The sequence below is a fragment of the Antedon mediterranea genome, chromosome 1 (assembly GCF_964355755.1).
Source record: "Antedon mediterranea chromosome 1, ecAntMedi1.1, whole genome shotgun sequence".
NCBI classification, from domain to species: domain Eukaryota; kingdom Metazoa; phylum Echinodermata; class Crinoidea; order Comatulida; family Antedonidae; genus Antedon; species Antedon mediterranea.
Window position 1 is genome coordinate 28825003 of NC_092670.1, and position 119125 is coordinate 28944127.

At 33.8% G+C, this 119125-nt stretch overlaps 5 protein-coding genes across 6 annotated transcripts; 2 read left to right on the forward strand and 3 right to left on the reverse strand.

Annotated features, from left to right (window-relative positions):
- The first annotated feature begins 7209 nt into the window (after nucleotides 1-7209).
- On the forward strand, nucleotides 7210-25416 carry LOC140063618 (MOB-like protein phocein). Its single transcript, XM_072110038.1, has 8 exons — nucleotides 7210-7346; nucleotides 19166-19228; nucleotides 19557-19657; nucleotides 21022-21064; nucleotides 21387-21473; nucleotides 21730-21809; nucleotides 22952-23063; nucleotides 23504-25416. The coding sequence occupies exons 1-8, from the start codon at nucleotides 7287-7289 to the stop codon at nucleotides 23660-23662; spliced, it is 705 nt and encodes a 234-aa protein (XP_071966139.1). The 5' UTR covers nucleotides 7210-7286; the 3' UTR covers nucleotides 23663-25416.
- A 2464-nt stretch (nucleotides 25417-27880) lies between these two features.
- LOC140063617 (uncharacterized) lies at nucleotides 27881-42764 on the reverse strand. Its single transcript, XM_072110037.1, has 10 exons — nucleotides 42418-42764; nucleotides 40483-40779; nucleotides 39815-39945; nucleotides 37043-37168; nucleotides 36569-36854; nucleotides 33473-34045; nucleotides 32376-32554; nucleotides 32027-32237; nucleotides 31178-31267; nucleotides 27881-30439 (listed from the first exon to the last, which is right to left on the reverse strand). The coding sequence occupies exons 2-10, from the start codon at nucleotides 40748-40750 to the stop codon at nucleotides 30234-30236; spliced, it is 2070 nt and encodes a 689-aa protein (XP_071966138.1). The 5' UTR covers nucleotides 40751-40779; nucleotides 42418-42764; the 3' UTR covers nucleotides 27881-30233.
- Nucleotides 42765-52099: 9335 nt separating this feature from the next.
- LOC140063619 (uncharacterized) lies at nucleotides 52100-84077 on the reverse strand. 2 transcript variants are annotated; one of them, XM_072110039.1, is made up of 10 exons: nucleotides 83965-84077; nucleotides 77810-78119; nucleotides 76325-76614; nucleotides 75570-75716; nucleotides 74614-74902; nucleotides 73875-74297; nucleotides 73199-73389; nucleotides 70244-70451; nucleotides 54672-54761; nucleotides 52100-52511 (listed from the first exon to the last, which is right to left on the reverse strand). In XM_072110039.1, the coding sequence occupies exons 2-10, from the start codon at nucleotides 78081-78083 to the stop codon at nucleotides 52315-52317; spliced, it is 2109 nt and encodes a 702-aa protein (XP_071966140.1). In that variant the 5' UTR covers nucleotides 78084-78119; nucleotides 83965-84077; the 3' UTR covers nucleotides 52100-52314. The 2 variants fall into 2 exon arrangements, with proteins under 2 accessions (XP_071966140.1, XP_071966141.1); XM_072110040.1 differs by lacking the exon at nucleotides 52100-52511 and adding an exon at nucleotides 52636-52827.
- An 11900-nt stretch (nucleotides 84078-95977) lies between these two features.
- Nucleotides 95978-97510, reverse strand: LOC140043783 (uncharacterized). The gene has a single exon (XM_072088262.1). It carries the CDS (start codon nucleotides 97508-97510, stop codon nucleotides 95978-95980), a length of 1533 nt encoding a protein of 510 aa, XP_071944363.1.
- A 17311-nt stretch (nucleotides 97511-114821) lies between these two features.
- Nucleotides 114822-116939, forward strand: LOC140043803 (uncharacterized). The gene is made up of 2 exons (XM_072088277.1): nucleotides 114822-116525; nucleotides 116613-116939. Exons 1-2 carry the CDS (start codon nucleotides 114822-114824, stop codon nucleotides 116937-116939), a joined length of 2031 nt encoding a protein of 676 aa, XP_071944378.1.
- Nucleotides 116940-119125: the final 2186 nt, after the last annotated feature.

Here is a 119125-nt window from a genome sequence, read left to right on the forward strand (position 1 = left end):
AGTGAGTAATGCTTGTAACAGGCTGTACGCTGTCATTAGTCATTGTGTTACGGAGAATCGAAATAGACTCACTTAATTTTAACAGAATGTTACTAGACCAATGATTTTAAAATTATAGGCTGAGATTTGTTCTCTATTGTTTGTATGTGTGTTTAAACACCTACCCTCTTAAATACGAGTAATACAAACACTGACATATTGTACATTAGTTTGGTGTAAGCCTATCTCGAGTGTAAACAAAGGCGTTTAGGGGAGTGTCAATACGTCATGAGTGACGTAGCCCTATACTGTGTATATATAAAATATAAATACCTTCTAGTAAGAACAGGTGGCGAACGGTTAAGGCGACTTTCTGTGGAAGAGAATGTAGGCCTATTGCCTTGAAAATTGCTTAATACTATTCAACTAATATACAAAAAAAGTGATTTTAAATGATATACCCTTTGTTCGTTAATATTGAATATAGCGGCAGATGTGGGTGTAGGTGAAGATAATTGAAACTTCAAACTATAAGCAACCCATAATTATCTTGTTGAAAGAGAAACCATTCCAAATGTTGTATTGAGATATATACGGTAAGCCATGATAACAGTTAACAATAGACAGAAAGAATGTATGGGAAAAATCGTAATAAGCGCATAATAAACGGAGGTTTATCATAAGGTAAAATAATGGATTATTTTAATGTCGTTGGAACATTACAAAACGATTTGGACTGTATGTCTCTGTGGTGTGGCACTCATGATTTGTATTGCTCTTCGGTGATTATGCATTAAAGTGATATGATAAGCTCATTATCTAGATGACGTATAATAATCAATTTTCTGCCTGCTCATATAATGTATGTAGCACGTTGAATACGAATATTTTTATAGGCCTTATAATAGATAATTTACAGCAGTATAACTAGATGCTACATTTACAAAGCGGAAAATGTATTAAAAATTGTTGAAATATTATAATTATTATTTAAGAACAGTTAAATATTTTATATTAAATATTGGCCAAAGGTTTTTTAAAAAATGCTTTATTCTTATTAAACAAGTTTGAAAAGATGCTAATTTGTATAGTTTGTTTAATTTGTATATAGTATTACACGCATTCATTTGTATAGTATTGCACGCATTCATTTGTATAGTATTGCACGCATTCATTTGTATAGTATTGCACGCATTCATTTGTATAAGTATTGCACGCATTCATTGTATAGTATTGCAGGCATTCATTTGTATAGTATTGAACGCATTCATTTGAATTGTATAGTATTGCACGCATTCATTTGTATAGTATTGCACGCAGTCATTTGTATAGTATTGCATGCATTCATTTGTATAGTATTGCACGCATTCGTTTGTATAGTATTGCACGCATTCATTTGTATAAGTATTGCACGCATTCATTGTATAGTATTGCACGCATTCATTTGTATAGTATTGCACGCATTCATTTGTATAAGTATTGCATGCATTCATTGTATATTAGTTAAGGTCCTATGTAAAGCACCTAGAGGGGTCAGTGATCCATTAGGCGCTATATAAATACTGTTTATTATTATTATTATAGTATTGCAGGCATTCATTAATTGTATAGTATTGAACGCATTCATTTGAATTGTATAGTATTGCACGCATTCATTGTATAGTATTGCACGCATTCATTTGTATAGTATTGCACGCATTCATTTAAATTGTATAGTATTGCACGCATTTATTTGTATAGTATTGCACGCATTCATTGTATAGTATTGCACGCATTCATTTGTATAGTATTGCACGCATTCATTGTATAGTATTGCACGCATTCATTTGAATTGTATAGTATTGCACGCATTCATTTGAATTGTATAGTATTGCACGCATTCATTTGTATAGTATTGCACGCATTCATTTGAATTGTATAGTATTGCACGCATTCATTTGTATAGTATTGAACGCATTCATTTGAATTGTATAGTATTGCACGCATTCATTGTATAGTATTGCACGCATTCATTTGTATAGTATTGCACGCATTCATTTGAATTGTATAGTATTGCACGCATTCATTTGTATAGTATTGCACGCATTCATTTGAATTGTATAGTATTGCACGCATTCATTTGTATAGTATTGCACGCATTCATTTGAATTGTTGTATAGTATTGCACGGATTCATTTGTATAGTATTGCACGCATTCATTTGAATTGTATAGTATTGCACGCATTCATTTGAATTGTATAGTATTGCACGCATTCATTTGTATAGTATTGCACGCATTCATTTGTTTAGTATTGCACGCATTCATGTGCACTTGATTTGAATTACTTTCATTTCAACCCGCCGACCTTCCTCGATTAGGCCTTGTCAATAGAGCTATTACAGAACTTGTAATTCAATGACTTAGAATAAATTTAGATATTGCTTAAAAGAAAAATTTCCTTAGGTTTTCTTAATAGTACGCATTTGTAAGAACGGAAAATAGGCCTAGGCTATAGGAAAACGTTATGAATTTATAAACGTTTTGAATTTAGGTAAAATTTTAATGATTTGATATCTCATTTTGTCACAGTTTTTTTCTTTTTTATTGCAACCATTTTTTACAATGTGACAAAATATTTCTCTGCAAACTTTGGTTATATCTAAAGCTAACCTATTTAAATTGTAGGCCTACTTACTAACCCTAGGCCTACATAATTTGCAATCAATAACATAAATGGAACTTATCAGTTTCATTTAATCCTTATGTTATACAATATATCTGATTAAAATATTTATTTATCGATTGTCGATGTCCATATTTGATGTGATTAGTATAATAGTAACACATTGCAAAATCTCTTACATCGTTGTTTCATAAAATATAGTGAGAATAATTACTTCTCTTCAAGGCATTTGAACAATATCAAGCAGTACAGAGTGGTGCAGCGGAAGCGTGCTGCTGGGCCCATAACCCAGAGGTCCGAGTATTGAAACCTCGATCTGCTAAGATTTTTTTTTAAATAGAAATTTAAACATATTTCGCCATAACGTTGAAAATAAATTCTGACTTTTGGCCTTTTAGTGAAGCATATAATAGTGGCTCAGCGACAGCGTAAGAGTCAATCCAGCTGAAATATCGCGTTGATGGTCTTTTACTTTTTCTAATAGTCACTGGGATGAGGGGGGACTGTTGAACCCACAAATGTGAAAACGCCCACAAATGTGAAAACAACCACAAATGTGAAAACGCATCACCCACAAATGTGAAAACAACCACAAATGTGAAAACGCATCACCCACAAATGTGAAAACAACCACAAATGTGAAAACGCATCAACCACAAATGTGAAAACAGCGCCCACAAATGTGAAAACGATCATCGCCCACAAATGTGATAACGCCCACAAATGTAAAAACAAGAGAGACTTTTTCGCCCACAAATGTAAAAAAATCAGATCAAATTTAATGCTAGATTCAGACAAACATTATATCATGATTGTATTGAGTTGTTTGTTCACGATACGTCTGTTAGGGTCGTCGTTAACACGTTGGATTATTATCATTTGCTGCTCGTGCGCGCGATATTTGCACGTTAACTCGTTTGTTTAATGAACGTAATAGTTCAAGACAATATTTGTTATTTGCTGCGCGCGTGCACGATACTTCAAGGTCAAGGCCATGTTATATCATTGTTGGTTATTAACTCGTTGGCTTACTGTTATGTACGTATAGTTCCAAGTCGATGCTCGATTCGATGTTTTTGGGCGCGTACACGATACTACAAGGTCATATATCATTGCTGCTTGAAGTGCAGTTGGGCTTACTATATTAGTATTATGTACGTATTATAGCTCCAAGTCGATGCTCGGTGTACACGATACTACAAGATCAATGCTATACTCGTCGTTCAGTTGTTGCAGTAGTTCCTAATGTTCAATTTTTTTACAAAACTATAACCACAAGATAATAATACAAGAGCTAGAGCAAGAACAACTAATAAAAGAATATTTCTTTATTTTAGAGCGATAAACAAATTGTAACATAGAATAATACCGTAACACCAATATCCAACCAAACATAATACACGATACGATAGTATCAAACTTGTCACGAACATGTATTCTATAAAACATACTATGAAATCTATAACAATTATACTAATGGACAAAACTTCCTACTATAGGCCTACTACTATTTACATTCGTGGTTTAATCTGATGCTTATTGTTTAATTTGTATATCTATTTTTAGAGGATAATTATAAAGATATACGGAGAATAATATTACCTATTGAATGCATTACAATTTAACTGATTTACTATCAAACGTATATTCGACAATTTTTATGTATAATATAATTATAAGTAAATAAGTCAACGTACAAGGTATAACGGTATTGTTAATGAGGAACAAACTGGCTTCATGAATTACCTAACAAAATATTTGAGTTGCAATGCGATTAAATAATGTTATCTACTAATAGTAGGCTTACACTTGATTGGAGATGCCTATAACACTGTATGAGCATTAGAAGTCATAACAGTAAGCCAACGAGTTAATAACCACACACTACATACAAGTAGCAATTTAACCTTGACCTTGTTGTATCGTGTGCGTGCAAAAAAAAAAATATCGAACATCGACTTATAACTATACGTACATAATAGTAAGCCAACAACCACACAGTAGAAGCAACAATGATATAACATGGCCTTGACCTTGAAGTATAGTGCACGCGCGCAGCAAATAACAAATATCGTCTTGAACTATTACGTTCATTAAACAAACGAGTTTACGTGCAAATATCGCGTGCATGAGCAGCAAATTATAATAATCCAACGCGTTAACCACGACCCTAACAGACGTATCGTGAACAAACAATTATTGAAACAACTCAATACAATCATGATATAATGTAGTACCTCGATCAAAATTGTTTGAGTCTAGAATTAAATTTCATCTGATTTTTTTTTTTTACATTTGTGGCCGAAAAATTCTCTTTTTTTTTTACATTTGTGGGCGTTATCACATTTGTGGGCGATGATCGTTTTCACATTTGTGGGCGCTGTTTATTACATTTGTGGTTGATGCGTTTTCACATTTGTGGTTGTTTTCACATTTGTGGGTGATGCGTTTTCACATTTGTGGTTGTTTTCACATTTGTGGGTGATGCGTTTTCACATTTGTGGTTGTTTTCACATTTGTGGGCGTTTTTACATTTGTGGGTTCAACAGGGACATTGATTACTCTTCAACGCCTTTCTCCAGCAGAAGTCCGTGAAATTCACTGGTTCTAACGAGTATTTATTTTTCACCTTAACAAAATTAATGTATGCGTTTTCGCAACCAGGTGATTCCTTTTAACGACTTAAACACAGTGGCACAGTTGAGCTTCAAGTGGGATACCCGGGTCCGAAGATCGAACTTTCTATTTTTGTATATTTCAGGTTTTTAAGCTAATTCTCAGAACTAAAACAACGGAACCGAGTCAAAGAAATGTTGGATGTTTGGTAGTCATTGCAGAAAATACTATACTGCTGAGTATAGGCCTACTTGTTATTCATTAGAATAGATTTCTTATTGCACTTTGATATTTAAACATTGTTTAATTTAATAATAGTCTTCATTGAATTCAATATTACCAGTGCATTTTTCGATCGTTGCGGCATTATGCGTTAAAACCTAATCATTATTATTTTATTATTCGCAAACTTATAAAATAATAAATGTGCAATGGAACAAATATTTTCATTCGATGCATTCGCCTCGTGAACATTTCATCTTTCACCTCATGAACATATTTGTACCATTGGCATCATGTGACATTCTATAAATTTATACACAGTACGGTACCGTATATTTATACAAATTATTTAATTTCGCTTTTTAATTTGTTAATTATTAATTAATAATTTTTTAAAGGTAATTGGAGAAGGCAGGCACTAAAATAACCGAAAATTATCAATTTAATAAATTCAATCTAAAAATGTTTGTACTATCTCTTAAATGGATTATTTTAATACTTATTCGATATTATAATAGGCCTGATTGTGTCTTTGTGAGTAAATTGGAAATATAATAATGTTGAAATACATAATTTAATAATAAATTATTAAATATAGGCCTAGCCTATTTATAAATAATTGAATAATGATTGAAATAATGAAATAAGGTAACTCCAAACAGACGTTTTATTACGGTTTAATCTGAAATTATGAGTGGATTTAATGTTTCAGTTCAGCAAAAATTTTGTCTCATTATTATGATAATAAGTCAATACTTGCATTATGGCGTGATTGGGTACAGTAGGCTTGTATGTACATGTTCGTCGTATTTTATAATATTGTATATTTTATAAACAAATTGTCGTATAATTTGTAATAAGCTGTCGTATTGCTGTAAAGAACTTGTATTTTGTAATAACTTGAGTTGAGCGAGCAGCAGCAGCAGCTGTCAAATTGTGTGACCCTCGTATTTTGTACGGTAATATATCGAGCTGTCATATTCTGTATATTGTCGTTTGTAATAACGCTAGGCCTAATTGTCGTTCGTAATAACGTTAGGGGGGGGGGGGGGCCTCTATAATTACGGTACAGTTACACTTGAATGTTATTATCTGATGTTTGGTTTATTATGCATATGAGGTCACATGTTGGTAACAACTTATTTAACTGATATTATTGTTATCTTCCAACAACTTTACTTAGTATCTCATATATCTTCGTTTTGTCGGTCAGTCGGTCAAAGTGGGTCAGTCTCCGGTCATCACATCCCATTAGGCCTCAGTCTGTTACGGGTATGCCAAAAAATGAACATTAATCAAATCAGACTTTGAATAGGTTATTTTGTAGTTTTTAATATTTAATCACTTTTCGTTAAAAAAATATGTTTTCACTTATAAAATGACAAAATAAATGGTTAAATTTAACCAAAAACCCATTGGCTGGCAGCCAATTTGACTATTTTTTGCTTTAGGCCTAAATTAGTTTTTTCAGGTAAATAATTGTTTATTGTTTAATATCATAATTCTAGCAAAAGAAGAATAGGATCGATCCGAAGAATAAAACGAAATATAATTTCTATATTATTCAATAGGTCTGCCTACAGTTACGTAGGCCTACTAATTTTGTTGGATTCACAAGGTCGCAAAACTTAAAAGTTCACGCAAACAATTAATTAGTTAGCGCCCTCTGCTGGTGAAACTCAAAATAAACACAATTATCAAAGATTTTATTATTCTTTGGTTTTTATCTAGGCCTAGGCCTCCTATATAGCGCCGCGCCGCGCGATCTCTATGCTATAATTGCAATTAATAATCATCAAATCAAACATGGCAGCGACTACGGAAACAGTAATTTTGAGACGGAATCGTCCAGGAACAAAAGTAGAGGTTTGTAAACATGTTGCTTTGACAATAATTGAGCTAAATTGATTAATAATATAAGGGATCAATCCAATATTGGCTAATACTATAGGCTAGTGATCCTGCAAATTCACGGCCCCTCCCTCTCATCAATCATTTAAATTCTAGCTAGGCCTAGCTAGCAGTAGAGCCTAGCTAGCCCTAGCCTACTACGGGGAACAGACGATCGGGACCACGGACGATCGGGCCCAAGATGATCGGGCCCACTTTTTGCGGTCCCGATCGTCTTATGTGTTGGGCCGAGTTGACCTGCACCTCTGGCCCCTAAACCGTCTCGGCCAAAGTCAAGTCGGCCCCAAGTCAACTCGCTTGGCCTCACGTCAACAACTCGGCCTCAAGTCAACAACTCGGCCTCAAGTCAACTCGGCCAAAAACTCTACCGTCAATTCGGCCTCTAAAAAGTATGGAACGCAAAAAGTGCTAATATAGTAGTTCATTTATTACAATGGCAGGATATAGTACGGTTAGGCAATAATAGACGAAATAAAACGGAAATTTCAATGTAAATTATAACACAGTGGGCCTGAATCCTGATCGTTTTTCGTTAGGTAGTATTTATGGAGTATGGTCGAAGCGGCCGCCAGTTTAATATTGTCATTTGTATGGAACACCATGTGCGCTTTAATCTTTGATTGTCGTTGTCAACGCCATGGCCTATGGCGAGTTGAGTTACAGCTAAATAAATATAAGCCAACTCATGTACTATCAAATCTTTATATTTCTATAATAATTAAGTTTGCCTGCCGATAAATCAATGTATATTTTATTTGTATTTACTATTAACTAATACATATATCGAAATATATTTTGCCGAACCTTTATATCTCGTTTACATACTATTAAATCCTTATACAGTATTGCAATTAATAATTTACGTATACGGTATTGCCGAATCTTTATATCTCGTTTATATACTATTGAATCCTTATACAGTATTGCAATAATAATAATTTACGTACGGTATTGCCGAATCTTTATATCTCATTTACATACTATCGAATTTTATACAGTATTGCAATAATAATTTACGTACGGTATTGCCGAATATTTATATCTCATTTACATTTAACTATCGAATTTTATACAGTATTGCAATAATAATTTACGTACGGTATTGCCGAATATTTATATCTCATTTACATTTAACTATCGAATTTTATACAGTATTGCAATAATAATTTACGTACGGTATTGCCGAATATTTATATCTCATTTACATACTATCGAATTTTATACAGTATAGCATTAATAATTTACGTACGGTATTGCCGAATCTTTATATCTCGTTTACATACTATCGAATCTTTATACAGTATTGCATTAATAATTTACGTACGGTATTGCCGAATCTTTATATCTCATTTACATACTATTGAATCTTTATACAGTATTGCAATAATAATTTATGTACGGTATTGCCGAATATTTATATCTCGTTTATTTACTATCGAATCTTTATACAGTATTTCATTAATAATTTACATATACGGTATTGCCAAATCTTTATATCTCGTTTACATACTATTGAATCTTTATACAGTATTGCAATAATAATTTACGTACGGTATTGCCGAATCTTTATATCTCATTTTTACATACTATCGAATCTTTATACAGTATTGCATTAATAATTTACGTACGGTATTGCCGAATCTTGATATCTCATTTGACATACAGTATGTACTATTGAATCTTTATACAGTATTGCATTAATAATTTACGTACGGTATTGCCGAATCTTGATATCTCATTTGACATACTATCGAATCTTTATACAGTATTGCATTAATAATTTACGTACGGTATTGCCGAATCTTTATATCTCGTTTACATTACATACTATTGAATCTTTATACAGTATTGCATTAATAATTTACGTACGGTATTGCCGAATCTTTATATCTCATTTTTACATACTATCGAATCTTTATACAGTAATTGCATTAATAATTTACGTACGGCATTGCCGAATCTTGATATCTCATTTACAGACTTAATCGAATCTTTATACAGTATTGCATTAAATAATAATTTACGTACGGTATTGCCGAATATTTATATCTTGTTTACATACTATCGAATCTTTATACAGTATTGCATTAATAATTTACGTACGGTATTGCCGAATATTTATATCTTGTTTACATACTATCGAATCTTTATACAGTATTGCAATAATAATTTATGTACGGTATTGCCGAATATTTATATCTCATTTACATGCTGTACTATCGAATCTTGGTTTTTATTATTAGTAATAGGGTGTGTTATACATTTAAGTGTTATTCCATTGTAATACATTGTTTGTGTTTTCAATAAAGCAACATGGGACGCGCACCTAATGTGCAGCAGCACTATTGCTGGCCGTCAGTCGAGTTATTAGCAGAAATTCGCGTAATTAATTACCGTATCAAACACTTTCATCTTATTTTACTTTTTACAGGTAGTATTTAAAACTCATTTTCAATTGATCAATATTTAAATATCTGAAGTAATAAAATAGTGTAGGATATTATTATTAAATAAATTGCTGTCATCATGTTATTGTAATTAAATTATGATTGCGAACACTACTAATGTAGTTACTTTACTAATTAATTAATATACAATAACAAATATTTTTAATTATTAATATATTTTGATATACTTTATTGATTGGTTTATTTATATATAATTCTTAATAATTGGCTTATTATTATATTATATTAATATACAATATAAACACCACAATGTATTTTATAGACTTTATTAAACATGTATATCATTTAGAACAGTTAAAATAAGTAATCATCGATTCGCCATTTCGTTTAAAAAAACGTACGCGTATCACATTCAATCTGTAAAAAAAAGAGAATAAATTACATAATAATGAAACAATGACAATCAAAGATTACAAAACAACGACAATCAAAGGGCACACGGCATTCCATACAGATTACCGTTAATGAACTAGCGGCCACTTTAGTTGGCGGCCGCTTCGACCGTAATCCGTATTTATTTATATTTTTGGTCGGTTAGTCTCAATAAGGGCCCAGCAGTAAGAACCCTCAGTAATGTGTTTGTTAGATCTATTTTTTGATACAAGGATGTTCCCAGAAAGAATCGAAATATTCTTAGAAGGCCTATAGATTAATACAGTAAAATAAAAATGTTTTTTGTTGTTGTGTATATATATATATATATACTCTCTCAAATTATTAGTAATATGTTACGGTCAAAGTGAATAACTATATGTGACATTAAAATGGTATAAATTACAGTAACAAGATCTTTCACACATTTATTTTTTCGGGGGTACAATGTCAATCAAACTACACCGAAGAGATTATGGAAACAAATTCGAAATGTTCTGTCATGTTAAAGTTCTATTGCAATTGTGCGCTATTCAAATTGTTTTTATTACTTATTGTGATTTGATAATGGAGAATCCAATGAATACATTTTATGTATGGGAAATTAATATAAAACACACTGAAGAAATCATCATGAATAAATGGTGTATTTTTATTTTGTCAAGCATAAAAACTAATCTAAAACACACTGAAGAAATCATCATGAAAAAATGGCGTATTTTTATTTGTCAAGCAAAAACTAAAACATATTATATTGTTTGAGTCCTAAACAACGGAATTCCTAATCAACATAATATTACCTTAGCATTCTCATCTGTTTTTTAACACCCACCGCGCCCTGTATTGTTCAATAAAATTGATAACCTAAAGGGGCATTCCCACCGTCCGTACCTGTTCCGTTTCGTAGCGGAAGACGGCGCCGTTTTTTTCAACGTGACGCGCGCCCGTTCACCGTTCCGTTTTAAACATTCACACCTGTTCCGTGCAAATGTTAAAATGGCAGCCGTTTCTGGATGGTCATCGGATGATAGTGAGGAAGAAATTATTCTTTTTAGAATGACGCTTCACCAATACGGTCATCTTGTCAGTTTAGTTAAAGATGAAATAATATAAAACAGGACACAAGATTCCCGATGATAGTAACAACAACACCATATGACAAATTCCATGAATCTATAATTTAATACAATAAAATCACAATCACATCCCCATGGACTGTTATGGAAGCAAATTTCTTTCTTCCCATGTAGACCGGGCGCCCGGAAGATTTATTCATGTGAAAAGATACAAAAGGTTTGATGATGTAGTTAGGTGCGTATTAGGGCGAGATGCAATATTCGACATTGCTGCCGGGTCACAGCCTGTACACAGGGTCTGTGGGGATCATAACATAGAGGGGTAAAAATGCATTTATTTATGTGAAGCGATACAAGGATAAACTTTTTTGGATATCATTCGCAGTGGGCTACTAATGATTACATCACCAATGACAGCAACTTTATCCTGTACGGGGCGCCAAACAGCAACATTTTAGGGCCACGCCCAAATGGGCTTATTCATGTGAAGTGATACAAGGTTGAATCTTTTTTTAATGGCAGCAGTATATATTGGGGATGACAAAAACACCAATGACAGCAACTTTATCCTGTACATAAGCTCAGACAGCAGCCCTAAAGGTCCGCAGTTTCCCCCTATTCGGCTATATACTCGGCGCGTATGTCGTCTAATGGCGTTCAGCTGAGTTAGAAATACGTGATACGGACTCGGACTGACAATAAATACACAGTAGAATGCTAAAACAATAAATAAAGAGAGCAGTTGTTTCCTGTACCAAATCATCAAACATCAAACTCTTAGGAACTGGCCCAAAATGGGTTTATCCATGAAGTGTGTAATCATTTTTGAAAAAATGTTTTTTTTTTTTCACTTTTTCCGGTACACAGCAGCTCAAATACCCGAGGCTCCATTCGTGATCAACAATGTTGATAATACAAACACATTCACGATAACGAGTGACTTTTATTTTATAATTGAAATATATCTTTATTTTGGGAATAATAAATAACACCTACAAAAACACTTAAAATAACCAACAGCAGATTTGTATTTTAGGGTATCATTTTGAACAATCAATATTATATCAAAATCATTATTTCACAACACAAAATAATATAATTTAAGAATATTTTTCAGATAAACTAATTAATAATTACACTCATAATGATCGACACCGGTACCGATTATTGTGCATTATTATTACTAGATGGTACGCTCGCGTACCATAGGTCGTGCCCACAGATGGTCCGGTTCTCGAATACATAATGATTTCAGCGTTAAAAAACTGGCGACTTCAAATGTACAATAATGCAGGACAATAATACATGTCGTTTACAGGAACGATTAAATAGACACTGTGATTTATGTACTCAACTAAAATTAGCACCCTGGGAATTACTTCCGAAAGAGAAACTTGTTACAAAATGAGACCAATTGTTTTAAAAGTCAGATTTAAACTAACTTATTTTGTGTTTTGTATGTAACATTATGGTTGAGGGATGGGGAAGAGGATGGGTGCAAAGAGGAAGAATTTTTAAATATATTCTTTATTTTGTAACGAAATATTAATTGTTTTCATGTTTTACAAATAATATACCACTAAACACAGTAAAACATTGCGATGTAATACTTTGATGAAACTATCACCGTCGTAGTCGATTGAAATAGTACAGTACATGTAACGATACACTACGACGTATGTTTATATATAATGTTAAACAATTTGTGAAAACCACCTCTATTCGGGGAAAATCATAAATTCGATTTAATCGTCAATAAATATTAAATTATCTAACTCAACTTAATTAGTAGGCCTAATGGTTTTCAATTGTTTCTTAGAGCCAATTCATAATTAAGTTGGTTCCTACCCTACCCACCAAAGTTGTTCTGCGTTTAGGGCATGTGATGCACCGTATAGGCTTATCCTCTACTGGCTTTACAACGCTACCAGTGAGGGAAGGGTGATGATGTGGGTGGTTTAAATGCAATAATAAAGATTTGTACATAATATACGGCGACTGAAAACGCTAGCTCATTATCCGTTTAAAAAAAATTATATCCAACCTCTGCAGTACAGATTGGAAAAAAAATGGATCGAATTTCTGTTATGAGTATACAGTACTTGCCTTTACGACGCCTGAGGGAATAGACACTTGTGTAACAGAGATTGGAATGTTCCATTCATCGCAAATCAATACATTTATATAAACGTATATTAAATCTATCAAAATAGTATTTTTTAAAGAAAATCGGCCTGTCTTCAACATTATGATGCTGTACTCGAGCTGTTCAACCGGTTTTCAGCCATTAAAAACAATTATCGTAGGAGGAGATAGGAAAATGCGAAGCATCCTCGTATTATTGTCTTCGGGTATTTTTCAAGACGGACATCCATTATGATTAGACAGTGTATACCACGATCGAAAAAACAACCCTATTTGGGGCAAATCGTTGAACCTAAATTCGTTTTAATTGTCAATAACTAATTATCTATAACTAATTATCTAACTCAATTTAATTAGTAAACAGGGTTACATCAGGTGGTTAAAATCAGTACCGAGATTCTAACCAACTTTATATACCATCGAGTAAACATTCTAGAAATAACGCGCGATTTACCGATTTTTGCCCTTACGTAAATTTATATATAGATAACTCGATTTAAATATTGAATTACACGCTAGACACTAGTGATATGTCTATATGAAAAAAGGCAACGAAATCTAAATTTGCAACATTTTTTACATTTACATAACATTAATAGTAAAGTAAATAATAGTTCGAATTCAACATAATCACTTAGAGAATTGGTAAGGTATAGATTAGACTATCGATTGCACACTATTACTAAAAAAAAGTAACCGTTTTTATGTGAATTAGACTGATAAAAACCAACAAAAAACTTAATCTGCCAACATTTTAAACGTCGTTACTTGTCCATAATGGATCGACTACTGTATCGATTACTGCACATTGTTTTACTTTAACTGAACCAAAGTCAAACTTTTAATTGTTACTGTACTAACATTAGACAGTGATATCTGATAAAAGGCAACATTAATTAATATTAATAATACTGAACCAAATTAAATATCGTTACTTATCCACAATGGATCGACTACTGTATTGATTATTGCACATTATTTTACTAACTAACATAAGAAAGTGATATCTGATAAAACGCTACAATCTGAATCGAATTAAATATCGTTACTTATCCATAATGGATCGACTACTGTATTGATTACTGCACATTATTTTACTATAACTGCCCAAGTCAAATTTAAAATTGTTACTGTACTAACATTAGACAGTGATATCTGATAAAATGCAACATACTCAGGACCAAATTAAATATCGTTACTTATCCATAATGGATTGACTACTGTATCGATTATTGCACATTATTTTACTATAACTGCCGAAGTCAAATTTAAAATTGTTACTGTACTAACATTATACCCCTGATTATACAGTGATATCTGATAAAAGGCAACATTAATAATACTGGACAAAATTAAATATCATTACTTATCCACAATGGATCGACTACTGTATTGATTATTGCACATTATTTTTCTCTAACTGAACCCAGGTCGAATATTTTACATGCAGTGTAACTATACCGACACACTGTAAAAGCACAATTGAGCAAAGACATCGAGGTTACTGGCTGTATGCATTAATTAACTGAATATTGTACATTCATCATATTCCATTGTTACTAGCTAAAAAGAATACACGATATAATAAACCAATAGGGGCTATTGTATTTCTTTTTACATGATTTGTGACAGCGTCAATATATAAATTTGATTATATCACACTGTAATGATACTGGATTCTGCTTGCCAACTATATCTATGGATCAAATAGTTCAGTATTTACATTTGATATATTATACAACATTTACTTCAAAACTGTCAAATGTTTTATGTAAACGATTAAAAACTATTAAATCAGCCGTAATGCATAATCTTTTTAGTTTATCTATTCGTCATCATCACAATCACTTTCACTGTCATCACTCCACCAAGGTTGGTCATCATCGATTTCAGCTTCAAAATCTATTATTTCAAGTTCTTCATCATCAGTTTGTTCCAATATTCCTGCATCAGTATCGTGAAGAACTTTGTTCCGAGTGTGGATCACTAGTCAACGGATCTGGTAGAGCATTTCCATCAAACCATTTCGGTACATACCTTCCATCACCATTATCAACCAATCCATAGTTTAATGGGCGTAGGTTTTCTGTTGGCTGAGGAGTATGAGCGTGTCTCCACATAATAGATACATAATTTGCCCTCAACAGATGCTGAGTGATTGTGATTTCACATGGTGGCAATAACGAACAGTTGATCTTCTTGACTTTCTTCTTTCCAGTTTTCATTTTGCGAAACGATTGGTACCTGGCCTCATTAATACTGTTCATGCTTTTAAACCCATTTATCTTGCATACATAGGCAGTGACTGCGGGTTTGTCCATCCTGTCACCACAAAGCGATCGCAATGACTTGCCTTTGCGGTAAAATCCAGTATCATTATAGTGTGATTATACTGTAATCAAATTTATAAATGACGCTGTCACAAATCATGTAAAAAGAAATCCAATAGCCCCTATTGGTTTTATTATATCGTGTATTCTGTTCAGCTACAGTAGTAATGGAATATGAGGAATGTACAATATTTAGTTATTTAATGCATACAGCCAGTAAACTCGATGTCTTTGCTCATTGTGCTTTTACAGTGTGTGTCGGTATGCAAAATATTCGACCTGGGTTCAGTTGGAGATAAATAACGATATTTAATTTGGTCCAGTGTTATTAATGTAACAATTTTAAATTTGACTTGGGCAGTTGGGCATTAAAATAATGTGCAATAATCGATACAGTAGTCGATCCATTATGGATAAGTAACGATATTTAATTTGGTACTGAGTATGTTGCAGATACCACTGTCTAATGTTAGTACAGTAACAATTTTAAATTTGACTTGGGCAGTTATAGTAAAATAATGTGCAGTAATCAATACAGTAGTCGATCCATTATGGATAAATAACGATATTTAATTCGATTCAGTTTGTTGCGTTTTATCAGATATTACTTTCTAATGTTAGTTAGTAAATAATGTGCAATAATCAATACAGTAGTCGATCCATTGTGGATAAGTAACGATATTTAATTTGGTTCAGTATTATTAATATTAATTAATGTTGCCTTTTATCAGATATCACTGTCTAATGTTAGTACAGTAACAATTAAAAGTTTGACTTTGGTTCAGTTAAAGTAAAACAATGTGCAGTAATCGATACAGTAGTCGATCCATTATGGACAAGTAACGACGTTTAAAATGTTGGCAGATTAAGTTTTTTGTTGGTTTTTATCATTCTAATTCACATAAAAACAGTTACTTTTTTTTAGTAATAGTGTGCAATCGATAGTCTAATCTATACCTTACCAATTCTTTAAGTGATTATGTTGAATTCGAACTATTATTTACTTTACTATTATGTTATGTTATGTTAAAAAATGTTGCAAATTTAGATTTCGTTGCCCTTTTTTCATAGACATATCACTAGTGTCTAGCGTGTAATTAAAACAATATTTAAATCGAGTTATAATAATAATGCACAATAATCGGTACCGGTGTCGATCATTATGAGTGTAATTATTTAGTTTATCTGAAAAATATTCTTAAATTATATTATTTTGATCGAAATAATGATTTTGATATAATATTGATTGTTCAAAATGTTACCCTAAAATACAAATCTGCTGTTGGTTATTTGTGTTTTTTTAAAGTGTTTTTGTTGGTGTTATTTATTATTCCAAAATAAAGATATATTTCAATTATAAAATAAAAGTCACTCGTTATCGTAAATGTGTTTGTATCGACATTGTTGATCACGAATGGAGCAAAAAAGAGAGAAAGAGAGAAAAAATGATTCATACTTCATGGATAAACTTTTGGGCGAGTTCCTAAGAGTTTGATGTTTGATGATTTGGTACAGCAAACAACTGCTCTCTTTATTTATTGTTTTATCATTCTGCTGTGTATTTATTGTCACTCCGAGTCCGTATCACGTATTTCTAACTCAGCTGAACGCCATAAGACGACATACGCGCCGGGTATATAGCCGAATAGGGGGAATCTGCGGACCTTTAGGACTGCTGTCTGAGCTTATGTACAGGATAAAGTTGCTGTCATTGGTGTTTTTGTCATCCCCAATATGTACTGCTACCATTAAAAAAAGATTCAACCTTGTATCGCTTCACATGAATAAACCTATTTGGGCGTGGCCCTAAAATGTTGCTGTTTGGCGCCCCGTACAGGATAAAGTTGCTGTCATTGGTGATGTAATCATTAGTAGCCCACTGCGAATGATATCCAATAAAGTTTATCCTTGTATCGCTTCACATGAATAAATGTATTTTTACCCCCCTATGTTATGATCCCCACAGGCCCCATGTACAGGCTGTGACCCGGCAGCAATATTGAATATTGCATCTCGCCCTAATACGCACCTAACTACATCATCAAACCTTTTGTATCTTTTCACATGAATAAATCTTCCGGGCGCCCGGTCTAATGGTGTACTGTATTAATTATGAATAATTATGAAGTAGAAACGAAATGAAAATAAAAATGTCATACAAAAAAAACCGTAAGGCCTATTTGAAAATAATGCACATTCGTGTCTGGGTGTGTACGGTGCATGTAACCTATTACAAATTGGATAAGCATTATGGGTATAATACCCATAATGCTTATCCAATTTGTATTCTTGCCTTTTGATTTGTTATGATTTTAATGTTATTTTATTCTTTTTATATTGATGTATATACAGTTGTAGACCAAAGTATATTGTTTAAATATTATTCATTAAAATGTCTTCTTCGACAGTTATTCCTGTATACAAAATGTGAAGAAATATTTATTTATTTCAAACAATATAAATAAATACTACCTATCAATTAAACGAAAAACGATCAGGCCCAGTGTGTTATAATTTATATTAAATTTTACGTTTTATTTTGTCTATTATGTAGGCCCTTGTCCAACCGTACTCTGTGATGTTTTTCCTGCAATTATAATATTAACTACTATATTAGCACTTTTTGCGTTCCATAGTTTTTAGAGACCGAGTTGACGGATTAGTTTTTGGTTGACTTGAGGCCGAGTTGACTTGAGGCCGAGTTGACATGGGGCCGAGTTGACTTTGGGCCGACTTGACGTGGGGCCGACTTGACTTTGGCCAAGATGGTTTAGGGCCGAGTTGGATCAAATTCGTTGGGCCTGATCGTCTTACCAGTTGGTCCCGATCGTCTTAGCGTTTTGTGTTATCAAATAATTGCCACATTTCAATTTCATTCCTAGTAGTGCTTAGTGTCAACGCATGTGCTTTTCTTGCGTAAATTACGATTTTAATTAAAATAAAAAGGTTAATTAGATTTTTCTGATTTTATCATAATTTTCCCCTAATTAACACTACTGTACTGGTTTTAAGAATTTCTACCAAATACTCTCGGTTTATGAATAAGTGTGATTGATTTTGATGTTATTATTGTGTTATATGTATTCTCGTATTTAATTTTTGCTCTATATAATACAGTGTGATATAACTTGACTTCTCTCTCGCGGCAAAATTAATAGCACATGCGTGAAACCTGATTCGGTAATACATATTTTTATGTTTTTCGGACTTTAAATCGAATAGTTTTTTTTTTAAATGGGCCGAAACATCCCACTTTGTGGGCCGAAACATTCTCACTTTAGACCAAATTCATATTCATTTTTTTTTTGTATTCATCAAGTTTTTAAAGCTGTTTAACAATCCGTATTTTATTGATAACATACAGTCATACTGATTTTTTCAAGGAGTTTTATGGCTGGGTTGACCAATCGTTTGAAGAGATGGACAGTACTTTAGCTGTACAGCAGGTATTATTTTCTTCCAGTAGTTTTAAAAATAAAGTACACACAGTATTCCTCAATCGACTAATATCCCTGTACCCCCAGTGTTGCTCTTTCGATACTGAAATATAATTTATTGGGATAAAAATTGTGGAGGCACTTGAGAAATGTTTTCAGAGTTGAGACTTAAAAATTATAATATTAGTATTACCATAACCTAACCCTTAACCTAACTCTACATGATACAGTCACCACTGACTGTAGTACATAAAAATGAGGCAAATATTGTAGTATTTTGGAAATGCACCACTGAGAATCTTTATAATAATTTATAATTGCCTTCTATATTTAATAGTATATACAGCAGAATATAAGAAGTGACATTGGAAACATAGATAAGATTTTAGAAGCTCCTGATGGCCAAGATGAAGGTGTTTGGAAGTATGAACATTTACGGTAAGAATAAATCCAAAAAGAAATTTAAAACGTTGACTGTAAAAGTATACTCGTCCAGTATGCTAATCCAGAGACAATCATAGTTTGTTATACTACATAGCCTATGTAAGTACGTGAACATGATTGGTTGAAACTGCATCACATGACTACCGCTCCGAGGATCGTAAATCGTATATCCTCGAGTACATGTAAATGATATTGACTGAGTAATTTTCGTGTAATTATCATGTCTCTGTCAATAACTAAAATCCAGCAAATTCTCGAGTACAATGATTTTCGTGTAGCAACACTCGCATTTGGCGATAAATAAACAAAAGTCATCTACTGGCACACCATTACAAGACAATGTTTCATTTGTTGCGCCACGCAACTTGCTTGAAGAAATTAATCAACTAAACTATTTAAAATACTGTATGCATACATAGCATACATGTTATTAGTCCTCCTTAGATGTGATGAAAGACCATTTGTGATTGGTTAATACACGCGGTAGTAACCTGTTACGCACGGCGCGCTGAACATCTTGTGATTTGGCTCCTCGAAGAAGACGAATTATTCGGCCTACCTGATAATAATATTATTATTGTTAATGTAGGTTTATTGATGGAAATTCTTCTGTTAATTTAAATGACCCAGGCAAAGTGAATATTTTATTGCCAAGGAATCATTAATTAGTAATTATCTATAGTATTCTTCGGAAGGTAAGGTGAATGCAATGCCTAACTAGACAGGCTTATATTACAAAGGAGGCCTAGCTATGCCCAGCAGTAGATATTCAACGTGTTGTTGGCATGTAATATAAAAGAGATATCGCCTTTTATATCGGTAAAATATAAGATTTGACATCCACTCAGAGATTGATATTATGTTCTCGAGAAATATATTTCCCTCAGCTAGTGCTTAGGGAAATATATTTCTCGAGAACATAATATCATACCCTCGGGGATGTCAAATCTTATATTTAACCACTAAGCAATCAATATCTGTATAATCACATGCTGTGTCTGCTTCAAGAAAACTTTCAACCATGTCAACTCAGTACAATGTCCTCTATTTTCACACAAGACAAAATCAGGACAATCATTTTTACCAACCAAAAAAGTTAATAATAAATAATTTAGTTTATCTTTTCCGTATCTTCATTAAAAGCATACACATAAATTGTTAGCAAATCTGACATAGAATATTTAAGAAGTAAGCCTATTTGCTAAATTAGTCTTGGATATCTCAGTCACTAACAAGATCATGTATACAGGTATCGATTGTGTTACTTTGACAGATAAAAATAGTAATATATCTCTGCAAACTTTATATAACAATCATTATCTATGCAACCTTAACAGTAATTTTGTGTTTTTTTTTAGACAATTCTGTCTGGAATTGAATGGTTTAGCTGTTAAATTGCAAGTAAGTTTATGATTTAGTCAATTGCATAAACCTGATACAGTTTATTTAATGATTCTGTATTCTTACAGAATGTAACCCATATGTAACATGTAACAAACTATGTACATTCACAGGGTGGTAGCCATTGTTCAAGCGTGTCTGTCTGTATCTGTTTTTTATAGCATACACTGTAACTGTTACTGTATTCCAATACCATTATTAAAGTCTTGTAATAAGACTTTTATATGATTGTTATTGGTGAGTTAATTTGTTGCTAAAATAATCATTTTTAAAATTAAATGGCTTGTACTGTATAGGCATTAATGTTTACATATTTTGTCAGGTTGAGTGCAATCCAGAAACATGCACACAGATGACAGCAACTGAGCAATGGATATTCCTGTGTGCAGCTCACAAAACACCAAAAGAGGTAAAGGGCTTTTATTATTATCAGCTTCAGTTTATTTTCCATATTAAGATAAATAATAACAAACTACATAATATGAAAGGATGACTAAAAAAGAGCAAAGCTCGTACATGGTTTGGCCACCTTATTAATTAGCATCTATCAAGTACCCTTGAGCCTATGACTTTTGAAACATGAAGGCTGATAGTATTTCTAATTGATTAGTATGTTTCGTCAACAGTACATTTCAATATTATTAAACATTGGTGTTTTTTTCCAGTGCCCAGCAATAGATTATACTAGACATACCCTGGATGGTGCAGCATGTCTCTTGAATAGTAACAAATATTTCCCTAGCCGGTAAAGTATTCTGATGTTATTTTCCTTCTTAAATATCCCTAATTATTACACAGCTTAAATGCCAAGACATGATTTGCACACAAATTTAGCCAAAAGAATGGAATTTATAGGTTCCAGGTATCTTTCTTTGTTTAAAATGTCATTAAATCAGACTTTATAACTATCTGAGTAGATTCTTTTTATTTGATTGAAGGATTGTGAGTCACATGATATTAATAAATGTTCTATTGCACTTATAATGACTTCATCGATAGTGCAATGCGCGTCAGTAATACAATTTTGTTTTGCATGTTCATTTTTGTTGCACAGTGAGAAATCACACGCTCGACACAGTGCTAGGCTGTTGTTAAATGATCATGTTCGACCAGCCTCTCATTAAAAGTAATGTGTGTTATAAAACAAGTAATGAATGTTTTATATTTGTGAAATGGAGCAGATTTATTTATTTAAAAATGTATTTAGACAGGATAAAAACATATCAGGTATAGATAATTACATATGGTCCTGTTTTTTTTAGCAATAGATTAAAAACATTCATAAAAGACATCAACAAATACTTACAATAAAACTTTAAATTCACAATACAAAGACAGACAATATTGAAGAGAAATATAGAATAAATTGTTCAGAACAAATATAGTAATAAAATACAAGTGTAAAAAGAGAAAATTCCTAAATACAATACAATAAAGCAGGATTCAAGCAAAATGATAAAATAGTGAGGATCTACCTTGGAAAGACAATTTTGTTATAATTTGATTTGAAATTAAAATAATTTGAAGATTATTTAATTTCTTGCAGTTCCATACATGAGCACCAGCGAATTTATTTATTTTTTATTTTATTTTATTCAATCGAAACCAACAGCTCCTCATTATTTTTACATTTGTCTTTAATAGGGAGACCCATATTCAGATTGCCTAATGTTATAACCATGTCAAATACCATTTCTGTTTCATAGTCTTAGAGGTGCAGTGCCATTTTTAAAATGAGCACCCTGGGAATTAGGCCTACTTCTGAAAGAGAAACTTGTCATAAAATGAGTCCAAATAACAATATAAAAATATAACTTTTCATCTTTCACTTCATGAAATTATTTGTATACTATATTACGCACTGATTTAAATATTCTTTATTTACAGTGTTAGTATCAAAGAGTCATCAGTTGCAAAGCTTGGATCTGTATGTCGGAGAGTGTACAGGATATTCTCACATGCATATTTTCATCATAGGACATTGTTTGATGAATATGAGGTAAAGTAACTTTTAATAATGTTAAACACACCATTTGATTGGGTGTCTAGAAAACTCAGATATGATTGGTTGATTACATACCACATGGTAAAATACAAAAAAAGAAAGATTTACATTATTTGACAAGATGTGATTAAAATAAAAATAAATACGTTTATTAAATACTATAAAATATACAGAATGACAATTTTTGTGAATGCTGTGAATTCGAGACTGCATGGTGATTGTTGCACATACCAAAATTCAACCTGTAGTGGGCGGTTAAACGACATCCCAGCATTCAATTGATTGGTTGTTTGAGAAAGTTTGGGTTATTTGAAATTTGGTTTGTTTCTGTTACTGCAATGACAGATGGCATTAATCTGTAGGTCCTAGGTCGTTTGTCATCACAAATCAATATTTCTTTAATAACTAATTAAGCATATACTTCCTTTCACCAGAATGAAACTCACCTGTGCAAGCGGTTTACAACATTTGTGATAAAATACAATTTAATGTCAAAAGATAATCTCATCGTTCCCATCCTTGAAGAGCAGCAGTCTACATTAACTACTCCACAAAACACTACAGTCACTGGAGATGCAAGCCCTGATAGTTAAAAATAGCTTAAGTTTTAGGATTCATTTGGGGAAAAAATTGTGTTAGCTTTTTACTCATTGTAATTTTTGTCATTTGTAAATACTGTAACACGATTAATATTATTGTAGTATTATTTAAAGTCAAAGTAGTCGCATACAGCATCTTTCATAGCAGGTGTATTATTTATATATAGGAATGATACTGCCGAACAAAACAAGCGCATTAACAGGATTTTGTTAAACAGTATTTGTACTTAGATGAATGAACTGTATTCATCATTTTATAACATGCTTATATTACTGTTTACAAACTTTACATCCTGTTTGTAAGGACATGTGGAGCAGTTGGTTGTGATATCGTGGGTTTGATTCAAATATTGTCGCTTGTTGCTTGTATCCTTGGGCAAGAAACTTTACTTATGTCTGCCTCTCTCTATCCAGGTGTAGAAATAGGTACCAGGTAAGGTCAAGACACAACTTTGCACTGATTACTAGCTGCATTATGGAAGCATGTTTCAGAACATTAGCCACTTTATAAATCCAGGATATTATTATTTACAGTACTTGATAAATGAAAAAACAGAGAGGAGATATGATTTTCTCCAATAATTCATAAAACCAGTTCTTTTAATCACGTTTGTAGAATTGGTCTCTCGATCGTTAGGCCTACTATATTCACAGGATATCCATATAATGTTTTATTTTGTGCAAGGTCTTTAATAAGCATGCTACTGTAGGCTAATACTTGCAACATTATAACGAAAAGCTTACATAGTGCAACGCTTCTGTTATTGAACCAGGGAAGAGTGAAATTGTAATTGAAATGTTAATTGTAAAACATGTGTTGTTTGATTCTGTGTTCCAATATAATTAATTTACAGTCTTGCCAGAAATCCCATTTCAGTTACTTTTTTTCTTTTAGTATCCCCATTTTCCACTTTCTCTGGAAAAAAATTAGAAACAATTGTTTCTCAACTGATTTGTATCCACCAAAAAAAAGTTCCAGCTCATATGGCATAAAATGCAGGGTTTTGCTCATATCTCCTCTTTTACATGTATGGACATGATTTTGGTGGCAAAGTATATGTTTTGAGGGTCAAGGAATCAAAATACAGCATTTTTCAAAATGGCCACCTTAAAATACAGATTTGTGCTCATATCTCAGCTAGTAGAGACATGATTTTGGTGGTAAATGGTCAAGGAATCCAAATACAGCACTAATTTAAAGTTCATCCAATGGCCGCCATTTTGAAAATCAGAATGGCTGCCATAAAATTCCTAATATCTCAGCTTCTACATCAGATGACTTTTGTGGAAACGTATATGTTTTGAAGGTCAAGGAATCCAAATACAGCATTTTTTATTTTACGTGTGTGTACACATTATAGTACAGTCACATATGTAAGAAAAACTAGCTCCAGCTCGATATTTGTGCCAAAATAGATTTTATTGGCTAACTTTGTTATTCTTGAGTTGCTGAATTCAAAAAAGTTAGGTGCCATTTTTTTTCGACCACTCCTTCAGCCGCCATTTTGTATTTCAAAATGGCCGACATTCTACACTGAACTTTGTCATCCATGGTATCATCGGAAAGGGAATGTAATACTGATCATTTTATCCCATTACATCCATAAAAAAATACATAGTTACATAGTTATTTAACAATAAAACAAGTCACGTGACCAAAAAGGTCAAAAGGTCAACATTTTAATTTTCTCAAATACTTTACTGTTTGGTATCGTAGGATAGCTTTTTTTATTCTGAATACAGTTTTACTAATATCTATTAGATTTTCCTTTGTTTATTTTCATAATTTTCCAATTATTAAATTGTTTTTAAATGTACAATAAAAAAGGTCTCCTTCGTATTAAGATAAATACGGTTTTTCTTATTGGTTAAATTACCGTAATTCATTCAAATGTTGGTAACATTTATCTGGTTATAATAACAATTTCAGTGTGAAAATACTTTAGTAGGCCTATAAGTTAAGTTTAACTATCAAGATCCTCGATATGCCCGGTTTTCGCATTGCAAGTACAGTAAACAAGGCCAACAGCCATTAGTCGCGTGCTAAAACGCATAGGGATACCGGACCGACAGACAGATCGACCGACCGACCGACATAGTGAACTATAGAGTCGCGTCCACGCGACTAAAAACAAGATCAAACAACCATTGCTTTGCCGGTTGCGACGCAAACATAATCTTGGAGGTAAAGTAATTGATTTTGGTACCTTTTATTTGAACAACTACTACAGCAGAAACGTAACTTTGAAAAGGAATTTAGATTTGTCTTAATTCTGCTAGTTATTAAATGCAGTTTTATTTATAACTATATCCAGTGCAGTGGCGTCTATGTTGTTTTTTTCAAACATGGTTTTCTGCCAATAGCATGGTTGCATGTTGTATAATAATAATAATAATAATTCAAAACGCACCGATGACTGAAAAGCCGATTCCATCCCCTACCGGTGTGTGGTCGCACTCTTTAAAAAAAAACCACTGCATTTTTGATAAATATAACTGAGAAATGCAGTAAAAGTAACAAAATTAAAATACAAATTTATAAAAGGGAATTCAATAACTGAAATCGTTACATACGGTACATATTTATAAAGTGTCTCTGTAGTTAAAAGATTTCGTTTTTCTCAAACTAATTTGAATATTATTGCTGGAAAGCGGATTTTGTTTCCCTTCTTTCTGATAAGTTCTTAAAGTTAAGTTACCACAAACAAGTATAGTTTGATTAATTATTCTATGTAACTTTTAATAACAACGTATAGTTAGGATTTATATTGCGATAATCACAAACCATACGTAAAAATCAAAGGGATCTTTTAGACGTTAAAAACACCGTAATTCGTTTCTTTACAATATCGATTGGTATTTTGTAAAGGCAGCAGTAGGACACTGAATTTTCTTTATTTCGTGTAAACTTTATTTAAGGAAAACTAATTGATCTTGTTTTTTTTTTCTTAATTCTTAAGATTTTTTCACTGTATAATAATATCAAATGCAAACATTCTGTTTGCTGCACTTATCTGACGTTCAAAGAGAAAGAGAAAGGCATGCCAATTAACATTGGGATTGTGCACAGATGGCTTTAAATTGTTTGGTACCCGCTTTGACAAAAATACAAATGATTTTGAACGCTACGCAAATGATACCATTCCCCGTAGCATTTTTTTCTTTTTACGAAAAATAGAAATGTAAACTACTAAAAATAAAATAGATTCAGAATTTAAAAAGCTATCCAACGAAACAAAACAAAGATGTGATTTGACAACAGTTTATTTCACCTTTGTTCACGGACTATAGTTATTTTGATTTTAAATTAAATAACTCGGAAACTTGACATTGAAGTTAAGTGTAATCCTGTACCGTACGGTACTTATTCAGTATTAAGATAATATATAATATAATATAAATGGACAATGACAAAGTAGAAAGAAAAATCAAACAAACATATTTTGAATGAATTGTAAAACCAATAAGAAAAACCGTATTTATCTTAATACGGAGACTATTTTTTCATTGTTAAAATGAGTATAGCAAGGCATTTAATGAATAGGCAAACTGCCAATTAAAATGTGACATGTTTCGAGCAACTATTCTCATCATCAGAAGAACAGAAAACAACGCCTAAAGTATACTTATATTCCAATAGTACAGGTTGTATGTAAATAAGAAAGTAATTAGCATGATAAAACAACAAGGAACATTTAAAAACAATTTATATACATAATTGGAACATTATGACAATAAACAAAGTAAATTAGAATAGATATTAGTAAAACTGTATTCAGAATAAAAAAATCTATCCAACGCTACCAAAAAGTACAGTATTTTGGTAAAATTGCATTTTGACCTTTTGACATTTATTGGTCACGTGATTTGTTTTATTTCGCAATTACTATGTAACTATGCGTTTATTGATATGGGTGTAATGGAATAAAATAATCAGTATTAAATTCCCTTTCCAATGATACCATGGATGACCAACTTTAGTGTGGAAAGTCGGCCATTTTGAAATACAAAATGGCGGCTGAAGGAGTGGTCGAAAAAAATGGCACCTAACTTTTTTGGATTCAGCATCTCAAGAATAACAAAGTTAGCTAAAAAAAATCAATTTTGGCACAAATATCGAGCTGGAAGACATAATAACCCGTACTATTATCCAGTATCAACAAAACCAAACAAAAAAAGAACAGTAAATAAATAATAAAATAATAAATAAAATTAGTTTCTTTCAATTTATTGCATGATGAAAAGTTATACATGAAACAAAACATAAACATTAATTATAGACTGGTAGTAGTTAATATTGCCATGAAAAAAGAATCGTGGTCCGATCTTAATATCCAAGCAGTCTACAGAAGACTCTCATGGCTAAAAAAGGTATATATATGTCAACAACAGTAATGACAGTATAAATATAAAATATTTTTAAAAATTAATTCAGTTTAACTGTCCATAAAATTAAATGATAAAAGGTCCAATAAGTTGGTTTTTTACAGAGTTAATGGATATTTAGATTTTCTCATCCTAACTATTTGAAAAATATCAGTACTGTAGTTGTGAAACTACGCTCATTACTTTTCTTACTCTAATATTCAGAGGCGTTACCTCTTTTTTAAGTAACTCTTTAATTAAAGTACTTATTACTATGTTATAAAAAATACCTTTTTCCTAAAATCCATTACATTTTTTGTATTATATTGTTTAGTGGTTTACAGTATATGTACATCATCAATCATTTGAATAAATCCTATAAAAAGTACAAGTTTAATTATCTAAGATAGGAGCATGTTTTAAGAACAGAATTAGAATTACATTATTTGATTATAAAAATTAAACTATTAGCTCTATTATTAAACGTGAACTTGGAAAGAATACCAGTTATACAGGGTGCTTGTGATGTTTAACTTCAAAGAAGAAGTTGTTTAGAATCCTAGAAGATTTATACAAATATTATTATTATTATTGAACACACTTAAAATTGTATTTAAACAGACACTTTCTAAAATGAAGTAATCGATTGAACATTCTGACACACTTTAAAGGGAAATGATTGACATATATTAATTTAAATGAGACTGTTCTATAATAAATCATTTTATGATCAGATAGTAGAATGAAATGACAGCACTATAAAATACTTTACATGAAAACAAAAAGACAAATTTCCCAGTACAATTCTAGTTATTTTGATACTCCATGTGTATGGAAGAATATATATTAAATTTGTTGATTTCAATGATATATTCTTTGATGGAAACAGGAGTTGTTATTCTAATTAACAACTCCCTGACGGAAGCATGCTATAGCCACAATTGTGTGTAATGAACAATCATTTAAACTTTCTCAAAGATCTAGGAGTGGAGCTGTAGCTTGGTGGTTTAAATGCTCTACTAGGGAACAACAAGAAAATGGCTTTATAGTATAGATACTAGCGATTATAACTTGTTCATGTCAGATGATAATCAGTGATAATTCACACAATTTCAATAATAATCATTATACTTTATTGATTCATTAAATTTCAAATTCAAATAACATAAATGTTTATATGATGAAACAAACTAACGCCCGTATTCTTAAACTGGACTTTAGTCGTAGTTCGAAGTTCGACTTGAAAAAGTCGTAGTTCGAGCTATTACTTCAAATTCGATTCAAAAACGAAGTAGTCGAAGTTTGCAGTTCGACTTAATGAAGTCGAGCTTTTAGTCGAGTTGCACACGTCTGGGTAACAAAGGCTATACATTGGCCAATGACAAGAGAGTATTTGAGGAGCAGACGAAATTTTGCGCATTGATATCACTTTCCATTTCTTACAACACTTTTTACGCATCAGGACTATATACATGAAAAATAATTTTAATCGTTAATTATTAGAACAATATCAGTATTAATTTAACAGTGAAGTATATTTGATTAACAACAAATAAAATCTTCAACATATATTTAGGAACCATGGCGGTACGGTAACTTTTATATTTTCTAGGCCCCCAACAAAGTATGATCGCGACGAACCACGCACTTCATAGCGTGACAAGAAAGCGCTAGGCCCCCTAAACATTCCATCGCGTGGTGAATTGCCGCATCTCCCATTGTCGCTATGGCGTGACGTAGCTCAAGTCGGACTTGCGCGAAGAAAATAATATAATTTGTATACAGTTGTAAATAAAGTTGATTTTCATTATTATAACTTATACCAATGTATATTTAATTAAGCTAATATGAATATAGATATTTCATTCTTCAATATCTGGCCAATATAACAACTCAATGACTGTTACATTTTTTATAAACATCGTTTAAAAACCATTTAGTCGACCATTTAGCCTGCCCCCTCCAGGACTAAAAAAATCGATCAAAATCCGTCTCGATTTAGTCGAGGTTGGCCTGATTTAGTCGGTGATTTAGTTGAAGTTCGGTTTATGAATTAAAATGACGTCATTTTTTTAGTTTTAGCTCGAACTACGACTAAAGTCCGGTTTAAGAATACGGGCGATAGAGTATGGTGCTAGTAAGTGAATGCACATCTCAATACAGTAGATCTGATCGATTGATTCCTATCACAGCATTCACACTATTCCTCCAGAAACTGTGCAGCAACATTTCCTCCGCATTTCAACAAAACTTTGTATAACTTATCAACTGTGGCATTTGCTTGCGTTTGCCATGAATCAAGGATTGCTTTACCTGGCTCAGAACGGGATACTAAGTATTCAGCCAATCTTTTATCAAGTCCAAGTCCAATGGCTATCCAAGTTAATCCGCTTCCTGGTGTGGTGCCTGTTAGATCAAAATAAAATAAAAATATGATACAAGAATAATATGATATACTCAATTTGAAGTTTGCGTCATAATAGTGCATTTTCAGGTATAAGAGATCAAATAATGTTAGATGTACAGAACAGCTCAAGGTATTAAAAACGTTTTATACAATACCATAATCGTAACTACATTTTTCTAATTATTAGATTTAACTTGGGAATTAGTTGAAATCTACGGACAAAATTAATGATAATTGTCACAAATAGTTAAGCAAGCATAGGTTGCAAGCGTTCTGTCCGTTCCATTTTACTACATAACATTTTACATCAACTCGGCATTTTAAATAAGCCCAAAATCCTGGATCGTTTACAGGTTCGAAGTACGAAAATGGAATTTCAATTTATTTTTATATTGCGAATATGTATGTTGTATCATGGTTGTATCAGCATTTAAAAATAAATAAACCTATATAACAGCAATTTCGGGTAAAAGATCAGTAAACGATTAGTACAGTGCGCATACTGTAGCATGTAATATTTAGACTCGCAGCATCATATTTGCTTATCTTAAAGGTGCATGATTATAGTTATACCCTTCCATAAAAGTATAAAAAAAAGTTAGTAAGACATAACAATTTAATTCCTTGCAATTTACTTAAATATAACCTTTCATCATCATCCTCATAGCATTATTAGTACCATTTTCACTTCATTATTTGTATATTAGTGAATATGATTAGAAAAAACATGCACTTACTATCTTTAAGCATGTTAAGTTCCATGCGTATATTTGAATGAACACCATAGGGCAAATCTGCAAAGTTTTTATGTGGAGGTGCCTGAGTACCTGTGACAAAGATATATGGTACTGGTATTAAATGCAACATTTAAGGAATACTGTAATTTAACAAATTGTCTATGTTCAGCTAAAACTTCTTTCTGACTTCATAATAATATAACTAGGATTACAAATACGGTACTAGCGATTGTCTCATAGAAATATACCTGCCTTTGTATGCAGAACATACACAGAAAATAGGTAGGAATTTTTATATGTTGTTCATTTGATCGTGAACATTTAAAAATTTATATTCAACATGCTAGTAATGAATGATTTTTTTTTCATGAAAATCAAAGATTGTCCAAAATTTGTTGTTGAATATGCTATTTTAATGTCACCTAATAGTTATCCACTTTGACCATCGAAAAAAAATGAATTTACCTAACAAAAACTGTAATTTAAAACAAAAAAATAGTCAAATTGGCCAATGGGTTTTTTTCTACGAAAGTGATTAACGTTATTAAAATTACAAAATAATCTATTAAAATTCTGATTCTATTTATCATTTTCATGTTTTGGGGGGATAATAAAACTTTAAGTAAGTGTTATCTGTTCAATGTGGATAACAAAAATGTATTATATTGTTTGTTTGATGAGATATTTACAAACATGATTTTATTAAATCATGCGTAAATTGCTGAAGATTTAAAATTGATCTCAAAATAATTGACGAACGAAAACAATATTAAAAACACTATTGTACTATCCCTTTCAAATGAATTTCAATTTTTCTGGCATTAAATTGTCTAAGAAAGCAACATTTACCAACAATTCCAATCTTAACATGTTCACGTATTTTTGAAATTACATCTTCTCTTCCCTTATATTTGCCCTTCACTTGACGTAGACTGCGCACAAAATCTTGAAATGTCTGTAGCTTTTTCGGTTCATCACTTAATAAGTCGGGATTTTCGTGAACAAGTATTTCTACCCACTTATCAAGAACATTTGAGACTTTTAAATTTGAATTCAATTTCTGAAAAAAAAACTTTATTTTGTAATATACAGTATACAACCAAGATGAAATGAACCCAAGATCAAATGAACCCAAGATCAAATGTCAAACAATTGCAGCTGCAAATTTCACAACAATAATAATGCCAAAACAACTTACTGATTCAAATTGTTCATTCAGTTCATCACTCCACTCCATTTCAGCGATTATGTTTTCAACTTCATCTTTTTCAAATTGCGCGGACATATCTAATTCTTTTTTAAAGTCCTTAAATGTTCTGCTTGACTGTGTTTTCATAAATTTCATGAAGAATAACTCAAAATTGGACAGTTTTCTTCCTGTTCAAACAATCAAATGAACAATAAATTGGAAATCAGAATTTAATGCGATAATTATATAGATAGATGGATAAAAAATATATTTCAGACAAAAAGATCAAATTAAATGAATATTTTTTAATTGCATAGTACAAATATAATCATTAAAACAAAAGTAAAAGATATAATTACAAAATTCCTTCAATGGACTTTATTGTATATATTCTTATTCTTGAAAAAACGAAAATGCTAAACGATTATCTTTCATATGTTTGAGCAATTTGATTTAAAAAATGAATTACAAGTACAAATAAGTAGAGTAAGGACAAGTATCAAAACCAATGTAAAGCAAAGGCAGATAGTTCTGGCTACAATTAACTACTCTGTGCGATGAGCTCCTTTTAAGTGCACCCAAATCAAGCCAAGTGTACACTGGTCTTCTAGTCCATATCCAAGAAGACTTGTTTCATCACCAGAACTATGAACAAGGAGTGCCTTGAACCTGTGAGGTCAGGGGTACTACAGTACTTCATTCGCAATATGCAATGAATTTTTAAGTAGTAGAGCTGTAGCTTGGTGGTTCATGCTTGCCTTCCAATCCCAAGGAACAGGGTTCAATCCTGACCTAGTGCAGGGTTCAATCCTGACCTAGTGCAGGGTTGTAACTCAGGGATGTAACTCACGACTCTTTCAATTCCACTCTTTAATGAGACTTTAAAATAGTTTATTCATCCTGTAATTGGTGAGTTACTCACTGTTTTATGCATATAAAATTTAAAAAAACAAAAACATTTTGGACAAACAGAAGGCCACAATTGTCTTTTGTCATTCTTTTTATTTGTAGATTCTTTGTTAATGGGTATCATTGATTCACATTTTCATGGGGATCCTATAGAATTTCTTAGTTTTGAGTCACAAGTAAAATAAAAAATATCTTACCTGGACATTGAGTTTGAGTAGAAAGCTTGGAATTATGATCATGTCCATCGACACCCTCAAGACTAGGCTCTGCCTGAATGGGAAGATGTTGCTGATTTGAGGCCTGTTTCTGGAAACTAGCCTCTGCTTGTATAGGTAGACTAAGTATTTTACCTTGGTTGACGTGATGAGGTAAATAGGCTGGCTCACCATTAGGTTGTACTGTTCTGAGATATTGAGGTTGGTTGACAACACCACCTTGCTGATGGTGAGGCTGATTGACAACTCCACCTTGCTGATGGTGAGGTTGATTGACAACTCCACCTTGCTGATGGTGAGGCTGATTAACAGCTCCACCTTGCTGATGGTGAGGTTGATTAACAGTTCCACCTTGTTGATGGTGAGGCTGATTGAAAGCTCCACCTTGCTGATGGTAAAGCTGATTAACAGCTCCACCTTGTTGATGGTGAGGCTGCTTGAAAGATCCACGTTGCTGATATTGCTGTTGTTGATTTTGATAAACAACTCCTCCCTGGTGATGTAGTTGATGGTGAGGTTGATTAACTGCTTCTGTATTCTGATCATTTCCAGTAACTTTATCAGGTGTAAAGACAACTTGTTTTTTAATTATTTAATGTTAGGGACAGAACTAGTTTTAACTAGATTTGAACTCGTCACTATGGATGAAATTTGGATACGTAGAATATGGATGCGCGCTCTTTTAAATGTCATGAACTATGACGCAAAATATGAAAATACGACTTTTATAATTCAACTGGCCATATGATGACATCACAACATCCGATGCGCAAAATTTGTACATGAATTCGTATCTACAATTCAACAGCTTCCAGAAAACGTTTTAATCATGAGTATCACTTTTATTCTAAGGACTTCTAACATATTGGAATTTACTGTAATGATGAAAAAAAGTGATCATGCATTAATATGGCTAACCAGACATTGTGACATCATTGTATGGCCACCCGAATATAAAATATATAATTTTTGTATCTTTCGTCATAGCGCATCACATTTAATAGAGTGCATCTCCACTTATCTGTTTTCCATTTTCACCCTGATTTTGATATTTTCTAGGTCAATTAACTATATTTCGCATGAGTTAAAAATATTTTAATTTTTATGACGTCGTCTAAAAATGAAAATAACGTGGGTCACTTATTTTCATCTTTACAGTAAATTTCAATCTGTTATAGCTCGTCAGAATAAAACGTGATAATCATGATTAAAACGTTTTCTGGAAGCTATTGGATTGTAGATACGAATTCATGTAAACATTTTGCCAATCGGAAGTTGTGATGTCATCATATGGCCAGTTGAATAAAAAAAGTTGTATTTTCATATTTTGTGTAATAGTTCATCACATTTAAAGGGGCGCGCATCTATATTTTACGTATTCAAATGTCTTCTACACGTTATTATGTGGTTGCTGAGATAATGTCCTTCCGAAATTGCTATCTTAGTGTTTCATTTTGATACCGTCGCCATGTTAAAAATAAGAATAAACGGGGGGTCCCGTAATTTCAACTATTCTACACTGTATGTAACATGTATACAGATTATACCGTTTGCACTGTATATACTATATGACACAAAATTGACAGAATTCAGCACTAACAGCATATGATATTCTTCAGTTCAGGTCATAATGCCATAATCTTTTTCCGTGTGCAAAATTACAACGTATGACGTGCGCATGGCGTTTGTTGTGCGGATAACTAACTCGTCAAAGTGACGAGTTCAAATCTAGTTATAATAGCACTAAGACAAAATTTGTTCCTTATATCTCCTAAACCGCAAATCCGATACTACCGCCGTTTGATTAGTTCCATTAGTCTATATTAAAACGGTAAATTTGTATGAAAAATGTGTTTATTAGACCAATTTCTTTGCAAATGTTCGCCAATCCTCGGCCGTTTCCCTGCCAGCAAAACCAATCAAGCATGCAATATTCAATAGCAATTAAAGAGCGCCACAGGCAGCAGATTATCGTTGTTGGAGTATGCAATTGGTGACCAAATAAATCCCGAACTGGATGGACGGTATAGTTCTCAGCTCATGAACCCATTATTTATTAAACAATACAAAATATAATACTGTACAACAATCAAAAGAACAATATTTATAAGTGTGAACAGGGAAACAAACTTTCTTTCTTAAGAATACAGTAAACCTATTTCAGTTTCTTTACTATAGGGTAGAAGGCGCTCGAGTCCGGGATGACAGAGCACAACTGGTGCTCACCAGGGTTCAATTTAGACCAATCCTGGTTACCGACAAGGTTTGCGTTTAGTTTTTCCCTCAGTTTTACTATATGAACAGCACTAGAGAGGTTTCACAACATAAAATAAACACAATATTATATGCGTATTTGTTAGAAATGCCACATACACAAATCCATTTCTAGAACATGTGTATGCACATAATTTACCTCTGCCAAGGAGGTGGTATATGTAATCGGTAGCGTGTGTTTGTTTATTAGCAGGGATTACTCAAAAAGTAATTACAAGATCTTTACCAAAATGAATATACAGATAGATATGTGGTCAAGGACCATTCCATTAAATTTTGGGACCATGGTCCCAATTCTGGACCACTTTTTAGTATACTTTTCAGACCTGCTAGTGTTAAAAGATAGGACAGAATTTTTCAAAAGCCGGCGAGCAGTCTTAAAGTAACAAGTAAACTGAAATTGCATTTTCTCAAGAACTACTTGTCCAAAAAAACTTAATTTTCATACAACAGGCAAGAGTTATAATTTGTGATTTGTAATTTTGAAACATAATTTGATTTAATGTGCACGTTTTTTTATGCGAGCCGAGTAGTTTTGTTTGATTTTCGCGATGCAGTTCTATTGTTGGTCAACTGAAGCTACACATGCTTGTAGTGAAATTAGCCTAAATCACAAACAGCATTAAGACACACACAAATATATATATTTTTTTTTTACCGGAGAAATCTTATGTAGGAGACTTTTACAGTAGGCAGAGGTATGCACTCTCGGAGTGGCTTTCAAGTTTATCATGGTACCCGTCCATTGGTTGGGTACCTGCTAGTGATAATAATTTATACAAAAAATGTACAAATGATTCTTACCATATTTAGGGTATGGTATCCTGAATTTGTCACAAAATTCAATGATGACATCATTACGATCGCTTTTGTGCAAAGCTTCCATCAAAACTTGTGGTGTTGCATTTAATCCTACTTTCCCACGCCATTTTTCCATTATAGCATATGCCACCTCAGCAACATCATTTTCTTTCCTCTCCACTATGTGAATTTCATCATTATTCAATCCAAGACTTCTAGCAAAATCCTTTATTTCTCGTACCACACGTTTTTTTAAAAAGTTAATCATGTCATTAGTGACCAAGTTTGCCTAAAAAAGTTTTTGGAAATGTGTTTTTTGAAATCTAGATTCAAAACATGCCAGGTTATATTCAAATAAAAACAAACAAATAATGTACTTTTATATTATTTTGGGTTAGTAAACGTCATCAAAAGTTCTCAAATATACACTAGTACTATTCATTGCAAAAAAACTATTTTTTTCATCTTGTTACTTACTTTCGATACTGGTTGATCTTCTTTTGGGTAATTGGTTGGCTGACCTGATGCCTTAGTGATACTAGCACTGATCAACTTACTGCATGGTGCTGAAGTCTCCTTTGGCTCCACTGACATCAAAGGCCTCTTTAACAAATATCAACATATATTTCACTTCTTTTAAAATTCAAAATATTATATACAGTATTATTAATATAAGAGCATTCAGGGATTTTATACCTTTACCAAGGGCTGCAAACATTTTATTTGACAGCTCAAAATATGCTTCCCATGATGCCCAGCCATGGCAGTGACCAACATAGTGAAGCATATAAGAGAGTCCACCAACTCAGCCCCACCACAAAATTGCACTTTTCTTTTTTTTAGAGCGTAAAATGCTAACAAAATCTAAACAGACAAAGGTTTCTCATTCATGATAACACACACAACATCCTGCCATTAGTAGGATTTTATAATACATCGTCTAACAGACAAACACACATACACATATCACAGACAAAATAATAACCTCCTTTGTAGAGGCAATAAACTAAGATTAACTGGTTTAGACACTAAGAATAATGTTTTTTTATATTTTATTCGGCAATCAGGGTCATATTAGTTTGGAAGATATTTCAGTACGGTAAGCAGGTGTTGGTTCTGAAATGTGTTACAAACCAAACAATGTTTCACAACATCCAACTAGAGATCAACAAAGTGTAATCGGAATTTAGCCTTTTTATAAACATTCACAAAATTGAAAATTTTAGAATTGATTCTTATTTTTATAAATATTTCTTTGTGTGGATAACTATACAGAATATGAAGAGGTGGACCAAGGATTTTTATATAGAATGGACCGATATTGAGGACAAAGTTGTCTAGGAGGGTTTGGTGGCATGTTCTCCGGGAAAATATTTTTCTAGACGACTGGAGATACTGTAGCATCTGAGGCGTTTTGGCCGGTTGATAATTATCCGAGTATATAGTGTCTTATGTTTAAAACTGTAAGAGTCTTTAACACCAGGCCTGCTCCGCCTGTTCGACTCAAGTTCAAGTTCAGATCACATTGCAAGTACAGTATTAGCGACTTTTCGTTTCGACGCTACGAACATATATCATCTAAGCCCCTTTTTAACAGAGCTGTGTGCCAGGAATATTGCGGGAATATACCATTACCATGCCGGAATGGTTTTCTGTGAGAACATCACACATCGACATGACCTGCTTTAGACCTACAGTAGTAATATTCTAGGGATATTCCCCGCAATGCCAGAGGGGCATTCTGTGAGAACGTAACGCCGTTATAATTCCTCGTCGAGGCTTTGACACTTTGCGCGGTCAAGTGTATCACTTTGGCGCCGATTCAATTAAATTAACAATAATAATGTCGAACTGGAGGGATAATGAGATAAGAGAGCTGCTTAAAATAAGGGGACAAGAAGAAATTTGTAGCATAATCTATAGGCCTAGGGCCTAGGCCATAGCTCTTTGTTGGTGCCTGACCCTTCGTCGCCGCCTTGTAACTTGTACAGCCTTCTAAGGTGTTTTACAGATTGCCGATGACGGCTAATTAATTGCTGTACCTGTATAATATGTGCACAATATACTGTACATAGCATGTATTGCATAAATATGCTATAAAGGAAGATAATAATTTGTAACTTAAAATTCGTTGCCATATATCGCTAGACAAAAATAATAACAATAAAGGACGCCCTCAATAATTATTTTGTCAGAGACTTTTTATTGGCCGAATATGCCCGACTCCTTTCCCACAGAAAGCCGGTATATACCGGTTATATTTCCGGCACGATAGTCCGATGAGAATGGGTATATGCCGGTAACGATACCGGCACGACGGCAGCATAATACTGGTATATTGCAGGCACATCTGTGTGAATGGGGCTCTATTGGTGCATAGCCGGCCATGCGGAGCGTCGTAAAAGCAGAACACAAGCCTTTTGATGTAACGTTACGGTGTTGAGTTTTCAAATCGTTAAAGATGAAAACTGCTAATATTTACACATTTTTAATGGTTTCATGGTTCTTTCGCGCATTGTTGGAACATGCAGACGTGAAGTATTGTGAAACCATGGCCGGTCACATGCAGACGGTACCGCATGAAAATTGAAAAAGTTACAGGGTTTGATGCTCAGCCTAGGACATGTTTTCGCTGATATTTTAATCTAGGCTTACACTAAAGACAAACATTAAATAAAATTGTTTTTATATTATAATTTAGTTTTTTTAAACTTGTTTGTTTGTTTTAAAATATCAAACTTTCAATGTGTACAAAAAAGGAGAAAAAAATTGTTGTGTTTTAAAATTCAAGAATTATCAACGTGTACGTATTTTGTCACAAACTATAAATACGTAATTTGTGAACCATTTGATTTGAATTCGGGTTAAACATCAACAATTAGAGATTTTAACGATTTTTAATGTTGAACTTAATTACTCCCTTTTCCTGTAAAATTGTTGATAAAATCGTATGTAATGTAAATGGGTGATGCATCAATACCATACAGTATACATGTGTATCATCACAACCCATGGTTTGGGCTACAAGGTTTGCAATGATAAACCTTTAAACTACTTACAAACAATCAATAATTTAAAATAAGTACTGAAAGAAAAAATCCTGAATCCTTCAACAAAATGAAGTGCTACAAATAGGGAGTTGAAATTGGGGTAATTACACCCCTGGCATATCTCAGAAAGGACCCCGGATAACCATAAACACCATCTCTTTTTTAATCCTGTAACTGAAATTGTTTATACCGTAGTTACCGTTTCATCAGGTAGATCTCTTACTAAAGCCATCTCTGCTGATGCTGCAGCTCCACCATCCTCTGGTTGTTGACCAACTAGAGTATCTTCTGGGAAGGATTGTGGTTGTGTTGCTGAATCTGGAGAAAAATCTGGAGGAAGAAGATATGACATGCTGGGTGTAAATATTATGTAACTATAACTTATTGAAGAAATGTTTTTATATCAGCACTTAAAATACACACATTATTGCCAAAATAACAATTTAGAATAAGATATCAAATAGTAATGAATGTTCAAAATGGTACAAATATATCATGCGGCGAATAAAAGGAAAAGTTGTATTTAAATAACAAATTTTCATCTTTCACCATATGAAATTATTTCTACCATTTCACAAATATAAAACAAATTACACATAAAAGTTAAAGTACAAGAGGCCAATAGTTAAACTATTCAAAGAGGCAGTTCAATTATAGATGGTGCACACATAATATGATTATTAAAAAACCTAGTGTGTTTGTTAATTTATGCACAATCATCTCCTACAATCTTCTCTCCTTTTTCATCATCTGTACATCAAGCAAACATAGTATAGCAAGATGTATTTAATTTTTAACTGACTGATTGAAGAAAGGTATTGTAAATTAATCTTGTATTATCTCTTTAAACAGAAAAACATTACATACGTTTCTTTTCATAGATGTTGATTTTCGGACTATCTGCATCTATGTTCAGATTCTCAAACGATTTCAAAACATCTTCATAACATTTAGTGTCTTCATACTTTTGAAGTCTTTTTATTGTGGTCTGCATAGTGTGGTATAATTCATCGTAATTGGATTGCAACTGTTTTAAACTGCACTTTAAATGCTTGTTTTCTTCTTGTAGTTGCATCACATAATCATGTATTCTTTCTTTGCCTGACATAGTCATGCATGTTCTCAAATCAGACATATTTTTTTTCTTATTTTGAAGAGTTGAGACTATAGTAAAAACAAATATTAATAAAAAAAATTAAGTTTTCTAACTAGGAGTCTGTACAAATACCTAGGGCTTATCAAGTTGAAGGAAATGTGTATTTGAAGGTAATGTAGTTTATACTGTACTTAGTAGGGACGTACAGGTATTTGTGTCCATCACATGCTTCAATTGTCTCAGCAGAATAAAAAAAAAGCAACTAGGCTCAGGCCTTTTGAAGCTCTAGTCTATTAAGTTGACGGACGGCGGATGGACGGACACTCAGACAGACAAAAAAATGAGATGAGGCACGAAAAACTAGTTGTAGATTTTGTAGGAACAAATTTAAAAGACAAGTGTAAAGCTCAGCTTCAGCGTTTGTGCACAAATTTGCACATTTTTAATTTTAAAAATACAATCGAATAACGCTGAAGTCTAACTAGCCTAAATGCCCTATATACATTAGACGGCTCTACTGCAGTTTCGCACCACACTGTTAAATCTTCGATTTCTCGCTTAATATTTTTCTCACACCCACATCATACAATTTTGGGCCATTATGTAACATGTTTCCATGATTTAGCCACCGTTATATTACCTTTATCACAATAAAAAATGCCTTTCAAAACAGCTCCATTTCCGCGAATACCTCGATCGAACTGTGGCCATTTTAGAATCAGAAAATTGCCAGAAATGAATGTATGTTTTAAGAGTAAGTAAGAGTGGTTTTTATAAAGAACCAGCTAGCTCACTGTACATATTAAAACGGCGACGATATGAGTCTGTATATAAAACATTGATAGGACCTATTAATATGAATAATAATACTAATATTATTAATAATGAAATGTTAATTAAACCTCTATTTCGCCACCTGAAAATATTTCTTGCCTTTCAAAACTAAATAGGCCTATATTATTATGTGTAATCGGATTTTATAACACTGGCCTCTATAGTTTCTACATTTTTGGGGGAAAATGAAGCATACATTCTGGCAATTAAGTGATAAATATAAGATGGCGAACATTTCGCAGTGTGTTGACATCGAGTTCAGTATTGTTTAAAATGTTTTGAAAAGTATTGTTATTTTTAAAAAAATACTTCGTAAGTGGTCGAATCGTATACACATGTTACATAATATTATGTTGTGAGTGTGAAAAAGAAAAATTTAGGTGAGAAATCGAAGATATAACAGTGTGGTGCGAAACTGCAGTAGCGCCCATTAGACATAGGCGCGCCTAGGCCTAGTTAGTAGGCGTTGTTGTAGGCCTCTACTAGCCTAGCTAGATAGAGGCTAGTATATGGGCCATCCATGGCCTAGCCTAGGCTAGCTAGGGCCGCCCACCTAATAAACCACTAGCCTAACTAGCCTAGACTAGGCCTAATCCATTGAATTCCACGTCATGTTACTTCTGTTAAGTGTTAGTAGGTCTAGCCTAACTACTAACTAGGCCCCTAACTAGTAGTAGTAGTAGTAGGCTACGCCTACTAGCCTATATAGCCGCGTCCCGCGCCTAACTACTACTGGTACTACTAAGCCTAGCTAGCCTAGATCTAGGCCTAGCCTAGCTAGTAGTAGAGAGGCTAGGACTAGGTAGGCCCTAGGCCTAGGCCTAGGTCCTACATTTTTCATAGAACACAAAAAAACAAGAAACTTTACTTGCCCAAAAACAGAAAGGAGATTGTACATAGGGCCTATGTTATTTGTAATGGATCAATCTGGTTTAAAAAAAAAGTGTTTATAATAAGTTAATAAGACTAGGCTAGCCTAGGCTAAGCCTAGAGTTTGTCTTTACAGTATCACCTCACCAAGGAAGAGACTACCCCGTGCCCGTGTTCGATTTCGTATGCTTGCCTAGCTCAGTTTTTAAGCCGCCCTCTACGTTCCATTCAATCTCTGGAAATTCCCAGAGTGTCAAAAACAGAGACATGACGTCGTTTTAGGGAAATCCCCTAATAACAAATAATAGAACGGGATAAATAGATGAAAACTGAACATTTGTAAAATTATATTCAGCCATAAAATGTTATCAGTAATTATCACTGTACTTATACCAGGCCTGCCCTAGGCTACATTTTCTTCTGTCTCTCCTGGCTTTATCTATATATAAATTTACGTAAGGGCAAAATTCGGTAAATCGCGCCTTACTTCTAGAATTTTCACTCGATGGTATGTAAAGTTGGTTCGTACTTTCGGTACTGATTTTAACCGCCTGATGTAACCCTGTTTACTAATTAAATTGAGTTAGATAATTAGTTATTGACGATTAAAACGAATTTAGGTTCAACGATTTGCCCCAAATAGGGGTGTTTTCCGATCGTGGTATACACTGTCTAATGGATGTCCATCTTGAAAAATACCCGCCAAAAAAATGCGAGGAGGCTTCGCATTTTTCTATCTCCTCCTACGATAATTGTTTTTAATAGCTGAAAACCGGTTGAACAGCTAGAGTACACCATCATAATGTTGAAGACAGGCCGATTTTCTTTAAAAAATACTATTTTGATAGATTTAATATACGATTATACAAATGTATTGATTTGCGATGAATGGAACATCCCAATCTCTCAGTCTGCCAGAGTTTGGTTTAACACAAGTACTGTAGGTAAATTTATGAGCCCTTGGTTTAACACATACGGTAGGTAAATATATGGGCCCTTTGAGAATAAACTTGCAATAGGTTCGGAAAATGTTAAAAACCAATTTATATTATTTGAATCGGTAAACAGTTTCCATTTATTATACATTGATAATGAAACATGAAATATTCCTATTTATGTCCCTCGAGGTTCATTACAATTTATATTTAGTAGTCCCACGGACTTCATCTTAGCCACTCCCCCGAGTGCTAAGGCCAAATTTATGATACCCTACTTTCTATGTAAGTTTAGTTACAGTTAGTTCTTGACGATAATACAACGAATTTAGGTTACACCCTTCGGCCGCGAAAACGTTTCTGTACAAATATGATACCGATTGGCTTTATTTCATTCAACAGCGACCATAATCTCGCCAATTACAGGATAGATAAACTATTTTATTATTGATGTGCTTATAAATTAAGACTCATGTAAACAGCTTGATTACATCATTTTACAGACAAACGAAACTTTTTTAAACCTACTGTTTCAATAACTGAGTATAATACTGTATACGTTTTCATAAGTAAGTGCATATACATTTTCGTGTTTTCATTGACGAGATTGTAATAGTAACTTCAGTAACTATTACAGTACTTATTTATTATACGACACAAGACAATTGTATCTGACAGGTACGTACATTATTCTAAAAAATAAGTCTAGATAGATCCCTTAGGCGTCATAAATCACAGGCCAACAAATCAGTACTCATGACAGAAATTCGACCCAGTTTGGTTCACACAAATGTTTACAGGAATTTCAACCACCACAACCGATGATTTGCCCTAAATATTTAGGTAGACTACAGTTTAATTTTTCACTGAATAGGAGCTTGAATTTCCGATTTCCATTTCGCAGAATGTCTAGGTCTATTTATTTAGTTTGGTTCTTATAATATATAAATACAATCAACTTTATTACTGCGGTTCCATCACCACCACGTGCCGCCCAATTCCCCGGTACATACATTTCCATTTCTCCCTAATTTCTTTAGTCCACATAAATTAATTGTCCTTTATGGAATCCAGTATTGGTTTTGTTGTCTCTATTCTATTCTACTGTATTCGAGAACCATCTGTGAGCACCCCTAGATGGTACGCGAGCGAAGCGAGCGTGCCATCTAGTTATTATAAGTACTGTACTGTATGTTGTTCATAATCAAAGATTAGTAGTCCATAGTAAGGGGATGGGATGAGTTTTTTTAGGTCCAAACCTCTTTAAAGGTACAGATACAAATAGTTATTATTACAATATCTATTTATTTAAACAATCATGTAACAGAAAAATACAATTGTTTAAAAAGGCTTCTGAAAGTATGATTTTTAGCAGATTTCGATTTTGTATTTTTGTGGACTATCAGGGGAGGATTTAGATGGGGGGTGGGGCGGCAAAGCCGGCGCGCACAACAAATCTGCAACAAAATGTTATCGTCACGTGTGTTTATTGGAGGGAAAAAGTATGATCGTTTTGCTCATTGGTAGCATGCTACATGAGAGTTCTTTTTCCTGAAAATTAGAGGTGCCATTTATCATGAATTTTATGTGCGAGAGTACCATTTCCGACCGGCGTCATTTAACAAAGTTCGCTTTGCCACAGGTCACGTCGACGGCCCTGAACAAGCACTTTTTTTCAGCTGTGCAAAGCGCCCTGTTAATGTTGTGACGCTTTTACTCAAAATAGGCCTATGGGGAAAAATGTCACCTTTTAATAGACTATAGTACCTCAGTTGTTATATTTAAAACATCAATTTTTATACATTTATAATAACGTGAGAGTGCTATTTCCGACCATCTAGAGGTGTTATATTTTCAAAATCGTCTCAACTCAGCCACAACCATGGTGGGGCTGAGTTAGTGTGGACTCTCTACAGTTGCGTTCTCCAGTTTACTTGTCAGTTTAGACTGCGCAGTGCGCCGGCAAACAAACAGACAAACACACACGTGATCGACTACATATAAGATAGATAGATAAAAAACAAAATGAAAAAAATACTATGTGTAATTTTGTAAGGAATTTAATAATCTATAGTAAATATTTCATGATTGTTGTGAGTTTCCAATGTTTGAATAGTGCTCCTAGAAGGATCGAGTTAATTGAGAAGATTACAAAATTGACAGTTTATACGGCTTAATATATATTAAATTATTATTATTTTAAAATAAATGGCGACATCTTTATTTCTCTATGTACAAGACTAGTTAAGATCTGTTTTTGCCCTTATTAACACCTAATGATGTGGTGTCCACCAGATTAGAAATCTGGACAATTTAAAAAGTGAAGTACTAGGGTAACAGACAAGATACAACTCATTCAAATGCAAGTGAAATACTATATATTATTCCATTCAGTTGACAAAATCTAGCCTCTAAATTTTAAATAATAGTTTTAGACCATTTATATTCCATTTATAGGAGCCAATTTATTGCTATACCAGTACATCAGTTTTTTAATTCAATTTCATTACAGTATTATTTAATATATACTGTATGTATATAGACTAAATATTTACAATTTTTCAAATGTACACAAAAACATAATATAACACATTTTGTTATACTTTATTATTACAACATACTGATCATGTACTTAATATTTCTCTTTCACAATGAATAATCTGAGTATAATAATAATATATGGTAAATTATCAAATAATGGGAAAATAGAATTACACTAGACAGAGTCCAATATGTTTAAAATTAATAACATTTGTTAGTAAAATATGAAATATTTCAAAAGTGTAACATAATTTAACAGAAGCTATGTTCACTTTCCCTCACCATAAATTATACATTCTGCCTGGAACATGTTGTCAATACCAATACTTATTTTCTTCACTATTCTATTTAGTGTTCAAAATGTAATAAAACAGCAGCTATACATATTACAATAATTATAAAAAATCATAACTACAGTACTATATATCAAATTTAAAACATGTTGTAAGACTGACAGTTTAGGTTTGTTCAGATAACAGAATATTATATTAAACAATGGTACATATTGTAACAAACAAATTTATTTAATATGTTGAGTTTTAATAATTATTTCTTAATAGATAACTCTTGATCTATCACAAAATACCACTATCTAGTTGGTGCTGTACACACAACATGCTAACAAATCTCGGGTTTCTTTTAAACAATACATTGTTATAGAGTGTCCTCTAATTCTTCTCACAAGATAAAAAACAATGAACAACAAAACTTTATATACATCTTGACACTCCTGAAGAGAAACAATGAACTGATATTACATGAATTTGAATAATTTACTGAAAATGCAGTGTTTAATAATTCATGAATATTGATATTTATCATACAGTTTTTTCTAACCCTAACCCATCCAGATAGTGTTAATGGCCAAACAGTTAATACCTACTGTACTACTGTACAGTAGGTATGGTTACCATTATATAGTTAAAGAAGTGCTTAAATGAAAAAACTAAGGCTTTATTTATCAAAGTAGACATTTAAGTTTTTTTTTTTAAGGGAAATAGACCGGGCGCCCAGAAGATTTATTCATGTGAAAAGCCACAAAAGGTCTGATGGTCTGATTATGTATATATATGGCCAAAATTCAATAATCAATGCTGCCGGGTTCTATCCTGTAAATTTACCCTGGGGACACCAAATAAGAGGGGTAAAAAATGGATTTATTCATGTGAAAATCCACACGGATAAAAGTTGTTAGACATTGTTCCCATATGTGTATACAATGTTAAAACAGCAATGACAGCAACTTTATCCTGTAAGTTGCCCGAGACAGTAGCCCCAAGTGACCACTAAAAAATGGTGTTATTCATGTCAAGAGCCACACGGCTAATTTCTTTTGCATTGTAACTGTTACACATTGGGGTGCACAAAAATATCATTGACAGCAACTTTATCCTGTAATTTGCCCCAAACAGTAGCCCCATGCAGACAGTAGCCCAGAAATGCCCGTTGAGCCATACAAAAATTAATCACACGAAGAGCCACACGGCCATTTCCTATTTTATTGGAACTGTTACGTCTTGGGATAGACGAAAATACTCATGACAGCAACTTTATCCTGTAAGTTTCCCCCAGACAGTAGCCACAGACAGTAGCCCAGAAATGCCCGTTGGATCCGGGCCTACAAGATTTAATCACACGAAGGGCCACACGGCCAATTCCTTTTTTATCGGAACTGTTACGTTTTTGGGATTGACGAAAATACTCATGACAGCAACTTTATCCTGTAGGTTGCATGCCCCAGACAGTAGCCCAGAAATGCCCGGACGGCACAAATGCGCTTAATCAAATTGCAGACAGTGACGAATTCTTAATACTTCTTAATGAATATGAAGAATTTTTACATCGTACTATAAAGGGTGAATTTGGCAACACTGCCGCATATTGGGCTATTTACGTGTACCTTATCAACCGCTTGTATCGTCAATTCCCGCGTGCAGTAATAACGAATGATGTGATTCTGTACATTAATGTACTGCCCTTTTTGGTTGAAACATTCTTTGCTCTGAACCGGGCAAATTATGCTCGTTGGGGTCAATTTTATTGAAAAAATGAAGAATTTGGACTTCGCAGCATTAGATGTTTTTAAAGCCGGTGCCTTTTCAACAAGACGAACGAAGAAAACGTACTCTAGAAGTTCAATAGATCTTACATTCGAGCAAACTGTTAACAGAGATGCTGCGTCATCGGCAACTGGAATTACAGCTTTTGCGAACTCAGAGAGTGCATTTTGTCGTTGGTGAGTAAGTCTCACTCAACGGAGAATTGAAGTCCATGAGTGGAATTCAACCCGGTGCAACACCAGCTAACCAGTTACGTCGACGGAGGATTGAGAGAGATAATAATGATGTAGACAAGTTTCTCATTAAGCTAAATAGTACATGCAATCCATTCGCCACTGATTCACCAGGTAAAGCTGCAAATGACATAACAAGTACATATTTGCTGGGAACACTACAGAAAGGAGTCTTATCACGGCAGCTATTTCACAAAGAATGTGTTTCAGACGAAACAAGATTATTATAGACGGTCAAGCGTATAAAGGTGCGCAATTTTGCTGCTTCAAACATGAAGAAGAAATCATTAAATGCAACAAAAGCTCTTGTTGCAGCTGAAGGTGTTCGTGATGCTTTTGGATACTTGTTATCAAAGACGACTACAGATTTGCATTATGTACTAAGTTTTCCGATCATTGAAATACCACTAGCTATTGCACATTCCGATGGTACTCCAACAAAACAGAGAAGGCAATTCTTGCGAAGATTTTAGGAACAAGACAATCTGGTTTACATAAGGAAGACACTCCCGTGACCGACACAACTCTCTTTGATGGCGGACTTGTTCTGCATGAAGTTTTACCTCGTCATAATGTGTCTACATATGGGAAAATCGTTGCAGATATCATGATTAAGGTATGTTCAGCAAGTGGAAATTCTGTTCACCTGTTGCTGGTCATATATATAGAACCATCAATCAAAGATGTCGAAATATTAAAGAGAGGTGCAGAGCAGAACGCCAAGAACACATTCATTATAACAGGACCGGATCAACAACAGCAAAAGAAAGGTATAGATCTATTAAAGAATAGAGAATTTAAGGAAGCTCTAGCACAGTTTCTTATAAACGATGTCCAGAATGATCACTATGGTCCAATAATAGGTGACAAAAATTGTTCGGTCATCTGACATAGACGTATTTCACGACAACTTGAAAAGAAACAACGTGGTTTAAGCGAAGCACTCGTTGGTTTCCACGCCCTTACCGGATGTGATTTTAACTCGGCTTTCTACCGAAAGGGAAAGTTAATGCCATTTACTCATTTAGAGAAAAATTCAAAACATATTGCTGCGTTAATATTACTCGGTAGTGATGAAGGTATTGATAAATCGGCGATCACTACATACATATGTCAGATTTACGGTTTCAAGTCGTTAAATGACATAAATGAGGCAAGGTATCAGTCATTTATTAAGATGACATAGGGTAGGAAGGGTGTTCAGGTGAAGAAAATAAACTGTTCTTCGTTACCGCCATGCAGCAAAACACTTCATCAACATATTTTACGGGCAACTATATATCTATGGTATGGAGGGGAGCAACACCCCAGAACCAACAAAACATCTGCATCCGCTGAATTTTAGATGGCTTTTGACGATGAAGATGGTCATTATGTGCCTCGTTGGTTTGAAGGAACATCTCTGCCAGAAAAGTTGAAAGAAGCAGAATGCGAATCCAGAAACGTAATGAGTGATGAAGCAAAGGATGCAGTCGTGTATGATTCCGATACAGATATTTCTAAAGATAGTGAAATAGAAGACATTGACTATGATAGCCAACCATGGAGTGGTGACAGTGAGAGTGAATATGAGGATGATGATGATGATCAGTGATAATTAAGACATACAGTGTTTTCGCTTAATCGGAATTATTTACACTGTAGCTTATGTTATTATTTTACCTTTTAATAATTAAGTAATACAATCACATGGAAACTTATAAATATAACAGGAAGATTTCACATCTATGTAAAATGAACATCAATATGTTTTTTAGTGAATAAGGAGAATTAATCAATTCAATAGAGTACGCTACTGATACTGACGACACTACCGACACACTTGTTTTATAAGGAATCAATGTTAGAATTAATTTGTTAGTTAATACTTTTAGTATCATAGTTTTATATTTTTCAGTTGATATTACTACATTTAAAACTTACTGTCTGTTTTACACATATAGTGCATAAATAGTAGATTGTGAAACCAAAGTTTACTATGGATATGATGCAAACATTAACTGGTTAAAGAAACACATTATTTTTATATGATTTGAATGTATAAATTTCAAATGAACACTTTAACAACATATTTATAGTCATACCTTGTAACGGAGTTGTTGGTAGAAATAATTTAACATGTGTTACGCACCAACGACGAAATGCACTCTCTGAGTTCGCAAAAGCTGTAATTCCAGTTGTCGATGACGCAGCATCTCTGTTAACAGTTTGCTCGAATGTAAGATCTATTGAACTTCTAGAGTACGTTTTCTTCGTTCGTCTTGTTGAAAAGGCACCGGCTTTAAAAACATCTAATGCTGCGAAGTCCAAATTCTTAATTTTTTCAATAAAATTTACCCCAACGAGCCTAATTTGCCCGGTTCAGAGCAAAGAATGATTCAACCAAATACGGTAGTACATTAATGTACAGAATCACATCATTCGTTATTAATGCACGCTGGAATTGACGATACAAGCGGTTGATAAGGTACACGTAAATAGCCCAATATGCGGCAGTGTTGCCAAATTCACCCTTTATAGTACGATGTAAAAATTCTTCATATTCATTAAGAAGTATTAAGAATTCGTCACTGTCTGCAATTTGATTAAGCACATTTGTGTCGTCCGGGCATTTCTGGGCTACTGTCTGGGCCTACTGTCTGGGGCATGCAACCTACAGGATAAAGTTGCTGTCATGAGTATTTTCGTCTATCCCAAGATGTAACAGTTCAAATAAAATAGGAATTGGCCGTGTGGCTCTTCGTGTGATTAAATTTTGTATGGCTCAATGGGCATTTCTGGGCTACTGTCTGGGGCTACTGTTTGGGGCAACTTACAGGATAAAGTTGCTGTCAATGATATTTTTGTGCACCCCAATGTGTAACAGTTACAATGCAAAAGGAATTAGCCATGTGGCTCTTGACATGAATAACACCATTTTTTAGTGGTCACTTGGGGCTACTGTCTCGGGCAACTTACAGGATAAAGTTGCTGTCATTGCTGTTTTAACATTGTATACACATATGGGAACAATGTCTAACAACTTTTATCCGTGTGGATTTTCACATGAATAAATCCATTTTTTACCCCTCTTATTTGGTGTCCCCAGGGTAAATTTACAGGATAGGACCCGGCAGCAATATTGATTATTGAATCTTGGCCATATATCTACATAATCAGACCATCAGACCTTTTGTGGCTTTTCACATGAATAAATCTTCTGGGCGCCCGGCCTAAAAATATTTGCTTTGGTTATTTTGAAAAATCAGTGAATATAAAAAATTGTTTTTGCTAATCTAGTTTGATAAATCTGGGCCTTGCATGCACAGAGTTTGGCATCAGCTTGGACAATATCAGGCCACAGTTTACAACAACAACATTGACATAAAATGTAGAATATATACAAATAATAAATGTTTATGAGTGAATGGTACAAATAATGGCATGAGGTGAATGATGAAAAGTTATATTTCAACAAGGCGCGAGCCAAGTTGAAATATAACCTTTTATCATTCACCAAATGCCATTATTTGTACCATTACACGAATATAAAACATTCATTATTTGTTTTTATAACATCTAAATAGATTCCTATCATTTGAATCAAATAAAAGGTAGGCCTAGCCAAGGCCTACATTTTATTAAATATTATTATTTATATGGATTTCAATAACACACCTACTCTAGTGTTAATTATGTCAACGAACGACCAAACAATCCTAGGCCTAGCCTAATACTAACAGGTCTAGGCCCACTAGGCCCAGCTAGGCTACAGCAATACAAAACTTCGACAGGCAACTGGAACTCATATATAGCCTAATCATGTTTTTCCACGATTCCATGTCTTGTAGGGCTGTCCCCATTAATTAATTTAAATCCTAAAAACGATCTAAAGCTAATTTATATGCCTTTTTGAATTATAGTCAACTGGTGGCGCTGTTGTATTTCACAGTAATTTGTACACAAAAATGTTTAAAAAGTACTATTAAACGATCGTTTAATAGTGTGTACTATTGCACGCTATGTGACCCACAATCCTCCAATCAAATTACAGGAATTTATTTAGTATGTGTTATATAATATTATATAATATCTATTTTGGCCACAGTTCAAAAATTGTTGTTTAATTAGGAAATTGATACACAATTGACTTATTCCAAAGATTCCACAGCAATACGTATATCACATGTCAATAAAACATCATACAGCTTTTCAACTGTAGCTCCTGATTGCGTTTCCCATGAACGGAGCACTTGATGACCTGGCTCAGGTCGAGACGCCAGGTACCGAACCAGATTGGGTTCAATTTCAAGTAAAGTAGCTATTCTGCTACATCCATTTCCTGTGCCTATAAAAGAAAATGAGCAGCATGACATTCAAGGAGCAGATCCAGGTTTCACAATCAATTTATGTATAATATAATAACACTACTATTAGCATAATAATATACTAGCAGTAACCCGTGATCCGCACAGCCTTTTTCTACCTTAATATGTGGCTATACTAATTTGCATGGGATGAGTAAGTATAATAAAAACGCACTCTTCCCTGATAAAAGTACTCCGACAAAAAAAACCAAGTTGTCAAGAATAAAATTCGGAACTGTTTATGGCCATTGATGTTGTTATACACAAAGTATTCCTTCACTTTGAAATATCTGTAAGCTAAAAAATGAAAGCAATACTGGATATAGGGCTTTACGAAAATAAAAGACACTAAAGAAAATGGTGCTGTGTGAATATTAATCAAGGGTGCGCCTCAGAAATACCCACAAATATATTAATCTTATTATATAAAATGTTTATTCAACCAAGTATCACTTATGGCATAGAAGTTTGGGGTAGCACGTATAAAACATATTTACAACCTATTTGTGTCATTCAAAAAATGTGTATGCGGTGTATAACTTTTCCTGATTTTAATGCTTCGTCATCTCCGATATTTAAGCAACATAATATTCTAGATGTTCATAAACTATACGAATTATGTGTACTTAATTTTGTTTTTGATTTATATAATAGAAACTCTGCACATCAAATCAGTTATTATTTTAGTACAGTTGATCATTTACGAACTACTAGATTTAAACAAGGTAAAAACCTATCTATCCCTAAAGCCAGTACTATGGCAGGTCAATTTAGAATTTCGTTTACTGGCACAAAATTTTGGAATAATTTATCACTCGACATAAAAAATAACACATCAAAAATCAATTTCGTAAAAAATATAACTGACCTACTATTATTGAGATACTGATTAATGCTGGCCCACCTCTTTCTTTTTGTCATTATTGTGTTTTTTTTACATTATTGTATAATTATATTATCAAAATCGTTTGCACTGAACAGTATTATATTTGTTAATCAGGTGTAAACCATTGACTAGCAAAAGCTATTTGTTTATACCGTTTTGCCTTTGGTGAATAAAGAATTATGTGTAGAAAATGAGAACATTTTTGAAAGGGACATGCACGTTGAAATATGTCAATCTGTCGGCAGTTTAAAACATTTTAATGATAAAATATGAATTGGTAATTAATAAAATTATGTGAAGTATTTGCAATAATAAAACTACAGCTGCTTATAAAAAAAGGTGCACATGGTGGTGGTAGTCAAAATTAAAGTATAAATAAAATACAAAACTATATATTGAGTGTTTTCTGTGCAAGAGCTTTTATTAAATTATGCTCAGAAATAGTGATGTGTATGCAATAAGTCAAATTTATCTATAGGTACAATAAAACAAAATTAAAAATACATTGCTGCGTAAACACGACCTAAACACATCGTTAATTGCTTTCCTTAATTGCGGGATAAGATATTTAGATATTGATATTTTGCAATTTTTTTGTGGGAGCTTTGTTATCTTTTTTGCTACTTCTGTAATCAAATTGTGGTCTAGTTTTGATTTTTTGCTTTAAGCGGTGATACTTATTTTACGGATTTAAACTTGAGTGTACTAAGCTGGCCACAGCGTTTTACTCACTGAGTTAGCCGTGATTAACAAAATACATTATGTTCCAAGGATAAGTGTAAGTAATTAAAACTTCAACGACGCGATCAGTCGATATGATTGGCCGGCTGTTTAATTTTGCGGCTCTACATGGTATTTGTGGATCTGGCCATTGCGGTACAACAGAGATGTGACGTCTTGCAAAACATGGCTGCTGAGACGTCAAATTACTGTTATTTGTTTGCCTTTTTTTAGTGTTTATCCTTAAAATTCAGGAAAGTGATATAGCCTATTTTGTGCGGCCCATCAAGAAACATCAGTGTGCCAAATGTAAGCATGTACCATTCAGAGGAGATACGTAAAATTACACAACCAATTTGGTAGCATAACATTCAGAATACAATTAGTAGGATAGAGCATGCTGTAAGAGATGGACATTTAAAAAAAATTATCAAGCAACATCTGTAAACTAGATTTATTGCCGTCTATTTTTGTTGTTTTACTCAATGCTTTAATACAGTCTTCTGAAAAATAGCTGGAAACAAATTTGACTTACTATCATCAAGCATATTAAGTTCCCTGGATACATTAAAGCGAACACCATAGGGCAGATCTGTATAATTTGTACCTGGATGTGCTTGGGTACCTAAAAAAAACAAGAAATATTCATTTAGATTTACGATACAATAGAATTTATTGTCATTTAAACAAAAAGGTAAAAATGAAAAATTGATTGAGTTTTACAATAACATGAATACAATATATAAAGCATTGTAAGAGTGATTTTAAAGTGATCTTACAAACTTGTTATCAAATACATGAATTGAATTATAAACAAATGATTGTCAGTAGCCTTTATAGACTTGCCCCAAGTCTGTATTATCTTTTTTTTAAATTTATTTGTTTTTATTTCGACCGCGATTTTTGTCTGAAAATACAGACTTGTGAATGAAACACGTATAGAAATCGATTTGCAGACCGCAAACATCCGATAAGAATGACGTAGGTTATCATACCGTATTTGGCTATATGGGGCGGGCGGTATGTAAATATGGATTTCGAATCAACCAATGATCATTTTGTTTCAAAATGAAAAAGATCGAGTACGGACAGTGCTGAATGTACGATCGAGACTGTTGAAATATACTAAATCGTAATGCCAAAGTTGTTTTGTTTATTAACCCGGTTTATTAATTGTTTAGTCCTTGGCCTAGGCCTCTTTCGTAGGTCCTACTCAACTCGCACGTATGACCTGCCAAATAAAACGCCAATAAAGTAGGCCTACATACCACCAGCACACAACAGGGCTACACACCACACAGAACAACAGGACAGGGTCTGGGTGGGAAATCAAAATTATCTCCGCGTAATAAATGATCCATTCAATGTTTGATTTGCGGAGAAGCTAGCCTATCATATCAAGACGAGTTTTCATGTTCTTGGGAAAAATCCCATCAAATGTTTACCAGACTACTAGGCATATAAAATAATTTCTAGCCTTCAGAAACTACCCAAGTACACATTGTCTAAAAGTAACATAGCGCATGCGCATCATCTTAGTTGTTGAGTCTTTGAAATTCTGAAATATGAATATTAAAACGGTGTACGAGTGAGTAGCCAATCGCATGCAGCTAAAACTAGTCAACCGGATAATCGTATGCACCAAGAATTCTTGGTGTCAAACCACGTGACTTGTGCGTGTTTCCCCAGACGGAGTATCCAAAATCAAGTAGTATACGTATGAAACGCCATATGTGCCAAAATATTTATCTTTTTACTAATATTAAGACAAAACTCCGTCTGGAACCCAGACTATAGCCTTTAGTGTTTTGATTCAGTTTGGTTAACCATGAATTTTAGTTACAGTTTTTTGGATGTCCCTTTCATGAAGCGAAATAAGAGGTTCCAGGTTCCGATTTAGCTAGTCTATTTTTTTCCCAAACAACAGAGCCGAATAAAAGAACACTTCTAATAACGCTATAAAAAAATGTTTAGAATTTCGAATTTAAGTTTACTGAGGAAAAAACATTCTCTGACTTGCTATTTTAGTTATGAATAATTGTTGGTTTCCTAGTTAAGGTTTTAATCAAGAACAACACCAAGGGTCTGTTTCTGGTGAGAAAAATAAAAATAATTCAAATAATAATTAAAATAATAATAATAATAATAATGATCGGTTATCTGATAACCGCTTTTTAAAAATTACGTCATCCATACCCACAACGCAGTCGAAGTTATGGAAGGCCGATGAAAGTTGGTTTGTTTACATCCTATTGCTGCCTAAAACTCTCACATGTAGGATTAAAAACTGAACTCTTACCTAAAGCTATATAATTTGTAAAATAAACATCTAGGCCTACTACCGTACCACATACAACAGAATAATGATGTTATATTAATTAGGGCACGTCGACGAGAAAAGTTTGTTTCGCCGTTGGTGCTACTCTAGGGCCTAGCTAGACTATATATTTCTACCGAAACAACAGGCCTAAAAAAGGACATGCAAAACATCGTTAGCCTGGACTGGTGGGATGTAACGGTGTACTTGTAACGCAGAATCCTGAAGTCTCTCGGTATAATTCTCCCCCACAAAATAATAACAAATGTTTAACATTTAATTGTTATTATTTCATTGGTCCATATCGTTGTTTTGCTGATCGTAGTCGATCGCGCAAATAAACACCATGCTTTGTGAATGAGGGTTGCCATACTCTAGAGGTCAAAGTGTGGTCAATAATCGCTATTTGTGTTGCAGCTCAAAACTGCTCTGCAATAATCGGTTAAAACAAGAAATAATTGGTTAAAACATGCAATGGATTGAGTGTTTTTAATCGGTTATTTTTTAATCGGTTATTTCATTTTGCGCCGTTTCTGCTGCCCAAAAATAATTGATTAAAAAAAAAACCCCAAGATACTTAAATTCGTCTACTATTTCAAATTGTGTTTGTTATCAGTGATGGCATAGAGATATTATAGTTCACTAGATTAGAAATAGATTTAAATTCCATTAGACATGACAGACTCAAGAATGTCATGACAGACTAAGAATGGCAATACAAAAATGTAGACAAAATTGTTTAAAATAGTATATTTTGAAATACGATTACAATGAACATACAAAGTGAAAAGAACTATATTTTACTGTATCATTTAAAATTGTTCACTGAGGAGGGCCACTCTAGTAAAGTATAACATTGTGAATACCTAAACATAATAAACATGAAGAAGAATGTTTAAGAATTAATCGGGTATTAAACACAAACCAGCCTTTGATTTCTTTTTGTATTTTTTTTATTGCAGACTTTTCAATTATTTTTATTTAAGTCTATTGTATCAAGTTATCCAGAACAAATTTTTAACATGACCTCTAATTAAGGCCCTAGAGAAATTCACCATTTTACTAATGTCATAACAAAAATGTTGGGATAAACTGTTATGAAATAAATATTGATGAAAGAAATGGAAATGAACTGAATTTGTGTTGAAAATATGTTTCTAAAAAATAAGGATTTTTTATTAAATTTCCTGCTTAATGATGTATACTTAAAACTTGTATTTTTTTTATTTATGAAATCTATAAATTAAAAAAAATCAAATAAGGCAAATAATTTTGATTGATTTTCGAGAATGGATGCTATAAGCGATTAGAATTTTTCATTTGTGTAGAACTTTTAGATTTAATTTTCAATGATTGTGTTGCTCTGTGACTCACAGTACTTCCAACTATCAACAGAATTTGCAATGCCTTCCAACCTTTGAGAATTTCAATATGGTTGAATTTTGGTTTAATCACCAAACACCACTCATGGCATGTTGGTCACACACCACTGTACAAACTCAGCATTATATCTCCAGTCTTAGCTTGCCTGCTACAAGACTGTTCAGGAGACTAATTTGGCTTTTCACTTGATTAGATATGATAAACATATTATAATACAAATGATAACATGTAGAAAAATTTTTTTTAATTTCTAAACAATTTTGAAATAGTTAACATACAATGCAACTGTTGAGTGCAGACGTGTTGCAAAACCGCTCCCGTCCTCCTCGGCGCCAAGCTAGTTTTTATTATTTGTCAGTTATTTAAGCTTATTTAAGCTTTGGCAATTTATTAAAGAAGACATAATGAATGACAAAAAGGATAAAAAGCCTGAAAGAAAGTCTCAAAGAAATAAAGAAGTAGAAGAAACAACTAATACTACCACTGGAATTGGAGATAAAGGTGAACAAATATTATGCAAATTAAGTAAGCTGGACAACATAGAAGAACTTTTACAAGGTATTGCAACCAGGTTGTCTACTATAGAAGAAAACAAAAGCAATTTGAAAAGGATCAGAATGAAATCAACCAACTCGAGGTAGGAGTTAACATTTTAATAAGCGATCTAGATAAAACTAAAAGTAAAGTTGAAAATTGTGTCCACAAGGATACACTACTGAAGCTAGAAAAAAGGTTAGATGATTTGGAAAACAGATCTAGGCGAAATAATATTGTTCTATGGGGTGTGTGTGAAGGCTTGGGAAACTCTTTGGACTGTACTGAAGTGTTTTTAGATATAGTTAAATCGCTTTTAAAAATTGATAAAGAAATAGAAGTTGAACGAGCGCATCGTAGCCCCATGGGAAAATTAGCCTCTGCTGCAGCCGCTACCAGATCATTCGCCACGTCCTATACATGTAAAACTCCTTCGGTACATGGACAAGGAACTAGTTCTTCGCTCAGCGCCGAAAGCATTGAAAGGTAAATATTACCATGAAAACACGTTGTTTATTACCGACGATGTATCCGCTTCAGTTAGAGCGGATAGGGCAAAACTAAGAGGTGATTTAATTAAAATACGAAAAAGAGGACAGTTTGCTATAATCCCATTTACTGTTCCAGCATACATGTTAAAAAAGGGTACCGATGGTAAACTAAAGAAAGTGTACCCTAATGAAGTAAGTGAGACCAAGAAGTAGACTTAACATATACTGTACCGAGATTAATTTTTAGTCTTTGTTTCAGTTGGGCTTACGTTACTTTAGTTAGATATGCCAGTAACCTGGTATGCAAGATTTTATGAATAAATTTTCTTAATTCTATTAAAATAGATAAACATCAATGTATTCTGCTAGGAGACTTTAATATTGATCTGTCCAAATCAGACGATGATAAGTCGATAGATGAAGTTTCTACAGCCTTAACTTGTATTAATTTAAATCAAATCATAACCGTTCCTACAAGGATTACGAAAACGTCATCGACAATCATAGATCATATCTATACTAATGTTGTTAGTAATTCAATACATTCTGGTACAATTGCATGTGATATTTCAGACCATTTACCTACCTTTGCAATATTTGCTAACACTAAGTATACAGGAAACGTTAAGGGTAAAATTAAGCATAGAAACTACAAATATTTTGATGAACAAAGATTTATTGATGAACTATCTCTTATTTCTTGGGATGCAATTTACTCTTGTAATGAGGTTGATGAAGCATACAAGTTATTTGTTTCATTATTTAGTGATTATTGTAATATTCATGCCCCAATGGTAGAAAGATCTTCAAAAACAAAAACAAAAAATAAACCATGGATTACCAAATCAATTAAAAAATCAATTCAAAGGTGATTAAATCAGGACATGAAATTAGTAAAGTATCCATATAAGAAGTATAGAATTACGTTAACAAAAGTACTTAGACTAGCTAAAAGAAATTACTATACTACTTTACTTTTACACAACCAGAATAATTCCTCGAAAACATGGCAAACTATCAATAATCTTCTTGGGAAAAACAAATCTAATCATAACCTACCTGAAAAATGAATAATTAAACACGATAATGGTAATGAAATAGTTCAGGATACTCCCGAACAAATTGTAAATACCTTTAATAATCAGTATTTCACTAACATCGGTCCCAACCTTGCAGAGAAAATTGCATCTACTGTACATCAATGTATTCTGATTTTTTGACAAATGTTTCAGACAAATCTTTCTTTTTAGTGGAGTCTGTTAGGGATATTTTGGTTCACTTTTTTCCAAAAGCATCAAATTTGGTATACAGGTTGCCCACCCTATACAAATTAAATTTTTGATGGGCGCCAAGCAAAATGACCCCTTGGGTCACCTAATCAGGGGCGCAGCCAGCAAAGAATTAAAGGGGGGGTCAACCAATATGTGAGTATTTCGCGAGCGAAGCGAGCAACCATGGGCTGGGGGCCGCCAAGGGCCCCCAGTTGGGGTCCAGGGGGCTTCGCCCCCTGGAAGCTTTGGCGGTCTAGGGCAATCTAGATCATTTGAATCGGTTTACGCACACACAAATATGACAATGTTAACACTAATAAACTGAAACAAAGAAAACAAAAAACAACTCTCATTTTCATTACAGAACATTTTTATATTCCAGGCTGCCACAGACAAACACTTTTTTTCTTGCTTGTTTGTTGATTTGTGTAGAGAGGCTGTAAACTCAGAGGAGGAATTTTGAATTCCTCCCTTTTCACCAATACAAAAGTTGCATGAAATGAACGTAGAGATGCAAAAGTTTGAAAAAAGAAATTAGAATGATAGCATGGAGAGAGAGGGAATATTATTAAATGAGAACCGTAAGGTTAGAGTTCATACACTGTGCAAGTCCAAGAAGCTATCTTGGCTCCGTGTGTATGTGAGACGCTTATCATACCCAGTACATACAATATTTTGTTTAAAAATATACCTATTTTGTTCGAATGTATAGTATAGGTGATAGCTTATACATAATTGTAATAACTAACTTCTAAATTATTATCATACATTTTACGTTAGTTACTAACGGCGCTCTTGACATCGCGTGATGCATCTTTAAACATAAGTTTGGAACATTCTTCTTGGCTTGGAGACAGAATTCGCAAATGACATTCTCTGTATTAATGTTCATGTTAAAGTGTATGTTCATGAGGCACAATCCCGAAAGCTGCTCATAAGACATGTGATTTCCCAAACAGGTTTTCGTTCTCCATAAAGTCGAAAAACTCCGCTCAGCTTCAGCAGACGTTACGGGCATAGGCCTACGCGATTAGAAGAAGTGCACGCACATTTCGGGAACACATCTGGATCCGCTAATTTTACACAGTCGCAGTCGCTTCCATCACTGAAGCTCGGAATGAAGATGTTCGTGTCTTGGCAGATCATCGTACCAAATTCAAGTTCCTTGAAGACTTCTTCAACATTACACTTCACGATAGACTCGGGTGCTACGCCAAATATTTTAAAGCATGGCCTGTTATCGGCAGAAAAACGGGTTTTTAACTCGATCGGTTTGTAATCAAGAAGTTGATTTGGTAATACTGCTCGGTAGTAATCTTCCACGGTATCTCCAGGATGATTTGATCTGTATTGTTGTCTCATGTTTTTATTTATTTTTTCTAAAAAAAAGGGGGTTCAGGACCCCCGTGACCCCCCCCCCCCCCCCCAATGGCTGCGCCCCTGCTAATTTGCATAATTTTAAATGGCGGATACTTTCGCTTAAACAGTCTATATCTCTGAAACTACTGGTCATAGAGAGTTGATTTTTAGCTCAAAATGTTCAAAACATAAACATTCCTATTTACTCTAATGAAGTATTTTTGAAAAAAATGACCGGAAGTACCAGTTTTAACCTTTGACCCATATTTTAAGGCATTGCCATATCTCAGTAAATAGTTGTCACAGACAGTTTATTTAAGTGTCAAATTGTTCAGAATATATATGTTACTATTTAGTTTAATGAAACATTTTATCCAAAAATTAACGGAAGTACTCAGTTTTGCCTTTGACCGTTACGGTGTAATTACCAACCTTGTTACGGTTAATATATTTTGATATCCATAAAACTACTTGTCATAGAGAGTTAATTTTGGTGTCAAAATGTTCAGAACATAAACATTTCTATTTACTATAATAAAGTTTTTTCTAAAATAATGACCAGAAATACCATATTTGACCTTTGACCTGTTTTTTCAGGCAAATTGCTATATCTCATTATTGGGTTGGCGTGGAAAGTTCATTTTGGTGTCAGATTGTTCAGAATATATATGTTACTATTATGTTTAATAGAAGATTTTTCCAAAAAATGTCAGGAAGTACAGTTGACCTGTTACATACATAAAATTATAAATTTGTTCAAGTTAACTGTATATTTATATTATTTTGCAATCCACTTTTGAGCACTTGTCGAAGATGGCTACTTGCATGTGCAATTGAACGAAGTATACTGAATGAAGTTGAATATAGTCCTATTTGTAGTGAGTCTAGAGTAACGCAAATGAGAGAAAATTGTATAGACAAAAAATACCCAATCTCATTCTCATCTAATCGAGTACTTAAATAAAGTCTTCTACACATTAGCAATAATGTTTACTGATGATGTTTTGGAAAGTTAGTGTTTCCATCACTTGTGTTTGTTTGGTTGTTACATTCAGGGTAATTGTCCTATATTGCATTTCTTCGCTGAGTATCTTTCTTTAAAGGGCCTTCAAACTGGGGTATAACCTACTAATTAAAAGGATGGACATTTTCGGGATGCACAATATAAAAACTAGACTACTGTTGCCATATCACGAACCACAACTGAAAAATATATTTTTTCCACCAGACCTAAAGTAATCCTTGGTCCGCCAAACTTGGCAGAATTCTCGAATTTTAATTTTAAAAAATTTGGCCATCATCTGGACACGATTTGGGTATTACAGTTTTGTTACTTATGACATTACGCCTAATAGTATCATCTTTTTCATTATTGCCTTGTTACTTGATTTTTTGTAACAACTCTTGGCTTGTGTAACATAATGTATTGATGAGCTGTTTTAACCTCATGAACAGATTTACTTTTATTACTTTCATTTCTTTTATGTACATTTTCAAAGTATTGAATGATGTGTCCTTTCTCATATCGAGTATTTGGAAAATAATGGCTTATTCAAACTTCTTTAGCAATCCTTGAACAGTCTGGTTGGTTCAGTCACCATAAGCACATGTATGGTAATTGTAATATTTTCAGTGTTCTCGTAAAGACGAAATGCTCCATCATGTTCTGAGCTTGAGTATGATATTGTTTCTTAGAAATGAGGCTAAACCTTTTTGTTGATTTTTGCACAACATTTCCATTCATAAAATTTGCATTGTTCACATAGTCAAAGACATGCAATACAGAGTTCATTTTAAGTTTGAAAAAAGGGCAATATATGAAAAAGAGGATACTAGAGCGTAACATGTCATTAGTAACAAAACTGTTCCTATTCATCCAATCTCTTCTAGGTGATTACTGTATATGGTCGATTTCTTTTTTTTTTTTTATTTGAAAATCTTTGAGAACCACCAAGCTGGACGGTCCTTGGATGACTTAGGTCTGGAGGACAGAAATCTTCGGTGTCTTTTCCCCATTCAGTGGTTGTTCGTGTTATGGCAACAAAGAGAAATGTAGCAACATGAAATTGTTATGCAACAGCAAACACAAGTGACGGAAACACTAACTTTCCAAAACAAAACTTTTACTGGATTTCATCAGTAGGCCTACACATTATTGCTAAATATTTAGTTTAAATGTTCCTGGTCGTACACGAAATAGACATTTATTGCATATTCCTTTTAGCCGTGTCGACTGTACTAAGAGGGGACTTTTTCATAGACTACCTTATACATTTAATAATCTAAATAGCAATCATATCGATATTTTTAATGATAGACTTGGTTATTTTAAGAGGACGATGATGTGTTCACTTCTTGAACAGCCTGCATAACCTGTTTTAATTGAAATTGTTTATGGCATGCCAATCTATGTTTTATATATATATATATATATTTTATCTGTATTTTATTGTTAACCGTTTTTGATGTTGTATTGTTTTATGTTTCAAACCTGTTAGTGGCGGTATTTATCGCTGTTGGTTTTGATTGAATAAAATAAAATAAAATAAAATAAAATTTGGAAGACTTCATTTAAGTACTCGATTAGATGAGATTGGGTATTTTTTGTATATACAATTTTCTCATTTCTCATTTACATTACTCTAGACTCACTACAAATAGGACAATCTATTCAACTTTGTTCAGTATACTTTGTTCAATTGCACATGCAAGCAGCCATCTTCGACCAGTGCTCAAAAGTGGGTTGCAAAATAATATCATAATACAGTTAACTATACAATTAACTGAACAAATTTATAAATTTTATGTATTTAACAAGTCAATAACTATACTTCCTGACATTTTTTTGAAAAGTCTTCTATTAAGCAGAATAGAAACATATATATTCTGGACAATCTGACACCAAAATGAACTTTCCACTCCAACCCAATAATGAGATATGGCAATTTGCCTGAAAAAACAGGTCAAAGGTCAAATATGGTATTTCTGGTCATTATTTGAGAAAAAACTTTATTATAGTAAATAGAAATGTTTATGTTCTGAACATTTTGACACCAAAATTAACTCTCTATGACAAGTAGTTTTATGGATATCAAAATATATTAACCGTAACAAGGTTGGTATTATTACACCGTAACGGTCAAAGGCAAAACTGAGTACTTCCGGTCATTTTTGGATAAAATGTTTCATTAAATTAAATAGTAACATATATATTCTGAACAATTTGACACTTAAATAAACTGTCTGTGACAACTATTTACTGAGATATAGACTGTTTAAGCGAAAATGTCCGCCATTTTCAATTATGCAAATTAGGTGACCCAAGGGGTCATTTTGCTTGGCGCCCATCAAAAATTGAATTTGTATAGGGTGGGCAACCTGTATACCAAATTTGGTGCTTTTGGAAGAAACTGAACCAAACACCCTTATTTCAGCCCTAACAGACTCCACTATTTTAAACCCTACATGTTATGACGAAGTTCTTCATTTATTAAAAGGTATTGATATTAGAAAATCAGCTGGATATGATGATTTACCGGCTAAATTGATTGTTATAGCTGCAAACGTCATTGCAATGCCGCTATCCTACATTATTAATTTATCATTTACACATAGTCGTTTCGCCACTGCTTTGAAAGTAGCAAAAGTAATACCTCTATTTAAGAAAGGTAATACAGATAACCCCGGTAATTATCGTCCAATTTCCATTTTGCCTCTATTTAGTAAAATTTTTGAAAGAATTATCAATAACAGACTTATTATCTTCTTTGAAAAATATAATTTGTTCTTTAAACACCAGTACGGTTTTCGTGAAAAATATAGTACAAAATTATCCCTAATTAATCTAATTAATCATTTTCTTAATACCAAGTTGATAATAATAAGTCTTCACTAGGTATATTTATTGATTTTTCTAAAGCCTTCGATACAATTAATCACCAAATTTTGTTATCCAAATTATATTATTATGGTATTAGAGGGCAACCGTTACTTTTGTTTACTGATTATTTAAAAAATAGATCCCAATTTGTTTTTTCGAACGGTCAAAGCTCCGATCATTTATCAATTCAATGCGGTGTTCCATAAGGCTCGGTTATTGGACCCACTCCTTTTCTAATCTATAATAATGATTTACCAAATTCTTCCATTTTTTTTTAATATCGTTTATTTGCTGACGACACTACCTTATATCACAATTTTGCAGGCAGTAATCTTGATTTGTCTATGGTAAATCATCATTTTCAAAAATATTAATGTTAATTTGGTTAAAACTAATTATATTATTTGTTGTAACCGATATAAAACTATTAATAAATCAAACAATATTTATTAAAAACATGTTATGATTAAAGAAGTCAATGAAATTCAGTTTTTAGGTGTTAAATTAGATAAACAAATCGCATGAAAGAGCCATATAAACTTTATTAAAATAGGATAAAAAAGAAATCTGGAATTCTGTTTAGTTTACGCCATATTGTACCCCGTAATATTTTACTTATGCTTTATAAATCATTTATTCAATCAAATATTACTTATGGTTTAGAAGTCTGGGGTAGCACGTATAAGTCGCATCTATATCCTATTTTACTTGTCCAAAAAATGTGTCTTAGATGTATAACTGTCTCTGATTTTATGGCTCCATCTTCTCCATTATTTAAAGATCTGGGTATTTTAGACGTTTTTAAGTTGTTTGAATTAAATATAGTTAAGTTTGTTCATGACCAAATTAACGGCAAAACACCACATCAAACAATGGAATACTTTTATTTAATTACACATAATGCTAGTACCAGATTTAGTAATAGATATAATTTTGCAATTCCGAAAGCTCGCACAGATGCTGGTAAATTTAGAATTTCTTTTAATGGAGCTCAACTTTGGAATAATTTACCCTTAGTTAAAAAATGTACCTCTTCTAGATTTAAATTCATAAATGAATAGTCGAGGACAAAAATCTGAAAAGATGCTTAGAAATCAAGTTAGGGGGAGTGGAATGTTAGAGGCTGTCAACATAGCCAGATATCCTAATTAAACCCTTCTGATCACTCTAAGCCCTGTTGACACTTAATTTTTTGCCTCGTCTTGAAATGGCGGCCATTTTTTTATAAAATGTCGATAAAATCAGATCTACAGTCTCTAGGCTCGCACTGGCCGATCGCCAAGTCGCCATGGGCGAAAACGTTTCTAGATTGGCGAAAAATAAAACGGCTACTTTAGCCATTTTAGCGATGACATATGATAAAATAGATAATTAAATAATCATTTTGGCGAAAGCATAAAGTCCAACTAAAACGTCCATTTGTCGATCTCCAAGCATTTATTTTGTTCGTTATCACGTTGTTTACTTCAAGCTCGATTTTTCGTAAACTTGTTTCGTTGTACCAGGCGTCTCTTTGTTATTTCAAAAAGATGGATAGCAGAGGTAGACTGCACAGAGAGAAAGACGTTACACGACACATGGATGATGAAGTCTACCCAAACTATCACGTGTTGTGCGCTGCACAAACGATCGACTACGTAGCCGACGGTCGGCTAATTACCGGGATTGTCTATTTTTTCGATAGGGGTGTACTTTTCAGATTAAAAAGAAACATTATAGTATCTTCGATGAATGACGTCTTAATCTTATCGAAATCAAAAATGTATGCGTTATGCATTTTAGAGTCTTCCAATTTAATGTAGTTTCATATTTTAGCCTTAATAAACTTCCCTCGTGCGTCAGTAGTGTAAACAAAACAACATGCGGGAAATGGTAGAGTCTAACGGGGATTTAGCTAAACACACACGTGCATCTGAGCGGGGCCGGTCGCCGGCTTAATTCTGTGTTGTTTTGTGTAAATAAATAATAATCGGAAATTTCTCGCCCTGACAGAAACGCTTCGGCGCAGTCTTGGGGGATGGAAAGACGTGTACTCTGTGCTTTGGCCTATATTATCTTACTTTTAAGAACGATACGAGTGTTCGTTTGCTAGGAATTTTCCTCAATATTTTTAGCATACGATATACCGTTGCGTTGTTGTACATAATTTTGTAGGCCTAGGCCGGCGGTTCTGCACTTTCGCACCTCTTGAGCATACCCAATTTAAAAACATTAACCCGCTGCGCGGCGGTGATTCTAGGACACGATTTTCGCCTGGTACGCCATGACCAGCCAAGCGTAAAAAACAAAAGTAACATAGCGTTCAGGGGATTTCAGAAAACTGTTAAATGTTTCTTATTAAATTGATAACTGTATAAATGCTGTATGATTAAAAACAATTTGAAGAATTGTTTTGATCATGTAAAAAAAATACCAAAAAAAATATTTTTTTTAATCATACAGTGATTTAGGCATGGTTCTTTATCTCAATGCCTTACAAAAATGTTCAGGGAACAGTGTATAGACCTGTTGACATAGATAAATTGACTAAAATATTTTTACCACTATATTTCAAAAATTTTAAATTTTGGCTATAAACCGATTCATTTGGCTAAATAAAAAAATTTGACTTTAGCCATTTTGGCTATAGATAAACTGATTTGACAAAAAAAAATATTTTGACTTTCGCCAAATGGCTAAACAAAATGAAATGTTAGTGCTACCCCAGACAGTAAATAAGGTAGATACACAATCTTGGTGTCTAAACACATGTACTTCAGACACGGAATCCATTAGGCTTTGTTGACACTTCAGTTTTTGCCTCGTATTAAAATGGCAGCCATTTTTCAAAATGGCCACCATTTTTATATAAAATATGCATAAAATGAGATCTAAATAAGTTTTTTGGACAAGTAGTTCTCGAGAAAATGCAATTTCAGTTTACTTTACTTTAAAACTGCTCGCCGGCTTTTGAAAATTCTCTCCTATCTTTTAACAATAGCAGGTCTGAAAATAATACTAAAAAGTGGTCCAAAATTGGGACCGTGGAACTTGACCACATATCTATCTAACCCTAATTTTGGTAAAGATCTCGCAATAACTTTTTGAGTAATCCTGCTAACAAACAGACAAACAAATGAAAGCACTCAGAAACTTCAGTGAAGTACTTGGCAAAATATATCCACTGATACTGATAGGGAGCATGTTGAATGATACATTTTTTTGCTTTAGATATTATTAGCTTGACATAGTTCAAATCCAGCTGGGGTTTATAATTTGGGTACGCGATAGACTACATATATCTCCTTAGCGGAGGTAAATAATATTAGTTTATGTAATAGGAGGGCCTACAGTCAAGATGAAACATCTGTGAAGTTACATGCAAATGAATTCAACAAAAGCCGAGGCTTTAAAATCCTAGTCATGGCTCTATACAAACTAAACCTTTACCAATTTGTAAAACAAATTCTAGATTTTCGATTTCATGAACAGATAAATTAGGTAACCATTTTGAAAAATGTTAGCTACTGTGCATTAACTGAAAAAATTAATTAATTAAACTATTTAAATTTATTTATTATAGATTTAATGGATTCCTTGCCTGAAAAAAACATGTGTTTAGACACCAAGATCATGCATATACCTTATTTAGATCCGATTTTATGCACATTTCTATAAAATTAGCGGCCATTTTGAAAAATGGCCGCTATTTCAATACGAGGCAAAAACTGAAGTGTCAACAAGGCCTAATGGATTCCGTGTCTGAAGTACATGTGTTTAGACACCAAGATTGTGTATCTACCTTATTTAGATCTGATTTTATCCACATTTTATATAAAAATGGCGGCCATTTTGAAAAATGGCTGCCATTTTAATACGAGGCAAACACTGAAGTGTCAACAAGGCCTAATGGATTCCGTGTCTGAAGTACATGTGTTTAGACACCAAGATTGTGTATCTACCTTATTTAGATCTGATTTTATCCACATTTTATATAAAAATGGTGGCCATTTTGAAAAATGGCCGCCATTTCAAGACGAGGCAAAAAATTAAGTGTCAACAGGGCTTAGAGTGATCAGAAGGGTTTAATTAGGATATCTGGCTATGTTGACAGCCTCTAACATTCCACTCCTCCTAACTCATTTTTTTCACATTTTTTGCCTAGACAAGAAGTTAAATGTTTACTTTTACAAAAATATTAATGTTAGCCCTTGTTTACATTATTTCTTTCATATAGTTGCTTTCTTATTGAATTATTGTTGATAGATGAAAATGAGTGAGTGAGTGGCCGAGCGGTTAAGAGTGAGTGAGTGGCCGAGCGGTTAAGACAGTGGAACCGTAATCACGTAGCCATAACATCGGCAGGGGTTCGAGGCTCACTCACTTCATGGTTCTGGTGGTAGAACGAGTCTTCTCGGATAACGACTATAAACCGTAGGTCCAGTGTACACAACTTGCTCGTGTGCACTTTAAAGAACCTAGTACATCTTTCGAGACGAGTAGGGGGTTACCCCGGTGTATTAGTACATCACAGCCACTGATCACCAACTGGGCCCTCTGGGAGATAAGTCTTTGACTGAAGAGGTCACCCAGTATAAAGATAAAACAAACAAATGCATTATGACTAATTTATTTTTTGTGACAGGAGTCAAACCTTGATTAGGGAAAGCTATTTTTTGGCTCCTTTTCACACACACATACATAATTATTGTATTGTACTATTTATATATGATGATGTGAATAAAGTTGGTATGATATTGTAGCTTCCATGTTTCGAATAAAAATTTCACCCTCAACCTAATGCTAGCTATCCTATAATTATAGCTGCCCCAGAAGGCAAAGAAAATGGCTCTCAATAGTAAGGTATTTTGGCTGAAAAAAATGAATGCTTACCAACAATGCCAACCATAATATGTTTGCGCATTTCTACAACCACATCTTCTCTCCCATCAGATTTTTCCTTAACACGACGCAAAGTGCGGACAAAATCTTGAAATTTCTCCTTCCTCTCATCTTTGCCCGATAACTTTGGACTTCCAGGAAAACTTATGTCTATCCACTTTTCCAGAACATTTGAGACTTTTAAATTTGATTTCAAACTCTGAGAAAAAATGGCAAAAATGTACACTTAGGTTGTGAAGTAAATAAGATTCAGCAAATTCGCTTGTGCTTCAGACATAAAGCATCAAGGACACAGGCTTTTTTCCATTCTATAGCAATCAGGTTACCCCGTGTATGGGACCAGCTTCCCAGACCGTTGACAGATGCTGCAGTCCTAGAAAGCCCATCAGCCTTCATTAGAAAAGTTCATATTCATTTTGATTCGCTGTAACCGTATTTTGTCTTTACATCTTTTATGTGTAAACTGACTTTGGGGTTGGGTCAACCGGCTCAGCTACAGTGATTAAGTTCACTTAGGTTGACCCTGGTCTCCCCAATTTCAGTTTTTTTTGTTTTGTATATACTTAAATAGACCAAATAAATAATGAAATGAAATGAAACCACACTTTTACCTTGAAAATGTATTTGAATGACTACTGTGAAAAAGGACACAACCCGTATTAACCTAAATATATTTGATTGGATGATTGTAGCTCACATATTGTTTACTACAAACTCAGTAAAATCGGTTTTTTTAAAGGAAAAAAAATGCATAGATGGAAATCCTAAAGGGCCGCCTTTTGTTTGGCTTTGACAAGATGTAAAATCGTCTTAAAAAACAGAATTGGTCTGTTTCAGAGTTGCTTGCCGATTTTTTCTATACCGCTAGTTTATCTTTCTTCTAGGAACTAGGTCTAGGAATACAGTATGTTGTTCGGTTTTCGACATAATTCACAGTAGGTGTGTTATAAACAAATAATAAATGTTTTATATTCTTTCAATGGTAAATAAGGTTATACTGTAGTTCCATCTCTCACCTTATGAAATTGTTTGCCCCATTGCATTCATAAACATGCATTATTTGTATACAGGTAATTGAGTGATTGGATGTATAACTAGAAAGCCACTCCAAGAGTGCATATGTCCGCCTACTGTAAAATTCTCCTACATAAGATTTCTCCGGTAAAAAAATATATTTGTGTGTGTCTTAATGCTGTTTGTGATTAAGGCTAATTTCACTACAAGCATGTGTATGCGAGTTTGTTGTAATGGTTATATAACAAGCCTTTCAATTATCAAATACTTCAGTTGACTAACAATAGAACAGCAACGCGAAAATAAAACTAGTGAATTTGAAAAGAAATAGGTTTTTTAAACTACTCGCATCAAAAAACGTGCACATTAAATCAAATTATGTTTCAAAATTACAAATCACAAATTATAACTCTTGCCTCTTGTACAAAAATGAAGTTTTTTGGACAAGTAGTTCTTGAGAAAATGCAATTTCAGTTTACTACTTACTTTAAGACTGCTCGCCGGCTTTTGAAAAATTCTGTCCTATCTTTTAACACTAGCAGGTCTGAAAAGTATACTGAAAAGTGGTCCAGAATTGGGACCATGGTCCCAAAATTTAATGGAATGGTCCTTGCCCATAGCAAACAAAATTAGTAGATTTAAGTAGTCGTAAGTAGAAACAGCTCTATTTTTAGTAGCCCTAATAGTTTTTAAGTAGACATTTTTATCTCGCCTGCTAAGGATTTTAACTCAATGAGTCAACGATGGAATGACTACTTCCCAGCTATATAAAATAGATAGTTGATTAATAGTTACTGGTGGCTATTAATTATTTGTTAACAGTCTATTGATAGGTTATTGGTAGCCTTAGTATAGCTATTATAAGTAGACAGTTGATAGATATGATACTCATAGATTTCTAATAGCTATCTGGTAGTCCATATCTATCTATTGTATAAAATAGATAGTTTATTAACAGTTACTGGCTATTATCAGTTTGTTTATGTCTATTAATAGGTTGCTGGTAGCCCTTGGTATAGCTATTGTAAGTAGAAAATAGATAGATGTATACAACTTTGTTACTCACATTAAAAATAGTGAAAAATCTATCTAATACTATTAGTGGGGATTTTGAATTATGCTATTGAGTTAAAACCTATTAGGACCTATCTAAAATCTGCCTAAAATCTACTTATTAGTAGGTACCTTAATAGGTATAAATAGAGCTATATCTATTAAGGCGATAACTTATAAGGCTAATAGATATAGAGCTATTTCTACTAAGACTTTTTGTTATGGGTGACCACATATCTATCTGTATAATCATTTTGGTGAAGAATAAGATCTTGTAATTACTTTTTGAGTAATCCCTGCTAACAAACAAACACACGCTACCGATTACATATACCTCCTTGGCGGAAGTAAAATATTATATTGTGACTAGCAGTTAGCAGCTTAGAAATAGTAATTACAGTAGTAAGAAACATAACCTAGCCTAGTGGTATCACTGCATTTGGAAAAATGGTAAATAAAAAGGGTGCTTAATCTTATGTTTGGCAGGAGCATGAGGTAGAAACATGAGCAAGAATACCCGGTTTTCATTTGAAATGGCGCCAGGCAGCATTGCTGCTATACTATAACTGCAGCTGTGCTGATCACATGTGCTGCTGTCTCAATATCGCTAATGACCTGAGTGATCTAATTGTGATGTAGAAAAATGACCGATAAGAAATTGGCCTAAAAAACTATCAGACTTGCGGTTTAAGAGGAGATAGAGAAACAAATTTTGGCTTAATGCTATTATATTATAGAAAATTGTGACACCACATATAGACATTTGTGTTTTTTTTATTAGGCAAGTAAAATTGTATTCAAGAATAGCCAGGATCATTATGGTTGCCTCTAGTTTTTGGTCAATACTTCTAATTTTAAATAGCAACATTTAAAACTTACTGATTGAAACTGTTTGCGTTGTTTTTCATCCCACTCGTCAATTTCATCTGCCATGTACCTTATGTAATCTTGTTTGAAGTTCTTTAACTTATCTAATCCTTTTTTAAAATCTCTAAAGGCTTTGTTTTTTTCACTTTTCATAAAACCTTCGAAAAGCAACTCAAATGATGATTTACTTGCCTCTAAGCTTCCTAGTTGAAAACACAAATGTTAAATAAATAAATATTAAATATTAATATCATTGTAGGCATTATTATGGTATCAGATAATTTAAACCCTTTTCTACAAATAATTACTGTACTTATTTTAATTTCTAGATATTACCTAAATGTTGTATGCAGATGATTCTAAATTGTTTAAGAACATTCAATTTGGGTTTTTTATTTTTATTTCTTTGTTTAATTTTAATACCGTACTTATTACCGAACAGATTCATGAAATTCTAGTATTTTCAATTATGTGTGTCATTCCTTTTAACTAAAGTGTATTTAAATAGAATTACACCAATATTGACTTTAATGAAATTTAGTTATTGAATTCAGATCTGGGTAAATTGTCTGCTTACGAGTGGTCACTTATGAGAGGTTCAACTGATACAGGGCTAAACTAGTTTCTAGATTTAACAAAAATGTGTATGAAGTTATAGAAAAACAAAAAAGAAATGCTTTTAACTTACTATCTGAAGCATTTATAGGGATGGGATTTCGATCATGTGGTTTAGTATTCATTACTGGTTTGGTAGTTTCCTTATCAACATGTGTTTGAACAACGGGTTCTGTCTGAATAGGGCGACGGTAATGTTCCTCTTTTAATGGCAGAATTTCTATCTGTTTTGGACTAGAATGAAATGCAGACTTTGGAGGCCCATGTTCGAAATGTCCATCAATGACATGCATACCAGGCTCTTTCTGATTATGAACACCTTGAACACTAGGTTGCTGCTGAATAGGTGCACCAAATGATTGTTGAGAAGGAGGTCGATAGTTTGGATGGTTTGGATGAGAGTGTTGGTTTGGTACAAACTGGTTTTGTAAATACTGCAACTGTACGTTGTGACCTGTTCCTTTCGCCTTCCGAGTTACTACATTACCGGATGTGCCTAAAAAGAGTTTTTGCCCATCATAAATTAGACTTTTCAGAAAATTGCATTTTTTACAATTTTTTAGCAATTTTTTTATGATCTATGATTTAAAACACAAAAAGAACTTTCAGTATTACAAACATATGGCAGAATAAATGTTTGTTTTTCACTACTCTTAAACCAAAAACAATCTTTAAGATCTGTCTATACAAAAACTGTGATGTGCCCATGGACACGATGACATCATATCACTACCATATTTGGGCACATCACACTTTTTATGTCAGTTTGATAGTGTAGAGAGAGCTTTAGACAAAAAAAAGAAGATATTTACCAGATTTCTTGGGATTTGTTAAGTTGAATCGATGACAAAAATCAATTACGACATCATTACGTTCTATAGATTCCAAAGCTTTTATCAAATTGTCAGGTGTGGCACCAGCTCCTGTTTTCTCACGCCATCTTTCCATGATCAAATATGGAAGCTCTTCAAGATCACGTTCTTTATTCTCCATCAAATAAATCTCATTACTATCAAATGCAAGCGCTCTGGCAAAATCCTTGTAACTTTTTACAACTTTTTTTTTCAAAAACAAAATCATTTCGTCGGTAACCAATTTTGACTGAAAAAAAAGTTTATAAAAATGATGTTTTAAAGTATAGTAACAATGGATTGGAAGCAAGAATAACATTTATAAAAAAAATCCCTGACAACAAAGCACAATTTCTAAACTGTGTCAAATATTTTAAACCCTGCCTAAAACTTATATTAAAGCCTTCAAATAACCTAGCATAATTTTAACATTGAGTGGAGTTGTGGCTTGGTGGTTATGATGCTTAGCTACCACTCCAAAGGTACTGGGTTCAAGTCCGGTCACATGTTAAGATTTTTTCTAAGGACAAAAATACAACTCCACTCCCAAAGGCTTGTAATAAGACTTTTTGTTTATGTAGAGCATCTTGTGTATATGTTTGTCTTGTGAACCTCTGAGGGTTCCTAATCTTGGATGGGTCACCCTCATTAAATATGGTAAAAACCAAACAAAAAAAAACAAAAAAAAACCATAGCATAAACTTAAGACAACTTTGGTAATTGAAAATGCAGTGTTATTTTTATTTTTCTCACCCACTCTAAACTTGTTGAAACTCATCACTAGATTTTTCTAGCACATCCATTTAATTCCAAACATTTTTCCATAACGCTATCTATAAATTGTGCAAGTTGCCAGAAGTGAGTGTTGTATTGTTGGGTCATATTTATCTATTTAACATGCTGGTTGTTCAACTTACTTTTGGCATTGGCTGATCTTGTTTGTTACCCGAGGTTGACTGAAGAGTTGATGAATTGGTAGGATTAGGAATGCCCATAGTAAGGGTGTTGCTTGTATTACCATGTGCTGATGTCTCCTGTTTTGGCTCATGTGACATCAATGAGCTCTTTAAAAGTACATACAATATTTAATATTAAGGAAATAAAGTACACCCAGATTAATTTATAATTATTACTATGTGTAAAATGTGTTGCACTGCAATTCAAAATTTTTGAAAAATACTACAGTATACAGTATATATTTTTGTATCATTAAAAAGAACATTAATTAGCATTTAACAATTTGAAAGAAAATAAACATAAAACTATGGTGTTCATTATAACACCTAGTAGTAGTGTACAGACAACTCTCCCCGAGCAAGCTAAGACCAAATACGAGTTTACCTAGGCAGCTTGGAAAGCCTTTAGGCCTAGCCTACTATCTATTTTTAATATTACGACAATAATATAGCCACCTTTGCTGGAAATAAAGGACTGATGACGTGTCCAATAAACTTGCTATTGTACATCAACTGAACTCAATGTTAGTTACAAACTAGAAGTTAAGCTACGGTAGTAATATTCATCGTAGAAAAATTCTATTTATATTAAAAATTTCTATTTGCATGTCTCTGTTTTGTCTACCTGTACATAGCAGTCGCATATTGACTGATTAAAACTTTCAGGTTATTCCTCATATTCATAATCTTTTTAGATAGAATGTTTTTAAACTTACTGGCTCATCTCCTTCAGTTGTCCTTGATTGCCTGCTGTCTACAGAATCTTCTGGTGGGCAGGTTGGAACAGCACTAGAATTGGGTTGTGATATTTGAGATTCTGGATGTTCGCATGGAGTTGATTTAGGTTGGGCTTTACTTAGATCTGTCACCCTAGTACCTGTCTGTGGTAATGGTGTTGGAATATTTGGTGGAGGTGACCTGTTCTCAGATTCTGGATGAGCTAATAAACTACAGCCATCTATACTAGCCTGTGTTGAAAATCCAGATGAAAATGATGTTGGCTTGTCTGAAATTGAAAGATTTTATTGAATGTACAGTATGTTTGATTTTACAAAAGGTACTAAATGATTCAAATTCCATTCAGTCTATCAATCTTAAGCGATATTATAAATCCAAAATAAAATAACTGAAAAAATGGCAAGGCTGTGGCTGGATCTCCATAGAGGTAAATCACAACAGTAAAGTAAAACAGTCAGAAAGCAATTGATAAACATCGGAAAACAATATTCATTAATAGCGATGTTTGTTGTATTTGCCTGCTCATACTGTTTCCCATTATCCAACACCTTAAACCGGAACCTAACCTTCTGAAATGTTAATGAAAATACAGTATAGGCCTAGTTAGTTTTTATTAATTATAAATAAAACAAACAATAGCGGTGTTGGAAGTTACTATCGTCATGAAATTGAAAACAATATACATAATACTACATTATGTATTTATGAATTAGATAGAACACGGGCGTCTATTACACGGTGTTTCACGTTAAACGATCTTCAGATAGACTGAACAATACCGTATCTCGAGGTGTTAAAAGGCTTTAGTCAGGTGGTATGTAAATGAACCCCCATACAGAACGAGAAAGTGCGTGCAATTGCCGCAACAAACCAGAATGCCCCCTAAATGGTTCATGCCTCCCATCTGAAATTGTCTACTCCGCCGACGTCATAACCAATAACGAAACTAAGACATATATTGGTATGACGGGTGGGCAGTTTAAAACTAGGTTTAACAATCACAAGAAATCTTTCAAAAAAGAAACGTACAGTAAAGAATCCGGCTCTCAAAGTACGTATGGTCTTTGAAAAGTAATGACGTAATGTTTACAATTAAATGGAAAGTAATTAAATATTCCTCCACTAAGAACGCCGTTTATGGGCGTTGTAGTCTTTGTCTAGATGAAAAGCTATGTATTCTAAATGCAAACAAAACAAATTTGTTAAACAAAAGGTCTGAACTGATTTCAAAATGTCGTCACACCAAGAAAATTTACATACCACCTGACTAAAGCCTTATAACACCTCGAGATATGGTATTGTTCAGTCTATCTGAAGATCGTTTAACATGAAACACCGTGTAATAGACGCCCGTGTTCTATCTAATTCATAAATATATATTCGCTCTTGATTTCAATTGAGAACTTTTGCTTCCTCAACGCATCTATATAAATATAATACTACATTATATGTACTGCACATACTTTTTATTCCAATGTTCTTCTGTTTCAGACTATAGTCTTCTGCATCTAAATTCAACTTTGAAAACATTTTCATAACATCTTCATAGCATTTTCTATCCTTTGACTTTTGAAGAATGCTTTGACAGTTTTCTTTCAATTCTTTTAACATTTCCTTTAATGCTTTATTTTCTTTTTCTAGTTGCATATTTCTATTCTCCAACTGCGCATAATCATTGCTATTTATTGTTCCTATGCCAGTATTTGACGCAAAAGCGTCTGTTTCAATATCAGCCATCCCTGCCTTCTACTAGCAATCACAGATCTATTTAATCTACAACAAAACAAACAAACACTTTAATTATTAAATTAGCTAATAAATAATATTGAAAAACTAGCCTTAACATTAAACATAATCAACACATTTAGTATAGTGAGTTGTATCATTGTAGATAATTGTATCATTATGCAGGGGCGGACGCAGGGGTGTTGCCCCAGTTGCCCAGGCAACACCCTTAATTTCATACTAAATGTTTTTTTCTGCCACTAAATTAAAATTTAGATCCCATTTCATCATATTATAGATTAACTATTAACGTTATAGAAGTCCAGGGGGAAAAGACTATATTATCTTCATTTCCCTACTTCCGTAATATTTGGGCGATTTTCCTTAATAATTACGGACGTTACGAACTTTGAAAATCAGTGTTTAATTGCTTCTTTCTGCAAATTTCGATGGTGGTTGTACAGTTTAAAGTGGATAAATGAAAATGAATTTAGGAAATTGTGGTTTTACTGACTTATTTTAGCATTTATTTCAAAATAATAAAATTTAAAGTTTTGCTCAATATATTTATAGCAGCAGCTTCACATTTTTTTTTCTAAATTGTTTTAATTATTAATTGATAATAATTAATTTGTATTCATTGATTTTAATTGCTAGAATTTATTCAATTATCGGAAGTACCTACCAAACAATGTTATCCTGGTTTTTCGCTTGTGTTTTACCGGCGGAAAAACCAGGCGTGATACGATCTGTTTGCTACTGTGTATCCCGATATAGAGTATCATATCTATTCGTGAATTTTACGTGCGAGCGTACCATTTCCGGCCATCTAGGGGTGTCATTTAACAAAAATTCCCTCGCCACAGGCCCCACCCATGGGGGGCCTGTGGCGCAAATACTCAGTGTCTACGGCCCTCAGAGGACTCTTGGGCAACCCCCTTAAAATAGTTCTGCGACCGCCCCTGTTATGTAACTGAAAATATTGGCTCCAGTACCTTTCTCCAGGTAAATATTTTTTTCCAAATGGTCACATGTTTCTACAGTATATGAGCAATTAAGGTTCAGTACTTTAGAGAATTTACTTTACCTTCAACCAAAATTGATGTGCATGGTTTGCATTCCGTGTAAAATTTAAATCAAGGTACAGTATATATATGGCCCAATCCCGTCATGACAGAAGATAACCTCAGGTCCAAAACATTATTTAGGTTTTTAACTACTCTGGTGACGAATACTGCGAAGCCTTTCACATTCAGCAACATAAGCATTGGCAGATAATTGGTGACCAGTTACCAATTTAGAACCCCAGGATGTTCAATTAGAGGCGAGAGTTTCCCAAGAACCAGTGGGAATATTAAAAGAAAACAGATCACGCTTAATAACATCTTTAAAATGGAGTTTTGGACGTCCGCGTTGTCGAGGTTAGTCAGCCAGTTCACCGTAGAAAATATTTTTTGGTAGACGGTAATCTTCCTGCCGAATAACATGACCAGACCAGCGTAAGCACCATTTTCTAAGCATCGTAAATATATCATTTGTACCAGTAATTGACAACACAGCACTATTGGATACACGATCACGCCAAGCAGACAGCGAAAGTGAAATGAGTTTAGTCTTTTCTCCTGATGACAATACATGGTCCAGGACTCTGAGCAATATAACAGGACACTTAGCACAATGTAGATATGAGTCTTCAATTTGATGGTAAGGTTATGGTTGTTCCAATCACGAGCATGAAGTCTTCCAAAAGTGGTTGCTGATTTTCCAATACGTGTATCAAGCTCAACATCTAGTGAGTTAGCGTCACTTACTGTAGAACTGAGATAGGTGAATTTTCTTACAACTTCTAAGTAAGGGTTTACTATAAATTAAAATGTTAGGTGGTTCTGCATCTGCACCCTGAGCCATGATTACTGTTGATCAACATTCCAAAATCTGAGCAAGCCTTTGAAAAGGAGCTGCAAGATGCCTGTAATTCAGATTTGGAGTGGGCAACAATGGCAGCATCATCCGCTGAAGAGGAAGAAGAGCAAGAACTTGCTTAATCTTTGTCTTCGCACGGAGCAGTGTTCTCCCCAGGCCTTTGAAGCGTCACGGTACCGTGACGCTTGGGTTCTCTACCGTGACGCTTTACGGTCGGCCGTGACGCTTAAAACCTTATCCGTGACGCTTAAAAATATCAACCACAACAATCTAAAAATAGATTAACAGGCAGGTACGGTACTTTATCTCTAGAGCTGAGGCGCGGCGGCATGCATAAAGAGCCTAATGCATACGAGACACGTGACATGACCACTAGACGAAAAACAAAAGACTGCGTAACAAAGTGTTAAACAACTGAGACTCGCTTTCACCGGCCGCCGCCGAGAGATGTAAACACGTGTTTTGTTACTGCCATGTCTCTCTTTCGATCTCTAGTATTTGGCTGTTGTCTAAAATGTAGTAACTTGTATATTGTAAATAAAGTAAATGATTGATTGTATTGTTTTTCTTGTAAAAATGTTATGTGTATTAAAAATAAATATCGATGATATTATTTTCAATATCACATTCACACTTAATTAATCGACTCTATCGGTGGGATTTACTCTTTCCTCGGTAACATACGCACGTCATCAAATGATTTCTAGGCGCAATTAAATGCTAGCTGCTTTGATCGTATAATACATTCAAGTCCAAGAAGACTACGATCGTTTTCCTATTTGGTAGTGCGCTAAAGTCTTATTTTACTTAACTTAAGGTACATTTGTACATCGGTGCTAGAATGTTTTAGGCCCTACTTCGTGAGAAAGTCGAGTGACAAGGGATGTCACATGGTATTGTGATATCAGTACTGCGATACTGTATGTCACATGGTGCTTTCACCGGCCGCCGCCGAAAGATGTAAGCACGTGTTTTGTTACTGCCATGTCTCTCTTTCGAATGTTTTCCTATTTCCTAGTGCGCTATGAAGTCTTATTTCCGGGCAACTAGAGGTGTCTTACTAATGAGTAGGCCTAGTTTTATTTCATCGGGACTTGCCCCCGATGTTTGTATTTGAACGCAAAAAATGTTTTTTTATCGCATATGTTTACCCGCCATTATCGCGTACAGTGTTTACCTGCGGAAAAGTAGGCTCAATCGGGCTGTTTGCTAGCGCGCTATGAAGTGTCCTTTCCGGCCAACTACAGAGTTGTCCTACTGAAGAGTAGGCATTTTTTTTTTTTTCCCTTGACGTTCGTAATGAACGCAAAAAATGTTTCTTATCGCGTATGTTTACCGGCGGAAAAAGCAGGCTACGATCGTGCGGTTTGCTAGCGCGCTATGAAGTGTTTTTCCGGCCAACTACAGAGTTGTCCTACTCATGAGTAGGCCTAGTTTTATTTCATCGGGGAATTCCCCTTGACGTTCGTAATCGTATTGAACGCAAAAATATTTTTTTATCGCGTATGTTTACTGGCGGAAAAAGTATGCTACGATGGTTTTACTGTTTGCTAGTGTGCTATAAAGTTTCGTTTCCGGCCAACTAGAGTTGTCCTACTGATGAGTAGGCTAATAGATTAGGCCTATTTTTTTCATTGGGGCTTCCCCCTGACGTTCGTAATGAACGCAAAAATTTTTCTTCGCGTATGTTTACTGGCGGAAAAAGTATGCTACGATGGTTTTACTGTTTGCTAGTGCGCTATAAAGTTTCGTTTCCGGCCAACTAGAGTTGTCCTACTGATGAGTAGGCTAATAGATTAGGCCTATTTTTTTCATTGGGGCTTGGGGTTGTTTGCTAGCGCGCTATAAGTGTTATTTCCGGCCAAACCAGAGGTGTCATTCAACATAAATGTTATGTGCGAGAGTACCATTTCCGGCCATCTAGGGTGTAAATTACTAAAAATCGCTTCGCCACAGCCCCAACCATGGTGGGGCTGTGACTCAAGTACTTAGTGTCGGAATGCCCCCCCCCCCCCCTTCGGGGGGGGGGGGGGGCCGAAGCGTGGCGCTTGCTATGAATCCTGGGGAGAACACTGCGGAGTCTAGAAAAGTTTAAAAAAACCACCTGTGCTTCGAGAGTGCAGCATGATACCAGAATGTTCTGGAAAATTTGATAATTAATGCATGCCTAGAAATTATAAATTTGGAAGGTTTATATTACTCTAGTAGCTAGATCAACTTTCGTATGCACTTTGAGGTCCAGAGAATTTGACTTCAGAAATTGGTTTAGGGTGGTCAAACAATCATTTTTGGCTTGGTTACACATTTTGAAAATGTGGCGAAAGGTCAAAAGGTCAGGGTCTAAGGTTATAAAATCAAACACCACTATGTCCTTAAATCTCGACAACCACTGGTCACAGCGAGGTAATTTTGGTCTTAAATTAATCAGAAGGTATACATATTTATATTCAGTCTAATGAAACATTTTAGTCGAAAATGACCGGAAATGCCATTTCTGACCTTTGACCCATAAACCAGGGCATTTCTGTATCTCCGTAACTATTGGCCGTAGTGACTTGAATTTGGGCTCAAATTGTTCGAAATATACATTTAGTTATTTGTTACACATTTTGAAAAATGTTACAAAAGGTCAAAAGGTCAAGGCCAGGGGTTATATGAATAAACACAAATAGGTATTTGTATCTCGGCAACCACTGGTCACAGCGAGTAAATTTTGGTCTCAAAATGTTCAGAAGGTATACATTCATATTCAGTCTAATGAAACATTTTAGTAAAAAATGACCGGAAATGACATTTCTGACCTTTGACATACATACCAGGGCATCTTCTTATCTCTGTAAGTACAGGTCGTAGAAACTTAAATTTAGTATCAAATTGTTAGAAATACACATATTTACATTCAATATGGAAGGTAATCTTTTACATTGCGTGAGAAAACATCCATTTTTTGTTAAATATTAGTTTTTATTTGGTTTTATAGGTACGTTCTATGATTGGTCAATATTGACATTTGACTCTTAATCACAACAATTTTTTTGGTTTTTTTCCCTGCCACCGGACTAAAATGCTTGTGATGCAAACAAATTTAAACTTAATTTAATTAGTTACAGAGAATAATAGGGCATCTCAGATTTCAGGATTCTTTTACATATTTAATTAATTACTGCCAAGAAAAGCCAGGCTATTTCCTCCATGGTCAGGCAGTGCAGATGACATTGACAGGGATATTATACATACAATACCTTACTCAGTGTTATTTTGTAAAAAATTTCTTGTGAAATTCCCAATTGCCCAAAATGTTTAGTTTTCAAAACACATTTAAAAACCAGATATTAATAACCACAAAAAGTATATAAACAATAATTGGCCTAAAAGTGGGACCCTACTTACTAAACACCTAAATAACATTTAATACTACCGAATACCTTTTGTAACAACATATCTTAACCAGAGAGTAGCCACATGTTGCTCATTAATATGTACTATTACAAATTAATGCTTTCAGAAACTGGTAAAAATCAAGTTAAAAATTTGATTTCTCCGAGAATCTAACAGCAGTCATTATTGACTAAAGTTGACATATATGCATTGCCTTTGAGACCGGCAACTTTGTAAAAAATGACGCACCCATGACACACCTCTTCCGGGGGGTTGTATACCTAGTAGGCTACATACAATTGACAAGTGCATTTTTTTTATAGTCAAACATCCATGCGTTAAATCAACATATATTGTCGTAAGGATAGCCTCGTCTAGACCTAGCGAGCCATATGGTAGATGCCCTAGCCTTAGGTTAGGCCTACGCCTGTTATTTTTATCTAGGCCTGGCCCTAGGCCTAGCAGGCCTATATAGGGGACTAGGCCTAGGCCCTAACTAGCTAGCTAGGCCTACTAGGCCTAGCTAGAGGAGGCCTAGGCCTAGGATATGCCTAGCCTAATTCAAGATCGAAAATGATTTGAAATCAATTACCATCTACTCCTAGGCTAGGCCAAAGATAGGTTGGCTGGTGGTAGCCTAGGCCTAGTTGAGGACTGCTCTCTGGATTAGTTTTCCGTTTGGCCTACTAGCTAGGCTTACATCCAAGCTTGTACTCCGTAGACTCCCCCACTAGAATATAGGAATAGGAGAGGATGCCTTTAGCCGAGCTTAAGTATTCGCCGTGGTTTAGGATTCCGGCACCGGAACTCAACTGCCCACCGTTAGGGAATCCGACACGCTATTGCGCATGCCCAGAGCGAGGTAATCGGGGCGACTCTATACTTATATCAACAGCGATGGATCATTTCATAGCTGCGCCAAACGGCGAACTAGCCTAGATCAAAGAATATATATCTTACGGTGGTCGTAATTGCCGTGACTTTTGGAAAGTGTTTAAAGGAAATACGCGCAAAAATGACACTGTACAATGCCTAAAAATACCGGGCACTAATGAAATAACTTGTGACCGAAATAAAATGAACTATACCGTCTTAGAGTATTGGAGTACACTAGGAAAGATGAATAGAAATTTAAATTCCGAGTATGATAAAGATTATATAGAGACAGTCAATTTCGTTAATAACCTTAAAATAAATAATGACTGTAGGCAAAATGTTGAGGATAGCACCAAATCAATAGTTAACATTAAACTCACATTAGATATAGTTAAATCTGCTATCTACCAATCAAAAAACAACAAATCTGCTGGTTCTGACAATATATCTAATGAATTACTTAAAAACGGTGGGACGATTTTAAATAGATTAAAGCCCCATTCCCTACGTTTTTGAGATCTAATTTAAGATCACAAACTATATTTAATGTAAAAATAATACTACATGGTCCTATTGCGATAACTTTTTTCGTCTTTAAACGGTTAAAAATGTGAAAAATAAATCGATTCTAATAATTATAGCGGCCCGCTATAAATCCCAAAATGCATTGCGCGCGTATTGATATTTTTGTTTTTCACCTGTAATTCGCCCACTTTTCGATCGATCGTGAAGCCAAAACAAATGGAAGACTCCTAACTTTTCAGCGAAAATACCGGGTTTTCCCCAATTTGTATCAACGGAGTCTGGCAAAAATAGAAAGACAATTAATGCAGCAACTATACAACGTCAGGCTAGGTATATAGCTAGCGTACGATGTTCGTACGTTATCGATGTTTACCAGCTAGGCCTACAAAACTAAGCCTAGCTAGGCTAGGCCTAAGACCGTCCACGAGAGGTCGATCGCCGCGAGCTACTTAGGTAGTGCATTGTTTCTCACTTTTTATCATAATTTACCATAAAACGTACATTTAAGACAAGGAATGACATGGTTTAATGTTTTTAAAGTGATATATATGTATTATTTTCCAAAAAACGTCCAAAATTGCAGGGAAGGGGTCTTTAATGTTATCACTATTCAAAAAAATTGTTAGTCTTGAAAAAGTACCGTCGGAATGGAATAGTACCATTGTTGTACCAATATATAAAAAGGGTGATAGAAGGGACCTAAATAACTTTAGAGGAATATCTTTAACATCTTGCGTTTCTAAAATATTCAATAGAGTTGTACATTACACAGTTTCAGACTTCTTAGAAGAAAACAATACCCTTTCAGAAGTTCAGGGAGGGTTTAGACCCCACCGAAGATGTGAAGACCACATTTTCACTCTTAAAAACATTGCTAGTTGCCGACTTGCGGAAGGCAAGAAGACTTACTTAGCATTCCTTGACATAAAAAAAGCATTTGATAGCGTATGGAGAGATGGATTGCTAATGGCAATATGGAATATTGGAATTCGTGGTAGATTATGGAATATTATAAGTAGCTTGTACGACAATGTTAAGGGGCAAGTAAGATTTGGTGACATTGAAACACAGTCTTTTGATATAGAAGAAGGTGTTAAGCAAGGGTGTGTCCTTTCCCCAACCCTGTTTTGCATAATAATGAACGAACTCACTAAATTATTACGAGAACACGCGTTAGGTGTGCGCATACACGATATCTGCCTTGGTAGTAGCCTTTTTTGGGCCGACGATATCGTACTTTTAGCAGATAGCGAAAAAGAACTCAATAAAATGTTAGATTTAGTATCCTTATTTGCTAAAAAATGGAAATTTAATTTTAATAGTGAAAAGTCAAATGTTTTGATAATAGGCCAGAATCTGAATAGCGAAAAACTTTGGAAATTGGGGGATACTTTTATATCTGAAGTTGAAACATATAAGTATCTTGGTGTATACATTTCTAGAAATCTAAATAAAAGACAATTTCCACATCAATCAAGTTATTAAAAAGGGCAATAGGATCATTGCGTACATTAAATCTATTATAGATAGACTCAACAATTTTGATCGTGTTGTATATGGAGATATCCTTTGGAGAAGTATCGGCCTTCCGACTATTAACTATGCTTGTGCTGTATGTGTCAATACAAATACTAAAGACATACAAAGGATTGAGTCTCTTCAATTACAAATGGCGCGAACAATTCTTAAAGCGAGTAGAAGCACTGCAAAAGAGGCACTTTATGGCGATCTAGGTTGGCAACCAATTAAAGTAACTCAGGATATTTTTAAAGCAAAATATATAAGAAATGTTATGTGTATGGAAATGTATCGTTGGCCAAAACTTATATTAAACACAATTATTACACATAAGAATTTTAATTCAAGGTACCAATTTATTAATGAATTTGAAAAAACTTGTGATTATATTAAGTTCGATTTCAATGCCATTCTTAATGATATATGTACAGGTACTGATATTGATATAAACTGGGTCAAGCCATTTGAAAATACAATTAAACAATCGTATTCTACTTTTTGGAAACAAGAAGTATTAAGAAAATCATCTTTGCTTGATTACTCTTTGATAAAAGAGTCACCTAGCCTAGAACCTTACCTACTGGATAAAACAGATTTTTATGGCTCAAGTTTAAAATTTAAACTTCGTTCAAACACTTTACCACTTGGAAAAATTACAAATAAGTGGAACATTGATAATCTAAATGACAAGTGTAAGGTTTGTGGGTCAGGTGAAGAAGATGTTAAACATTTCCTGTTTATTTGTAATAAGTTACATTGTATTAGAATGGAAGAATTACAAACACTTCAACATAAACTTATTGCAATAAATTGTGTAGATACTTGGGTAAATTTTATTTCTGGTGACCTATCTATTAAGGTTCAATATGTCCTAGGAAGCACGTTATTCCACAAAAATAACTCTCACGACATTTATGCTGTACATACATTGTAAAATGTACACAAGCCGTGCTTGGAAATTAAGAAATGCAATTGTATTACAACTTTGAACTGTTTTATTTTAAAAAAAAAAGTGTTTTCTTTTCCATTGCTGTTGCAAAATTAGTAGTTGTATATTAGTGTAGTTTTAGTTTGTAAATAAGTTTTGTAATAGCGTCGAGTCAAATTTTATGTCATTATCTCAAATATGTTTTATTTTCGTTTCAGTTTTTATTTTTCATTGTTTTTGTATTGAATTTTGTAATTGGTATGGACGCACCATCTACGCATGTGTGCCACTGTTAAAAAAGTGTTGTTCCAAATAAATATTATTATTATTATCACAAGAAAGAGTAATCCGCGATTTTCCCTGTTACAGTAATATTGTCCATGTGGTAGGGCGCCGCCATAAGTGTGGATGTATCTGGGATGTATACAACTTTTTGTGACGGTTTCACTAATCAAAGGCTGGACCACCGGTAGTATTTTCATGATAAAAAATGTTATCAACTACATGCCAACATCATGTTAAATACTATTTGGATATTTAATTGTTCGTTTTATGCAATTTATTTAGTAAAAACTGCCGTATAAACAGTTTGCTTTATCAACCGGGCGCTACATACGATAGCGTGACCGGGCGTGTTGGTGTTTACGCGTTTTCACGAAGGATAGTTTAATAATATTCCTATATTTAACTTGTTTCTGGTAAAACAAATAAATGTTAATGACATTTAACATTTTGTCCTATTAATAACATGTATTTTATACTAATTTATATCATAAAAACAATACTTAATTTACCGGGCGTAGAGTAGTACACGGCAATGGTAAAGAATAGGCCGTGTGAGTAACGATTCGTTGATTTTTGGTGTTGCTGAACTGAACTGAACTGAACTTGTTGCACATCTCAATGAGATGTGCAACAAGTTTACAGTGAAAAATAATACATAGGCCTACACACTTAAATATAAATACAAAACAAGAAATTAGACATAAGAACAAAATTACAAAAAAAAAATTTAAGAAAACTAAGACAGATTAAATATTAAGAAAATGAATAAATTAAGTTTGAGAAGGAATTGTATTGTATATATATCATTTTGTGTGTTCCAAGCCATGGTCAGAAAAATGTTACAATGTTTGTCGAAAAAAATACTTGCTAATTCGTATACATCATGGGTCAATTGATTTGGTGTAATTTTAAATTCATTATGGATTTCAAGATCATCGAAGAATAAGTGGTATTTAAGATCTGTGGCTGCTTGGCCGGCTACTTCCTGAATTCCCTCGATAGAGATCCTGTGTTAGGCCTTTTTTGTGAACTAACTTAGCATGATAGTAAATAATTGTCTGTAAAAGTGAATGTACACTAGTTTGTTAATTAATATGTATTATAAAATAGTTTACAATTTCAAAAACTATTATCATAATTCTATTTAATGTGACATGTATAATATCTATTAAATCAAGTCTTATTTAGTATGTATACATCCGCCCTTATGAGGGCGGACATCACTCACTGGAGCTCTCTGTTACAAATTTCTCATGCAAAAATCGCGGAATACTCATTCTTGTGATATATATTCTTTGGTGCAAGCTATAATTCACTTCCCAGAGCTTTGGGCATGCGCAATAGCGTGTCGGATTCCCTAACGGTGGGCAGTTGAGTTCCGGTGTCGGAATCCTAACAACGGCGATTTTACTGCGTATCCGTGTATATCGTGTAGCCTAATCCCCCGCCTGCGATTTTTTTTTTTCGTACATAAGTTGGGGACCCCCTCGTGAAACGTCACAAAATAAACATGAATAATTCATCAGTTAAATTTTCTTGTTCCGTGTGCACCCAAGCGTATAGCAACAAGAAGTGATTACACAAGTGCGGTACGATTCTAGGCCTATCTCCGCTGTTGTTGCGGCGTGCGATTTCATAGAAGAATAGCGGCGTTTTGTGTGGATTGTCCAGGGAGTTGTTATTAATAACAACTCCCTGGATTGTCGAAATAATCAGCCTTTAGTTTATGGTGTTTTTAATATAATTTTTTACTAAAGAATTACGTGTTAAAACTATAGTTTCTATTAATACTATTAGGCCTAATTATTAGTCTCTAAACCCATGTCTATTCTAGTAGTAGCTGTGTGGGTGTGTGTGACGTGTGTGTGTTAGGTATGACCAAAGATAGTTACACTATAGTGTAACTATCTTTGGTATGACACAATCCGAGTAATAAGTCAGCAAAATTAAACAATAAACATTACACAAAAATACATTTTTATTCTCGTGGGTCAAATCTTCCCATCTCATGTGTTCATATACGCACATTTTTAAAGTTCCTTTGAGTACATGCATATTGTTTGATAATAAAATAGCAGAATTAAAAAAATACAGTACACAAATTATACACATTCTTTATTCTTGTGGGTCTAAGCTTTCTTTGGGCTATGTCCAATGAATTACTACTTAGTTTAATGTCTTGCCTAGCTGTCGATTAGCCTCGACTCGACACATTTTGTGTGAAGAAGAGTGCGCGAAGGCAATCACGTGAATTTACTTATAATCCTAGGCCTACTGTAGAAAGTATCGTATCGCAGTTGTGTAATCACTTCTTGTTGCTATACGCTTGGGTGCACACGGAACAACAAATTTAACTGATGAATTATTCATGTTTATTTTGTGACGTTTCATGAAGGGGTCCCCAACTTATGTACGAAAAAAAAAATCGCCCCCCCCCCCCCCGCCTCCTGTGGCTGCTTGGCCGGCTACTTCCTGAATTCCCTCGATAGAGATCCTGCTGCAGACTGTCTGCCATGCGGTATGTCTACCAGGCGGTATGTCCGCCAGGGGAACATATTCTCGACGATACCATTTTTTTTAGAGGGAAAATATCTGTACTTTGTTTCTGTAATGTCTCCAAGGCGGTTTTTCGCGCCGCGGCTCTAGCCAGCTATGTCCCAGGAGGACACATTCATTAATAAGCTGTTTCATAGCGGTAGGACTGACAGTTTTGTGAATTTGGAAACTCGACTATAATTTATAGGTAGCTGCTGGACCCAAAAAACGTCTGGGAGAAGAGAGTCTATATGAAAGCCTTTGCTGATAATACAGTATTATTGAGATGTAGACGGAAATCTGTAAAATCTTGATCAATAAACAATAACTTCGTTTTTGCTGTCAACCAGGCCGGTATTATAATAAGTCACTGTCAAATAAATCATTCGATAATGGTCAAAACTTTATTTTGGCTCTGTCAACATAAAGGGAGGTATACAGTATTTACAATGACTTTCTTTGACTGTCAATCTAGGCCAATGTTATAATAATACGCCGTCAGATATTAAATCATTGAAACAGTCCTCGTAAATTTTTTGTTGGTTATCAGATGCCGTGGGGGGTCCAATCAATTATCGTCAGAAGGTGAACAATCAGTCTAGGTAGCAGCAGCAGATTATTAGGAACGCCTGCTCCATTAATTAATCCAGAAAAAGGTTTGTACATTATCTATTTATTTATTAGCCTTCTCCTAACACAATTATATTTTCTTTAAAAAAAAGGTTTTATAAGTGGTTTCAACATTTATGATAGTAATGTCACAGTTCTGTGTCTGGACGCAAGTTCATAGACCTACTAGTTATATTATTCATATTAACTGATACTTAGGCCTACTCTTCATTTACCGTAAAGTTCAGTTTTAATGAAATATATAATATAAATTGGCTTCGTAACAATTAATTAGTTTTGAAAAGGTTAGTTTTTTGGTGATAGGTGAAAATGACATGTAACTTCGTAATCAATTTATTTTTTTTGTATAAAGGCCCAATTACACCATGGAGGTATTATACCTCCATGATTACACTATGACGATAACGACGGACGATAAATATATAGCATGCATTTTTTTTACATAAACCAAAAGAAATTAGAAAGGTTTTCGTTCTAGACCTATAGGATAATCATTTATGCTGTCTTTGATAAAAATATTGTTTTTCAAATTCCAATCAAATGACGTCATGATAAATAAAAACAATAAAATCGGTGTATTGTCACGATATTATTGGTCTTACTAATCATGACGTCATTTGATTGGACGTGTGAAAATATAATTTTCATCAAAGGAATTGTTTATATTTCTTTTGGTTTATGTATTAAAAATGCACATTTGTCTATTTATCGTCGATCGTTATCGTCCTAGTGTATGGGCCTTATTTCATTTCATTTATTCCACATTTATTTAGTCATCAATTACAGTACATCATAATTACAGTACAACTGAGAACAGGGATCCTGCATAAAAAAGCTATAGCTTCGTTTTTTTGTAGGACCCTTTTACATAGGAACTTTACGGTAAATGTTCAATTAATAATTAATCATTAATTGATCATTCCGATTTTATTAGTTGGACTCTTGCGCAGTTGCTGTCTAATCGTTGTTGTGTAATATCATTTCGAACCATATTAAAATCATAAAGAGATTCATATTCCTTAACATGTGGCTGTGCATGGAAGTCTGGTCTACACAAACTCGGCCCCGGGCCTGAAAGTGTTGGTGAATTCATAATTATACTTAATATTATATTTATATATATATATATATAAATCCAAAGGCAAATTACTGAAAAAAATGACAATGCTGTGGGTATCAGTGGCTGGATCTCAATGGAGATACAAAAATAAAAAGCGAAAAGCTAAATCAAAACGATAAAGTAAACAGCCAGAAAAGTTAGCAGAGCTTTCGGGCAACACTAGCCCTTCATCAGTGCAAGTGATATATAAATATATTATTATACAATTGAAAGCAAAACCCGTTGAATCTCAAATCATTAGGACTAGAAATTTGGCTTATCAATCAAATAAATACTTTCGTTCAAAATGAAACTCTAACCTCTCTAATCAAAAGATTGAACTCGAAAACGGACCGTTTTTTTTAATTGGGTATGTTGAAACATTTCCATATTCATTTAAAAAAGTACATTAATTATGGTATTGATCAGTGGCTATAGAGGCGTAAAAACCCTCGGTCAATATCATGTAAAATGCACTGTGGAAGGGTCATTATTAAGACTGCAAAATTGGGCTTATCAACAAATAAATACTTTCGTTCAAAATGTAAAATCAAGGCTGAAAAATTGGGCTTATCAACAACAAAATATTTTATTATTAGACGCGATAACATCAAGGATAATCAGTATAATTATTAATATAGCCACTGTTACTTATAGTTTTATTCTACATGCTAAAGTAAATAAAAATCCACTAGAAAACAAACAAGTCTGAATGTTATGCTTATTAGCCATGTTATGTTTGTTACTGTAGGCCTATGATTGTTTGTAATGTCCACATATTATTTCCGTGGGCATATCCATAGTGTATCACTCACAAAAAAGACGTGTTTCTTTCTTTAGATTTTGAAAAATGATTTGTGTTACAGGTTGACACAAGAGTCAAATGCTCAAGATATCGGCTAACGCCATGGGACCCTTGGCTTATCAATGAATAATAAATACAGTACTACTTTCGTTCAATTGAAATCGGAATCTGACCGTTTCATTAAATTGGGTGTGATTAGGCCTAAACATAATAATTTATTAAAAATGTACAATAAAAACAAATGCATCAGAGGCGTAAAGAACCCACGGTCAATATCATATAAAATGTATATGGTATAAGCACTGTGGTGGAAGGGTCATTATTATTAAACTGGAAAATTCGGCTTATCAACAAATAAATACTTTCGTTTAAAATGTAAAATAAGACTGCAAAATTGGGCTTATCAACAAATAAATACTTTCGTTCAAAATGTAAAATAAGACTGCACAATTGGGCTTACCAACAAATAAAATACTTTTTTTAAAAAATGTAAAATTAAGACTGGAAAATTGGGCTTATAAACAAATAAATACTTTTTTTCAAAATGTAAAATTAAGGCTGGAAAATTGGGCTTATAAACATATAAATACTTCCGTTCAAAATGTAAGAAAACATTTTTTAAATATAATCCTTAAGCTCTGTCTATACTATCAAACTAAATATGATGTGCCCATATTATATAGACATGACGATGTCATATCACTACGATAATCGGGCATATCACTACCATATTTGGGCACATCACACTTTTTTGGTTAAACTAGTTGGGACAGTGTAGACACAGAACTATGTGATCGAAACATAAGTCGGAATTGGACTGACGCGATTGATTTAATTGGGTATTTTTATTAATGTAATGATTCATTAAAAACTATAATACCGATACGCGTTTGGTATTGATCAATGGTGCAAAAAACCCTGAGAAATAATGTTATAACGCGATTTGGTGATAGCTTAGCAATAATACAACCCATACTATTATTATAAATAATTATTACAAATCCATTCATATAACTTTTCATCGCGAACCGAAAATGTATAAATGTTATTCTACAGACAGTAATTATATATTCAAAAGCCATATTTTTATTATTATCAATACCTAAATGCGATAGTAATAACCACATACATTATTCCCAATACAAGTTTGTGCGTTTAATTATAGAAAGAAACGACTGTGCTGACAGGCCAATGACATAAATCACAAGTAAAGTCCCAATTGTTCACTTGCGTTTTGATTGGCCGACCTATTATATTAGATTAATGAAGACTGTTCTTACAACTGTCCAGTCAACAAGTTACGCGGCGTTTTTTGTAAGAAATATTTCTTGTTTAATTTATTTATTTATTTGGAATTACACCTTTAGATCGGTGGCACACTTAGCAAAAAGGTGCATCCTTTACAATAACAATATAAAATATAACAATTAACAGAAAAGTAAAAAGGCAAAAGCAACTATCAACCCCTATCCTACCCCCACCCCCTAATTTACATCGATACATACAGTAGATCATTACTTTACACAAATGAATACAAAACAAAATATAGTAAAAGTGTATTAAATAAAATCACCTGACTAAACACAGGTTATTACGTAAACCCACCAACCCCCTCACCCACCCCTTTTCAATTTACTTAATGTAGCAATGTAGATAACATAGTTATTGAGTCATGGAATTCAGTGAATCATTTCGAAATTTCCATGCTTGTTTTTTAGCATTTTTTTCCATTCCTTTTACAAAAACTATCCAAAATATTTTCACACTCTTCATCGATTAAATTATCTGAGTATCCCAAAATATATTTAAGTTTGTCATTTTCATGAGAATAATAATAATAATAATATATAATAATTTACATTTTTTATTATTATCAATATTCCAATTTGCAGTTCTATCATTCAAAGGTAGAGTATTTGAACGAGCTTTAAATTTTAATGCAGCACCTTCAAAATTAGTTTTATCAATTAAGTAGTTTTCAAGTCCATGTTCTGATTTTAATGTTTCATAGATTTGGAGACTTGATTTATTTTGTAATTCAATTCTCCATTCATCTATCATTATAGAGTTAAGTTTTCTTAAGATTTCAGAAATTGGAAAGTAGACTTCTTTATAATTTGAGAGAGTAGTGAAAATATTTTGGAATCACAATTACACTTCAAGAGAATATCGTTTATACAAGATAGAAACTTATACCTTAAGTCTTTAAATTCACAATTAAGTTGTAGCATTCCAATAAACTTAATTTTTGGCCATCGATAGTTTTCCATCTTTATAATTCTATGGAAGTATTTCATACGAAGAGCGTTATGGATCTCGTTAATTGGAGACCAACCAAGCTCTCCATATAAGGCGGCACAATGTGTATTTCGAGGTGCTTTTAAGATATAACGTGCCATTTGGAGCAGCTGGAGACGCAATTTATCTATATCTATTCTACTTAAACAGCACCATACTGAACAACCATAGTTGATGGATGGGAGAACTATCGATCTCCACAGAGTATCCCCATAATATACTCTGTTAAAGTTATCAAAGCTACTGATAATTGATTTAACATACGCTATTAATTTTTGACCTTTTTTTATAACATTCTCAATTTGTATATGGTCATTTAATTTACGAGAAATATGTACACCGAGATATTTATATGATTCAGTTTCAGATATAAAACCATTACCTAATTTCCATTGTCTTACTTTATGAACACGTTTACCAGTTATCAGTATATTTGACTTTTCAAAATTAAAACATAATTTCCATTCCTTAGCAAAATTTCCTGCAAGGTCTAACATTCTTTTCATTTCCAGTTCATTGTTAGCTAATAATACAAAATCATCATCCCAAAGAAGGCTACCCATCCATGTATCATTCACTCTAATACCTATATCATTGGATCTTAACATTTTGGTTAACTCATTTATGTAGATGCTAAATAGAACAGGTGATAAAACGCACCCTTGTTTTACTCCTTGATCAATATCAAAAATATCTGTATCCATTATACAAGAGGAGACTTTACCTTTAACATTAGCATAAAGCTTATCAATCATCCTCCATACCTTTCCTCTTATTCCTGTATTCCAAATTGATTTCATTAAGTCGTCTCTCCATACACTATCAAATGCTTTTCGGAAGTCCAAGAAGGCCATGTATGTATGCTTACCCTGTTGTAAGCGACAAGTTGCTATACTCTTTAAAACAAAGATAGGATCTTCGCATCTATACGAAGGTCGAAAGCCTCCCTGGACTTCCGAAAGAATAGCATTGTCTTCAAGATACAGAGAGAGATATTTTTGGCAACTATCCTATTAAAAATTTTGGATATACAAGAGGTTAACGATATCCCTCGATAATTATTGAGATCATTGCGATCCCCTTTTTTGTAAATAGGAACAATTACACTAATATTCCACTCGCTTGGTATTTGTTCTAGTTTTAAAATTTGTAAAAATAGGTCTAATTAATTTGTCGCCACCATTCTTAATTGATTCATTTGTTATATTATCTAGACCTGGTGACCTATTATTCTTTGCCATTAGGATAGCCTCTTTTACAATATCATAATCAATCTTAACATCATACAAACAATTTTCGTCAACATCTTTAGCATATGTACAATTTGTTTTTGTTTGATTTCTAATATTATTAACAAAACGGCTTGTAAGGTAAGTACCGCAATCATTAAGATTCATATTGGTTTTGCCAAGATTTTCCCAGTAATCGTTTACAACCTCATTCATTTTCTCTTTTTCGGCAATGTTTTCACCAGAGTCTCTTGATTTAATACATTGAATATTTTTACTGTTATTTGTATTGCCTTTTAGCACTTTCCAAAAGTCTTTACAAGATTTACCACCTTTGTTTGCAATTTCAATAGATTTGCTGACACGTTTTTCTGAGGTTTTCTGTGCAACAAGTTGCTTAACATGTTTCTGTGTCTCTTTATAATGCTCCCACAGTGTAACGCCATTATCATAATTCATAGTATTATTTTTGTTATTATTATAAGTACAGTTCCTATTAGTAATTTTATTATTTTTAACCCATGTTCTGTGTTCTCGCGACGCAATTTTCCTTTTTTTGATGGCATCGTCTATCTCTTTGTCAAACCATGGTTTGTTTTTATTATTTACATGTCTAATTCCGATACCTTCAGTGGCTGCCTCGATAATTGTTTTTTTCCAAAAATCCCATGTAGTATTGATATTCGTTTCATTACTAACATTCCAGTCATTAAATTTTTCTTCAACTTTTTGTTGATAAAAGGAATAATCTTGGTTATGTTTAATATCCCAAATTGGTATATTTTGATTACTTGTCTGTTGATTACTTATGTTAAGATTATTTAGTGTTAACCATAACACACAATGGTCACTCCCAAAACTAAATTGTCTATGCTCATCAATAATTAGTTTATTTACATAATTTACTAAGGATTTTGAGTATAACATGTAGTCTATCGTGCTTTGTTGATTATTTCTTTGCCATGTTATTTTACCTTCACAAAAAATAGTACTATTAAGGTTAGTTAAATTAGCGTTTTTAGCAAATTGTATTAGCCTTTCTCCATTTGAGTTTATTACGGGGTCTCCGTTATATATGGAGTCACCAATCCGTGCGTTAAAATCATCTAGAAGTAGAATAAGAGGATTCATTTCCTTCTCTTCAATTCTAATTATTTCAGAGAGCAGTTGGGCGTATAGATCGTCAGTCAAATCATTGTTTACTCCCTGGACCGGGAAATATGCAACACAAATATATAATGGTACCTTATCTACGCTAACTTTTACCCATAATCTTTCAAAATCATCATCTATACAGTTTAAAATATTTTCAGATGTAACCACTATTTTGTCTGATAGGAATAACCCAATACCACCCCCCTTCTTTCCGTTACGTTCTTTCCCAACCCAGTTATAACCTTTAATAGACATTGCGTTGCTCTCTTTTAAGTGTGTTTCTAGTCCAGTCAATCTAATGATATACCCACCACAAATTGCAATAGTAACAAAGTAAGTATTTTTGAATTCCATATAAAGTGTAGAACGACATACTAAAAGTCACCGAAAATCCAAGCATTGGGTCAAGGGGTCAGAGGTCAATAAAGGTCATTTTAAGTCAAAATTAATATGCCCCATTAATTACATATATTTAACCATTTGAAATACATTATATACAAGTGTGATTTATGTCATCCGAAAGTTTATTAAATTTCCTATTCAGTGATATCAAACTTATAGTCAAAACATTTTATTTAGCATGTCATTTTTGCGGAAAAACACAACATAATGTGTCAATTTTAGCTAAAAATGTTGTTTTCGCTCTAAACAACAATGGTATACACACAGGGATACCCTGGGGTGAACATTTCAGTCCAAAGCGATACACATGACCAGCTGAAGATGCAGATGAGTTCCTGTTGCTGTTGCTTCTGAATGATCTACATTCCATTTTTTTCCAGATGGCATTTGTGTTGCCATGGTTACAGTATTTATATTGGGATGTGTAAGTATTTTAACGATTTTTTAACCAGTAGAAATACAAAGATGTTCAACAGCAGTTTGACAATGACCTCCATGTTGTATGACGTTCGGACCATCTGGGCTGGATTGTCAACAGACCTGGTGATTGAAAAGGTTTCTATGAAAAGCCTCAAAGAAAACCAGAGGTTTGACAAGAGATTTAGGAATGAGTACATCCAGACCAAATCTGCGTTGAATGTAATGCCTCGCAATAGTATCAGGGCGTTACTCCAGCAGCGGCCAACATAAGAACTTTGGCCACACGTCAGGAACACAATAGCAATTGGAAAATCCATTTGGACTTCATACCATTGACACGGGAGTTACTGCAGGTGACTCGGAATATTGGCAATGTGGTATTAAGCATTGAATATTTTGGACGGATGTTAGGCCAGAAAGTCTTGCAATGTATTCAAGATCCTGGCAATAAAGTACATACAGGCAAATATGTGTGCATCGATCCTACAGTTCCAGAGGAGACTCGAGGTGACAACAAGGAAGTTTTTGAACATGAACTTTGTTATCCACCAGCACTTTTTGAAACAACCAACTTACAATACTTTCAGCTAATAAACCAACATGATGCCATGTGGAAACAATGAATAGTCTAACATATCCAACTCACTGAATGATGTCCGATAGGCCTACATTCTAGATGGTAGTGCTCTACTGCACAGCATTCCATGGAATAGTGTAGAGACTTGATGCGATCTGCCATCATAGTCTTTGATGATTATGAAAGCGGCTCATCCACCAAAGATGGCGCACATGGTAAGGCGGGTCAGGTGGTAGTATCCCTGTACATTTTACCAGTGACATGTTCCACAAAATAGGATCACTTTCTGTAACAAACGACAATTTATAAATCTTCGTAATTAGTACCCGTACTTGAATAAAATGGCAATGAGTGAATGCAGCTGCTGATGCAGATGTTATTTCGGATAGTACAAAAAACCATTGAATCAGCAAACAGGAAAACATCTGTCATTATCCGATGACACGGATCTATCTAGTGCTCCTCTGCAATCAAGCATTTAAAACATCTTGTGATATTCTTTAGACTGGAACTGAGATGCTGGACTATCAAACTGGCTCAAACAGTACTTTTGAGAGACATCTGTGATAACCTTCTGTTTGCTCATGCGATACTGGTGACAAAACATACAGAGTTTTTGGAATTGGAAAACAAGTGGCTCTAAAAAAAGCTTGTCATTGCACTTATTTCTGACATTATGCTGTAGTCTTCAGATGCAAACAAGCTACAAAGGATGACATTCTGGTTGCTAGAGAAAATGATTTAGTGTGTCTGTACAATAGACGACCTGGAGAACGTGGAATGCCTTTGACTCCATCCCATCTACAAGTACAACCTTGCATATATAACTTCATAATCGTACCACAACCAAGGTACATAACATCATGTTCAAGTTCAAGTTCAAGTTATCTTTTAGCAATGGAGTGGGGTTGATATGTGTACCGAAGATTGGGGATGGAAGATCAGATGATGGAAACATGGTTCCTCTACACACAGACTTAAAGCCAGCACCTGAGTATCTCCTTGAAGCCTTCAGGGGTAACTATAACTACATGTGGTGAATGCAACGGCATTGCACTGTACTGATACCCGAACAAGAAAGTGATACTGATGACATAGTTGTGAGTCCTTTTCTATTTGAAGGATTAAACAATATCATCCCACACGGGGCAATTCAAATAAAAAGGTCTGGATTAAAATGATCTTACAAAATATACAAAAATATCACAATACACAGTACAATATAACAAGAGTCAAAGTTCAAGAATTTAAGAGTCGGGTGGCAACTGGCAAAACAGAATTTCTTTTACGGTGTGTTCTACATGCCAGGCATCGAAAGCGACGCCCATGAGGCATGAGCTCGAAATCACTGAACAAGGCATGGTTAACATTTTTTAGAATTTTTTACCCTAAGACTAAAAAACCAGCATATAAAGTAAAACAGTTAAAACGTTCTCAATAAAGGAATTATAAAAAACCCTGAGAATTACTTTATCGACATTAAAATGGTTCAGCTTCCTTAACAGATAAAGTCTCTGGTGCCCTTTCTTTACTATTGCCTCTGTATTTAATTCCCAGCTGAGATTGTCCTAGGTATTTAAAGGAATGGACAATTTTGCTGGTTCGTCATTTATGAGGGCTACCAGAGGGCTGCGTCCTTTCTCCTTCCTAAAATCTACAATCATCTCCTTGGTTTTGGTCACATTCACTTCCATCTAATGCGGAACCATGGCCGTCCTGTGAATTTTTAAGGAGAGACAGCAAGACAGTGTCGTCAGCAAATTTGACAAGATGACTATTGTCCTGTTTGCTGCGATAGTCATCCGTGTATATAATATACAGGAGAGGAGAGAGGACGCAACCCTGGGGAGATCCAATACTTGTCATTACGTACATTCGTTGATACTAAAATCATCAAAAATCTATCTATACTAGGCGTAAATCATGAGTTGATTCCAAATTTCAAGACTCATTAATTAATCAGCAATAGTACATACCGCTAATGAATTCCAATGTTCTTCTAGCTAGCATCATTTTTCCTATTTCATGACGATACAATAGGTACAGGAAAAACATTATTTGCACCAAATACTTCCAATATATAAATAAACATAATTTAGTTTTACGCTATTTTAAGAAAATTTGAGTTTTCGTAAAAGGTCACTGACCTCTATAGTTACATAACAACTGTTGTATCAATTAGTTTTTAGAGTAAGAAATACATATTATACACATTTGTAGTTATTTAGATTTTATTGGCAGGCATAAATGTTACCTCTAAACACAAGTTTCATCAAATGCATCGGCAATTATGGAATAAGACATTGCAGTTAATAATTTTGTTAGGAAAAATTTGAGTTTTTGTAAAAGGTCAATGACCTTTTGACCTCTAGTTACGTATAACTGTTGTATTAATTGTTTTTTTAATGTATATTAGTAGGATATATATACTATACACATTGGTACTAAAGCTATTTAGATATGGTTATAAAACAATGGATTATAGGCATAAACGCTACCCCCTACCACAAAATTGTTTACATTACATTTGATCAAGAATCAATTTCAATAAGAATAGTACATCATTACTTTTAAAAATTCTTCTAGTTAACATCATGTTTCCTATTCTATATATCGATAGGTACAGAAAAAACACAATTTTGATTAAATGCATCCACAATTATGGCATACGATATTACAGTTAATCATTTTTTTTATGGAAAAAAATGAGTTTTTGTAAAAGGTCAATAACCTTTTGACCTCTAGTTATATAAATAGGTGTTGTATTTTGGTTTTTTAAATTGCATATTAGAAAGACATATATATTCTACACATTGATATCAAGATTATTGAGATTGGATTAAAAAACCACAAGTTATGGGCATAAATGTTACCCCCTACCCCAAAAATATTTACGGAATAAAATCGCTATATAGTTGTTGAGATTACGTAAAAAATAAAGTGTTCCAATGCTTCAATTTTCGGTGACTTTTAATATGTCATTATAAACTACATTTGGAATGAAAAAATCAATGTTTCGTTACTATTGTAATTTGTGGTGGGTTTACCTCTAAATATCACTAGATTGACTGGACTATTCAGCAATACCAAGTATATCAATACTCTTACTATATATAAACTTTTGAATTTCATAAATCCTATGTTTGCTTAAGCAGTTAATATTATTAAAACATATATTTCGGCTATTTTTACCTACAAGTACATTTTTAGTCGCGTGGAAGCGACTCTATAGTTCACTATGTCGGTCGGTCGGTCGGTCTGTCGGTATGTCGGTCTGTCGGTCGGTCTGTCGGTCCGGTATCACTATGCGTTTCATCGCTTTCTATCGCTAGGTCGATTTTTCACAGTATATTCCTTATGGCCAGGAATCGATGTGGTTATGTTTTCACGGTGCGCAATAAAAAATTACGCGGTCTACGCATGATTTAACGAATCACGTTTGTAATCATATCTTCACAACCATGAATCACAATTTAATAAAATTTGGTACTCATAAATTTCAGGGCATAAATCATCATATGGCAATACAATTACGTGCGTAGCGCATGTAACGCATGCGTACGCGCGCTTAAAATTTTCAAAATTTATTTTCGATGAAATAAGAGTACGTTTCAGGCAATTTTAAGCGTTTACAAAATTGCCATGAGTGCGCATATTTTTGCGCGCGCACTGCGCGTTAAATGTTATTGCGCACTCTTTTTGCCCGATTTCTGTTTTCTTGACTTACTTTTCAACTCGAAATTACGTTATACGAGCACGTCAAAAGTGACAGGCTACGCACGTGTAAATTTTTAAAAAAAATGTTTTTAAACATTTCAACATTTTTAAACATGTTCAGTAATTTCGGTCAGTATAGTTCACTATGTCGGTCGGTCGGTCGGTCTGTCTGTCGGTCTGTCGGTCTCTCTGTCGGTCCGGTATCACTATGCATTGTAGCACGCGACTTAATGGCTGTTGGCCTTGTTCCTTTTCTTTCTACCTCCTCTTCGGTGTTTTGTTTGTCGCTTTGGGGCTTGAGGATGTATATCGAGGTTTTGTTCATTGTTAAGTTCATCTGGTAGGATGCTATAAATGTTCGGTGTTTCGATATTAATATCTACATTATTAATATGTCTGCCAGGTGGAACATATTCCTGACGATACCATTATTTTAGAGGGAAAAATTATATGTACTTTGTTTCTGTAAGTAAATTGCGTTCGGTTTTTATATAGGCCTAGGCCTACAATATTGTTATCAGTAGAATATTCTGTGAATCTAACCTGTTTCTTGCAGGCGGTTTATCCCATCTTAGATCTTCACATGATGAATACATTAAAAAATAACATCAAAACTATAACATCCTTAAAAGAAAGGAGACATCACACAAGGTAGGCCTAAAAACCAATCAGATTTATTTATGTATACCATATTATTTTCGGCCTAATCAGCGGAATCTCACAAAACCGTCGCCGGTGGCCATCCTTTGCATATAATACTATTATTATTAACTAGCATAGCTAGGCCGGGCCTCCTGCGCAGCATATTATTATACTATTATTGTTATACTAATGTGTACTACATTGACCATTATTTACCGAATTACTGTATATCTGATTCTTCATAATTTCAAAATCATATTAATTTTTCATATCAATTTTATTGTTTCACAGTACATACAGCTTTAAAAACAGATCTCAAGAAAAAGCCTTGTTAAAATAGATGTGTGGAATCACAACACAGTGCATTTAATTAAGACATTTGTAATAGTAAAACAAAAGGCTTGTAGACGAATGGACAAATGACATCTGCATGCAAAAATAAGGTTAAGTTAGTGAAAATGGATAAATTGGGTTATGAAAATATTCATACTTGTGTCTACTGTTTTGTTTTAATTTTAAATCAACTTTTTTCGACTAATTTTTGGTGAAAGTTAAAACTATTATGATACTTCAAAATGACCAACTTTTTTTCGAAATATTAATTTTTTTAAATAAAATTTGTTTGTTGAATTCGTCAAAGGGACAATACATCTTTAACTTAACGTTGAAATAAGATTGAAAAACAAATGTAATATGGCGTTAACACAATGTAATTTCAACCTTTATTCAATGTTGAAAACATGTTGTCATTTTAACCAAAAATGCCAACTGAATTTTAACGTTGAATTAACGTTAACATTATATTGTGTTATAAACGTAACACAATGTTCAATTCAAATCATGTTGCCATTCTAACTAAAAGCCAGCTCGATTATAACGTTTTTTATCGTTGAAATGAGATTGATATAGAAACGTAATACTGTAATGGAGTTAAAACATGAAAACATAATTTCAACCTTTATTCAATGATGAAAACATGTTGTCATTTTAACCAAAAATGCCAACTCGATTTTAACGTTAAATTAACGTTGAAAAGAGATTTCTAAAGAAACGTAATACTGTAAAGGGGTTAAAACATGAAAGCATAATTTATAACCTCTATTCAATGATGAAAATATTGTTTAAAAAACTACCTACTTTCAATCTTTTTTCAACATTGAAAACATATCATTTTAACCAAAATCGACTGGATTTCAACGTTAAATTAACATTGATAAATAAACGTAAACGGTTGGGCGCGATGACATCAACGGCATATCTGATGTTTATAATAGAACGTACCTGTTGCTATAATTTGTAATTGATCTATATAAATGTACTAAATACAAATTTATGTAAAGATGCCCTTAAACTCTCTCTGGCGGACAATTCAGTTACACAAGGTGTAGGCTTATCCCTTCACACCATACCAACACCCCTCCCCCTCCGTTCAACATATTGACCAAACATGAACTCTCTCCCCCTCTCTATCCAAGCTCAATTAAACACAACCAGACACATTATTAGTTAAAAAAGAACTTAGGCCAGGTGTCCAGGTGGACAAATTAGCCTAAGCCTATTAAAACAAACTGCATTTCTCTGCTATTTTTAAACGGACATTCAAAAACGGTACGATGTATAGTGAAGACTCATAATTTGTCACCGTCTGGAAGTAGACCTATCACATTAAAAAAATTAAATGTATATCATATTTTTTTCGGTGACAGAATATTGTAATTTAATCAACTCTATCTTTTGTGGATAGTTGGGCTATCTTTTACGTTATAACAAATATTGGCACGTTTTTGGGCGATGAAATCAACGGCTTATCTGATGTTTATGTATAACGTAGGCCTACCTGTTGCCTGTTATAATTTATAATTGATCCATATAATGTAAATATAAATTAATGTAAAGATGCCCTTAAAAGCTCTCTCTGGCGGACACTGTTACAGTTACACACGATGTAGGCATATCCATTCACACCATACCCCCTCCCACCCCTCCGTTCAACATTATCGACCAAATATAACCCCCCCCCCCCCTCCCCATCCAAGCTCAAATACACGATCACCTCACACCTAGACAAAATTATTTAGTTAAAAAAGTCAAAAACTCCCACTGGTGGACAAACTGCATATTAGATAGTTATTAACTGTTATAATATAGAGGGTGCAATCTGTCACGGGGGTACCTAATATTCTAGACGGTCCGTAATATATTGCACCCTCTATAATAGATAGTTTTTAAACTGTTATAGGGTGTTCAATCTGTCACGGGGGTACCTTTTCTATACAGTCGACCGTGATATATTGTATCCCTTGGTGTATATAGATACTGGAAGGGTATAATCTGTTACGGGGATACAATATTTTTAGACTCCCAGCATTGGATTTTGTATCCATTTGCAAAAACATGACAAAAGGAGAGGACCAAGAATTAATGTTTATTATATACATTATTTGATTGAAGACGGTGTTTAGTTTTCGAGATCCTGGTGGTATAGGTACAATGCGTTATCTGACGAATTAGAAATATTATTAATATTATCATTGTAATAAACGAGTAAAGATAATCATTTTGTTATACAAGAACTACAATGTGGTAGGGTTACTAGGCCTACAGTAAAAGGTATACAAATTATACGGTTCAGGTGGTGATTTGAATATTCTGTAAAATACCCGTTGATTTCACAGGGTACACCTATTCTAGCCCGAAAAATTATTATTATATTACAAGGGTGTTGGTGTTACGGATGGGTCTCTAAATAGCTGTGTATCCCCAATTATTATTTCTTTATACACGTGTGTAGGCCTATGTGATGCCTTTAATGTTTTTGGGCCTCTTCAATTGGCGTACGTCCGTTTTCCTTTGTAAAAATAATAATAAACAATTAAACATAGGCCTAATGTCACATGGGCCTAAAACAATCTTTGAATATTAACAATTTATTAGCAAAAAATTACAATTCGGGAAAACCGTCAAAGATGTTCTTAAATACAAACTATTACAACAATGAACAAGATCAAGCGGAAGCAATGAATTCATATTTTATTAACATTGGCAAAAATATAGCAACTGATATAAAAAATAAAAGAAGTAATAGAATAGATCCACTAACGTTAATGTCTGGCAATTACGCCAATTCTATGTTTATTAGGCCAGTAAATGAACATGACATTAAGAAATATATTGATAATCTAGATATAAGTAAGTCACCTGGTAATGATGGAATTGGTGCTCGTTATATTAAACCATTTTCGCAATGCCTAACAATACCGATTAAACATATTGTTAATATATCATTGACAACTGGTTGCTTTCCAGATGAATTAAAGATTGCCAGAACTGTGCCTATATTTAAGGGTGGCGATGAAAATGACATAACAAATTATAGACCTGTTTCAGTCTTGCCTTGTATTTCTAAAATTTATGAAAGGGTTGTGTATGATCAAACGACTCAATACCTTGACAAACTTAACATCATTAATAAATCACAGTTTGGTTTTCGAAAAAACCACTCTACGAGTCATGCACTTTCACAAACAATAGAAAAAATTACTTCAGCAATAGATGAACAAATGATAAGTATCGGCGTCTTCCTAGACCTTTCTAAGGCATTTGATACGATAGATCATGAGATTCTCTTACAAAAACTCAAATTTTATGGTATTCGGGGCATTGTTCTTGAATGGTTTAAGAGCTACTTATATATGAGAAAACAATATGTTCACATGGGAAATTGTAAATCAGAATTAAAACTGATTGAATATGGAGTACCACAAGGCTCAATTCTTGGGCCGTTACTTTTTATAATTTATACAAATGACATTGTTGAAAGTAGTAAATATTTTGCTGACGATACTAACGTATTTTTTAAGCACAAAGATATAAACCTTTTAATTAACACTTTAAATACAGAATTAAGTAAATTAAGTGATTGGTTTACTGCAAACAAATTGAGTCTGAATACAAAGAAGACCAAGTTTATCGAATTTAGAAGCATGTATAAGAAAAAAGATACCAATAACTATACTTTATTTATTAATGATGTTGAAATTGAAAGAGTTAGTAAAATTAAGTTCTTAGGTGTCATTCTTGATGAGTTTGTAACATTCCATGATCACATAGATATCATTACTATGAAAATTGCAAGGGTCATTGGTGTAATGAACAAACTTAAATATATTGTTCAATCAGATGTTAATAATGTACAACTCGTTAATTTTACCTCACCTAATATATGCAATAACTATTTGGGGAGTTGCGGGGGCAACAAAGCTACAGAGAATACATATACTTCAAAAACGAGCGATCAGAATTATATGTAAAGTGCATTATCAGCATCCATCAGCAAATTTATTCTATAACAAAAACCTATTGAATATTTTTGACTTGTATGAGAAGTACACTGCTGTATTTATGTTTCAATTCCGTATGGGCAATTTACCAGTTTCATTTAACTCTTTTTTTACAAAAATGGAATCTGTACATGAGTATGGTACGCGGAAGAAGAGTGATTTCCGTATTCCTCTAAAAAGAACAAATATAGGACAAAGAAGTATTGCCTATAGAGGGGCAAATATTTGGAACCGTTTACCTGAAAACATAAAGTGTGAAACTAAAATCGGAAAATTTAAAAAGGAAATACAACAACTATTAATAAATAAATACTCACTCATGTAGAGTTCACTTTTGTTACTTTTACTTTTTATTTCTATTTGTACTTTTATTGTTTTATTTGCTAATTAGATATCTGTATTATAGGGTAATGCGTTTAAGAGCTTCGGCTCATTGCATACCCGTTTTGTATCAAATAAGTTTATAGAAATATTCTTGTGAAAGAAATACTGTATTATTTTGTTGTTGATACAAATAAATGGTACGTATATAGTACCGCGAATGATGATAAAAAAAATATTTATGCTCATATTATAATAGTAATAGTAATACTGGACAACAATTATGCATTATTATAGAAGACTGTATTAATTGCAGTTGTTGCTGATGGATCAATGTTAATATTATTATTCTGTCAATTGTTTAAATAGGTCATGTTAAACCAGTTTAAATTAAGAACCAAGAACATTATAATTAATAGTTAACTATACTATTATGTCATTTTTTATTGTTTCACAGTTAATCAACTCTATCACGGTATTGGTAAATAAAGACTTAAAGGAAGCATATAACCGTGTGATATTTCGATTCTCGACTCATATATTTCTCTGGACTCTCGACAGTAATATCATTAACGAATTCTCTTTTAACTAAGAAGATGAGTGAAACGACTCCAGCAACTAAACCTAAAGATACTAATCCTGATGCTAAGGCACAAAGGGAAAGAACCATGACAGAAAATGGACTGACCCATGCCATTGAAGTAAAAAGAAAGAAACGTGGCAGTATAATTCAAGAACTAAAAAAGGTGCAAGTGTCAATTCAAGAAGCACAATCCAAAAGTGAAATACAAGACAAGTATAAGGTATGGATTGGATTGGATTGTATGAAAGCTTTTTAGATGAACATGATGAGTTGACCAAATTACTAGACGAAGAAGAAAAGCATCAAGATTATTGGAAAAATTTCGAGCCTACGGAGAGGGCTCTGAAGGAATTTAAAGAACAGACAGAAGACTCACTAAACGAAGATCCAGTACAAAGAGTGAGCATAGATCCTAATGATAGCGTATCTCAAGCTGTTTCTCGTAAATCAAGCAGAAGGTCAAGCGGTGGTCAATCTGCCTTGTCCGCTGCTAAATTGAATGAAATTAAAAAACAAGCTGACTTAAATGCAGAGATGGCGGCAATAGAAGAACGTGAGGCGATTGAGCGAGCTAAGTTGGACCTGAAAAATAGAGAAGCCAGACTTGAGCTAAGAACAAAACTGGAGGCTTCAGAAGCCAAACAAAGGGCGATTGAAGAAGTCCTTTCATCTCAAAGCCAAGTCTCCATTGCACAACCATACCAACCTGGTGTGAACGTAGATGCCAACTTATTTGTGCCTATTCTCAGTCAATTACCAGCCACCACCACACCTGAGAGGTTGTTAGCTACCACCACACCTAAAAGATTGCTAACCACCAACACACAGGAAATTAACGACAGGTCAGATGGTCAAGCAAATATTGAAGCGTTGACTTCAGTGATAAAAGAACTTAGAAAACCGGTCTGCGAGATAAAAAAGTTTGATGGAAACCCGATAGAATATAAGAAATTTATGAGGCAATTCAACAACAGGGTTGTGAAGTTTACGGAGACTGACGATGAGAAGATATACTATCTTGAACAATTCACGATGGGAGAAGCGCTACACATAGTTGAAGGTTACAGCTATCTGGATGCCAAAATAGGATATTCGGCAGTACTTAAAGAGTTTGAAGAAAGGTATGGAGACCCACAGGTGATTGCAGAAGCCTTTATAAAGAAGGTAATAACTTGGCCAGCAATAAGTAACTCAAAGTCCTTAGACGCCTTTTCTATATTTCTAAATGAATGCTCAAGTGCCGTCGAATGTATCCAAGCTATGCAAGTCTTGGAATATTCAGAGAACATAAGATCAATAATTAAAAAGCTACCTTACTCATTGCATGAAAAATGGAGAAGCACAGTGCAGAATCTAAAGGACCGAAATGTGATTGTTTCTTTCAAAGAGTTAGTGAAGTTTGTTAAAAGGGAAGCTAAGAAGGCAAATGACCCAACATATGGTAGGGACGCTTTAGCCTCGAACGGACCTAGTAGCCGACCAAAGGCTGCTACACAAAATCTTCCAAAAGGAACGAAGGAAGCTTTGCAACCAGCGTACAATCACAGGATGAAAGATCCGATTCAAGGTCACAACATGGTACATCAAAGCCGGCAGACACTAGGTCATGCTACATTTGCAAAAAGGGAGATCATAAAATTGAAAAATGTGATGTGTTCCTTGCAAAGACTGTGCCGGAAAGAGTTAGTCTGCTACAAGAGAATAGAAGATGTTTTGGATGCTTGAAATACGTACATCGATCAAAGGAATGCCGTAATCGAGCAATATGCTCAACATGCAGCAAGCGACACCCAACGCTTCTTCACCGAACTAATGAGCAAAGTCAGGCAGTAGCAGCAGAAAATAAAACACAAGTAACTCAAACTGAACAACCTCAAAATAATAGCACAGGACCCTCTTGTCGTACAGGGGCCGGAGACACACTGTGCACTACGGCCATCGTGCCCGTAATGGCTAGGTCTCGGAAGAATGGATTGGCTATTGAGACTTACGCATTTCTAGACCCTGGTAGTAGTGTTTCATTTTGTTCTGAAAGGTTAAAGGAACAATTGGGTCTTGGAGGCCGAAAGGCAAGAATCACGCTTGATACCATGGGCTCGCAATGTTTGCTAGACACCAGCATTGTCAATGGACTTGAGATATGTGATCTTAAAGGAGAAAACTCAATAACGTTACCTAATGTATACACCAAAGATGGCATGCCTGTTACAAAGGCTCACATACCAAGAATGGAAGACATAGCTCAATGGTCGCATATGAAAGAAATAGAGCTTCCATCCATAGATGCCGATATAGGGCTCCTAATCGGTAATGCAGTAGCAGAAGCCTACACGCCTCTACAAATCATCACTGGGCCTCCTGGAAGCCCCTATGCTTCGAAAACAGCTTCAATCAATCAATCAATCAATCAATAATTTTTATTTCTCAAATAAAAACAAAATACAGTTAACATTTTCTAAAAATAATAGATAATAAATGAGAAAATGGGGTACCCCACTGGAAGCTTAAGCTTTAAAATGTGGGGTCCTGGCAACATAATTAAAAATAAGGTAAGGTAAGAAATATATATAATATATGATAATGAACATAAAAAGACATTTAACTTAACAAATGCAGTTATTATTTGACTTAAGACAGATATATGATCAACTTAAACAATAATAGTAGAAACAAGGTATTCATGTAGTTTGAACTTAAATGAAGATAAAAATTAATAATTTTAATTTCGTCTGGTAAAGAATTCCAAATTTTTGGTCCTTGAAAAGTTATATCATGCTTGCCAACCTCCGTATTAAAACAATCATAAGCATAATCAAATTTATTTCTGGTATTATAATTATGAACTGAACTAAAAGTTTGAAAATAAGTATCAAAAATTCTGGGCAGTTGATTATGTTTGAATTTAAACATAAATAAAGCAACATTTTTTGTAAGTAAGTCGTAAATATTAAGTGTATTAGATAAGACAAAAAGAGGAGCAGAATGGTGGAGGTAATGAACATTATAAACTGATCTTAAAGCTCTTTTTTGCAAAATATAAATACGGTTTAAATTAATTTTTGAAGTAAAACCCCAAACGGTTATACCATAAATTAAATGTGGCAAAAAGAGTGATTTATAAATTAATAGTAAAACGGAGGAAGGCAAGGCATGTTTGAGTTTATTGAGGACACCAACCACTCTTGATAGTTTTAATGAAATTGTATTAATATGAGAAATAAAAGATAAGTATTCGTCAATAAAAATGCCAAGAAATGTTGTTGCTTTAGTTCTTTCAATTTCGCTGATGCCGTAATATAATTTAGGAATGTTGGGGGGGATTAGTTTATTAACTGAACGAAAAATAATAAATTTGGTTTTTTTAATATTTAACGAAAGCTTATTTGATTTTAACCAGTTTGCAATTTTAGTAAGTTCTTGATTCATTAAAATAATAGCTTCGTAGATGTCCTTATGATTAATAAATAAACTTGTATCATCTGCAAACATAACAATTTCAGCACAATCACTAATATAATTTAAATCATTAATAAATAACAGAAATAAAAGCGGACCAAGGATGGATCCCTGTGGAACACCACACGAAACTGGCCGCAGCTCAGAGACAATATCATTGATTGATATATATTGATGTCTGTTACTTAAATAATTTTCGAACCACTTAAGTGGTATACCTCTTATACCATAGAAACGTAACTTATTAATTAAAATATCATGAGAAATACAATCAAAAGCCTTTGACAGGTCAATAAAAACTCCTAAAGTAAATTGTTTATTATCAATAGCAGACAAAATATTATGGATTGAATGATGGATGGCATCATGTATTGTAGAATGTTGGGAACGAAAACCAAACTGAGAGTTGCTGAGGATGTTAAACTTTGTAAGAAATGAAATAGTTTGATCATAAACTATTCTTTCAAGTAGTTTAGAAATAGTTGGCAAGATGGAGATGGGCCTATAGTTATTGATATTTGAGACCTCACCACCTTTATGGATGGGTACAACTTTAGCAATTTTCATTGCATTTGGAACCACACCCTTTACTAAAGACATGTTCATTATGAATGTTAGTGGTATAGCTAATGCCAATGGACATATCTTTAGTATATATGGACCAATGTTATCAAAACCAGGAGCTGTTGATTTTAAATTATTTATGTATGTTACTAATTCTTGTTCACATACAGGTTTGAAAAATAATGATGAAGGAAAATTGCCCTGAAGGAAATCATTGTAAGGTTGAACATTGCCATTGAATGGAGTATTCGAAAAAGAATTTGCAATATTTGAGAAAAATGAATTAAAAGCTTCGGCTTTTTCTTTGTCATTTGTATATTCACATTGACCATTTATTAGTTTAGCTGGGAATGAATTTTTCCTTTTTCTACCCATTACATTATTAATTTCGCGCCATGTAATTTTCATATCACCTTCACATTTACCAAATACATTGTTATAGTGCTCTTGTTTACTATATCTAATAATACTATTTAGTTTGTTTCTATAACAACAATATTTTTTCCAATGTGAAGGTGATGACGAAGCTTTATATCTAGCATACAGCTTTTGCCTGGTTTTGATTGACTTGGCTATACCTTCAGTTATCCAAGGTGATTTGAGCTTGTTTGCTCGAGTACGAATATTTTGCAGTGGAAAATGTCTGTTTATACAATCGTTAAGTATGTTATTAAAACTAGAAAAAGCTATGTTTACATCACTTTGTTCAAGTACATCATTCCAGCTTATGCTATTTACATTTTCAATGAATTCTTGTTTAGATCTATCGTTGTAAATACGTTTCTTAATGAATTTAGGTGGTTTTTTTTTAATATGGAAGGATGAGTTAATACAAAATGTGGGAAAATGATCAGATAAATCGACAGTAAATATTCCGGATGTGAAAGAGGGATACAAGGATTCAATATTACAGTAGATATTATCAATAACAGTAGAGCTATGCAAGGTAATTCGGGTTGGATTAGTAATAACAGGCTGAAATGAATGACTGAAAATATTATCAATGTGATCCTGGACATATTGATCTGTACTAAGAAGGTTGATGTTAAAATCACCAGCTAAGTATGCTATTTTTTTATCTTCATTAATAATTTTCATGACTGATGATAGGTCCATATTTAAGGTGTTAGCGTTGGTGTCAGGTGGACGGTATATAATTCCAGCAATAATATTTTTACCAGAGTTATTCTCAATTTCAATAAAAATTGATTCAGCTGACGTAATTAGGCTTGAGAGATCATATCTCCTTTTAAAGGCAACATGAGTTGAAACGTATAGTGCAACGCCACCACCTTTTTTATGTTCCCTGTTATTTAAAATAAGGTTGTAATTTGGAATGCTTAGAAGATTGGTGTCGGTAGAATCCTTAATCCAAGTTTCAGTAAGGGCAAGCAGAGTAAAACTATGATTTAAGGACTGAATAAAGTTACAAAATTTATCAAACTTGTTATTTAAACTTCTACAATTTAGATTTAATATTGAAAAGTTAGATGACGTTTCTGAACTATATATAGTATTAAACAAATCTATATCATAATAACTTGAGCAATGATTGCAATCACCATTGACATTATTTTGCATTGGAGTAAGTTAAAGACAAAAATAAAATTGAAAAAGAACAAAGAACAAATACCGTACAACTATAAGTATCAAAGCAAATCGACTTATACTAAGTAATACGCACACGTATATTTGCCTAATTGGTAAATATGTGTGACAGCCGTCGCTCCATCAATAACAGCTAATGTACAGTACCGGTAAAGCCTTGCATCAAACTACTTGTATAATTTTCCGTTTATGAACAGACTACCTTTGCGAAAGACCGGTTTATTTCCTTCCTTCCATGCCTTATGCATTACGTCACGGAGAGCTCTCTTCTTGGCTATATCAACAGCTGGTAAATCTTCCAGAACAAACACATTCCCACCTTCCTTTGTTGTTGATTTTGCCTTTTTAAAAACAAGATGGCGCTCAGGTCGGTAAACAAACTTGGCGATGATGTGTCTGGGCTTATCATTCACAGACTTAGGGTGTTTCCCTGTGCGATGTGCTAGTTCGATATTAATATCAGGTAGGTCCAGCTTATTTGTTATGTACTCTTTTAAGATGTCATGCACATTTTCACCTTTACTTTCAGGAAAGCCTCCAAAACGCAGGTTAAAACTTCGGGAATAGCGTTCTAAGTTAATAATCTCCGTTTCTAGTCTCTCAATAGTCGGTTTCATGTTAGTAGATATTTCAGTAGTCAAATGTAATACTTTGGTGGTAAGATCCATGTTTTTCTCTTCCAGTTCACTGATCAGTTTAGCTTTGGGTTGGATTCCGTGAAATGTTGTGAGAAAGAACCATGGTGAAGAATACAAGAATGAAAGTTGTCCCGCCAACCGTCTAGAAATAACGGCAATTGAAGAACGGGAAGAAATTAATAAGCTTAACCGCACTGTGGAGAAAGCCATTAGCATTGACTTTCCAGAAAGGGATAAGGAAGAGCAACAAGAACACTCACAAGATGACCATAAATTTTTGAAAATAGCAAACGAGACAATGGGATTTAGGAATGGCCACTATGAGACAGCTCTTCCCTTCAAGGACAGAAAACAGATAATGCCGAATAATCGTGCAATGGCGGACCAAAGACTGCTGTCGTTAAAAAGGAAAATGGAGAGAAACCAAAAGTTTAAAGAGGACTACATTGCGTTTATGGAAAAGCAGATAAGACAGGGACATGCCGAAAAGGTCGTGAAAGATAACATCAATTATGGGAGAACTTGGTATATTCCTCATCATGGAGTGTACAACCCAAATAAGCCAAATAAGATACGCGTCGTCTTCGACTGTGCGGCAAAGTACCAAGGAATTGCATTGAACGATGTGCTACTACAAGGCCCGGATCTTACAAATAGTTTAATTGGAGTTCTAGTAAGGTTCCGTCAAAATGAAATAGCTCTTATGTCCGATGTAGAAGGTATGTTTCTACAGGTTAAAGTTCCTGAATATGATCGGGATTTTATGAGATTCCTCTGGTGGGAAGACGGTAATATGGAGAATGAACCCAGCATATATAGAATGACTTGCCATCTATTTGGAGCGACTTCTTCGCCGTCATGTGCGAATCTTGCTCTGCAGAGAACAGCTACAGATGTAGGTGAAAGATATCCTCAAGAGGTGGTGACAGCCATAAAAAGAAACTTTTATGTAGATGATTGCTTGGTATCAGTTGAGACTGAAGCAAAGGGAATGGAACTAGCCAAAGGTCTAAGAGAATTATGCGCAGAAAGAGGATTTAGGCTGACCAAATGGATCAGCAATAGTAGAGCTGTATTGGAGTCAATCCCAATCAATGAACAAGCACCTGAATTTAAGACACTGGATTTAGATAATGCAGAGTTACCAAGCGAAAGAGCACTGGGTGTATGTTGGTCAGCAGAAACCGATAAGTTGGGCTTTGACATAAAGTTACCTGATAAACCACCTACCCGCCGCGGACTGCTTTCTGTGATAAGTTCGGTTTTCGATCCGCTAGGATTAGTCTCACCTTTCGTCCTTCCTGCTAAACTGATTCTACAAGAATTATGTCGTAAGGGTTCCGGATGGGACGATAAAATTTATGAAGTGGACTTCAGGCGATGGCAACAATGGCTTGATGAGCTAAAACGGCTACAAGAATGGAACATGCCTAGATGTTACATAAGTAAAGGTCTTGGAGAAATAGCTTCACGTCAGCTTCATGTATTCTCTGACGCAAGTGAGAAAGGATACGGAATGGCAGCATATATGAGATATGAGGACAAACAAGGTAAAGCTAGATGTTCGCTGGTGTTAGCCAGAAGCCGAGTTACTCCTTTAAAACATGTTACTGTACCAAGACTAGAGCTCACTGCTGCAACCATGGCTGTTCGTGTAATAACTAAGATGTTGCTAGATAAATTAGATGGAGTAGATGAGACCGTTTATTGGACAGATAGTCAAACTGTTCTGCGCTACCTAAACAATACCACCGCACGATTTAAGACATTCGTAGCAAATAGAGTGACTGCAATACTTGACGCCTCGAGCCCTACACAATGGAAATATGTACGCAGTGCTAATAATCCGGCTGATGAAGCATCACGTGGAATGAAAGTCGATGAGTTTCTAAAAAATGATAGATGGACTCATGGTCCTGAGTTTCTACAGAAATCTTCCGTAGAATGGGAGAAGTGGCAAGAATCACCAGCCTTAAATGTGATATCACTTGACGATCCAGAGGTAAAAAGACAGGCTCATGCTGCGGTTTTAAATGAAACGCAATCTGCAATGTGCCGATTAGTTGAAAGATACTAAAGTTTCCGAAAGCTGAAACGTGCTGTAGCATGGCTGTTGGCTATAAAAGGGAGACTACGGCAAAGGGTATCATTCAGGAAATCTGTAGAGAAGAAATATGAAAACGAACCCGACTCTAAAGAAAAAACCAAGAAGGTTATTGCAGAAATAGAGAAGTGGAATGGACCACTTAATCACAGTCTAAACTTGCTACAACTTCAGGTTGCAGAGAAAGAAATAATCAATCATGAGCAGCAAAAATACTTCAAAGAGGAGATCCTTGCACTTAAAACAGGAAATAATGGTTTGATTGCCCGCGCAATGAGAGGAAGTACGAAGACATGCAAAGAACTTTGTTAGATCATGTGTTGTTAAGACTAAATCATCAGTAATCGAAAGACCTATAGCTAAATTATGTTTGCTCTTAGAATCTGAGAAAATTGATTAGTATTGTAATATGTTAGTTGAAATGACCGATTCAGTTCTTTAGTAGATTTTGTAGTAGTTTAGTAATAGTTTAAATTACGGTAGTAAACTATTAAGGGGCCGGAATGTAGAAGCCATTGCTTCTAGTTTAATTAATATTGGGCAAAATATTTGGTTTTCTGTGGCAACCTATTGCAATATGAGGAGGTTGCATGGTAAAATGCCTTTTTTGTGTGAAAAGGAAAGAAGACAGGATTTAAGAAGAGATTATAAGAGATAAATAGAGAGAGATTTTAGAAAGTTTTGTATAAATTACTGAACCATAAGCCAGGGAAAGTTTACAGAATTCGGTAAGCTCAATTCTCTTATCGAATATAGTCATTTTGTTGTGTTATTTGAGATGTTATTTATGGCTGGTACTTTCGGTAGGCTAGGCCTAGATAACTTTGTTTTAACTTTCAGGGACCATCTCATAAGTGAGATACCTGTTGCTTCTATGAAAGCATTGCAGTTTATATGCTTGTTTTTTGGTTAAATTGTTGTTTGAATAGCTAATATTTATGCTCATATTATAATAGTAATAGTAATAGTAATACTGGACAACAATTACGCATTATTATTATAGAAGACTGTCTGTATTAATTGCAGTTGTTGCTGATGGATCAATGTTAATATTATCATTCTGTCAATTGTTTAAATAGGTCATGTTAAACCAGTTTAAATTAAGAACCAAGAACATTATAATTAATAGTTAACCATACTTATATGTCATTTTTTATTGTTTCACAGTTAATCAACTCTATCACGGTATTGGTAAATAAAGACTTAAAGGAAGCATATAACCGTGTGATATTTCGATTCTCGACTCATATATTTCTCTGGACCCTCGATAGTAATACCAATGAATTACTACTTAGTTTAATGTCTTGCCTAGCTGTCGATTAGCCTCGACTCGACACATTTTGTGTGAAGAAGAGTGCGCAAAGGCAATCACGTGAATTGACTTAGAATCCTAGGCCTACTGTAGAAAGTATCGTATCGCAGTTGTGTAATCACTTCTTGTTGCTGCACACGGAACAACAAATTTAACTGATGAATTATTCATGTTTATTTTGTGACGTTTCATGAGGGGTCCCCAACTTATGTACGAAAAAAAAAATCGCGGCCGGGGGCGCTGCTCCATGCTGTGAAATGGCGTCGCCCAGTTTGACCTTTTAACCCTGTACTTCCGATACTGTGTTTTGAATGCAAATTGAAGAACAGGAGATTCTTGTGTTATAAGTTCTTTGAGCAACATGCAATTGATTCCCTCTGGTGGTGGTGCTTTCTGATTTTTTGTGAGTGGTGAGCTGATAAAAGTAAAACCAGGAATGTAAAAGAAACGTACCCAAAAACTAAGCATATGAGAAATAATAATAATAATAATAATAGAAAGAGTCTGACACGCTTAATATGCAGTAATATATGACATACTGTAATTTACATTTTAGAATTTGGGAAGTGAAAGTTTACGGCCTCCTCTAGCTAGGCCCAACCAAGTACAGTACTACTAACTAGGCTACTAGGTTAGTCAGTAGTAAATATAGTTTAGGCCTCGTCTCTAGAGCCTAGTAAATAAAATAATCCTGGCGGAGAGAGGGCTGAGATTAATATAAATCCTCCGTATCGCTTCGTCTCTTTCTACGTATATTCCCGTCAAAATAGGCCAGGCTAGTGTGCAGTGTGGGTCTATTTTTTCATAAGAAATCCAGCTCAACACACACCACACACATTTCATGTTCACACAGATCAGAAATATCCTGCCACCTGTGTGACGTCAGGTGGTGACGCTGCCCTCCTATATATGGACATGGGGAAATCCCCCTCTCAATTATTGTAGACATTCACTTGTCAGCAGATCTTCACTTTGTGTTACTATAAATTAAAAATATTCATTGCCAAAACATATAATCAGAAAAGTAATATCTGAAAAAGGAAAATAGTTTTTTGTTTACAAATTTTATTTTACACTTTCGTTTGGGTCATACAATTGTACCAGGGAGGTATAAAAATTAACCTCCTTGATTATACCGCAAATACAGTATTGTATTTGATTGACCTTATACAGTATTGTTTTTGAT

What these genes read in the sequence shown, in the direction of transcription:
- LOC140043783 (XM_072088262.1), bottom strand. Translation starts at nt 97,510, where the DNA reads ATGTCTATTAAAGGTTATAACTGGGTTGGGAAAGAACGTAACGGAAAG.
- LOC140063619 (XM_072110039.1), bottom strand. Translation starts at nt 78,083, where the DNA reads ATGGCTGATATTGAAACAGACGCTTTTGCGTCAAATACTGGCATAGGA. An exon ending in CAACTGAAGGAGATGAGCCA is followed by an intron (nt 75,717 to 76,324) that starts GTAAGTTTAAAA and finishes GTACTTTTAAAG; the next exon opens with AGCTCATTGATGTCACATGA. An exon ending in TATTATGGTTGGCATTGTTG is followed by an intron (nt 54,762 to 70,243) that starts GTAAGCATTCAT and finishes TGTTTTTTTTAG; the next exon opens with GTACCCAAGCACATCCAGGT.
- LOC140063618 (XM_072110038.1), top strand. Translation starts at nt 7,287, where the DNA reads ATGGCAGCGACTACGGAAACAGTAATTTTGAGACGGAATCGTCCAGGA. An exon ending in GTCCAGGAACAAAAGTAGAG is followed by an intron (nt 7,347 to 19,165) that starts GTTTGTAAACAT and finishes GATTTTTTCAAG; the next exon opens with GAGTTTTATGGCTGGGTTGA. An exon ending in AACAAATATTTCCCTAGCCG is followed by an intron (nt 21,810 to 22,951) that starts GTAAAGTATTCT and finishes CTTTATTTACAG; the next exon opens with TGTTAGTATCAAAGAGTCAT.
- LOC140043803 (XM_072088277.1), top strand. Translation starts at nt 114,822, where the DNA reads ATGGGATTTAGGAATGGCCACTATGAGACAGCTCTTCCCTTCAAGGAC. An exon ending in TATCACTTGACGATCCAGAG is followed by an intron (nt 116,526 to 116,612) that starts GTAAAAAGACAG and finishes AGTTTCCGAAAG; the next exon opens with CTGAAACGTGCTGTAGCATG.
- LOC140063617 (XM_072110037.1), bottom strand. Translation starts at nt 40,750, where the DNA reads ATGTCTGATTTGAGAACATGCATGACTATGTCAGGCAAAGAAAGAATA. An exon ending in AAGATCAACCAGTATCGAAA is followed by an intron (nt 36,855 to 37,042) that starts GTAAGTAACAAG and finishes AAACTTTTTTAG; the next exon opens with GCAAACTTGGTCACTAATGA. An exon ending in GATACCATACCCTAAATATG is followed by an intron (nt 34,046 to 36,568) that starts GTAAGAATCATT and finishes CACCTGATAAAG; the next exon opens with TTACTGGAAATGATCAGAAT.